Source organism: Patagioenas fasciata, chromosome 3 (genome assembly GCF_037038585.1).
Source record: "Patagioenas fasciata isolate bPatFas1 chromosome 3, bPatFas1.hap1, whole genome shotgun sequence".
NCBI classification, from domain to species: Eukaryota; Metazoa; Chordata; class Aves; order Columbiformes; family Columbidae; genus Patagioenas; species Patagioenas fasciata.
In genome coordinates, this window is record NC_092522.1 from 1,370,794 (window position 1) to 1,485,184 (window position 114,391).

General features: G+C 46.4%; 1 protein-coding gene across 4 annotated transcripts; it reads left to right on the forward strand.

Moving 5' to 3' along the window:
* The first annotated feature begins 354 nt into the window (after nt 1-354).
* On the forward strand, nt 355-109,338 carry SPTBN1 (spectrin beta, non-erythrocytic 1). Of its 4 annotated transcripts, none has more exons than XM_065833463.2 (36): nt 355-490; nt 29,978-30,174; nt 62,812-62,963; nt 66,322-66,495; nt 67,285-67,376; nt 68,501-68,581; nt 69,334-69,449; nt 70,407-70,519; nt 71,112-71,299; nt 72,357-72,474; nt 73,780-73,938; nt 74,543-74,845; nt 75,658-75,811; nt 76,499-77,369; nt 77,510-77,647; nt 78,258-79,014; nt 79,272-79,474; nt 84,720-84,810; nt 88,546-88,692; nt 89,988-90,251; nt 90,627-90,851; nt 91,056-91,145; nt 91,299-91,577; nt 92,350-92,480; nt 93,650-93,854; nt 94,008-94,382; nt 95,923-96,167; nt 96,287-96,425; nt 97,047-97,131; nt 98,006-98,202; nt 99,236-99,348; nt 99,918-99,981; nt 104,997-105,235; nt 106,407-106,580; nt 107,600-107,642; nt 107,997-109,338. In XM_065833463.2, exons 2-36 carry the CDS (start codon nt 30,027-30,029, stop codon nt 108,210-108,212), a joined length of 7,089 nt encoding a protein of 2,362 aa, XP_065689535.1. In that variant the 5' UTR covers nt 355-490; nt 29,978-30,026; the 3' UTR covers nt 108,213-109,338. The 4 variants fall into 4 exon arrangements, with proteins under 4 accessions (XP_065689535.1, XP_065689534.1, XP_065689536.1 ...); XM_065833462.2 differs by lacking the exon at nt 355-490 and adding an exon at nt 643-757; XM_065833464.2 differs by lacking the exon at nt 355-490 and adding an exon at nt 985-1,109.
* The last annotated feature ends 5,053 nt before the right edge of the window (nt 109,339-114,391 follow it).

Consider the following 114,391-nt stretch of genomic DNA (forward strand, 5'->3'; position numbering starts at 1 on the left):
GGAAGGAGGAAAGGCGCGCTGGCTGCGTGGTCACCGTCTTCTCTAGAAAGACATCTGCAAAATCCTGCTCGGAGGAGGAGGAAGAGGGGAAGCCGGGCAGAAGGGGTTGAATTTCAGGGGCCTGGGTGACCCTGGCGGAGCGGGGCTGTTGGCGTGGGTGGGAAGGTGGCAGGGCTGGAGAGGATGAGTCCGCAGGGGAGGAGGCCAAACCCAGGCCGGGGTTTCTAGGCGGGATGACAGAGCAGCGGGAGAGTCGCCCCGGAGGAAATGGATGCTGGGGGGGAGCCAACATTGTCTCCGCCATAGCGGAGGGTGTCAGCGGAGGAGGAGCGTGAGGCGTGAGACCCAATAACCGAATAAATGTGAGGAAAGGCAGGAGAAGCCGGGAGCAGCGGGGAACGCTCAGGGGAGGCTGTGAGAGGCCCTGCGGGGAGGCCGCTGCCCGAGGGGGAACATCTGGGGTGCCGGCAGGGCGAGGCTCGAGCGGCAGGTGAGCAGAGCCCAGGGCCCCCGTACCCGCCTGGCGCCGCGGCGGGGCCACCTGTCCCCGCTCCGCAGGGCGGCGGCGCCTCCGCAGGGCCGGGGGCCGGGAGGGGGGTTCGGGGGCGGCCGCTCGGCCCCCGCCCCGCCGCGCTGGCCCCGCCCCGCGCCCCTCGCAGCCGCCGCGGCCGGGCGGGCGGAGCGCAGCGCTGCGGGCGCCGCCGGGCACTCCCTGCAGCCGCCGCCGAGCCGGGAGAGCCGCCCGGGCAGCGCAGAGGTAGGGGCAGCCGGGCCGGGCCCCTTCCCCGGGTCTGTGTGCGTGCGTGCGTGTGTGTGTGTGTGCGCGGCGGGCCCGGGCGGCTCCCGCTCCCCGCAGCCGCGCTCCGCAGGGCCGGGCGGAGCAGCGGGCCGGCGCGGCCTCCCCCCCGCCGCTCCCGCAGCCCCGGCCCCGCTCCCCACGGCGGGGCTGTCAGGGCGCCGAGCCGGCCCGGCCTCTCCCCGGGGGCCGCGGCCGCCGCCCCTCCCGCCGGTGCCGCCCGTTCCGCGCAGCCGCACGCCCGGCCGCGGTGCGGAGAGCCGCGCTGCGCCTGGGGACCGCTGCCGCTCCCGCTTCGTTGCGTTCTTTCAATGTATGTAATTTCTTTTAATGTTTTCCTGGGCGGGGGTCGGGGGAGGCCGGCAGGTCGTTCCCCGCTGCGGGGCTTTGTGCGGCGGAGCCGGGATCACGCCCGGGCAGGGTGGTGGTTGCTCTCCGCAATACGGGCTGCGGCGCTTTGATTGCTTTCGGCCGCCGCTTTTCCAGATTGCTGTGTTCCCGAAGCCAATGCGCTGTTAACAGGCATAATGCACGGGCTTGATTGCGTTATCTCGTTCGGATGGCTCCTGCAGTTAGATGGAGATAGGCCTGGTTTAACAAAAAAAACATGGCAGACCCCTGGTAGATACTGGGAGACTGCAGCAGCTCTGAAAACCCTGGCTCATGGCACTGGGGTCTGACGTTTTCTTTAGATAGCCCTCTGCTGAGGCTGATTCTTTTGCTCTTGGAGTGATAATACAAAACTAGAATGGGTAATTGATTCTGTAATTTTGGTGTTTTCAGCTGAGAGTAAAATGGATCCTTATTTAAAGATGAGTAGTGATCTGTACTTCTAGATTGCACTTACTCAACATCGTCCATAGGTATAAATGCTTAGTGTGCGAAACCAGGAGCAGGATTACTGTAAGAGGCAATAAACATCGACTATCAGCATCCAGAGCATTCAGTGCAGCCTTTGACCTTTATTGACAGGATAGAAATATTATGAAACCTGCTTATTGAACTGTCTAGCCAATGAGAAAAAAAATCCTGTTATTCCGTGTGAATGTATGGTGCCGAAAGACGTGTTGGGGAACAATGCAAGGATTCCAGAGGCAGAGCCGTTTCTGCAGAGCCGTATCAGCCGTGTGGAAATGTCAGGGGAGGCTGTGGCTGCTCAGGCCATTGCAGGAAATCTGCGCTGGAAGGACTTGTGTGCACTCAGGAGCCTCTGGAGGGAGAGACAGGAGATGGAAACGGTGCAGAATAAAGAGCGGGGAGGGGTGGGCGATGGCAGCTAGATGTGATTTCTAAAGAATTGTTGTTATCCGCTGGCATTCCTTTTTTCCTGGCTGTTGCGATGCCCCCATGACTTAGCAGTGGTTGTGGGGCTGGGCTGGCTGGTGTGCACAACCAGCGCTAGGTGGGCCAGAAATAAAATAGGCAGCAAATATGTTGTTCCTTCATGCAGCAGCGTAAACTGGGTGCGAAAAAGGGGTCAGGTGATGGAACCGGAGCCCGCTTTGCATTTCTCTGTAATGCAGGTTAAGTGCAGTAAACCATATCCGCTAGAGCAGGATGCAGCATTTTTGGATGTAAGAGGAGCTTGCAGCAGTTATGTGGCAAAAAGCGTTAGGGATGCTGGTTCATCTCCATGGTGGCACGAATCCTGCAGGCTTTGGAATGACGGAACTGCCTGCGCGCAGAGGCGGAACGGAGAGGGGCAAAGTGTTCATGCTGCAGGGATGGAGACCAGAACACTGCTGTGTGTCCCTCACACGGACAACAACCATTTTGTGAAAGATGCTTTGGTTTTCCTTCGACATATATAGAATTGAATCGGTTAAAACCCCTTTATTGGGTGGGCCCGTAATGTTCCTTTATATTATGTCCCCTGACTAAGCTTTTTTTTTTTTTAACGTGGTTCAGTTACAGGATTTAATATTTGTAATTGGATTACTTGTAAAATAAGCATTGTATTTCATTAGCGAGGAGTACACAGACATATTTTGTGGAACACAGATGGGAAGGTCTATTTTTGCAGATGTTTAAGGCTCAGCCTGCAGAAGTTATTTAGACAGTTAATCTCTCCAGGCACCTAAATTCCGTCGTCACCTGAGCTGGGCACACGTTAAAACCCGGCACCGCAGCTCAGCATCACCCATGAGTCAGCTCCTAAATCCTGCCCGGCTGGGATCTGGGACCCCAGACCCGCTCCCCGTTCCAGGAAAACCTCTGCAAACTGGGCTGAACTGGGCGACCTCACGTCAGAGCAACCCCGGGGTCTTTTTGACTTTCAGCGGTGAAATCCCGGTGTATAACCAGCGTTCTGCGGGGAGCCCGCCTTGAAGGCTGCTTTCCCCTCGCTTACAATCTTTTTTCCGCATCTGGTTTTCATTTGTCAGATTTTTATTATTACTCTTAAAATGATCTGTTGTGAATTTGTTTTTTTAATGAACATGAGCACAGTGTTGCAGCAGTTACAGCTGGACCTTGCGAGCTTTGCTTTCCTTTCATGAAAAAAGGGTTCCGAGATATTACATGTAAGGAGTTTTTCTTATGCCTGGTAGGTTATTTAACAGAGTGATCAATTCTGTATGTTTAAGCAGGCAGCTCCTTTTCTGTTTTGTCCGGCTTTCTTTCTTTTCATGTTAATCCCAGACACATTTTTTACTGTCCATTCCTCGTTAAAAAGCCCAGTTTTGCGTGTGTTTGTGTGTATTGTTGATGGTTGAGCTCACAACAGATTTCTGGGTGGTTTGAGAAGGCTGGCAGGGTAGGGCTGTGTCTGAAGGGGATGTTTCTACCTGCACTAAAATGTTTGTGATTAGGAAAAGATACACACCAATCTATAATCTTTGTGCTTGGGGTTTGTATGAGTCTTCCTGTGGCCAAGGACAGTTTAAGGTTGTCTTGAGCTATTGCTTTTCTGCACCATTAACTTCTTTCCAACCTCTTCTCTGTAAGGTCTTTTTTCTTGTTGAATGGTGAAAATTTTAGGATGTTCTTACTCTTCCATGTCTTTCACTTCCCTCCTGCTCATCTCTTTATGTATTGCACAAACTGATATGTGTATTTCTTTTCAAGCTGCATGTCTTTAGCACACCAGGAATCTCTCTGGCACGTCCCCACTACCACTAGAGACACATCCTATGCTGTTGCGCAGTTGTTTTTACTTCTAATGCTTAGCACACTCAAAACATTGTGAACTTTAAAAAGAAGGAGTCTGCTGGTTTGTTGTTCAGCAGCAACCGAAAAAGGAGCAGCTGGGCGTGGAAATCCTGTGCCAGCGATGCTGAGACCCACCTGTTGGATGCTCCGAATAGCCGAGCGGGTCATACCCGTCATGCCGCTGCAACGGGAGAGGTGTGTCATTAACACCCTGTTCCTAGGGCTAAAAATACGCTGCTGTGAAGCCGTTCACAGGTAGATGTTCCAGATTAAGTGTCTGTTCTGTTTGCTGGGGTTCCCAGCATATGCTGTGCTCTTTTTGGAAGATGCGCAGGTTCCACCTGCTGAGCGATTGGCCCCTGGTGTGTGAAAGGCACCGAGGAGTGATGTTGTGGGATTGAGGCTCCGCGTTTTGTTTGCGTGCACAACAGGAAACCATTTCTCCATCTCCGTTACAGTCACGCTGCTTGGAGTTACTATAGTTGTAAGAACATGACACGAGAACCCTCCTGCAAGTAACTGGAGAAACTGCGGACCCGCCATTTGAAAAGACTTGCAAAGAAGTGGCAAAGGGGTTTTTTTGTTTGTTTTTAGAAAGGAGGAGGGATTGACTGGCAGCTCATGTTTATTGGAGTGCCCACTGGGCTTGGTTTTCTTAATCGTGGCTCAGCACCGTTGGGAGAGCGTGGAGTGATCCCCACAATGGGCTTTGGTCAGGGCTGGGCGGTTGCCGGTCTGTGTCAGTGGGTCTGCAGGAGGGGCGCGATGGATTCGCTCCTGGAAGGTGGGTGGTTGTGCACACAGGTACCAAGATTCGGTTTAGTTGGTGGCAGATGCAATTAGAGATGAGGACACGCAGACCCAAAGCAAACAAACAAGCTTTGACACACCGCTTCGTTGGCCACCTGAGGGAATGGCACGTGGGTTAATGTTTTTGAAGCAGCCAATTAATTAATAAAGCATTTACGCTTCATGTGTTCGTTGCCATTGTGGAAGGTGATTGAATGGAGGTTGTGATCCTTCCTGGCCGTAGTCTGGAGGGACAACAGACCTTTAGTTCTGTCCTTTTTTGAAGTTTTCCTTAAGCTTTCTTAAAACACAGCATTGCATTCGGATCGCGACTGTGCTACAGCCTCATGGTTTGGGGTTCAGCCGGGTGCCTGTAGTGGTCCGTAGGGATCACCCTCGTCCCAGACTTTGTGGGTTTGTATTTTGTACGTTCCTGGAGGTGTTGGTGGCGGTGACACAGGCTCCTCTGAGCCGCCTGGCACTGGCGTTTTAGGGTGATGCTGGTTGCTGAATTTGATACTGGGAGGTTTTTCGTCTTCACCGGGGGGTTCAGCCCCAAGTACAAGGCCAAGGTCTTCTGTAGATGGAGATCTTTGCGTTGGTGGGGAGCTCGTGGCTCCAGTATGTTGAGGGGAAAAAAGGGCTTCAACCAACCATTCTACAGTTCACCTTGAGTTACCAGGTATTCTTTGCCATGTAGGGTCCGTATGTGGTAAAGATAACCCAGTTAGTTTAACGTTTGCTTTATTTTTGTAACTTAAAATATCGCGAGCTTTTTCTGTGCATAATACTACGAATAATTCTACAATTCTGTGATAGTCAAAGGTGAATGGATTCATTGCTAACTTTTTTTTTTAACCTTTTTTTAGAGCAACATATGCTTATTGTAATTTTAAATGTTTTTAGGAAGCCAGATCCTAAGCCTGAAAAAAAATCGGGTTGCCATTGGTGGAGCCACGTTGGCCTGCACCAGTTGCAAATCTGCCTTGTGGTCTTCAGGTTTTGATAGAACTGGAGCCTGCTGTGTTGTATTCTTTTGCGTTTTTGGCGTCAGAGAAGCTTTTCCCGATTGTTTTTCCCATTGGGAGGCCGATGGTAGCGAGTGCCCTCTCGCTGCGGAGGGGTGGGTGGGTTGTTGTGGGAAAGCCTCGGTGGCCGTGTCTGGGAGATAAGCTGCGCGCCGGCGTGCCTGTGCTGGGGATGTGCCAGCAGATGGGGAGCAGGACTATGCGACAAGCGCGAATGCAGTCACCCGCTCCCTAAAATAGCACTGGGGATAACAGGGATCTGCAGAGTTATCGCTTACCTCATTTTAGCACAAATTCTTTCCTAAAAATGGATTATTGACTCGAGGCTTCAGGGGATTTTTTTTTTGGGTAATATAATCTGTTTGCATCTTAGGAACATTTAGGTCCCCCTCCAGTCTTTAGCAGGGTATGGCTGCAGGTAGGGACAAACAAGCTTTATTAAACCCACAGGAGTGGGGCACAAACCCCACAGCCCAGCTTAGGAAGAGCTGTTTGTATCATCTTCACAGTTACCTGAGTGGGAAACGAGGTGGATTTTTTACCTCGGTGTAGGTTGGAAGCAGCGTGTTCAGATTCACCGTGAGCTGTGTGGCAGCACCAGGGTAGAGATGAATCAGCTCAGTGGCCTCAGGCCCACCGGGGCTGCTCACTGGGGATGGGGTTTTGGTGGAAGACACTGGCTGCGAGCAGTTAGTACTTGCATATAAAACAACCAGCAGTTTACCAATATGGTTCTGTTCAGGGGTAAACATGAGCAAATTTGATTTTCAGCCCCGCGTCAAATTTGTCAACAGGAGAATCTGCACAGCTTTAGTCGGTGGCGTAAGCCATTTAAACTTAAAACCTGGGATGCCTAAATTAGTTTCTTACGGAAAGAGGATGAGTCGGCTTCTAAATGGGATGGTGTGAGGAAAGTGCGGGGGCCGGTGCTTTGGAGCGGGGCTCTAATATCCTGAGTCAGCAGGTGCTGGAGTTCCGCCCTGGTGCGCATCTGCGGCAGGAGAACCCGCGCTGAAATAACCCATCCCCGGCTGCGCGTTTGCTCTGCTGCAGGGACCTGGGCAAGGAAGAACCAAAGTAGAAATGTTACAGAACAATGAAATGCAGAACAAAAAAATCGGGAGTGCTGTAAGTCGTTATACTGGTTTGATGTTCTATGTGGTTACGCTGATTTACGACACGTGGGGCTGAGGTGAACAATAAAAACCCGAACTGAACAAAAAAACCCATGCAGAAACCAAACCAAAACCCAACCAAACCACAGAAACAACCCCAAACAGAACAAAAAACCCAACCAAACCAAAATATCCAAAGTAAAACAAAAAAACCCCACCACATGAAGTACAATCTCATCAGAGTTTCACTGAGCTTTGTATTCTTTCGATCCTGCACAACTTCAGATTGTCTCTGTGTATCAGGAGGTGCCAACTGAAATTGCACGGTTTAAATAAGAGATGTGAATAATGGCTGATAATACGTTAAACTGCCCCAGGGGCCTGAGAAATGGGGGAAGAGATCTATTCCCATTGTGCACCAGACAAACAACAATCAGGTGATTTTGAGTTAAACAAATGCCACAAATAACGAAATGCATTTTTCCTAGAAAAGTATCAAAATAACCATGGTGTACCAGTGACCTACACTGTCTGCCAGGTCAGTAATGAAACTCTCAGCCACATTCTTCTCTTGGTTTAGTAAGGAAAGAGGGGTCTTCTGTGCTTATTCTCATTGTGGTGTTAGGGTCCTTCTTCCTCTGCTGCACTGAAGAACAGAGGATTTGGGTCCCCAGCTGTTCCAGGTTGCGTAGCTGCATCCCAGCACCTGAAGTTGGGCCGATTTACTTAATCACAGTGTGTGGCTTGAGGTTTTAAATCATCTTTGCATAAAAAGATGCAGAAGAACCTGTTTGAGATAATTCTGTGTTACTCAGTTGCATTTCTTAACCATGTTAGAAACAAAAGGATTTTGTGAGAAGGTAGCAAAATGTGAATAACGGCAGGAGTCAAGGCTGGTGGCACCCGCTTTGTGGGCAGGTGCGAGCGATGGGTAGCACGTGGCTCTTATCTGTGTTTTCACCAAGTAACCCTGATGGGGCAGTAAATCCTGAGTGAGACGGTGCTGCCGGGGCGCGTGTCACAGAGATCAGTGTTTAGATACCCGGCAGGACCTGGAGGTGCTCAGTTAGATATTTATTGCTGAGGGAAACCAGAGGGTTGCTGACTCTAAGCGGGCCCCTCTCGCGAAGCAGCGGAGCAGGAGGAGGGTGAGGACGCGGGATGTGTTTTCCGGAGCTGAGCGCGTGTCCGTCGGGGCAGGTGCAGCTCGGCGTTGGCGGAGGGCGCGCCAGACATTTCAGAGATGTTTCTACAGCTGTTGCAGAAAACAACGTGAATCACTTGGGGCCGCAGCGGCTCGTGGTGCCCGGAGAGTTCAGGGAGGCACAAAGTTCCCCGGATTCCACGCGATGAGGAACCGGCGGGCGATTCGCCTTGTTCTGGGGTAATACAGCTGCTTTGGGTTTTAAATTCAGGTTGCCATAAGCTGTGGCAGGACGCCAGGGAGCCAGGGATGAGCTTTGGGCCTGAGATTAATTTTCGGCCAACTCGATTAGATTGGCGCCTGTAGCAGTTTTACCATTACAAGTTCTGTGCATGTTTTTATATGGACACATCTCCTTTCTGATGCTTAGTGGCTTGGCCAGAGTATCACTTTGTGTTCTGAAGGGAGATAGGAGGGCATGCAAATATATAAAAGAAGGCCAAAAATAACTTTGTATGTATTTTAATGTTCTGGTTTGTGGATTGATCAAACTGTTGCGATTTTTGAAGACTGAAATGCTTGATGGTGAGGAATGCTGAGGAACGGTCCCTATGCAGGCAACCAGACTTCTTTATCATTCCCAGAGTGGTGTTAAAGGATTAAAGAGATGGGTGATTCACCTTGGGCTGACTGTCCTGAAACCATACATATCAATAAGTATCATGCAAATATTACTGTGATAACAAACCATATTTTTAATTGCTTTGTGCCTCGTGGTTCACACACGGGTCAGAAGTATTTGCAGGGTAAACTTGATGGGTGTTGAATGTGTGCGTTGGTGCTGGGTTGTACTGGTCGTTACGGTCCTGTTTGACTTCTCCATGTGTTTTGGCCGGGCTTGTGTCACCATATGGACATCCCAGCGTTACTAGATCTGGGTGAGCTGAGACTGGGGTGTTTTGGAATATGGAGCACAGTCCCCACTGCATTGGGAGTGCTCCTAGAGATCTTTGTTGAATCGCTCTTGCAAATGGCAAACTCATTTGTCTTGATCCACTGTTCTAAATGATAATCTTGTTTTCCCAGAACGGAAAGTACTTAAGTTACCGGTAATGAGAAAATATGAACTGTGGTGAAATATGGCACTTATTTTCTCTTTCTCTGGATTGGCCTCAGTGTATAGTCGCAGACTGGAATGCTTCGTACACAGTTTCCTTCCGCGAAGTTGTTAAAATTAAAGAAAGCTTCCCATTTTTGTTGTCACCGGGAGCACTACATCCTTTGTTTGGGTTCCTCCCACCGGCACTGGGAAACCAACTTCCAAACTGTTGTGTTTGGGGCAATGCTGTGGTCTGCGGGCGCGGGTGAGGAGCACGTGGCACGTTCGGGTGTGGGTTTATCGCTGGTGGACCCGGGTCTCTTTGACAATGAAGAATGATCCTTGGTCTGTGGGTACCGCGCTGTTTCTCTGTCCCGAGCGGGTTCCTGATGGTTCTGCAGTCCCACGTGATGGGGTTGGTTTGGATGGGCAGCAGCATCATTAATATTAGTGTTTTATTTGACAGTATGTTGTTAAAAAGTTGTGTTTTCTGGGGGGAAAGCAGCCAAACAAAGCGTTCTGGGTTTCTTCCTGAGTCGCTGGTTTCAGAATGAAGGCAACAGGCTGTCTGGAGCATCACCGAGGAGGAGGAGGCTTTGTAATTTGAGTATCAGGGCAAAAAGAAACCAAACAAACAACAGAGAAATGCAGCTGAGAGGTTTTTTTTTAATACGAGCATACAGTTAATTTTAACTGGGTGGTGTTTTGTTTTGGTTTCATATTTTGAATTCCAAGGCCTGTGGAGGGGTGAGGAAGACAGGAGCTGTTGTCCCGGGGCAGGTCACCCTGCAGCGCTCAGCCCCAGCCCCGTTAGTGACTGGAGCCCGAGCTGACACCTGCCTGGCTTCAGCAGCTGGATGTGTTGAGAATCTGTCATCGTTACCCATTTTCTGCCTTCACTGCGTGGTGGTTTCTGTTGGAGATGATGGTGAATCTCCCAAACTCTGTTTCCGTGCAGAATGCGAAATGGCACATGAAGCGCGAGCCTTGTGCACAAAATGGACCATGTCACAGTCTCTCCTTTGATTGCCTCTCGCTGCATTACAGTGCCCTGATTGTGAGGCATCCATAAAGTCAGGGCGTCGCTTAAAATAGGCCCTTCCTCTTGCAATTGCCATTACAATTGCAATATTCAAATATGAAGCCTTCCTTGCAGCATTCAGAATAGCTGTGAATGGCGACATTCTTTCGTTGGTCTTGCCAGAGAAGTTCAATATTCAGTGTGTCAAAGGTTCATTCCCAAGGCTGGGGCAGTGTAGGAATGGGGCCGAGGCTGCTTCGCCCCTGTTTTTCCAACTCTAATCTGTTGTTGTTGAACAAAGAGTACGAGTGGGTGGGAGAAAGAAGCAGGAAATGCATCGAAGGAAAGTGAAGAGGATCTGCAATCAAATGGAGGAAATAACGGACCGGAAGGAATGTGAAAGTAAAAGTGGGAATTTCAAATAGAAACGTGCGTTGGCAGAGTTTTGTCGGAACGAGACCGGGATCCTGGTTTTGCTCAGAGCGTGTGGACCGTGCTGGGCTGGAGGTGCCAGAGGTGGCTCAGCCCTGTCTGGTTGTGGCGGGAGGGCTGGAAATCTCAGCAAACCACTAATTGCCTTTGGGAGGCCACTTACTAGGGTGGGTGCGATGGGAATGATTGGGCTGGGTGGGGAGATCAAGGGCTTGGTAGTTCGATGTGTTGACATCCTCAGCCTCCATCCTGAAAGAACAATAAATGAAAGGCAGGTGCTTGTTTCCCCCTCCCAGTGTTGTAAATTAATTAATGTAAAATCTAATAATACCATTTCAGCAGAATAATTTCCTTGAGCTTGCCATCAACAAAAAGATATTGGACAAGAGGATTTCCCCTAGGATGAAATAAAGGACGAACAAACAGAAACGACCATTGTGTATTTAGTGGGGGGGGAAAAAAAATGTGCTTATGTGACTTGAATGTCATCTTAATGATACTATGGGGTGAGGAAGGGAGCCAGACAGTGCACAACTTTTCTCATGGAAATGCAGTCCAGAAGGGCTTTCAGCAGATGCTGCTGAGCTGAAATGGGTGGTTGAGTTGTCATCTGCTGTAAAAGCGAATGGAATTTGTCCGTAGAATCCAGGTGCAGGTGAGCAGTGAGTACTGTTCTTCTGGCTGCCAGGGAAGTTCAGAGGGAAATAGATCCTTTCTTTCCATTCTGTTCTCTAGTTTGGCTTGTGTGTGATAGACCAGCAGGAATATTTAATTTATCAGCTGAACTTTGCTGACCCAGTTGTGTTTTGCCGGTGGGTGCTCTCCGGCTGGGTGCATCCCTGCAAGGCTAAAACCTTTGCTTTTTCAAAAATAAGGGTTATTTTGGCCTGTGACGCTAGGAGCCTGTCCCGCGTTCACCCCGGGAGAGGTGGCATTTTGGGCTGGGTGACGCGTGTTGTGGGGCGGAGCGCCGGCGCTAAGTGAGGAGGACGGTAAATCTCCGTGTCGTCCGTCTGTCTGGGGACCGCGGGACCTCCGGTGCCAGCTGTTTGGAGTCCCCAGCTCCAGGAGCGTCCCCAGAAAGGGACGGTCCCTCTGCTCTCCCACCTGGACTCTGTGCTCGCGGCCTGGCGCTCTCTGACCAAAACACATCCCAAAGCGTGTGGACCCAAAGGGGTGCAACCAGTCACACATGAAACACCATAAAAACCCACGTTATTAAGTGAGGAGGGGATGTCCTGGCTGCTCATAGACCGAGCCCACACGATTTGGTCCTGCTTTGGAGAGGCCTCTGGTTGCTGCACATTAGCTAATGATATTTGTCTTGTCCAGATCACCTGTTGACGTAAGTGGAGCTGGTATTAGTGAAGCATGTTTATTTGTATTAAATTACATCCCTCAGATCTGGCGCTTGTGCCTGCACTCATGCTGAAGGTAACTTTCTTGGCTTGAATATATACAGAAATAAATGTGGTGGTAGCTTCAGCAACCAAGGCACAATTTAGTGTCTGGAGGGTGGCACCGATGTGTGTGAAACGGGGGGTGTTTGCAGTTTGCCAGCCCCTGGCGTGTCTTTGCTCCAGTCCTGGTAACATTTGAGATGCAAAGCCGCCGACATACTCTTAGTGCCATGCCAGTGCTTCCTTGGGCAAGCGCTTCAGTGCGTTGTTTTAATTTAGTAACACGCTGGAGTGATTAAATTCTGGACTCCGGTGGTGTTATCTGTGCAAAACACACAGGCTGTAACCACAGGGCTGGCCTCCCAAATAAGTTCATTTTTATTCTTCTCTGTGTTACATTTTAGTTATAACGACAAAAAAGAAATCTGGCTGGCTGGCCCGTGTGTGCAGGTTGTGTGTTCCTGTGGATACGTGGTGGCACTAGGTGATCTCTAGAGGTGGCATTTGGCCATCCCGAAATAGCCTCACTCATTCTCTTAAATTACAAGTATTGGTAAAATAGCATCCTACCTGCATAGCATCCTACTTGCCAGACTAACAGAGGTGCGCTTCAAGAGTGGAAACCGTGGCTTTTACACTAAATACTTTAATGACCGCAATAAATTTGACTTGGAATCAGCGCCAGCTTTGTAAAGGTGAGAAAAACCGAAAACATTGGTGCTGGTACCTTCTGTGAGCGCGGGCGCGTCGCACAGCCCAGGCTCACGTGCACTCAGGTGCCCTGTGATCCGAGGGGAAATAAAAGAGAAATGAAAGCCCTGGCAGCCCTGGTGGGGCTGGAGAATTCCCGCTCAGCCCTGGGGAGGAGCCTGGGGGCCCCGGCTGGAGACGCAGCTGCTGGGAACCGCTGGGAACCACTCGGGTCAGGCCAGCGAGGGAGACACCACGGTTCCTGTTGATGGCAGTTGGTGGTACAAATCAAGCTTCTCGCTGCGGGTAAGAAAGTTACTCTGGTTTTGAATCTGTTTTGTCTCCAGTGAGGTGCGTAGAGAACTACGGACATTGTTACTTTGGAGGGTAAAACATTATTGCTGATTTTCTGGTCGTTCTGTAGCTAAAAGGGGTGATGCCGAGGCCAATTTTTAACTTGGAGTGGGAGATGATCTTGTCGTTTCCTCCTTTGGTACTGGGAGGAGACTGGGAGCGAAGAGTCATTAACATCCCATTGGATACATGTGGGAGCTGAGGAGATGGATGGGGATTTCGAGTTTCCCCCCCTCCTGAACTCCCTGCAATAACATCTTTTAATCTTGTTCTTCACCGGAGTCCCGAGAGAACCCGATAGCATCCGCTGGTGAAGCCAACAGGTGGACACAGAGGGTGCTTGCGCCAAGTTGGAGGCTTTTGGCACCCTTCGGGAATTCAGCGCTTTTATTTTTAAATCAGGATTTCTCTCCACCTTTCAGTTGATTTTCCCCGTTCTTGCATAAATTCACAGGTTGCAAAAAGGTTCTGCACCAGTGTATTGCCAGTTAAATACTAAACGCACAGTTTAAGTTGCAAAACAATCCTTATTTTGTTGTGCAGAACGCGTGACAATTTTGAATGGTATGAAGTTTTAATAGGCAATAAATCTTTGTAAAATATGCAGCATAACTCTTCTGTGTCTGCAATGAATAAGTAATTCAGCCATGTCAAAGTCAAGCAGGCACAAATCCCCTTTATACCGGACTGTACCATCTGTCTAATCTATCTGTGTCAAATATGGCTTGTTTGGGTCTGTCCTTCTACAGCTGTGCTGGGTGGATTGGATTAGAAATCCTGCTCAGTGGATGTTTTTCTCTCAATGTTTGTAACTCAGGTAATAACCATGTTTTTCATGCTGGTTTTGTAATTGGTAAACAAGGATGTGGTAGTCAGCACAAATATCTTTTTGTCATGGTTGTCCAGGGTGTTTTTGTAGCTACAGCAGCTTTTCAGCAGTTACTGAGCACAGTGTTACTGTGAAATACGTGGATGAAGGGATTGTACTTGGGGCACTCGCACGGTGACAAGCCCCAGAATGGATGGTGTAGCTTCATCTGTTGCCTGGAGCTTGTTTTCCCTTGGTCTGCTGCTACCCTGGAAGGGCTCTGTGCTGTTTTTCTGGATCTTGCATTAGTTTTGTGGAATGCCAGAAATGAATATTTGAAAGAACTCTCTGTTTGGTTTCTCTTCTGCTTTACCGTCCCTTCCAAACGCTGCAGGAGTCAGAGCGCTGCAGCAGGACAAAAGCACACCCTGAATTTTGCAGGCGAGCCCTTTCGTTTGACGTCTTCCCCAACCCGAAGAGCTGCGGCCACGTCCATCCTTGGGGACCGCCGGGGATGCCGAAGTGGACGTGGCTCTGCCGGCAGCTCCGGTCTGGGTGAAGGCAGCTCCGGTTTGGGCGAAGGCAGCTCCAGTTCGTGGGCATTAACGTGCAGGTGCAGAAATGCTGATGATTTGCATCCACCTGCTGGTTCTGCACAGAGATGCGACAGGTTTTTGGGAATGGGCAGGATTCGGGGCAGCCTGCGGGAGGGATGCTCAGGGCGGACTGTGGTTTGTGCATCTGGGGTGTGCCGGCTCCCTCCCACGCCTTGGGAACCCGAGCTTTCCCTCCGGGGCTGTTCCTGAAGGCGGGACAGACGCAGCCCCTGTTCATCAGCACCCTCTCAACACAACCAGACTGCGGAGTTTTTCCTGAGATGCCTGTTTGGAAAAAGAAGCCAGGGACTATCTGAAAATTCGGTGTTTTTACATATTCAATCCTGTTACTGCGCTTCAGCCTCACTTTATTATTATTATTATTATTATTATTACCTTCGCTTGCACGTGCTTTACGCGGAGCCTGGTGTGCGGCGAAGGGAAGCCAACTCCAGTTGGTCAAGAATTAAAATGACTGAATCACTGTGTCAAGATGGAGTCAACCAAGCAGATCATTCCAGATACAAGAGGGGACAGTTCTGCTATCGCTGGTGCAATCACCAGGCTTAATTCTGTGTGTTGTGTTGTCATTGACGCCGTCACTAATAGAAGTGTTTGGTATCGAATTCCGCCCTCGGTGCTTCATTCCGGCCGTAATGGCAAGTGTGGCATAAGGAGAACCCAAGAGCAGGATCCTCAGGAGGAGAAGGGACTGAGCAAGGATCGCAGGGCTGCTTTAACCTCTTGCTGCCTTCCCAGTGCATGGGGTTTAATGGAGAGCGGAATAATGGAAAAGCTAGCAGAGCGTAATCCTCAGGTTTAGGTTAAAGCCTCTTACTGGTGCATCATGCATTTCAAAACACTCCTATTAATATATTCACTTTGGGAAATGCAGGTTTTCTGGTTTTGCTATTCCAAATAAGGATGCTTTAATTACTGCTGACCTGATTTGAATACGGGCTTGACTGATTTAATTTAAAATATCGATTGCAGCGCATTGGGTTGATCGTGGTTTTGCTTTATTGGCGCAACAGCCACCATCCTTGCTCAAATGGGAGTTGCGATCCGCGAGGTCTCTGGAGGCTGCCGGTAGTGTCGCACTTGCACTAATGAGCCGTTTCGCCGTGTTTTGGTAATGAGGAGAGTTGGGCTTTCTCCAGATGTGTGCAAGGTGGAAACACAGCTGCTTGGGTAGCAGGGACAGTGGGATCGTTTGGTCACTAATAATTGTTCCTTTAAGAAACCCCTGCCAAACTACAGCAAACATCACTTGAAACAAATGAAGGGGGTGGATCTGTACGATACCTTAAAATCTATTCCCAGCAGGAGTTACGGAACTAGTCTCGCTACCTTTAAAACTGTAAAGCCAATGGCCATTTTGAAATCCTTCGAAAAAGAGCTTTTCTGTGTGTGTATATATATATATTTTTTCTCCTCTGTACTATTTGGCAATGCTTTTAGAACTTTGAGATTTTATTTTTTGCCTTGCAAGGGAAACAATGCTCAGGATTTCCCCCAGGAAACGAGGCTTTTAGAGCCTGCAGAGCTGGCGCAGAGCAGAGCATCCTCCCACAGGTCGCGGGTCCGTCCGTCCTCCCGCGGGTCCGTCCGTCCTCCCGCGGGTCCGTCCGTCCTCCCGCAGGTCACTCTGTCCTCCCGCAGGTCCGTCTGTCCTTCTTTGTCTTCCCCAAGATGGGCAGGAGAAAGGCAAAGCGGGAAGATGTGGAGAGCACCCAAGCTTTGAAAGGGCTGTGGAGTAAACAGTCATTAGGTGGAAGATGATTGGGATTAGCGCTTTCTCAATGGCTCCAGGGCTGTGTGTTGTTTTTCATTTTGCTGTAAATCTGCAGGTGTGAGTCTTAAATATGTGAGAATCTTCTACTTTTAAAATATGAATGAGGTTTGTTTCTTCATATCATGCAGGAGTGTGAGTTGAGAAAGCAGAGCTGTAGTGGAGCTGAACGCTCCGAGCCAGCAGCACTTCTGTCCTTGGACACAGTTGGTCAGATTGAAATCTGATGGTCAGGGCAAAATCAAAACCAACCAAACAACAAGTGATTCTACTTCTGCACTTCAGGTTGGGATTTAGAGCAAATTTGGGTGGTCTGTGCAGATGCCGAGGGAAACAACACGGTTTCTCCACGATTCCTGGGCCATGTAGTAAAGAAACAAAGCATCTGACTTCTTACACTCATGAAGGAAACAAATGAAATGGAGCTGGCTGAGGATTTTAGGCCGTGTGCTGGAGACACTGGAAGGCAGCTCAAAACCTGCTCAAGGACCGGAGTCGGTGGGTAGTGGAAATGTTGTTCCGCTTGGTTTATCCACAAAGAAAGCGGAGAGAATGCTCTCCACGGCAAATGTTGGCTTCCCATCCGTGGAAGAACACTTAGTGATGTAAATGGAACTTGGCTCTACTTGTCGCTTCTTAACCTTTCTTTTTGCCATCTGTATTCCCTGGGATGGGTGGAGAAGCTGGACAGGCCCACCAGCCTGCCTTTGTCTCTTCACTCGTATTTAGTGTAGAGAAAGGGTATGGCTGGACGGGGCACCTCTCACACCGCCCACTTGCTGAACATAGTGTCTAAATAGGGATTATTCATTTATTTTACTTCTTTTGACCCAAAAGTGCAATTGTGATTGACAAACGCTATTTCAGAGCTGTAGGAAAACTTAAATCTCCGTAGACTTTTTTTTTTCCCAACGCTCCAAATTTACCAGATCTACTTTTGTTTAATATGGGCACAGTGTCTAAATCTGTAATGAGGTCAGGACCCGCATAAGTCAGCGTTGCGTAAGCCGCATCATCCAAAGGGTGGAATCATATTCCGGGAGGAGTTTCTCAGCGCCGTGGGGAAGGTGCAGGGAAATGCCAGGTTACCCGGTGGAAATCACGGCAGAGATGTCAGCGGTCGCACGCGCGGGTTTGCAGAAACACAGCCTTTTGTGGGCATTTACCCTCCATGGTAAATCCTTGGGAAAACAACCGAGGGGTCGTACCTTGTTTGGCTGTTTCGTGCCGGTGGGAGGAAAGCGCTTGCCACGGCGTCCAAAGTGGCAAAACCATGACACATTTCCCCTGTTTCTTTTACTTTCGCAGCACTTGCTGCCAGCTGCGGTACTTTGCACATCGCAGGTATTCTGTGGAACACGTTTAATGATCCAAGATTCACAAATCTGGCTGGGACGGGGTCACTTTTGTTGGTGGCTTAACCTGAGTGTTGGACTCACGGTGGTTTGGGCATCTGTATGACACAGGGAAGCGATGTCCCCAAAGGCGCCGAGCAGATGGTGTTTGCCAGTAGATAGGAAAGGAAAAATAATGTGAAAATGATTAAGTATTTAGAACAGTGTCTTTGGGACGATGAGAGATTTGATGATGAATTTGAAATGCCGGGGATTTGGCGTGATGTGTCAGGTTTAGTTTTTGGGACGTGAAGTAAGAATGAAGTGGTCTGATTGCGTTTGAAAGTTGCCAGATGATGAAAACAACAGCCAAGAGCTGATTTAAATATGAAATGAATATAAAGTGGCATTTGTGGGACTTTGAAGAGGGATTGTTGTGGAGAGGAGACAAGTGGAGATCAAAAGTTATTGGGTTTTGAAGGAGGAATTCTAGAATGTTCTGCTAGGATGGCACGCATAGTTATCTTATTAAAAACTCAGAAAGCAAACAGGTGATAGGAACAATATGTCAGATACTGTCTGCTGGATGGAGCTTCATAAATCTTCAACATCTGTACCCAATTATTTAGCTTCTCCGGGCTTTTTTTTCCCCCCGTAGTGCGCATTTTTCACTATGAACTAATAGTGCATAATAATAAACCGCTGGGCGTTTGCCAGCACAAACAGGGCTTTGGCGAACTCGGAGTGTTTGTGGAAGGAGAAAAGCAGTGCAGCTGTTGGCTTGGGAGCGTGCCAGCCCAGGACAAAACCCTCAGATCACAATGAACGAATCCTCAGATATTTCACGTATCGTCGCTTTATGTGGGTTTCGCTGCTGCGTGTTGTGGGTCCGTGGGATTCGTGCGCAGGTTTGGGGCTTTGCACCTGGGAACCGCTTGAAACGGAGCGATCACAGAAATAATACAATCAACTTATTGTGTGGTTGGTTGGTTGGTTGGTTGTTTATCCTGAGTGCTTCACAGGATGGGCTTTGAGACCTCAGTGTGAAAATGCTTTGGGAGCTCAACGCAACGATCCATAAAGCTCTCGCACCAAAATAGGGTTATTTTTTCCCATTTGCGCAAAGCCATTTCCATCCGCAGGGTGCACAAGGCTGGAAAAGCCACTGTGTGCCACTGGGGCCCTATTTACGTGTTGTTTATAACAAGAATAGTTGGATATTTGGGAAGAGCTAAATGTCATTGGTTCGTTTATTTGTCTGTTTTACTTAGAACTGAATAACACGCACCTCAGGGCAAAAATAAATGGTGGTGTCCACGATGGGTGGGATGGCTCAAGTTTGATCTGGTGTGACACTGCTGCTCTTTACAAAGTCATTTCTTAGGCTTTTGTCCTGCTGGTGGTGAGCGCTGGGGGGGAATATTATGGGAATCCTTTTAAAGCAGCTGCGACACCTCAGGTAATTGTATTGGCAACCTGACACGAGAAACCTGGAAAGAGTCATTGCTGCATGATAAATAAAATGATCAGTATCTTTTATCTCACATGAAGATGTGCACTAAAATACCTACCCCCAGAAGACCCCACATTTAACTGTAGTTGAAACATCAAAGAACCAAAATAATTAGCCAAGTTATTTAAGATGTAGCTTTTCTGGGCTTTTGCTCCACATCTGTCACTTTCTTTCCCAGGGTTTTAAATTCCGTCCCGCCTGCTTTTTCCTCCCGGGATGCATCTCAAATTGTTTGGTCACAAGTGCTCTGAATAACCAATTGCCTGAATTTAGATGGCATTAAGACTCTTTAACCTGTTTCAAAGGGCAGGGATGCGCTGAGGACCTACAGGCATGCATTTCAATTAAAGCAATTATGATATATATTTCCTTGCCTTGCCTGACTATTTTATCTATGCGTCAGATGGAGTCCTAAGGGGGAAGGTTTCTGTTAGTCTTGTCAGGAGTTGGCTGAAAAAATGTGAAGAATGTGGGAAGGAATTAACAGCTGGTGTCCATTTAAAAGCTCAGCTGGGCACACTTAGGCGGTACACTCGGCTTTACCTGGCGCCTTCCCCTGGTTGGTGCCCGCTAACCGACTGAAGAGAATTCTGGGTTCGTTTTCATTAACGAAACAGCAGCTAAAGTCCATGTGGTCCCTGTGACGTGCCCCAGTGCTGCACTAAGTTTGGCCATCGAGAGGCAAAACTTTGCATGAATTCACTGTGGTTTGGGGTTCCCCATCGGAAGGAAATACTTGTTCTGGAGCTTTGAGCCCCTGGGACCAAAACCACATGGTTTCCTAGGCCAGGTCTTTGGCCAGAGCTCCCTGAGCCGATGAGCAGAACTAGCTCAGCTGGAGGGGTCTCGGGAATCTCCGGTACCAAGTGCTGGTTCCAGAGCAGGTAGAATTGAGCTCAGCATCATCATGGACTAACTTTTACTGTCTTAAGTCTCTTCTTAAATCTCGACTTGGGCTTGCTCCGTGGTGGGCTGGCGCTTGGTGTGCTGCTCAGAGCAGCTGTGGATCCGGCCGCGTTGCTGTTGCATTAGGAAGCGTGTTAGCAAATCTTGCCTCATTCCCGCCCCCGGAATCCGGTTTTTGTTGTTTGTTTGTTGGTTTGCTAATTCGCAACCCACTGACTGTGCAGCAGGTTCTTTCTCCAGGCTGCCCCTTTAAATCGCTTCCATGCCTGCGTGGCTGTGAGATATCGCTAATAACCAGAGCCCAGAACAAAAGCCTTGGCGGTGAAACATCCTTTTCTCCGTGGGCCTCTCCCTGGGTGCGGTTTCCCGCTGCACTTGGGGGCAGAGCCAAACCAGCCTGGGTTTCTCTTCCCACACCGGGACTTGTCATCAGGCCCCAGCACCTCCCAGCTTGATGTGCGTGGGTTGGACTGGGACCTGTACGCTGCCCAGCGACCCCGCACGTACAGCCGGGTCTCAGCCCCTGGAAGAGACTTCCTGAAGTAGCCGTTCTGCCCTGCTGCATTCCCATTCCGTTCCACTTTATCAAATGCGTCTCAGCGCTTCAAGCGTGACTTTGGTCAAAAAGCAGTTCAGTGCTGTTTTATTCTGTGCGTGTTGGCTTTATGGTGGTGACAGTGCTGGAAGGCAGCGCTTTGTGTTCTCTGGTCCTTGCTCCCCACTCCTGACCTCCAGCCACAACAATGAGCCGTCGGAGGAGCTGGAGGATTTGTTAATGAGAGGGCTGGGAGGGGTGCGGTGTGGAAATGGAGAGGGAAAATAAGTGCAAGAGAGCGAGCGGTTGGCCGGTGGAATCCTTGGCCTGTTGGCTTGGCAGCCCTGCTGCTGTCGGGAAGTCGGAGCCGTCGCATCTCGGGTTCCGGAGGGAGACGGCGGGAGGAGGAATGTGCTTGTGGATGTGATTGTGCCGATCCCCTGCAGCAGCTTCGAGCTAAACCTGGTGTGCACACCTTGCACGGGCAGCCCCAGTTGTCCTCTCGTTGTGAATGTTCTCTCATTGTAAATGTAATTTGTGCCCATTGCTTCGGTCTAAGGTTCTTGGTAGGAGTGAGGAGTGATGTAGAAACCTCCAGGTCTGGTGTTCTGATTGAAGACAACACGTTGCACAGCATCTCTTGTCACCAGAAACTTGGCTGTAGTGCTCTTAGTTCAAATGAATGTAACAGGTGTGAACTTATGGTAGGCAATCACAGTTCTCACGGAATCATCGAGCAGCTTCCCAGTTTGACATTTTTTCCGAGGGAACGTTTCATTTCAGGTTCCAGCCTTGCTGGCCGCTTCAGCCAGTGCTGTTTGCGTGAAGCATCTCAGCCTGCGATGGGCTGGACACCGCCCGGCACGGCGGGTTTGCTGGGACACCATCAGAATAAAGAGGAGTCACCAAGGGCATTCGGAGTGGCTGCGGCTTCCCAGCGAGTTCGGCTCTCGGCTGGGCGGAGGTGTTCAGGATTTTCTGCTGTTCTCTGGGCACAGACAGCGCTGCCTTCATCCACAGAGGAGCCAAGCGTCCGGCAGCATCAGCGGCTCGGTTTCCAGGCCTTCCCGACACGCAGCAGGTTTCCGAAGCCCGGTGCTCTGTTTCTTGCAAACTGGGTCGTGAGAGAGCGGAGACCAGAAAATGGGAAACTCCTTTCCCGAGGGTTTTCAAACAGCACTTGAAAAATACTAAAAAAGACTTTTTGTTCTGTTCCACTGAAGAAAAAGGTAAATACCACTCTAGACAGTTTCCCAGCATTTTCACATTCTTTTGGTGAAGGTCGACCCACAGATAGCTTCTGGAACATGATAATACTAAACATTGTCCTTTAAATTCTCAGTGACTGCGGAAGGAATTTTTTGGTAGTTTGTTTGGAAGCCTGTTGATAACCATTTCAATCCATCAGCCTTCCTGGCAGCCCATGAGACAAGGTGTTCTCCACCAGCATCTTCATCCACGAGTACTTGCAGCTGGATTCTTTAGAGGTGCTTGGAAAGTTCACCTGTGCGGTAGATATGGCGAACATACCGTTAATCCAGCCCACTCGTATTTTTGATCACTTTATATTAGCTTACCGCCATTAGAAGGTTTTTCTGTATCTAAAAGTTCAGGCAATTCCATAGTCAGAATTTTCTCTGTAAGTGTTTTATAGTGCCATAAGTACGTGGGCTGTAGAAGTGCCCTTGCCTGCTGCCACTCGTATTCCTCAGCATTCCTCGGCACGCCAGCTGCCGCGGGCAGATGACCCCTCGTAAAGCCCCAGCACCGTTCAGGATGCTATTCCAGGCTCCGACCAGAATGCAGGCTCTGACTTTTCCTGCTTATTTGTCACTTTTCGGTCTCAGAGCAACCAGCAGCATTTGCCTTTGGATGGCCCAGCACCAGAGCAAGCCCACAAAGTTAGAGTGTTAACAAGTGGTAGATGCAGGGATGGAGGTGGGAGGGACGCCGATGAGCTGGTCCCTGTTGGTTTTTCCAGCTGAGCCATCTGCACAGCGGGACACTCCCAGTTATCCCAGTAATTCAGCAGGCGCTGCCTTTAACTGACTTAGGAAAGACCTTGAAGCTGATGAAAGTGGTTTTTAAAAGCAATTGACGAAGAGCTGTGCGAATTGCAGTCTGTGCGAATTTCTTTATTGACTTAATGAGAAGCAGAAACCCAGTTGATGTTTTACAAGACAGTTTTCAGGTGCTGAATTCCATCTCTTTTGGCCACTTTGGGTACCGAGGTGGCTTGTGAGATGGAGGGGAGCGTGTCTAATCCATGGACCTCGCCTGAGCAGCCATGGACTAGCTGGTGATGTACCTGCTGAAGCTGAACTTTACTAAATTGTGTATAGCCTTGACTCAACTTGCGTAAACCCTGCCCAGCACTGATCGTTGAAGGAAAAACCATGAATACATGAGGAGAGAGGCTGAGTACTCAGTGTTTTCCCTATAAACTGAATTAAGGAGGTTGTATTCTTCAAGCCTGGGGCTAGCACTCAGTACATGGAGTTTTATTCTATTAACACAGTCCTCATGTGTGCGACGTGCCCCCCTAACTCGGGCTGTGCCCCCATAGCTCGAGCTGTGCCCCCATCCCATCTCTGCCTGGATCCCCACGGACTCTCCGCTCAGCAGAGCTGGAGGAACATGGCTCGTGAGGAGCGTGTGCTGCCGGCCCATGACCAGAGCCCTCCCGCAGCAGCTCCGCAAAATGTGTTTTCCATTCTTGGAGTGATGAGGGGAAAAGGAAGGGCAGTCCCAGCAGGGATTTGCTGCTTACTCCACCCTGAAGTGTTATGCGTGGTCATGTTCTGTTCTACTTGATTGTTGTACTCCTCTTTATTAACTTCTCTCAAAAAACTGCCACTTCCCACCTAAAACATCACAGTTTTTTTCTGGTTTAGTCTTTTCTTGGCTTGTATGTAGTCGGTGGAGGAGCATGGGCTTCTCTGGAGGGTGGTTCAGAGGCAATATCGGATCTCGGAAATGCAGGAACCCAGAGGGTCTCACCCCACAACTCCTATTGCACATCTGAGCTTGGATAAAACCAACACAGAGCCCCCATCCCCACTTTCTGGTTTTAGGAGGCTTTTCAAATAACCTCGGGTTGCGCGCTCGGCTGGGTGGAGCTACCTCACATTACAGAGGACAAATTTGGACCCTGAGTATCAATTCATTTATTCTAGAGCCTTCCGGAAAAAAATATTGGAATGCAGGTTTGCTGGGTTGTGGGTGAGAAACGGTGAAATTTTGTGTCTGTGAATGTGGAGAGAATCAGACTAGAAGATTTTTAATGATCCTCGCTAGAGTAGAAGGTTCAAAATTGCCGTTTGGTTGAGGTTTACTGAATAACGTTTTTGCAGTGGTGATTATGTGCCGTGGGGCTGAGCTGTCAGCCCTGCGTTTGCTGAGCCGGTTGGTGTCTGTGTCCTGTGTGCCGCACGTGTTGGTGGCGGGTGTGTGACGGCCACCCCTGCTGCAAACACTCGCTTTTCCAGCACAGCGAGCCCTGCGTTTGTTCACAGTGAACAGCGCAAACGCCTTTTGAAGTCGTTTCAATGCTTGTGTAGTACGTCCCTATCTCCCAGCTAGAGCGCGATATCCTGGGGACTGCAGAAGGAAAATAGGGGCCCGTAAACCGCTCTTTAACTCCCTGAGTTCCAAGCGACGTGTTCTTGGAGACATGTGGGAAGTAGACGTCGCTCATGAACGAGCTGCGTGATTTTAATGACCTTTGCGCACTTTTCCAGCCTGTATTGGGAATAAAGAGGCTTCAGTCTTGCTTTGTTTGTGCATTCCTGAAGTGTCTGTTCCCCACACGCTGGTTGTGGCATTTGTCTGTCCAGTAGCACAGCCGATGAGCTCTCAGGGTCTTGTCCTCATGGCAGAGCACGGACAGCCGGAGGAGTCCCCAGCACCAGGGGGGCTGGCTCAGGAAGCAGAGCTGGGAACCCTGGAGCGCTCTTGGGTTGGAAAACGCGGAAACAGCATGGTTGTGGTTGTCAAAGGTGGGATTGGGAGCCAGACCCTGCACGCGAGATGGAGAGAGAGGGCGTTGGAGGCCACGGGAGTTAAAGCCTTGCTGTATTAGTACCTTTATTATTTTACAGTTGGTTTAGCGGCTGAAACGAGCCCAAATGTCAGTGATTGTGTTGCCCATATTGTCCTGTGAGGACGGGGCAGTTGTGTCTCTGGGACGCGTGCAGGGGATATAACACGGAGCTGAGTGTGGGCAGAGGTTCCTACGGACACGGGTTAGTGCTGCTGGTGGGTGAATGGTTGGACGTGATGATCTTGAGGGTCTTTTCCAACCAAAATGATTCCACCAGCTCCTGAGGCCTCAGGTTGGGAAGTGGGTAGGATTAAGACGTTTATTTTCCAGCCTTTCTAAGCCTTGTGCTCAGAACTTCAATTTTTCAATTCTGGTCTGCAGACCTGAGTTTCTGCCTACTTTTGTTAAACACTTCCAGAGTTTGGCTGGTGGGGGTGTTTGAAATAAGTATGTCATTTTGCATAAGCTTTGTGCAGCTCAGAAGGTGTCCCTGTTGACCTGGTTTTCCTTTCTGGGGAAGCTAAAGTGAGAATTTCACCCTGACGGGGAGACAAGAGGGGACTGGATGCTGGGAGCTCAGAATTCCCATTCTCCAGCTTAAATATGGGTTTAAAATCACATTAAAAAAATTAAATGCCTGTTGCACTGCTGTTATTGAACTGAATATCACTCGGTGTAAACACAAAGTTCAGTTACATCTTAACTAGATTTTCCTCTGGATAACAGGACCAGTAACCTGGAGATGGAAGGGTCTGTATCGCATTTTCTGTCCTCTCAACCATCCACTCATACAGAATTGATCTGAGCTGTCTGCCTCAAGTTGTGCTGTGCGATGGCCAGGGAACAGTCTGTCTACATCAGTAATGAGACAATTTGGGGATTGCCGTTCAAAATAGATTTTCTTCTATCACAACGTCATAAAAACCTCTTGACAATCCTTAGATAGTAACATGACACTAACTACAGCCCGGAGTGTTTCACGGAACAATAGTAACTCTTGAAAAAGTCGTGTTTACTTTAAAGATAAATGTAAGTATTAGGAAGTAATTCCAGATGTGTGGGTATGGCACAGTTTTAGTGATTATAGTCTTGGCCTGTTCAGTGAATGACATTATCGCATTTAAAAGTAGCCAGTGAATTTTTTCTGAATGAATTCATTAGTCAGATGGTCTGAATAAAGCTGTTTATTTTCTATTATCTGAGAAACAAACAGAGCAGAATCTTGTTTATTTATGAAAATAAATACAAAAGGGCTGACCCCTGGATATTGCCTTTGAAAACTGTCTGAGAAAACGTTCTTCCTGGTAGCTGGTTCTTTCTCCAAGCCATTTCTCCTTTTTGAAGAGAATGCCAACCCCCCCGCCCTCAAATGATGCGATGTATTTTAAAGAATGCTTTGAAATGAAATGGTTTGATCTCTTTAGACAGACGTGAGGTCTTCTGGTATTGTATCAAGCGCAGAAGGCAATGGAGTGTTAGATTTGTTGTCAGTGAGCTCGTTTCTGGTGTGTTCCGAGAATGACAGCAGGGTCCTCTGCATTAGGACTGCTCGGGATGTTGACAGCTGAAATTCATGTTACGTTTTGCTCTCCACAGAAAACATCGTTCCATTTTGAGGCTGATATTTCAGCGTAAAGCCAGGCCAGGATGTTTAAATGACAAAGGTTGTTCCTGCTGGAGCCCAGGCTTTTGTCTGACCCCTCGCTTTCTGCTGGTGCTACAGATTCTATAGTGATTTCTCGCGCGGGTGCGAGCGGGCGCTTTGCGCATGAGTGCAGAGTGCTGCCGTAAGCTGCTGGGCACAATGCGCCGGCTCCGGCTTTGTGCTGACCGCGCCGTCGGTAAAGCAAATCCCTGCTCACCAAGTGCCTGTTGAAATCATCCAGCCGGGGAGGTCTGGCCAAATAGAGCTACGGGATCGAGCAGCAGTTTAGTGCAAGTAGCGTGCCAGGCTTAAAATAAACGTGTAAATGTATGTGCGTTACATGTACGTGTATGTTACGCACACGGGGTTTTTTCAGCATGCGTCTTTCAAGTGCTGGGCTAATTTTATGGATGACCGATTACACTCAAGGTCATTAATAATGAAGTCGGCTACGTTAGGAGCTCCAGAAGAATTCTGGACCGTTTTTCCCCGTTACTCTCTGGCCATTCGCAGACAGCGCTGGTGTTTCCATTTGCCAGATAGGGACACCCATCACTCAGCAGCAAGATTTGCTGGTGTAGCTGCAGCAAGAAGCCTGGAGCTTGTGTTTATCGCCATCCCCGTTCCAGAGGCACCAGGGGGCTGTGCTGGACCAAAACTGCAGCCCAAGTCAAGTAAAATCGTTCTCCGGCACAGGCGTAGGGTGGTGGTTGCACATTATGTAGCTGGGTCTTTCTGCAGAAGAAGGCAGCGCCGCTTGTATTCCAGTCAGGATGGAACTGAGTTATCCTCACCTCGCCACAGAAGCGCTTTGCTGCAGGGGGGTTATTTTTATCCGTGCAGAGTGTCTGCTCCCCCCGGAGCCGCATCCCAGAAAGCAGCTTGGTGTCAGCCCGTGGAAGAGGCGCCGCTTTGATTCGCAGCATCTCCGCAGAATCCGAACGCGGATGTGGGATCACAGCCCCATTTCATGCTCAGTTTAGCTCTATCCGGGGTAGATTTTGCTCGTGTGATACTCAGGAAGGGAAAGAGAAGTGATGAAGCACCAAGTTACAGCTGAATTTTTTCTGGATCCAGTTCTGTGTGTGTCTCAACACTGATGATACAGAAATAGATGAAATCTTGTAACTTCTGAGTTAGCGTGTCGTCGCATCCCATTTTAGGGTCACTGCCGCGTTTCCAGTGGCGTGTCTGCTTGTCTTGGTGGGGCACTGATGGGTACAGCAGGCTGAGAGGATTGGAACAGAAACTGCTCTAGAACAGTCTGATTCCACTCGTTTATACCGTGGGTATTCCATGGATTTAATTGGAATTAACCCTGATTTCTGCCTGCGTACAGGAGTCACCGGGAGGCTTTTAAAGCCCGGGTTTGACGCTAGACGGGGATGAGCTGGTGAACACTGCAGAAACGTTTCAAGTGGGACTTAATCCTTTCCCCATCTTTGCTCCATCCTTTTGTTCGTAGCAACGGAATCCATCGGGAAATGTCAGCCTGGGTGTGCGCAACGGAGTTAACGTTGCAAAAGCCTTTCCCAGAGCAAGGTTTTTTCCATATTCTTTGGGTCTGTTGGCAGCTTACCATAACTAAAGCGATTTCTTCCCACCTTTTGTGAAGGTTGAGTCGCTCACAGACGGGCTTCGCTAACAGCTGCTTATGCAACAGCCTCGAGCGCGGCTCGTTTCCCATTTCTGTGCAAAACGAAGGGATTATTTTGCAAGTAAATACATAAGGAACCTTCCCAACCGCGGCGGCGAACAGGAGAAAATCAACCCGTCCTTTTTTATCCTAGGACCATCTGGAAAATTAATGCCTCTTAACTGCGCGGACAACGGCAGCAAATAGGTTGTTTTTTCCCCTGTGAGCTGGATTGATGTCATCTGCAGGATATGGCCTTTTTTTGGGCGGAATTTGGGTGTTTTCCAGCCACCCCCTTGCCCGGGCCGCCGGCCCCACTCCCGCGGCCGGCAGGTGGCGCCACCAGGGCGGGAAGAGCCCGCGCCCGTGTCCCCGGTCCCCGGCTCCCAGGGCCGGGAGCGGCGGGCTGGCCCTGCCCGGTCCCCTCGGGAGGGCGGTTGTGGGAGGAGGGAACAGCCGTTCACCGGCTGCCGTGAGCCCGGGGACGGGAAACAGCCGAGCTGGGGGCTCAGCCCGGCCTGAGGGGCCTGAGGTGACCGAGGCGCCCGGGCTGAGGGGCCTGAGGTGACCGACGCACCCGGGCTGCGGGGGCTGAGGTGACTGAGGCGCCAGGCCCAACTCCGCAGCTTGTACCGAGATAAAAGTGCAATATTCATGAAGGAGCTCCAGGCCGTGACTCCTCATCTTTTTTTTTTATATATTTTTTTCCTATTTTTTGCTATTTTAAGCAACGCAGGGACTGAGAGCTCACAGGGCTGGGAGCAGAAGGAAGCGGACAGGTAGATCCACAAAATGGAGGTTTTTTTCCTCAGATAGTCTTCTAAGCCTTCCTGTAATATGACCATTTCTATTAAAACCCAGTCGTGCCCCTTTTCCTAAACTGCATTTAAAAATAACTGTTATATTTTTATAAAGGTGAATTGTGTGTGACCTGGGGTCTCTCTGAGCAGGGACTTCAGAGGGGCTGGGTTGAGGAAGGTGCGGCATGGTTGCTCCATTACCCCTGCAATGGGGAGAATTTGGGTCTGTGCCTCCAGGTCCCCTTCACCCCCATGACGGGGAGAACTTTGGGTCTGTGCCCCCAGGTCCCCTTCACCCCCATGACGGGGAGAACTTTGGGTCTGTGCCCCCAGGTCCCCTTCGCCCCCATGACGGGGAGAACTTTGGGTCTGTGCCCCCAGGTCCCCTTCGCCCCCATGATGAGGAGAACTTTGGGTCTGTGCCCCCAGGTCCCCTTCGCCCCCATGACGGGGAGAACTTTGGGTCCCTGCCCCAGGCCCACGCCTGTTCCTGCAGCGTTCACAGCCCCTGGTTTAACAGCCATTTACAACCTCCCTCCTCTCCTAGAGGAGGAGGTGTTAGGCTCTTTTATATTTAGTGCTGATAAGTACATGCAAATTCCAGTTAGAAGATGGGGCACGCATACTAACGGTATCCGACTGCCTGAAAGAGGAGAACCTCACCTCAAGAGTTGCGTTGGTGGGCTACCATTTTGTTGCTAGGGAGAGTTCAAAGCAAATGCATCAGTTGTTTTTATCTGATTAGTTCATAAATAAAGTCAGTATTTGCATGTGAAGTCAGTGATTTGCATGTGAAGAAAGAGATGCTTGTTCAGATCTGTGTTAAAAGGCTTCAGCTGGTCAAATGCTTATGGGACTTTTTAAGCATTTGCATTTTTTTTTTTTTTCATCAGAATTTGCAGTGTGTTGTAAAGGTGTTGAGGTCTTTTTTGCACTTGGGGTTTTTCTTAGCCGAGCTATCCATGGCTCCATACGCTTTAGCCAACATTCACAGATTTAGAAAGGCAACAGGCTGCTTTTGAAAATAACCATTGTGAACGTGTTTTACTGCACCGTTTCATACGTGTTCCACTTTGTGTGCATTTGAACATGACAGTTGTGCACACATGTATGCAGCGAAGCTCCTGGCTTGAAATCTTGGTTTTGTCAAGTAGTTAATTTTTTAAAAAGGCTTGGAGCATTCAGTTGCTTTCTGAAGGACGCATTGGTATCTCATCTTTTCTTGAACTTGTGCCTGCGTTTTGAGTAAAAGTCATTGATTTTTTGAAACCAGAAGTCTCAAGCTTGCATTTTACTACTTTCTTCTTAGATATACATTTTCTAAATGATTATTATGTGTTTTTGCTTTACAGAGGTTTTTAAGAAGAATCTGATGGTGAGAATAGGTTAAGAAGACTCAGGATGACGACAACAGTAGCGACAGATTATGACAATATCGAGATCCAACAGCAGTACAGCGATGTCAACAACCGCTGGGACGTCGACGACTGGGACAATGAGAACAGTTCTGCTCGGCTGTTTGAGCGATCCCGCATCAAGGCCCTGGCTGGTAAGTTCGCATTGCATGAGCGATGGTGCTCTGGTGCTGGATATATGCGGTAGTATTGTTTCAATTGTGTTTCTGTGTTTGGGCAATTACGTTGATTTCTAGATTTGGAAAAAAGCAGAGGGATAACAAAATTCTGCTTCAAAATCTCTTCATTTGGAGGTGTTTGAAACATCTCACTTGTTCCAAAATGGAGGAGTTTGGTAGGTGGAGAGAGTTGTCATTTAGTAAATAATGCTGGCACTACAAATTTCTACCAATACATTCAATCTTCTCCTGAATTACACTCTCATCAGCAGACAAATGAAATTGGATTTGGTCTTTTTTTTTTCGTCTTGAAAACATTTGATTATTGCATATTAAGGGCTGTACATTAACCAAATTTGTTTATGCAGCAAGGAGATTATGTCATGTCCCCTCAGCTCTGAGGCATTGCCCTGCAAAGCGATTTTTATGCGTTCTGTAAATGATTTCCCGACTCTTATGGTAGCATGCCCACATTCCTGACCTCTGGACAAAATGCCTCGCTGACATGGGACATACCGCGAGCGCGGAAAAGCAGCTCAAAATGTGCTGGGCTTTCTGCTAGTGAAATCTTGGTTACAAGGACAGTTTTGTAATGTGTTGAAGGAGGTTTATTAAATTAAGTGTGCTGAGACCAAGGTATCATGTGTTCCATTTGTGATTCCGATGAGAGCGAGTCGGGAGCGCAGGGCGCCCTTTCCCCTCTCGCTGCGGCTGGGGGGTGGATGAGATGCAGAACCCCGTTACCTGCAGGAACGGGGCAGGATCAGGTGTGGAGCCGAGCAGCAGGGAGATAAAGTAGTTCATGCAGGTGGGCAGAGAGCAGATCGGATAACCCTTACCGAGGGTGGTGATGGTGTTGACTTCATGGAGCTGCTGGCAGAAAGGATGTGTGCTAAATTTTGCTGTCTTTAGAAGACGTGTAATTACAGCGGATCTCATACAGTGTGCATTTGAGATTACAGCTGAAACGCCCGGCCTGGAACGGGGCTGTGCGAGGTGGGGTCACAGGCAATGCCTGTGGTGGTAGGTTGGTATAAACCAGCACAAGATGAGAAGGATCTTAACCTTTTTTTAATATTTTGATATATAGTTTGATCTTGTTTGAGGAAGAAACTGTATTTCTGTCACATCAGTGGTTGTAGGTTAAACTGCGTGCCTCGGGTGGGAAGTGCTTCTAGCACAAAGCTCATTAGCTGCATGTGGGTCCCAGATCCAGCCTTTACTGCAGCTGGCTGGTCCAGTTACTTTTATGGCAAGCAGAGCTCCCCACCTGAGTAATGAATAATAAACATGAAACTCTTATTTCAAGGAGAAGTAACGTAAGGAAAGTACTTGAATTATTTAGATAGCCTAAAACTAATACCAATGTCAAAGCAAGTAATTTTGCTCAAGATTCGGTTCAGAGCTGTATTTAAACATTTTCCCAGAGTAGAATGTATTTATATATTTTCTTAATAAGTATTACTGATTGTTATTTTAATTTGATACATTTCATACCTGTAATTCTCTGCTGTTAGTGTTGAGAATGCTGCGTGCTGCCAAAACCTGGCTTAGCGTACTGCACTGCTGCAGCACTGCTTGAAAGCCTAATCATGCTGCAGGGAGAGAGGAACGAAGAGAGGTTTCTATTGCAAATGAAAGGTTCTAGTTAAAGGCTGAGCCATGGTACTCCTGGCACTGCTCAATGCATGTTTCTGGGTACGCTGTCTGGTGGGTAATCTTCCTGTGCATGTCCCCCAAAAGGCCCTTGCAGGTTTTTAAGAGCTGCAGCCTGGAGCAGCAATAATCTCTGTCATTTGTGCTCTTTATATTGAGACACGCTCTTTCTGGAAAGGTGTGCTCTAGTTCAGCTGCTGTCACAGGGCCGGACACGATAATCGCTGTGTGGAAGCCTCTGGCTGATAGTGCACACAAAGCCACACTGGGTGACATCAGCAGGCTCTTCTGGGCTCTGAAACCCATCAATTTGACTGTCTGTTTGGCACTTTCTCCTGGGTGAATTTCACCGCTCTCTGAGCCGCAAGCAGGGCCCATGTTTACTGAGTAACACTCCAGTCTGATGTGGATGGGCATGAGCATCTTCCGCCATCTGCAAGACTGGCCATCTTCTGACAACAGCAGTTTTCTTCCCAGAGGTCCTAGATTGGTTGTGTCTAAAGACTGGATGTCCAGCTCTTTAGTATGCCTGCCTTTCATTAAAGTGACAAGATAAATCAAAATACTATCAACATCTTGCAGTTTATGAAATGCACTTCTGTCATTATCTCCTTGGCCTGGTATGAAAGGTTTCAAAACAAACAGGCACTGGTTCTTTATTCCCCATCTGTAAGATGCAGGGTGTTGCGTTCAGAAGTAGAACAGCCGTAGTGACTCATGGCTCAGTGTGAATCTTTGTGTTAGTGAAAACATCCTCTGTCCACATTCTTCAACAAGTTGTGAAATGCCTCTTCTGTGAAGCTTCCATCTTGTATCCATTGTAGTGTACTGTAATTTAAACGAAACTTCCTTTAAGGTAAAGAAAGGCAGAGAGTGAGCAGGCAAGAACAGAGTTCTGAGGCCAGAGTCTGATACTCTGTTCTAGAAAGAACCATAATGGCCCCATGCTCTGTCAGAGTACTGAAATATTTCAACAGCAAAGCAGCAGATGATGGGCAGAACAATCTGTGATCAGAACAATGTGTTGGAGAAAAGCTCAGTTAAAGCAGGAACGATATAATAATGTTGGAAAAACGCTACTGGCAGGCACAGCAGCTGATAACAGGTATTATTAAAGCGGTCTGTATACCCTGAAAACCAGAATGCGAGGGATTGGTTCAATTTTAAACAAATCATCTGGGAACTCAGCTTTCAATCAGGATTCAGATTTGAAGGGATATGCAACCAGATTGGTTGCTGTTCGTGTTGAGCTAACTCGCTCTGCAACTGATATGAGAAGAAGGTAACCGATCCCTACTTCGTAGAGTAAGCTATCCCGCTGTAGGAAATCAGCTTTCACCTGTCCTTGTTCTCTGTGGTTCTTCAGAAGGTCTTGCTGGAAGATCAGGTAATTCTACCTGCTCTGTAGAAGCCAAAAAGAGATCATGTTTGTGTGAAATTCTTCATTCCCAAATCCTCAAGTGTTGGATTTCGTCTCTCAAGGACCATTAGCTAACAAGATTTGCTGTGCAGCGCCTTGGTGCACAGAGTTCTTATAAAAACCTCAGGAGATAGTTCAGTTGTTCAGCAGAATTTTTCCCACTCGCTCTGGGACTGTGACATTCAGGTGTACCACGCTCGCCAGCTCGGATGCTATTTTCAGGTGGTACGAGAATTGTCACCTCCGAAACTTTCCGTTTCTTCAGTTAGCTAATACAATATTAAAAATGCTTGGCTAAAGTTACTCGCTTTTCTGCTCATTTGTATTTTGCCCTTTTGTCCTCTGCGTTCACCTGAGTGACCAGCAGGTCTGTGACTCAGCTGCCTGGCCCACGAATGAAAACAATTTTGAAGTTTACGAAATAACAGAGGCGTTATCTCCTCGGCGCAGGCAGGTGAAGCTGCGCGTTCCTGTCTCAGCTCCGCCTGAGGGACCGTGCGCAGCTCAGGACACTTGGTTGTGTTGCACGGATCTCACGGGGAATACAGGTGAGGAGACTGCATTCGTCGTGCAGCTTTCCTAGTTGTCACAAAGAGAAAACAGGCTTGGAATTCACGCCCATAACTTCAATTCTCCCGGAAGCAGAAGGGACAAATCATTGAAATTGTTACTGAGTTTATGCTGTTGAAAAGTGTTTCGTTTTAGAAAAGATGGAGAAAACTTGCAATGCGGAAGTGCTGGGGCTAGTTAGCCCTTTGAACCTTGATATTTAAGGCATTCCTGCCAGAGCTCCAGTGCAAAAAGTCAGCAGAACAACCCCCCAAAAAACCAAAAAGTAAGATCCTGCCTGTTGTACTCTTCAGGTATCACACACCTGCTTGTCCCTGCTCTCTAACATTTCTCTCATAGCAAAGTTGCTACTGTTTTACTCTGAGTAGACATTAAAGGTGGAAAAAATCTGCATGGTCAGAATGAAGTGTCAGGTCTCAAGTCAATAAAAAAGGACAAAATACAATTATTTAGAGGTTAAGAGAATAAATCTTCGGTTCATTGTCGGCTTTGAAAGAACATACTGAGAATAATCTGCAGTACATTTCATGAATATCCGGTACCTGAGCTATCTGGGACTTGAAAATCAGTGCACTAATTTTAATAACAGCAAGTGGCCTAGGAAAGAGAACTCAGCAGTATATCGGTGCTTGTAAATGAAGTTTGAAGGGCATGTGAATTATTCACTTGACACTAAATAGAAATAAAAACCTCACAGCAGCGAACCTGTGGATGCATCTCCTCAGCACTGGCACGGCAGTGCTGTTTGTTAGTCCGTGGTTTTGTTTAGCAGCCAAGGGCCTAATGCAGACTTAGGTAAGCCTGAAAGGGCTTATTTTGAAAAATCTTATTTTGCTCAGATAAGAGCTGATGGAATTATTGCAGCAAAAGCTTTTCCAAATATTGACCTCACCCAATGCTTTCCCTCTGAATTTTGCTCTGGAACGATTTCTCCACTGTAGTTTGTAAGCTGCAATACCTTACCAGAGTCTGTAGGAGGCTGGTTTGAAATGAGAAGTATAATTTGATGTGTTCTGTGTCATGCAGCCACGAAGGGAGGAAGCGTGGCAGTGGGGAAGCTGCTGTCCCCACGCGTGTCACCTGCGTGCTGGCTGTGACTGCTGATGAACACTGATCAGAAACCAAGAAAATCTTAGCCCATCTGTCACTGCCGATTAATGTATTAGCTTTTGAAGCTGCTGGTGGAAAACTGTTTCTAATAACGTAATTTGGTACAGAGGTAATTTGTATCTCATTCCTATTGTAATGTGATTTTTGGTATCAATTATACATAGTTTGGGGATTTGCGCGCTCTCTCTCCCCCTCTGTAGAATCAGAGTGCACACTGTGTGGAGGTGTAAGTGGGATTCTCTGCGGTCTCATCAGACCCCAGATCCATGGTCCCATGTAGCTTCCTGAGTACAGAACCGAGCTGCTGAAAAAAGCACCACGGAAGGGAACTGAGGAGTTTTCTGGAATCATGCGTGGTTGTGTTCTTCATGGGTAGTAGCTGTGATTACTTGGTAACAGTGATGCAGGAGAGCAATTGCGTCCTGGTGAATGACTGTAATCTGGCGCAGATTGCTTGGGCAGGACAAGCGGAGATGGAAAAATGGTTTTTTTGCTTCTTTGGGAAGGGAGCAGAATAGGAGCAGTTGCTGGCAGCCCCGCTCTGGAAAGTCTGACAGCTGCAGTCATTTTATGTCTGATTAAATTCTTTCAAGACTAAGCAATATTGAGTTGGACCCGTACACAGGAGCGCCCAGCATCCTGCCAGCAAATGGGCCTGTATTGATCCACCTTTAGATCTTGGAATTCCTGTGCATTAAGCTCCTGGACTGGAATACAGGTTCCATATCTGCTGCTCGTCGTTTCTTGTGGAGAACTCCAAACCCACACCAGTCCTTGGGCACAAAGGGCTGACTCTATGCTTGGAATGCAAGGCAGTAATTTAGCAAAATAAGGTACGAGAGAATTCTGTACTGTAGTTAAGTGATTAAATATAAAAAGACCATCTGTACCTAGGGGAAGAAGATGGGAAACTAATATACATGTGCTGACTCTGTGTGGGCGTGTGCCTGCGCATATCTGCTTTTAGGCTATTACCGATGAAATACCATGAGAGTAATCCTGAAAGCAGGTAAATAAATCTGCTCTTTCATACCAGGTATTAGACACAGTGGCACTGCACCGACTTCCATAGTGCGCTTCCTTCCTTGTGCTGATTAGAGGTGAGGACTGTGCCTTAACTCCCGGGCTGGCCCAGCACAGCCCTCTCCTGTCTGTTTTAGTTTTCATCATGCACTCATCACCATGGCACCAGGAACGGCTGAAAGCACCAGGGGACGTGCTTTTGGCTGCCAGCAGCGCCGAGATGAGCGAGATGCCGCATTGTGCATCAGCTGAAGCAGGGACAGGGAGAGGCAAAGGCAGGATTTGTGGAGGGGAGTGAGGCGCCCTGGTTGCACCGGCTGCTCAAGGCAAAGAAAAATACTGGGAGCTAAACCCTCCGTGCAGGTAGTGAGAGCTGAGCCAGGAGCAGTAGTGGAGCTGGGGTAAAATCACACTGCAGTTGGTGGTTTAGGAGGAGACCTACCAGCCAGATTGTCACTGGTATAAACTGGCGTCTCCCTTGGCTTCTGTGAGACCACGCTGCCTTACACCAGCTGGAACATGGCCCATCACGGGAAACCTGAAAAGACTATAATGTTCTTTGCTGTTGGAATCAATGTTTTGGGGATATTTAATTCAGAGAAACCATGGGACCCTTCATTGAAATGATGAGATTATTTTTAGGTATTTTGCTGAGTTGTCATAATGGAAAGGGTTTCTAATTTGTAGAAACTACATCCCAGTAGTGGCAATATTGTTTTTTTAAATTATGACTGTTATCAGGGCTAAGCTTGGCTGGGGATGCATTTCAAAGCCTATTCAGGAGCCTGTAATTTAAAAGAAGTCTTTCCACAAAAAATGCGTATGCAGAAGAGAATGTTCTCGTCTCATGTCTTCAGCATCTAACTAGCGATGTTACTCTATTTATTTCATTTATTCAGCCAAATCTGCAATGTGCCTTGCATTTTTCCTTCTATTTGTTGCTTGGATACTGCATGAAAGCACCCCCTGAAGTATAAATAATGTCTAGCAGAGCATACTGCAACGCGAAATTCAATACAGGATTAAAAAATGTTTGCTAATTTCTGTTAGCCTTGGAGCTCTTCTAATGGGGAGAGATTAGTGATGAAATCATTCTCTCGGATCAGAGCTTTGATTCTTATCTTGAGGTAATATCCTGGAGAGAGAAAGCCCGAGTGCCTGGAGATGAATTGCCTTGGAACCGGGCTGAGAGGCAGACAGGTAGAGATGTGAAGAAAATTCACTTCCAAGCTCCACTTTTCCAGTTTCTAGCATTAGTCCTGGCCGTTTGGGACTCTCCACGTGAGCCGTGCAAACACTACTGGTTTTTTTGCCAACCACTTTGTATGTGCATGTTCTATAATTATTTTAAGTTTTGCTTCCTTTCAATATTGCGAAGCCTTGAGGGTGGATGGGTGTCAGACGTGGACAGTATTTGTACACGTAAGTGTATGATACATTATTACATGTATTCTAAAATGAATAATGGAATAATAACTTCGCAAGTTTCAGTTAGTACTTGTCAATTGATCACTAAGGTTGTTTTGCAGAGATAGACAGTTCCCAAGTGCGGAAATTTGGAGGGTGAGTTTCAATGAAAGAAGGTTTTGAATATAATCAGAGAGATGTCTCCTTCATTTTGGCTTTAAAATGTGGCTTTCAACTTGTGTTTCTACATCTAGTGTGTTTAAAACCACAAAAACCCAAACCAACAAACAAAAACTTCCAGCATTTTTTTCCTAAGACTTCCTTCTCTTTCACTTCGCATGAACGACAGATCAGCGCAAGCCTGTGCTACCTTGGCTTTTCGGGAGCTTTGTTCCGTCGATGTAAGAGGATCTAAAATTCTGTAGGAAGCCAAATTAACTTCAGAGGTTTCTAATTTAGGGGCTTGAGCTCCTCCAGTTATGGAATTGGGAGAATCGAGAGCTAATGATGTATTCCTCTGAACCGACTGCGTGTGAACGTGGCTGGTCACAGTCAGGATGGATTTGGGAACATCACTGTAGTTTATGTGCTTTCTGTTCTAGCTGCGTGAAGCAAGGGAAATAATATAAATAAATACCCTGGCTTATGGAGATTTGTAAAGATCAGTGTGTTCTGCATCTTGTTCTCACCCAATTTCCACTTTTGCTCAGGAGTAGCAGGAGATTGAATTTTCATGGCTGAGTGATTATGGCGGAGCAGCAGTGCGTGTTCTGTGCTCGTGGTCAAACTGCAGAGAAGGAGAAAGCAGTGCAAAAGGAAGGAGAGAAAAAGAGGGTGGGAACATTTTGCTTTCTTTTTCCTACGTATAAACATAGATACAATTCAGATAGAGGAGGAAAGGAGGGAGAGGCAATGAATGTAGTTCCAGCTTCTGAAAAAGTACATTAAAACCCATTAAAAAAAAAAAAATTCTGGATGGAGATGCAGAAGCGTTTTCATGCTAGAATCTCACAGAAAGGGGGTGTGTTAGGTACGTTACCTGTGCATCATGCTTGATTTTTAATAGACTTTTCATGCAAGCTGGGGAGCAAACCAAGTGCATTTCATGGGCCACAACCAAAACCTGAGAGCATTAGAGGTTTTTGGGGACGGTTTCTGTGCTGTGCCGAGTCCAGAGAGCGTGGGAAGTGGCGCAGTTCAGAAGAGCCCATTAGGACTGGAGTACAAAGCAGCACAACCAGCCGTGGCTCCCGTAGCTGTTTCTGCGGGCTCTCCTGGCAGGCGTTCGCTGCTGCAGTTAGCAGGGACACGCTGTTACAAAAGTCATGTCAACTTTCCTGTTAATCTGGGACTTGTGCAAACTGAAACCCGAAACTAGGTGGAACTGACCCAGTTTCAGTAATAAATTGATATTCTGACCTGGTTTGTGAGAAGATTCCCAAAGGTTTCGTGCTGCTTTGGTGTCAGACGTCACAACCTACAGGTTCACCTGGAGCCCAGAGCTGGTTTGTGCCCCAGACTCGGTGCAGAATTGCTGGAAGGGCAGCCTGGACATGGCAAAAGGAGAACAGACCCTTTTGTAATACAAATACTTGTCTCTTGCTTTTTAATCAGCCCCTTTTCCATATGTTTTGATTGTGTTGGCTCTCCTGAGCCCAGAAAATACACGTGGATGGGACCTGGAGGACCAAATGCCTTGGTGTTTGCCAGTGACCTAAAATCCCCTTTAAACAGAAAGACTGAAATACTCTCTGAAATAGAAATCTTGCTTAACAGCATATCTCTTGTTTTGTTTGTATTTATTTCCCCTTCTTCTGAGACAGTTGCAAAGTATTGCAGGAAATGGTGGGTTTATAAGGCGAATGGTTGCGTTCCCACTAATACCTGCAGGAGAGGTAATTAAGTTGGCACACTAATTCCTGCTCAGTGTGTGGGCTGCTTCTGTCTGTGTTCCAGCATCTTAGATATAAACTAGAGGGAAAACAGCTAACTCTTCAGGATTCATTTGATGTAGATTGTCAAACATGATAAAACCCCCTATTTCCGATTACATTCTAGAACAATCTGCAACCAACCCCATCTTTCCTTACTCTGCGTATATAGGAGAGGTTCTGGTTTTGCTGTGTAGATGGAGGTGTCAGCAGAGAAGTCAAGACAGACGAAGGTGAATTGTGAGTTTTCAGTTCTTAGCTGGGGTGCAGAGGGGATGTGTAAGAACTTTACTCTCAGGACAAGAGCAAATGTTACGTGATTTTTTTTGTGTGTGTGGCATTTTAGATTAATAAATCATCCTTTTTATCTTGTAATTTTTTTTTAGTTAGTCACCAACTGGAAAATTTACAAGAGCAAATGCGAGTAAAGAGGAAAGACAAGGGTGATGATTAACCAGATTCGTAATTATTGAAAGCTCTGGTGTGCATTCTGCTTCCCATTAGGAAGATAATTGTCTTTTGTGGAGTTGTAAAATCGCATGTTTCTTTCAGAACGCAACAGTGCAACTCATGTATTTGTTTTACGGTACCCCGGCAACATTTTGTGGGTTGCTTTCTTGGGTTTTTGCATATGCATAAAGTGATGAATCCATGTCAAGTGTGGGCCTGTTTCGGCCATCAAGCCTGCCCTGCGTACTGTCTTCATTGTTGACCCAGGAAAACCAGGCAATGTTGATGGAGTTTATTGGTGGAACATAGTGTAGATTGATGGGTGGATGAGGTCGGCAGGGAATTTATAGCTCTTCCAAATTTCGTGAGGCTGTGCGGGTAATATTAACACTGCACACTTAACCGGTTATTTTCTGCAAAAGTTATGAACTGGATCCTTGGCCAGGAATTTCTTAGAGTGGTTTTTGTCTATCCTGATTTTGAAAAGATGCTAAGATTTTTTCTTAACGGTTTTCTTCTAGGTGAGAAATTGATAGTTTTGTTCAATCTTAGAAACATTGACGATTAGAGACTTGGGTGATAATTTTCCTTAGGACCAGTAGATTTTTCTCTGTGTTAGGTGCCCATTCACTTCAGCGGCAATTTTCAGAACCACCTTTTGTGTTCTGGTGGCAGCACCTGCTTCCAGATGTTGCTTGTACATTCATAATATTAGTGTGGTCAACCTCTTGTTCTGCTTGAGGCCTTGCAAAGCTCTAATCACATCAACTAAGTCACACTTTGCCTTATGGCAAAGTAGATGATCATTAGTGCTTTTATTTGCTCTCAACAAATACACAAAAATGCAAGCCATCGTTACCAGTTGAGTACTACGGGAGAAGCACCATTCAAAAAGTGTGAGCAAAAATTATTTTGTAGATATGGGAGAAAAATGAGAACAAAATTTAGATGGGAAAAAGCCAACAAACTCCTTCCCTCCCTGATATATTAAATGTAATATGTGATTTTTCCCTTATTTTTCTCCAGCGCTGTAATCAGTGATGAATTACACCATGGACAGTTTCAAGCTGTGTTGATTCGATAAGCTGCTCTTGGACCAGTGCTCAAAAGTTATCTTATCTATGGCTTTAAAGCATTAATTCCCCTCCATAACATATTATCTAATTAGTATTGTCAAGGGGTTAGTCAGTTAAAGAGAAACAGAGAAAATGAGTAGATACCAGGTATAAAGAAGGGCAAATGTGAGGATCTTGTGATTGACTCAATGCATTGGCCCATCGTGGCAGTAACCAGGTCTCGGGTTGATTAATTTGGATTCAACAGCGATAAAACCTCAAATTCCAGCTTTTGTTCAGAATTTCTTGGGAATCCTAAGCTTAGCAGATTCACTTGTCCCGTTGGGGACAATCTGGTATTAATGTTTTATGACAGGGTGGCGAAAGCCACTCCATGTTTTATATGAATCGAAGCCAAATGATTATTTTTAGTTGTTAATGTTTTGCTTTTGTAATATTTTGCTTTTAAATATTTTTAATAATGGCCACGTGCATCAGTGTGTCGCCTGCCAAAGGTGCTGGGAAACCTTTCAGCTGGGGAAAAGTTCCTGGCTCCTGATGTACGTCTTTCACGGTGTTAAAAGTGCTTCAGCTCTCCCGTCAGTCGCTTGGACTTTAGTTTTACCTTGTGAGCTCACATAGCAACACCTGTTTGCTGAAGGTGGGACAGAAACGAGCTGATACGCCTGCAGGTAGGGCCTGGCTGCCTGCCCGCTCTCCCGGGGAAGGGCTTCGTTTAATTATAACATAGGTCAGGCCTCGCAAAAGCTGCTGTTGGTGGAAAGCTGCAGGAAGGAGTTTTGTGGCGGAAATAAGCCTGTACTTGTGTGCTGGGTAAAATGCACTCCGTGAGTTTGTATTTGTATATTAACGGCTCAGTTTACCGAGCTGTTTCCCTGTAAATTTTGTAGCCTTTTGTATTTTTGTGTTGTCCTTCTTCCAGCCCAGCCTGGAGAGCCCCTGGCCACAGAGATTATGGGAGGAAGGTTGAGCAGGAACAGGGGCCTCGCATTGTTGTCTGCAGAGCAGCATCCTGCCCGCCGCAGCCAGCCCGCAGGTGCTTCCTCAGGCCCCCCTTTCGCCTGCAAATGCACTTTCGGGGCACAAACCTGCGGAACCCAGATCCCCCCGGGCAGGGGACAATCACTTTCTTCCCTGGCTTTGTAAAGTCAGCCTTGAGCAGCTGGGTAGGCCTTAGTGCCACAAGTGTAGGCAGTGCTGGAAAGATTGAAAGGCAACTTCCGAAAATTAGGCTCTGCTTGAGGTCTGCTGTAGTACCAGAAGTCTTGTGTAAATATGGCTGTATTGGTACAAAGGGCTTTGCTGAAATATACTAGTAAAAGCCCTTCTGTATCAATATAATAAGCAACTCGGGGCTAGGGCTGTGTTGTTGTTTTATTTAAACCAGTCTACTTAAAAGCCATAAATATTTTAAGTATATTTATGGCTTTGCAAGCGATGTGCCAGGTGTTTTCAACAGTCCACGTGTTTTTGGAAAGCCCATCTTCGGTTGGGAAGTGTTGGCTTCCATCACTTCTCCCTGAATTAGCAGTGGTCGCGGTTGGACTTCTTGCACGCTGGTTCCTCGGTGTGTTGGTGATGGCTGGTTGAATTTCCACCTTCTGCCGAGCAGGAGCTGGGGCTGGACTGAGCTGCTCCCACAGAAAGTGTCCTCACATAAATTACTATATGACTAAAAACTTGTGAAACAACAGTATCAAAACAAAGGCAACATTTTGAAATGTTTAATGAGGGGACAGAGTGGGAGGAGAAGAGAACATTGATTCCATCAGAAAGGAATTTGAAAATGCAGGAAAAGAAAAAGAGAACACATTTGTGTGAACATTCTCAGCAGTTTTAAAAATGAATAGGCAAATGCTGTATACTGAGAATATGAATGTGGAGTTGACCTTTTCATTGCAGTTATGAAGAAGCGAGGGGTAGAAGCTGAGGGAAAACTGACCTCCTGTGTCTAATCCCACCTGCAGGAGCTGGCTGCTCCAGAATACACTGCTGCTGTGCGCACTGGTGTTACACAGGTACTGAGGGAAGGCATCCTCTTTCCCTCCCTGCCCTCCCCCTCCAGCGCACAGCCCAGACGAGCAGTAATCTCGCAGTAATACCCAGCATGCTGATAAACGGACAAGGAGACGCATACACAGGGCACGTCAAAATCCTCAATACCGACAAGCAGCGTAAAACAAAGCGACAGGCGTTGGCTGTTTAAAGAAGCTTTTCACAAAGCTTTCGTTTGTTCTCAGCGTGCTGGAGCGTACATCTTTCTGCGTCCCCTCCTCGCCTGTTGCTAAATACTGAATGAGCGCTTCTGTGTGCGTGTTACTTTTTCAAGCGAACAGTCTTGCAGATAAATAAAGAAAAGTGCCCTCCTTTTCATGTGATAGTAATCTGAGACTTTTCCGTTACATGAGGCTCTTAACAAAAGATTGTAATTCCAGCAGCTCCGCTCAGGAAGATACCACCGGCCGGCGCGGCCGTGGCGGCGCGTTGGGAGCGGAGGGCCGGGGACCCCGCTCCACCTCGCTGCCCGGGGCTCGGGGCGGCCGCGCTGCACCCGCCGGAAGAACTCACTGCAGCTTTGCATGAGCCGTCCTGCTCTTCCCCTGCTCCGCCGCCCCTTCGCCCTTGGTACAGCCTTCGCTTCCTCCACCGGGCTGTATGGTAATCGAGTGACATCAGCCCGCGCCCGGGCGGCTGCTGGTTATATTACAAACCAGCAGAAAGGTCTGAGGTGTGCGCGGCTCCTGGAAGCGCTGGCAAGGACGGCAGTGCGTGGCTCCATGCTGCTTTTGCTTTGGGCTGAATTGCAGGCTTGCTTTTACTTGATTTACTTTTGCCGGAGCCAGGCAAGCATTTGAAAGCAGATTCGAGCACTTGAGAGTTGCCTGTAGTGGAGCGGGGGGAAAGAATCCAACCCTCATGGTGCCTGAAGTTTGAATCTGTTACAGACAACTCACCGCCAACCTGCACTCCTGGATTTTGAACCGAAGCTGTTATTTACTTAGGGCTCAGCGAGAGCATTTTCTCTAGGGACCGAAGCCAAACTACCGAGGCAGCTGGGATTTACTTGGATGTATGGTAGAGAAACCTGTGGTTCCTTTATGCTGCAGTTCATCCTATCCCTGTGTTACCTGTAAATGGAATTACAAAAATCCACCAGTATGCCCGGGCCCTTGTCCCCAGGATACGCAGCTCAGGTGCCGTACAACTACAATCAGTTAGAAGGAAGATTCAAGCAGTTGCAAGGTAAGGCTGTGCTGTTTTTTAGTAGGTGTTGCTATGGTATGATTCCTGTAAACATGTTAGTCTGGGCTTGTTCTCATTGCATCAAGGTGTTAATGAGGCCAAACGTGGTGCTGTGGGAAAAAGCTTTGTGTTCTTTTCAGAGATACCGTGGGGCTTTTATCCCTCTGAAGGTGTCCTCAGCCTGGCGCAGGGTTAACATGCGTGTCCAGCCTCTGAGCCGCTCTGCATTACAGATGAGGACTAGCCCCGACTAAGTGGCTTAGAACAATAAGGGGGAGAGTGAGGAAGTGGTCTTTCCACTTATTTTTTTCCTTAAGTAAAATACAGGCGTAACTCTGGCAATTAATCACAAACTCCCAGGTCCGTTCGGGTGCAGTTCGCAGTGCGGGAGCCCTCTGTAACTCCCTGCGTACCGCCTGTAAAGGCGGGTGGCTTAACTTCTTCAAATGAAGAACCGTTGCATAATTTCCAAACAAATTAGTTTGCTCATGTTGTAGAAGATCTCCGAGAAGGCATTAGTGTGTTTTAAAATTCCCGGTTTTCTTCATTTTGAATTGCTTGACTTTTGGACAGGGAGGATATCCTTTAATATCTTCCCATGCGATTCTGTGTGTGAGAACACAGCCGTTTCTTTGGGGGAATGGCCGTGTGCTCTCTGGAGGGGAGGCCTGTGACCTGTGCTGCAAACCAGGCGGTTATTGCTGTGGTTACTGAGAGTGCTCAGCACCTCTGTGCTCAGACAGGGTAAACCGAGCCCTGCTGTTCCCTGCGGAAGGCACAGCCCAGCGATGAATGAACTCTAGCATTGCCTTTTCAAAAGAAAAAAGAATTCTTAACCAAAACCAAACCTCCTCCTCCTCTTCATCCACGTGACTGCGTAAATAATCCCAGAGCAGCCTGAGTACGGTGAAGTTCAGCCCTTGTGTGCGTGTTTCTTATTTTACTCTGGTCTGTGCCACAAGTGTGGTCCTGTGGTTCCTGTCAGGGAGGAAGAGCCTGGTTAGTGCAAAAAATGTTCCTATTTGCTGGCTGAAGGAGGGAGGGAGAAAAAAATCTTTCATTCATAGTACTTTGTTTATCTTGTAAACTGGCTCCCAGTAATGGCTGCGTCCTGGATGTAATAAGATAAAGTGACAGCATCTTAAACACTGGGAACACAGGCATTCCTCAGGCGAGGCATGGACAATCCGGGCTCCGACCTCGCACCCGAGGGAGCACGTTAGAGGCTTTATCTTGGACATCTGTCAGATCTTAGGCTGCGGTACTTGCTTTAGAAAGAAGGAGGTAAGTTTGTGGCGCGGGAAAATAATGCTGGCTTGCGCCTCTTTCGTTACTGGTTAAGTCAGCAGTCTAAAGAAGGCAGATGTTATCATTTTCAGGGTCACTGCTTCAGGAATCCATTATCTGTGTGTTTACATCACGTTGAAAGAGGAAAGCAGACCACAGCGTTGAAAGCACAGAAAGTGAGTTTTCCCTTCAGTGGAATGCACTGTGTTGACTTCTAAAAAAACCTGCAATGCTCTCCCTAAGTGTAGTGCAATTTCCTCTAACAAAAGAGATAAAATGCAGTGACTTCTGCAAGCGTGAGGAGGCTCTTTGCAGTAGCCCATTTTTAGCTGTTTATTCACATTGCAGAGAGGGCAGACAGGCTTGAAAAATAGTGCTGCAAATGATCTTGTTCAGGGTGGAGCTTAGGTACAGGAAATGTTTGAAATTATGCACTAGATACTCCATGAAATGCTAAGTAACCCTACAAAATACTGTGTGCTGTGAAGGGAGTGGCTTAACTCTGCTGACACAGAAGGCGTCTTTCCTTGGATTAATGGCTCTTTGTCTGAAGAATATCTAAAAGCCATTAATTCACCATTTGAGGTGACTCTTATCCTCTTGCTAGAAGGCTCTGGTGAACGCACTGCGTCTTGCTTGGTGCATCCAGACTCGGGCCCAGCAGGGATGAGCTGAATATATGTAATATTTTGACATTACAAATTTATCACCGGTTTTTCCCTTTTCATTGTGGAGGTGTACAAAGAAGTAAGAGCAGAGATGTTTCAAACGTTCTTCAGTCTGTGCTAAAAAGTACCACTGAGGCTTTCCTACCTTTCTGGTTTTGTGTTTTCCTCCTTGATAGCCGTGTTTCAGTGCTCCTGCCCTGGGCAGGATGGTTCCCTACAGCAGCACCTGGGTGGGCACCACACAGCCTCCACTCCTGTTTTTCCCACACTGAGTTTGCCCCTCATTTTTTACAGTTCCTAGAGTTTTCATGTGAATCCACAGCTTTGCACTAGATTATAGCATAACACTGTGCAGATTTAGTGAAGGTCGTGAGTTTTCTTGAAATCATAAGCGATCACCTGAGCACACCTACATTCCACCTCTTCTAAATGCCGTGAAGTGACGGGTGTAAGGAAACTCTGTTGTTCAACTTGATGATGGTGGCGTGTTTAAAGCAGATTTTCCAGCCCTGTCCCCCTGGGTTGTGAAGCTGGTGCGAATTGTGGGGCTCCATGTGCACCTGGGCAGGGTCACCTTGCAGGAGATTCCAGCTCCCCTTTGCCTGGAGGGGCTGCAGGGGAGCAGCGTGAGGCAGAAGGCGCTGCTGCACTGAATCGAGCCTGGCTGCTGGCAAAAGAAGCCCTGAAGTCTGTTCATGATAATCGAGAAGTTGAGCTTGCTCAGTCCTTGTGCTGGTGAGGATGTCAGCAAAATGCTTTAGCAAGCTCTGTTTCCTTTATTTCTACTAAGTTCTTATTCTTGTTAGTTTGCCCAGTCCTGGAATGATAAGTGAGAGATAGTATCAGTTGTTGCTCTCACATGAGAGCTAGGGGTGGAGTTCTGGCTCTCATGGCCACTTGTGCAGTAGGAAGGGATGGTGTTTTGGGGATGGAGTAACTCTCTGCCAGTGAGGACAGGACCCCAAAACCTGTTTGTGGAAAATGCATCATGCAGGGTACATCAGCAGAGAAAATTTGTCCTGCTCAGTTGAGGAATTAAATGAAAAGCAAACAAAGTTAGTTGTAATTACTAACCAAGGCTGTCACCTGTGCTGCATTAGCGAGGCTGGATCCTGGGGATCGGTTTGGTGGGAAGAGGTTAACGCGAGGCAGGAATTTGGAAGTGGATCCCTGCAGCTGTATCACCCTCCTCAGCGAAGGGGAGTCTCAGTGCCACAGGGCAGCCCTCGCCAGCCGGAGAGGAGAGGCGGCTGTTCTGTCAGCCCGGCTTCCCCCGCTGAACAGGACAGCGTGGTGCTTGGTAACATCGCTGGCGTTTCATTGCGCGGTGACTTTATCAGCTCCCGCAGCGTAATTGCCAAGTTGGGTCTCAGCTCTAAGGCTGTGCCCTAGGTGTGAAATTTCCAGGGGTAATTCCAAATGTAAAATCCTGGGGGATGGGGTGAGCTAGATGTGTGCTCCTGATAAATCCCCAGCTTTCAAAGGAGCTCTGATGGGTGGGACTTCTCCAGCTTGTTTATTTTTTTCATGTTGCATTTCAGATTAGAAACTGTTCATGTTTAGTGTGTTTTTGCCTGACTGGAAGTGCTTTGAGCCATGTTAGAAATACAGCGTGTTTCAAAAAGATGGACCCAATTTCAAAGCATAGTGATTTCAAATTGAAACACCCTGTAGTATGGTTTGAAAAACTTGACACGCCATGCAGTGGCCAGTGGCAGAAGCCTGTAGGAAAGGTGAGCTGTCTCTCCCGTCAGAGGTGTTTTAAGTCAGCTTTAGATCAACTCTAAACTCTGTTTCATGGGGATGAAAGACTGGCTGTGGCTACACAGCTCTGCATGCACCAGGAAGCAAAATGCGAGAGTATCTTGGGTGTCTGGGGCAGACCCCTTGCTCTGCAATCGGGATTGCTCCTCGGCTCTGCAATCCTTTGATCTGCAATGACCCGAGCAGGTTTGGTCCGGGTTCCAGTTTGGCATACAAAGGGACACGCAGTTTCTATTTTCAAGTGGCCACTGATAATCAGCTTTGATAATATGGGGGTCCGTATGCATAGATGGGGAGATCTGCTCTACCCAGGAGCCTCTGAACTGCTGTGGGTGCCCTTTGAAAAGCCATTTTGCACACCTGCCTTCCTCCTTGCAAGATTTACCTTCTGAAGGATTTGGGTCTCTTGCGAGCAGTGACCTGCATAGCCACGGGCAGTGATTAGTGAACCGAAGGGCATCCTACTTTGTCTACCAAATTGGTCCCTGGCATTTCTTGTCATGTTAATTTCTGTTAAAGGTAATATGCGGGGAAGCCTGAATTTCATTCCAGATGAAATGTGCCTGCTTTACATGGATTTATTTTGTTTTCCACCCTCTCAGATCCACTGAAGTTGCAAACATATTCACATTCCTGTGACAGTTTTTGCTTGATTTTCTGCTGTGTGCTGCTGCTCCAGAGCCCACGTGTGTCACAGTTTCTGCTTTTGCTGGACACGTGAGCACAAGCTCTGTCAGATTTGCACAGAGTTTTAAGCAGTGTTTTGAATATACATTTCTCCACACTTTCACATTTTTTACCGAGATGATGTATAGCAAAGCTGTGGAAGAGGGTTTTGCAGAAAGTTCTGGAATAGTTTTGCCTATGAAGGATAAACTTCAAAACCACCCAGGAACATAAAAAGAAAAAGCATTCAAACCTTTCACTCCTATTCTCTCCCAATCCCGATATTAAAAAAACCCAGGAAACTAAATCTGAGATTTTGAGGAAAACTTAGCAGAAAGTTCTTGTGACAGACAGACTTCTGTTCCAAATGATGGGTGAGAAATAAAGCCTGACCTTTGTGTTTTCCCAGTTTTAAAGGGCTGTTGAGGACAGTGTGGCAGCTCCAGCTTCACTGCTAAAGAAACTCTTACCATGGCTCAGGATTCAGTGAGGACTGAGAAATCTCTCACTGCTAGAGAAATAAACCAGATTTTGGTAATCCCACAGCTACTGAACACAACATTTTGTCCCAGATTCCTGCTTTGTCTTTCAAGAGGTTCAGAAATGTTTTTAATGTCTTCGGAATTTCCAGAAACTTACCTTTTCTGGTTGGGGGCTTTGGTAGGTGTGAAGAGAGCAGGGTAGGGTGTTGCTGCTAATATGACCAGTGTTGGTACAGTTGGAAAAGTAAACGTTTAAATTGGATTTGGTTCCTCACTGAAATAACTGTGAAAATTCACAACTCTGAGCTGTTGCCTCAGGTTTTTTGTAGTCTGTTCAGTTTCTGGTTAGATTACGTTTGTAATATTTGGGTTTGTTTAACTGTGTGTATAAGAAACCTAATTTTAAACCAAACAAATGTCTAGGCTCCGGAGCGTAGTTTTATTTCAGAAAGGGCAATCCTGGTGCACAATTTGTGGCTCTGAAATAGCGAAGTAAACAAAGCGTATAAGCAGATATTTTCACGTGGGACAGTCAGGGGTTTGAATACCCTGGGGGTGATTTGTCGCCGGCGTTGGCACAGTGACATGATTTGGGTGATGTCCTTAACTGGTGCGAGTTCCCTGCACATGGAGGTGCTGCTGTTCGTGCTGGTGCGGGAGCTGGCCCTTTCTGTCCTGCATTGGGTGTCTCCAATGAGCTCCATGTCACAGCCCATCCCAGCGTTTTGTGGGCATCTTGCAGCCGCATAGGAGTAGAGGCTCCTCTTCCAAATATTTTTCCTATCCAAGAGCCCTATTCAAAGTGATAGTGGGTTTTGCCATTAACTTCTGTGGAAAGTGGGGCAATAAACAAAGGCTTACGGACAGAGATGAAAGTGGTGATAAAAAGGCAGAACAATGGTTGGCTTTCATTCCCTGGGTCTTTCTCAGTCTGTTTTGTGATTTCCTCTGTTTTCTTCTTCATTTCTTTTGTTTCTGTTTTCTGGTGAGTGCATGCTTTGACCATTAAAGTGCACAAAATGCTACCTGAGCTAAGTAGAAATGGTGAAGAAAATCAACGTAGAGATTTACAATGTGAAAATCGCCCTTTCCCATTCCCTGCACTGAACTCCAGTGCTATCCCAGCACAGGCTGTGTTGCTTGCTACGTGCACCCCTTCTGCTCCCACTTTGAATTTCGTGGAAGAATTCATTGAAAGAGTATTTGATTACTAACAGCTCTCAAGGGCTTTTTGTTGAAGCTGAATTCAGAAGTATTAAGTATCAACTCTTAAGTAGCAGGATATGACAACAGCATATTTTTTCTTATCTTCATAGAATTAGACAGGTTTGGGAAAACTGTTATGCTGAAGATTGGGAGCTAGTCTTTGTTAACTTGGAAAACTGTGGCAAAGGTGGTTTAGAATCTACTTTGCTCTTCCCACAAGAAATCAAATCTGGAATTTCATTTGGAAATGAATATCTGGCGGGTAACGGTGCTTTTCCCAGTGTTGTCATCTGAGCAAAGTGACGTAGTGACTCCAAAGATGAGGGCTGTTTAATGAGCACTGTGTGAACAGCTCCCCTGCCAGCTCCAGATGAACCCTTTTGGAGTGAAGGGTCATTTGTGGAGTAAGGAGCTGGTGGATTAGCGGGCATTCAGCAGCCGTGCGGTTCGGTACAAGGCGGCAGCAGTGGCCTGGCGTGCACATCACGTGCTGGGAGGAGGCACCTACTCTTAACTTGGAACGCGTCATTTCATTCACATACTGAAATTAGCACCCAAATATAATTCTGGCTCTGCTGTTGTCCACGATAGCCTGAATGTAATTGAAGAGGACATGCAAACCTAAAATTAATTGCTGCTTCTAAAAATGCATATAGCCGAATCCTTGCATTTCTTTCGGAGGATGAAAGACAAGAGGGACGATGACCACTCCAGCTTGTGACTTCTGCCGCGGAGTCTGAGGCGGCGATGGCCGGAGAGCCCACGTTAGCACAAAGGACGTTGTGCACTTGCTGCTGGAACCGGGGCGTCCCGCGCTGAGAGTCTCCTTTGTTGCTGGAGAACTGCTGCAGCCAAACCACCGGGAACTGGCTGGGGAGCCGCGCTCAATGCCCCTCTGTTCACTGAGAACGCAGCTGAAAGAAAAAGGCCCTTGAGTGGTGGAGGGCAGGACAGTGGAGCAGACACGCAGGCCGTCGCTGTGCTGCAGTCTAGGGGCTCAACAAAGGCCTTGTGAAAGATCTGTCAATACCGAGTGGACTTTGCATGAGATAACTGGGAATGCCGAGAATTCCGCGTGCAATCAAGTGTGGTTTGTTCATAAAAATACGCGCTGGAGCTCCTGAAAGCGCAGGCCCAGTTACACAGACACAACACCTGACGGGTGGTTTTCTGTTGGATGTGTAATTGGTAAAATGCACAATCCTGCGCTGTTTTTAGTAAAACTGTATTAAAGGTTTCTGGTGGGACCAGGGGAACAGGAGATCATAAATATGATTTCTCATTTGCAGGGTTTGAATACTGGCTACGTTAGCAAACAGAGCAAGTATCATCCCAAATGGCATTCACAGGAATCGTTTGTTGTCGCTTGCAGAGAATGCCTTGAATATTGTCAAAATGGCCAGGCATGTGTTTCCAGGGATTGCTTTAGGTTTGGGGTTGATTGCTTTAAGTTTTCTTGTCTGTTTTAGTTCTATCAGAACTAAGTTTTCAGGTAAAGTAGCTGGAGAATTCCAGACCAAAGAGAGTGAAGAAAGCGTGCTGGCAGGGTACAAAAATGATCTCTAATCACAAGCAAGGGGTGACCTTATGCCTGCAAAGATTAAACTAAACAACGTGTTGTTACAATGAGCTTTAAGAGTTTATCTGAACAAAATAAATGCCGGCTGCCCAGATTTTTCTTGGAAAAAAACCCCGTGGTTTAATAAAGATACCTAAACTTAACGTAATGGCTTGGCAAACCCTTCAGAAAGTCGGCCAATGTGCAGAGAACTCCCTTCTCAGATACTCTAAAGCAAGGCAGCCCCGTTACAGGCACAACTGCACAAGCGTACGGTGCCAAGGGCCTCACTCCTGGGGGTTTGTCTCTCAAATCCAGACCAGCTCCTTCAGTCTTCTCAAACAACACCTTCTCTTTGGTTTCAGCTTCTTCACACTGACACCGTGTGTTGGGTTCAGCCATCCCCTTCCAAACAAACCCAAAGTCCAGTTCTTGGTGTTTGCTTTGTCCAGGCAGTGTTTCCAGTTGGTGAAAATATGATGATTATGGTTTGTTTCCAGGAAGAAAGGAAAGCGAGAAGATGGCAGTCTCCTGCAGTCAGCTCACTGTCGTTTGCTTTGGGTGATAATTCTGCATCTGGTTTAGTCCCTTTCCACGGTCATTTCCAGGGAAACCAGACTTACTCCAGTAGTGCAATGGCTGTGTTTTCAGGGCGTGTTCCTCCTTTGCAGATTGTCTGGCAATATAATGGAAGGGGCTGTTCTGAAATTGTGGATGTGACCGTACTTTCATTGCAGTTTACCATGAGTAATACCTGTTACGGAATGGCAATTAAGTAAGGCCCTGAATAAACAGGGGAGGTGTCTAGAAACATCAGATGTCTGTCCTGTTCTGAACTTCTGACCTTGCTGTTATTCTCATGCCTACCCTACCTTTAAATGCTCAGTGTCTCGTGTTTAAATAAAAGCAATTCTTGGGACAGCAGCGTGCACACCCGTGTCACCCTGTGCTGTGCCCCGCGTGCTGGGGCTGCTGGGCGAAGTCTAACTGGATCCAGGCTCTAATCTTGAGCCCAAAGGAGAAGGGAGAGCTACTGCGGACTATTTTAGCTGTGGCTGTGGAAATCTTTGCTCTCTGAGGTGAACTGCACCCATTCCCTCTCGGTGTCTTCATGGGCTCCGCTCACCCTGTGGGGTGTGAGTTGTGTTTCATCCTTGTGGCCTCCCCTCTCAGGAAGGTGTTTCACTTCTGCTCAAGGAAGTCATTGTAGAAAATTGGTGATGCCTGTGGACAATTTCCTGACTGTTCCCCAGGTGACATCCTGGCCTTTGTCACTTCTACGGGTGTGCTGATGTCTAGCAGCGTCTGATAGCAGCTGATGTGCTGGTTATGTCTGGATGGGGTTGTTCAAAGCTGCTGCCTGAGTCCTTACAGAACGAGTTCACAGAATGAGACATGGAGTTTAAGGCACATTTTGTCCATAAACCTGCTGTTGTTCACATATCACTAAATCCTTCTCTGTCTCTCCACCAAATAAATATCTTGATAATGATGCCTGATAAGGTGTGTTGTAAGATCCCATGATATAAATCCATATTTACTGGAACATTTAGTGACATTTGCCAGCAGGTTGATGCTGATGATGCTCTGTGCCACTTGAAAGAAGCTTATGTGTCCTCTGTGCCTGGGGCTAGTGGTGTTCCAGCCATTTCCTCACTGTACATACTTTTTTTCTGAATAAAATCAGCCACCAGTTGTCCTGGAGAACAGACAACACTTAGGGACACCTAATACGTCGAGTGTTTAGCTGTGCTGTGTGTCCCGGCAGCGATGGAGTGTGGTTCTGCAGCGGCTCCGGGACAGCTGCTCTCTCTAGGCTGGGTTGGCAAAGCTGGGCCCAGCAGCTGCTGGTTGTAGCAACACAGAATAAAACAGCAGCTGAAAAGGGCTTTTCCGTGTTTTTCCAGAACAGCTCAGATGCCAGGCTGGGGTGGTGTGATCTCCGCAGGGTGGGTGGGATGGCGGGGCTGTCCTTCACCTCTCCAGCCCATCCCAGCCCGCTCCAGCAGTTTGCAAGTGTACGTGTGTGCGTTCACCGATAGCCAGACAGCTCTTGTTTTCTGTGGTACCTAAGTCAGCTCTGCCTTCTGCTTCAGCTCCTCTTGCCAAGTTTAAAAACATTTCCCTGGCACCAACTGCAGGTCGCTGTGGCTTCAGGAGCGCACATAATCTGTGGAAGATGCCATCAGTACATTTTCATGCCTGTGCACACGTGTGTATCTGTGCAGTTTGGCTACGAAGTGTGTAAGATGGGCGTAAGCACACAAACAGCCATAGTGCAAAGAGCTTGTTCATGTATGTAAGGCAAATGTGCAATAGCTTTGTGCTTAACCAATACCTGAATTATTTTTAGTGATATTAGTATTACATTAACAGACAATTAGGAGCGTTAATCAGACACTCAGTTTTCAGAAGTTCTTGTGCTCTGTGTTTCCTTTATTATTTGCTGTATTTCGTAGTCTGTTATTTTTGTTTTTTAAACAACAACAACGTTATTTCCCATTTTCAGGAAGAGGAAGGCCCAGAATACAGAGCTCATGTGCAGTGTGATTGGGGCATCAGTGAAATGACTTTGGTCAGGAGTGTTTGGATGCTTCTTATATTGATCCCTCTGAGCTGCTGATGTTTGGCACCGAATTTCTCAGTGTGCTGAAAATTAAAGTGCGTGCAGGTGAATTGTGGGGAGCTCTGCTGGGTAACGTCCGCAGGAGCCGCAGCTTCGGGCCCGCGCAGAGCTCTGCAGTTGGCGTAGTCAGTGCCTTGCACAATCTGTGCAACTCCCAAGTCTGCTTTTAAGACTAGAAAAACAAGTGGTGTTTCTGGATGCAGATACACATTGAAGCTCTTCAAAGTATAATTTTACCCAGCTAACTCCCTCAAATTTGCATCACTTTTTAAATCTCAGAGAGATCTTTGAAAGTTATTACATGGGCAGGAAATACTGTGCTGAAAAAGTATGTTTTTTTCCCCTACTCTTGCATAACTCCAAAGACTAAAATGATTTTGCTTAAACATGCCGCGTTGTCCCACAAAAGCAGATCAGCAAATGACCTTTGGATTGGAATCAAACAGACCAGCAGGGAAATTTTGAGGTGAGGAATTAGAATGTATGTGCAACTTGTCTGGACCTCAGGAGTCCCAAGAAAGCAGGTATGGCATGAAAAGATTTATTATGTTGTTGTTGTTTAAATTACTACATGGATTTATTTAAAAAGAACTTTAATACACAGGGTGACTGATTGGAATGTATGTGTTAAAACTGATGTAGTGGTTCAGTTTTCTGGAGCTTTTCTTCATCAAGGTGAAGGCATCGGTTGTGCACGTCTCAAAAGATAGCAACTCCAGGCCTTGAGCTGGAGCTCTGCATGATGGGCTTGCAGATTAGAGCCAGAGGAGATTAGGGCTTTTTCCTCTAATGCTTCTTATTGGCAGTTTGTTTCAAATCTCATTAAAATTCATTCATTTTTAAAACACCCTTCTTCCCAATAACTTTATGTTATGAATACTACAGTTCCGTCAGTTATACAAGTAGTTTTTATCGTAATCTACAATGTTTTGATGGCTGCTATCCATTCAGCTTTCATGTTTGGGATTTAGGTGGGCCTGACCTGCCTTACCTGTGGTATTGGGGCTTTTGTGAGCGCGGCGCAGGGCGGCACAGCGCCGCTGGCTCTACAGTGCAGCAACAACAGTCAGGTACTGCGTGACCATGGAAGCTGCGTGAACTAAACACACTGTTCAGCGAGGCTATGGAATCAGCTGTTATTAATTCCTGATCGGCGCAGTGGTTGTTTAAGTACATGTTCTTCCATTTAAAATAGTTACGTGATAATGAAAATTATAATTTAACGGCAATTAATTATAATGATAACATCTCTTAGCACCAAGATTTAATATTTTGAAAGGATTAAATCCATTCATCGCAGATTTATTTATTTTCTATTCATGCTTTTCAGTCATTAAAGTGAAATTAGATTTAAACATGAAACCAACAGAGGTTTGGCATTTCTTTCATCTACGCTCCTTTCTGACTGCGATGAGGTTTGTAAAGCAGCACGGTCAAAACATACCACCGTTTGGAGCCTTCTCTCCTGTGATGTCCCAACTGCTGCCTCAGCTGAAAGAAAAGACCCCAGAGCCCTTGAGCAGCCCTCAGCAGGATTGCACGGGAATACCGGCACTTCAGTCCTGTGGCCTGTTTCGGGTTCCTAAAACAATGCGCAGCGTGTTTTTTAAAGGAAATTGCAAAGACCCCGCAAGATTGTGCGTACTCGAAATAGCACGGTGACCTCAGGTTTGCATTGTTCTGCTGTGGGAATGTCACAGTCGGTGTCCTGGGACGGGCCCATGCTTTTTCCATGCTCTTTCACATTGAGTCATTTGTCTCTTACACAAAGGGAAAAAATGGCAACAAGTGTAAACCACTAACACCAGATCAGCCAAAAGGCATTTCTGTCCCTTTCTGTTACTGCCGACAGCACCGAGGTCCTTTTTGTGCTGTTTTTGAAAGGAAGGCCATTTGAACTCTGTACTGAATGCTCCTTGGGCCATGAAGTTATTCCTTTATTCAACTGTACTTGTGCTAGTTTGCTACAAAAGTGATTTTGTAACATCTTTCTCCAAATACAGTTTGGGGGTCAGGCCTTGGTCCTCTTGAGCGTTTTTCTCATGATGAACCTCAGTAATGTGAGTGGTTCTATTGAAGATGATGGTGTCCAGAGCTGAAGACGGGTGCGGGGGTTGTTTCCCAGAGCAGCGCCCAGAACTGTTCAGTAACTTCCATCATCCCCTAGGAAGGTTGTGTTTCTGTAGCTGCTTTGCATTTCATACAGAAGAACAAGAAATGAGCTGGTATCCCTGAGTACCTGAAAAGCCGCTGGCTGCTTATTGTTTCTGAAATGGGCTGTGTGACAGGGTGTTCTCCATTCTCATGGTGCGGGAGATCTTTACACCATTTTACCTTCAGTTTTCCTGGAGTTAAACAAGCAGTTCACATAGCTTGCACCAGTGGAGGGACAACTGAGCACATATTCTCCTCTCTAAATCTGCTTAAATATGTCATTTTCGTCTTCTGAGTTCTTGCACCAGTTTAATCAGTTAAACCCAGATGACTTTTATGTTTCATTTGTCCGCTGTGGGAGTCTTTACGGAAAATTTTTGCAGATGAACATAATCGTTCTTCATCAATCCAAAGCTGGCTTTCAGGAGGTTTATTTTTATACTGCTGACACCAAAATGCCATAAACTGGGTGAAAATAAAGACAATGAAGGGACCTGCCCTTCCACAGCCCGTAATGCTCGGCTGGCTACCGGACATTGTTCTGTGCATCGTTTCATTGTGTGAGCGAGGCTTAGCGACATCAAAGACAGAAAGCAGCAGAATTGGGTTTTCCACATGCCGCATGATGTAGCTTTCCCTTTTTTCTTTTCATTTTCAGCAGTGAAAGTAGTCACATGCCATAATGTTTAGTGGAGACGGGGAGATGTTTAATAGGATTTAGAAGCTGACCAGTGCTTCCTAGTAGAAGAGAATGGATTGCTGAACACACCCCTGACTTGGGATCAATGGTGTCTGTGGAGCAGAGTCAGGAAAGCAGCAAGGATTTTGCTCCTAATGAAAATCAGCAACTAAGCACAGCAGGAATGAAATCACCTCGTTGCTTTGTCAACTTTCACATTCGCATTCAAGTTCTTGTTTAAGTCATGTTCGAGCATGTAAAAGCTTGGGTGTAATCTCACCAGTTTGGTGGAGAAGTCACTGCGCGGATTACTTTGTGCCATAAAACAACCATAACAAATACATCCTCCTTGCATCAAAACCGTCAGCTGCAGTCATTCCTCTGTGTTAAGTTGTTCATGATGAAGGAGCTACTTTAAAGTTCACCTGTTGTTTCTATGCATGAGCCCCCGTGTTTTCTGTACAAGATGGGTTGAGTTTGACTCCACAGGTTTCATTCCAGGTCGTTGCTTGCCTCTGCACCGGTGTGTTACGCACTTCTGGCTTCTACATTAAATCCATTTCTTCTCATTTTCACCAACCCCTGTTTTCAGCCCTGACCCATGATCTGCTGCTGGAGAAAAGCAACATCCGCTGTTAGTTTTATTGCTTTACTACTAAAGGGGAGATAGTCCCAGGACACCTGAGTGTTCAGAGAAACTAGTTCCATTTCTTTTCACTATGGGCCTCCCCTGACGGGGTGATCCTCCCTCCTTCCATCATTTTCTTCTCTGTTGAGTGATTCTGATGGATTTTAATTCAGACTCGCTGTGCATGCTTGTGCGTTGTTCTCTCTGGGCTTCTCATCAGCACAGGTACTGATATGGCGTGTACGGGCACCATGTGAAAAGGCCGTGGCTTTGTGAGCGTTTTTCCAAGCAGACGTTTCTCTCCTCAGCTGGTCCGGCACAGATACACAGAGGTGCTTTTTCCCCTCTGTATTGCAATCCTGTCATGTTCAGTATCGGTCTCCTGTTGCTATAACAAACGGTGACGATTATCACGGTACACGGATTCGTGTTGTTCCCTGATAAAATCCTGTTTGATCCCCACACTCTGGTCCCAGCAGCTGATCTGCCGTTCTCTCAGGCACCTTTCTCTATTGAAAAACTTCCAAGCACGGCTGGAATAATCATTTGAAGCTGGAAAAACAACCTTCACGTGGTAATTTAAAAAGGCATAAACCTGCAGGAAGCAGAAGTTTTGGAGTTGGGGATTAAAACTCATGTTTAATTTGCTTTGCCCCAGGTAAGACAGGGATCCCCAGGCATGGGTGATGCACAGAGCCGGGAGGACGTGGGTGCTCGAGTGCTGGGCTGTGCCAGGGCAGCAGTGCTGGGCACTCACCGCTCCTTTCAGCTGCTCTTGTCAGCTTCCCTCTTGTGCTCTAATGCCTCTGTTTTCTTCAGGAGCATTTCGGCTCCTTTGGGAGCCCCCCGGGCTGTTGATGTGAGCGGGTGCAGCAGCCTGTGCATTCAGGGGCCGGCAGGAGCTCTTGCACACTCCAGTTGTTCTACCTGTGCTGGGCTGGCAGCGGTGAGCGCCAAACATATTTGTCCTTCAGTTTGAAAGGGATTCAAGGTCAGTTTGTTGAAAATGTGGTTTGACCGGTATGGAGGGGAGCAGCTCGTCTTGCAGCAGTTTTTAGCACGCGGCAGCCGCACAGGTAACCTTTGCCACGGCAGCCAAGGTGCTGGGGCTGATAACGCTTTCTGGCATGTGGGAGCAGCTGCGGGGTCAGGGGGCCCACGTTCCTCCCAGCGCGCTCCCGCAGCCCCGTATTTCAGGGCAGTTAAGACAAATTCTCCATTATTCCGGCAGAGCTCTGCTGGGCTGAGTGTGTGACAGAGGGAGGATGGTGTAGCTGACCCCTCCTGCTCTCCCACACGGGGATTCAGCGGCTGACGCTCTGCTCTTTCCGAAAGTTGACCACGGTTTTGTCAGGATTTTTTCGCATAAATTCGCAGAGGAAGAAATTACTCTTCTCAACCGGGGAAGGGGCTGGACGCCTGCTCATGATCCCATCCAGCCCTGGTTTATTCGCATTTCAGTGTACAAACTCTGGTTTATTTACTAAACTCCCAAACAAAGTCAGTCCTTGGTTTATCTCAGTGACAGAGCTGGGGTTTGCAAGCTGCCGTATGCTAGCAGTATTGTCATGGGGCTTTCCGCATAAAGGAAATTTCCTTCCTAGTGTTGCTTCAAGATAAGTTGGATTCTCTTATTATCAATACTGCTGTTGGAGCAGCTTCCGTTTCCCTGCTGTGTGTGTTTTGCGTGTTGCGCATTTCTCTTTACCCTTGGGAAACAAATGTTTTCACAAGCTGTAGGAGGCTTGGAGCTCCACCCATGTCCTCTAGTTTTAATTAATCTTCAAAATCTGAAACTGTGTTTTTGAAAATATGAAGGACGTTTGTCAAAACGATCCCATGAGATTGATAAATAGCGTTTGAGGGCCTATTGCAGGGCCACACCTGGCCTTAGTATGTAGGTTTTTACATAGCACTGTGTGTTAAAAGAGTCATGTAGTCGAATTGTCAGAGCTGTAAGTACTGCTTTTCTGTATGTATGTTTCTTTGTCTAAAACATATAACCAAAATTCATTGGTTTTAATCCTGTGCCTGTTTTAACCTGCAACCCCAGAGCCAAGAAAATACAGTTTATCAGTTTGAAAAGGTTGGTAACAGCGTTGCAAAAACCTGCAGTGGTTGTGAAACACCATGTAGAAATAATCAGGAGAGGTTTTAACACGACCAGCCCCAGCCACGCAACTTCCAAACGGGCTTGTTTTGCTTTCCCACGTCGTGGGAACACCAGGAGTGAAGCGACGCAGGGGCAAGAACGGCTGCGCCTTTCTGTCGCTTTCATGGCAGCAGCAATGAAGTTGCTCACACGTGCAAAGAGGTGACAGCGGGCTCAGCGTGTGGAGTTAGCACTCAAACCATCGCAGCTGCGGTCTCGGTAGAGATTTTCACGCTGTTTTATCTGGTGGTGCGAGCAGGGAGGAGGACAAGGCTGCAGAGGATGGGTGGGGATCAGGTGAGAGGAGCGAACGCCAAAAACCACCCTGGCCCTTCAACCTCTTGCCGTAAACAGGAAAGCGGGGACCACAGAAAGCGAGGCAGAGGAACCAGGAGAGGCAGCAGCTGCCTTTGAACTAAATAAAGAATACACATAACGGCACCGAGCATCGGCTCCCAACGCACAGCGGGCCTGCAGCTAGATGGGGAGCGCCTGCAGGCACCCTCGCGGCACCCACCTTCTGTCTGCTTAGGGATGCTGAGGCGACCAGAAGGAAAGGAGGCGCTGGAACTTGCTCAGGTTTTTTCTCCTGAATCCCCACTGCCTGGAGAATCCACTTTGACGCTCTGGACAGTGTGAGCAGCGCGCGCAGGATGGGCCCGTCTTCCCCTCCCCAAAGGGCTGCTGGAGCCGCTGACCTGGCGCCTTGTGTTCAACAACAGAGATCCTAAGCTGGTATCAGTTAATACAACGGCACCAAGGTTTTCACAGCCTGACTTGGCATGTCATGTCTTCAATCTGTTCAAATCTAGACTGCGACCCTTCATCTTCTTTAACTAGAGCCACGTGGATGTTCTTCTCCCACCCATAACTTTTAGCATGATCCCAAATTGGGAGGACTGTTGATAACTATAACTTTTGACCAAAGATTTTTTAATGGATGGCTTCAAAATGATACTTGATAGCATTTGGTTTTCTGTGCCCAACTCTGTTTTTAGGATCCTGTCCATCCGTATTTCCCTTCAGAATGGCTGTAACCACAGGGATGTCTGAATGTTTGCTTCTGTATAGAGAGCACAGTGACTGAATGAACAAACTTGCTGAGCTGTTCTGGGGCTTGTTGAAGCTGGTGAAGGGAGATGTGGGAATTTCTGTTGGATTTTCTTTAAAAAGCACCAGCTATTGCAAAGTTTCTGTTCTGTGACCCATTTCAAGAACTAAAAGCTGGATTACTAGACAAGCAAATATGCAGATACAGCATTCCCAGGAATTTGCTATAAATAGTTCATAAAATACATGTTTAAGGTTAGACACTATATTTAAATCATTGCTTGGATAGACAACTATTTTTGCGAGTCGAATCCATTGGGTTTTTTCTTCTTTGGTCAAAGACTGAGCAAGGGCTGTTGTTGCACCCCTGGTACGGATTGCAGCACGGTTAGGAGATGCTGCAGAGATCGTGTCCTGCGTGTGGGCTGGCGAGAGTGAGTTCAGCAGCACAGGGAGGAACTGAAATCTTAGGGTGGGGTTTCTGCAACCGGGCAAAACGGCTGCTGAAGTCGCACCCCGTCAGGTTCCTCCTCCTCACCACCCACCATTCTACTATTGATTTATTTTCTTACTATGGTTTTTCTTTCATTTGTTTTGCAACTATCTGTTCTCTTCAACCTCAGCTTCGTTATTCCCTGTCGCCAAGATGAGGCGTTCACTGCTGTCCCAACTACTGAAACCCTGGGTAGTCAGATACAAACATGGTGTTGATCTGCACCATTAGTAGTGTTTTCTGTGTTTCAAGCGATGAACTCAGAGATTTTTAGAGCTGGACATGTTAAATTTTGGTTTAGGATTTACCCGTCTTCATGTCCTGTTTCTGAATGTGCCAACGCCTTCAAAGAGAGGGAGGGAAGGTTTAAAAATGAAACGCATCCGCTTTCATTCCCATTCTAACTGTGGACTTAGAAGTCCAAGTTTGAGCACCTGTGTTTTCCCAGATTTGGCCTGTAGTAGTTCCCAGCTCAGCGAAATGACTTTTTGCTAACAAGGAACGGCTTCATCCAAAGCCCTCGGCGGAAGATTTTGACCACAGAGGAGTCTGATGTTTTCTGTCGGAGAGTTCTGGGCTTGGCAGGGCGCTGGTCCGGAGTTCCTGAATTAGTGTGGGCTGTGTGAGCCTGTGCATTAACAGCGCTTGTAGCCAGTGTTTTAGTGTATAAACACTTGGGAAAGACTCTGGGAAGGGCAGGTGGAAAGAACTTACTTTTCTGTGGCTTTAGGCAAATGCAAGTCTACCTCAAACACGCAGTTATGGAAAAGTTCATCTTGACGTTGTGTAAATACAGTGACAAATGTTGAATCTGCACGTAAATATTGAAATGAGAAGGGAAAAACTAAATGGGAAGCTTTGGTGTCTGCTCTCTTTTGTACTTATCTTAATCCAAAGTGACTTGTGGTGTTTCAGGGGATCTGTTGTGGATTTGTGTGTGTATTTGAGAGCAGAACTTGGCCTTCTCTTCCGGTGTGGGAAGATAGAATAACTCTTGATCAAATTACTGGACAGTTTGATGAGTTCAGAGCCGTTTTTATGTTGTAGCTCAACAACGGACCTCCTTACACCTTGAGAAAGCTGCTTAGCTGAGCAGCAAGTCTGCAATCTGTAGTTCAGATTTATTCCATAGAAAATGTCATTAAACGGGAAGAAGGGTAGTTTTTCAGTGCAAAGTCCCAATTTCGTCGCTGACTTTGCTAAGAAGAGAAACCATATCTTTCATTTAACATTAGACATGTTTGAACACCACATTTTCACACAGCTACACGAACTGTGATTTATTTTGAGTGACATGGTGTTGTTTGCCAACAGATGAACGTGAGGCAGTTCAGAAGAAGACCTTCACAAAGTGGGTTAACTCCCACTTGGCACGCGTGTCATGCAGGATTACGGATTTGTACACCGACCTCCGCGATGGAAGGATGCTCATCAAACTTCTGGAAGTTCTTTCGGGAGAGAGACTTGTAAGTGCCTATTAATAATAGTTTGGGGGGGGTTGGTTTGGTTTTGGGTGTTGTTTTGTGTACTTGGATTTTCTTCTGTTCGAGGAATATCTAAAATTAATTTAAATAAATGGAGCAAATTCTTTCTTTGAGTATGAGGAGAGTGTCCTCTTGGTACAGCACAAGGGGTGGTGGGTAAGAAAATCCCCATAGTGAAAAATGCCACTGCATGACAGGAAAAGTGGGTGTCGGGAGATGGCTGGGTATCGCTTTTGCATTCAGTTCCTTAAATGATGGCTACACTCTTAACTACCTAATTTAAAGCAATCTTTTCAAAGAAGTATGGGTCTTTAGCTAAGTCCTGAGGCTACATGAGGTTGCGACTGTGTAATCGCCTGTCATCAAACACTCCTATTAATGGGAGCTCCATGGCTTAGAGTGTGGTTAATGAATTGAACATATGGGCGCAGTGCGGCATGTGTTGAGTCGGGCGAGGGGAGCGTTCCCGGTGTGTCTGTGAGGGGAAGGAAGCTCTGACGTGCGTGGAAGCGTCCGGCAGGGATGAAGGCATTGTGTGCATGGAGGTAACTGATCTCTGTGTTTGTCAACTACTGTTTGCTCAAAACACATTTGTCTCTGGGCCAACCCATTTACTTCAGCGAGGTATTGGGTTTGACGTGTTCGCTGGAGGTAGCAGATGTTGTTCATACAGGGATAACTGAGACCAACGTGCCCCGTTATTTGAGGATTCCGACAGCGACCGTGCCACCTCTGTTCAAATCTTGGTGTCTGCCTGCCAAGGTTTGACTTGCAGTGTCAAACAGCAGCGGTGCAGCTCAGACCAGTCGTGTGGCTCTTGCTGCGTGGTTCATTTCCATTTTTCACTGCAGGTTTTGCAAAATGCAAGCAGGGCTTAGGCAGCGGTTTGGGCGGGGGTGCGGGAGCCACCGGCGAGGCTGCTGGCTCCGCGCTTGCATCATCGTTTGCGTGTCGCCTTGGCAGCTGCCTGCACCGCCACAAATTCCTCTGTAGCTTCCTTATCTCAGGATGGAGGACAGCAGTCTCTGTTTGAACAGTACATTCCACCACACCTTCCTCTGCAAGCACCAATACAGATAACGCAATACTCTAAACCTTGAGACAATGACACACACCAAAAATATTCCGGGAGGGTTGGCACGTAGCATCCACTTGCTGATGTTCTCCAGCCTTTTGGAATTAATTTGAGCTGGTATTGGTTAGGTTCTGATATCTCCATGCCACCCAAGCAGAAAAAAGGCAGCGTCTTACGCAGAAAGTTTAAAACCAAGACAAGAAACATGAAATGGTAAGAAAGCAATAAACAAATGCACAAACTGGCCTAGATAATTATTTTATTATGGTGTGTTTACTGATGCAGTAGAACGAACAGGAATTGTTCTCTGACTTTTGAAATGGGTTCAGATGCTGGAGCCGGGTGCCTGTGGACCAGTCTGGGGTTGAGGATACTGGCCAGGGGAGCAGGATGCTCTTTGCCCTCCGAGACCTCCAGCCTCATTTGCACAAACCCTGCACTTTTCCAAAGCTCTTGTGATTTTTGATGGTGAAAACCCAGAGTCCTTGAAAAGTGTTGGAGAAACTCGAAATGAGAATGCCCAGTGAGGCACAAGGTCCTCTGTACCATACAGAATTTGGTCAGAAATTGGTAGCGTGCGATAGCCTCACTGACCAAAGCGGAAGGGTATCCAGCCAGTGTGAAAAGGCAACTGTAAGTTTGTTTGCACGCACTGTTAACCAGCTTCTCCCAAACAGAAAAATAAAGCTGAGAATTGTTTTCAGCACAAAATGAAGCATTTAACTTGGTTTCTTCCATAACTATGTAAAGGATTAGTGCATTCCTTGCAGTTCTTGGATGCTCAAAGGTCACACTGTTTAAGCGGATTCTCTGTAGTAAGTTCTGCTACATTTTCTGTTGGAAGAGGGAAGATTTTTGATGTAAACCAGATTTTTCTGATAGTATGCGTGTGAAGGCTGCATTCCGCTAAATCCAATGAGGGGTGCATTCAGCATAGCCTGTCGAAGGTGAGGCTGTACCTCGCTGCATCTCTGGAGGTGACACAGGAGCGAGCGCAGCCACACTGTGGGCAAACCTGACTCAATTCCTCTTCCTCCTGCTGCAGAACGGTGGGTTGAGCTGTGGGGACAGGACAACGGAACTTTCTGTCTTCTCAGGGTGCCTGACATTTCTTAGGCCAGGTGGCGCTGTTATTCTTGCCCATGCAGAATTTGGAAGTGCCTGCTTGGCTTTTGAAACCGTTTTCTGCCGCTGCGGCTTAGCGATAGCCACAGTCCCAGTCGTTCCTGTGTTTTGGGAACGTCACCCTAAAAGTACATGCACTTTGTGCCTCTTCAGAGGGACTTTTACACCCAAAAGCTGTGGCGGGTTCCTGGAGAACCGTGCTGCCTGAAAGCTGAAGTGAAACTAAAGGCCCTGGGGCTTCGTGTGCCTGAAGAGCGTCTTTCTAGCAAGCGCGTGGTCTGTGTGACTCAGTGTTACACCGGCTGCTGCGTCTGGGTCCACAATGTGGCTCCGCTGAGGCTCTGGCCCTCGAGTGCGGTCTGAGGCAAGGCTCTGCCTGAGCTGTTGCACGGCCAGTTAGAGTCCCTTTGGTGGCATCTCAGTGGGCACTGAATGGGCTGTAATCAACTGTAATCCCCATCTGCACAACAAAGTGGCTTTTTAATGTTCAGTTTTACAGGAGACTTGTACATGTTGCTCTTATATTCGTGGCTTTTTCCATTTGCACTGGGCCTTCGTAAGACTGTGTTACGGTGCTGTGACTGATTGTTTGATTATTGTGTTTACTTTCTTTTCCTATGAAGGAATTGTCTGGAATAAATCTCTTCTGTTCTTTTCATAATATTTATCCTACTTCAACTGACCACAAAAAAGCGATGACGTTTCTTTCTCAGGGAGTTTTCTTGAGTAGCTTACTGTCCAAATCTGAGCTCCTTTGTGGAGAATGTGCATCTGTATTTACAGCTGCTCTCTGCACATTAATTACCAATTCCCTCTATCATGTATATGCCAGTTATCAGTTCGTTTCCTATCTTTATCTTTGTAGAATCTTCTTTTTAAGAAGAACTTGTACTGGGGGAAAAAAAAAAAAGTTGGGAAAATGTAGCAGGTGTAGCATGAACTTAACAAAGTAATTTATCTTCCAGCTAATGAACGGATATACTAGACAGAAAACTGAAGGAAGCGAGCAGGGAAATACTTGGAAAGGCAGATGAGATTGGCACTCAGTGTGTGGACTGGACAGTTATTATAACCAGTGCATTTTGGTTTTTAATTCCATCACCAGTAATACATGTTTTTCTTTTCCCTTTTACCTTCTAGCCCAAACCAACAAAGGGAAGGATGCGCATCCACTGCCTGGAGAACGTTGACAAAGCCCTCCAGTTCCTGAAAGAGCAAAGAGTGCACCTAGAAAACATGGGATCTCACGATATCGTGGACGGGAATCACAGGCTCACACTTGGCCTTATTTGGACTATTATCCTGAGATTCCAGGTAAAGATGTAGAGATACACACGTTAAGTTTTCCATACCTGGAAGGACGTGCTCCAGAGCTAAGGGGAGAGGGAAAATTCACCTTGGTGCTGCTGCTGTCCTGTAGGGGCAGCTGGTGGGAGTTTCCTCTGGGGAGAGTCGTATGGTTTTATTTTTAAATGACTGATAAAGACGAAGCTCCATTCACAGAGCTGTACACTCTTGCAGACCTGGGGGAAATGGATCGCGGGTGGGCTCTGCCCCGATGGGTTCAGGATCCCCACAGGAATTGTTTTAGTGTCCCAGCTAAAGGCCGAGATTTCTTCTTTGCCAGCAAGTTCCACATTGGTCTTTGCCCTCAGTTAAAAAAGACTGGAAAGTCCTTTTGCAGAAAGGATAATAGATAATAAATATAGGATTTATAATAAATAACATAGTAATAAATATTTAATAAATCTAACATTCTCTTCACTTTGGGGTTGCTCAGTGTTTTGCTATTATTGAAGTGTCCGCCATGGAACTTCACGGAAGCTACAATGCTCTCTTAGAAAAGTGTTTTCTGGTGAAGTTTGAAGTGTTTTGTCAATGGCCTAAACAAAGAGTAATCCCACAGAGAAATAAGGGCAGACGAAGCTTTGTTTTGACATGAATGCTCTTAAAAGAGGAAAAGCATTCACCTCCTTCCACGCTGCCTGTCATCATGCATTTCCTTTGTTACTTACACTCTCATATAATTTCTTTCATCTTTTCAAAAAAGGCAAAACCTGTGTTTTCTCACAGAAATATTTCAACCTTGTATATTAATTTTAGATCCAAGATATCAGTGTTGAAACCGAGGACAACAAGGAGAAGAAATCTGCTAAAGATGCTTTGCTTTTGTGGTGCCAGATGAAGACAGCTGGGTGAGTGTGGATTAAGTGATTATCTCTAAAGCTCTTACAGCGTTTTGAGTTTTTATTGACATAATTTTAAATGGGCAAACACATATCTCTCCTTCAGTGGATTCGATCAAGACGAGTGAGTTGATGTTTACAAGTCAGAAAATTCTGAATTTATTTCATTAATGCAGTGTGATAAACATACCAATCTGATAATCCATGAATATATAGTAATATGCCAACTCTTTGTTGCCCTATCCTGAAGAAATACTGAATAACATAAAGAATAACTTGAGATGTTTGCCACCAACTTTCCCCTCTTTCCATATATATGGAAATATTTCCAAAATGTCTTTCTCTGGCAGTAACCTGCTTGTGTAATTCAGTACCCGTTTGTAGAGATTCAGTATGTTTCCCCTATGAAACGTGGATGTCCCTGTGCTCACTTGGGGCACTTCAGCATTATTCTAGTGGCTCTTCACCTTCTCCTTGCAGGACCTCTTAGGAAAGTGGTTTGTGAGCAGCCTGAAATTTTTGGAAACTTCAAAATGCACAGGTCACCAAACAAATGGATTTTAGCCACGGGGCACAAAGGTGTCTGTTGTCTGTGCTTTGTTTAAAGGTTGGACAGTGACACGGGGCAGTCGTTGGAAAAGGATGCCCTGGGATAGCTGATGATTTCAAGGAAAACTTAAAATATTGCTGCTCTGGTGGCACTTGCAGCCATCCAAATTGCTTTTACTCTTCTGTGTTTCTCCATCTCTTCTCTTGAATTTCATATTTTGAGTATGGGCAAATAATTCTTTGCCAGCAGCTATTGTAAATCAAAGCAGGCTTCAGACTTGCAGGGATTTGGGACCTCACGGGCTGCAGGTTGAACAGCAGGTTATAAAATAGTAACTTCCAGTTGATTGCTTCGAAGGACACGTAGAGCTTTTGTCTGCAACGCATGTGAATTCTGCAGGGTTTACAAGAGTCAGTGAGATGCACTCACCTCTGGTGTTGGTGGCAGATTGTCCATCGTGGGATGATAATGTCCCAGCCCTGGGTTCGCAGTGACCGCGTCGCTCCTGCAGGCGGATTCCAGCGAGGCAGCTGCGCTGGGGACGCCCGACTCACTGCGCTCTCTCTGCTTCTTGTTCTGCCAGGTACCCCAACGTCAACATCCACAACTTCACCACCAGCTGGAGGGACGGGATGGCTTTCAATGCACTAATACACAAGCACAGGTACGTGTGGGTAAAAGTCTTTGTGCGTTTTGAAAGCTGCGACTGTTGCAGGTGTTGCTGTTACCTTGCAGCTTGATTTTAAAATGTGTGGAGAGGAAGAAACTGAAGAATTGCCGAGAGTTTTATAGCAACTTGCCTTGCTTTAGAGCTTTACCGCTCTTGCGGTCACTGAGAGCTCATCTGGGCAACAGCTTCTCACATCACACGTCAAAACAGGTCGCGTTTGGTTTGAAGAGAATAAATGATACACAGTTGTTTTGGTTTGTGACTGACCAGGCTGGAAGGAGAGTTTTTGTACCTTAGTGGGAAATCAATGATCAGGTCCGGTTGCCTGGAATTCAGGGGTGGGAGGGAGAGATGACACACGGCAGCAGCTGGGAGGGGAAAGAGATCCCTGAGCAGGGCTGGCACAATCTGCTGCTAGATTTTGGCGTGGCCGGGGATGCTGCTCATTGGCAAGCTCAGGTGAAGCTATTGGGACGATTTGCACACTCACCTGAGCATCAGGAGAGGCTGCGTGGCCACGACTTTGTTCCTTCTCCAGGTCACCTCTATTCCTGGTGAACTGTGGTCTGTTTTTTGCCGTGGGCTGGGTTCTGCCGTGGCATTGCTTCATTCCTCTAAATGCACAGGGCTACGGGGGAAGTGCAACCTTGGCAGCACCAGGTTTTCTGAGGATTGCAGGTTTTAGTTCATTTGAGGGTGGCTGCACTGTGCTTTGGGAAGTCTAAAGAATTTTCCATCCTGTCTAGGCCTGATCTGATTGATTTTGACAAGCTGAAGAAATCAAATGCACACTACAATCTGCAGAATGCTTTTAACCTTGCAGAGCAACACCTTGGTCTCACTAAGCTCCTGGACCCCGAGGGTAAGAATTCCTGCAGTTTCAGCACTTTGCAGCTCTTTGTGGGCTCTTTTCTGCCAACCCCTCCTTGGCGCAGGGCACAGCTCCTGGTGTTAGAGAGGCTGGGTGCCGTTACTCACCTGGCGATACAGGCAGAGGGAAGGGGAGGATGAAGATGTGTCCTGCAGAGGCCTGAGCCCTGGGAGCACAAAAGCCCTTAATGCTGTGTTTATTTTCCACATCTGACGAGATCGCAGGACTGGCCGTGTGTACATAAAATAGTTGCAGTTAGGGGCAGCCTTCCTGAGGAACATGGTGAGCTGGAGGATGAATAGTGTGGATTTCAGCAAATAGCAGCTTCTTCCACAGCCTGTCAGTGAGTTTCAGGCTGTGTTTTCGTGAGAGGGCGCGTGCTCATGCATACTGGAAGCCGTGCTCACAATGCAAGGACAAGAAACTCTCTTGTCACAGGGCAAACAGAGGCTTATGGCGAGTTTCTTCTTGCTTGTTTTCTAGTGCCTCAAAATTGCTGCAGGAATGGAAATAATTTGTTTTCCGTCTGTATCTCTCAGAAGATTTGCCTGGGCAGACATACAATTAGGTTAGAATTCCTCTCTCCAAATACTGGTGTAGCATCGAAGTTCCCAGTTGACAGTAGTTCTGTGGGCTCGCACAGACACTGGAAAGGTTATTTGGCTGTGCACAAGCTGTGGCGATGCCTGGAGCCTGACTCTGCACCCCAAAACCTCACAGTCCGTGCTGAAACAAAGCGCTAAAGCAGCACAGCTTAGTGACAGTTCAGTACTGTACACCGAGTAATTCAGAACTGAGTTCATTTCTGATGAGGACGTAATCTTAGGGGCTGAGCTACCGCTGAACCCACCTCTCTGACTTTTAAACGCATCCTTGTTGCATTGCTAGCTTTGTTGGTTTAGCCCATGCACCCCCAGTATGCTCACACAACTTGTGTTTGGTTTGCAGATATCAGTGTTGATCATCCCGACGAAAAGTCAATCATCACCTACGTGGTGACATATTACCACTACTTCTCCAAGATGAAAGCGTTAGCCGTCGAAGGAAAACGTATTGGAAAGGTTTGCAAGTTCAAATCACTATGAGTTGTTATAAAACAGTTGAAATATTTATTATTTTTTTTCTCTTGGGTGCTAGTTTTCTAAGAGTCCACTATATGGTGGTTTTTAGTTTTGCGTTGTAACGTGTTTTGAATGTTAAGTATTCCCATGTGACTGTGAGGAGTAGTTAATTTCCAGCTCTGTTTTATTTTTGCTTGTTAATTTAGCATCGTTGCTGCTTTTCCGTTCTCATTAACTGCTCCCCACCCTCTGGGCCCTCCGTCTCTTCTGGAGCCCAGAGAAGTCCCTCATTTAAAGAATGTGCAGTCACTCTCCCCTTGGCAAAGTTGCCCCATCTTTCCAGCTGGCAGAGTGAATGGGAATGTGTTGTCAGCCTCAGCTCTGCCCCTCTGTTGCTGGGGGATCGCAGGAATTCACTGCTGAAAACACAAATCCTCATTCCTGGGGGTTCCCAGCCCTGGTGGCGCTGAGGACTGAGCGATCCCTCCATAAGTCAAGCCCCTCAACGGTTTCTTTTATGTCGCTGGTTGGATTTAAGTGACTGAAGAACACTGCCCTTGGTATTCATGTTCCGTTGTGCTGCTTGTTGCAGGTGCTTGACAATGCCATTGAAACGGAGAAAATGATCGAAAAATACGAATCGCTGGCTTCTGACCTTCTGGAGTGGATCGAGCAGACCATTATCATCCTCAACAATCGCAAATTCGCCAACTCGCTGGTTGGAGTGCAACAGCAGCTGCAGGCGTTCAACACTTACCGCACAGTGGAGAAACCGCCCAAGTAATTTTCGTCTTAGCTTAAAACAACACTGGTCTTGTTTTGTTCAGTCAATCATTGGTTTTTTAAAAAAAACCACTTCCAAGTAATTTTAATCTTAGCATAAGAATTTATTTTTTCTGAACAAACCCAGGTATCATGTTTCTAATTGTCACTCATCATTATTACTTAGGGCACCATTGCTCTGTGCTATTCAATATGCACTTAATAGCAACAACAAAATAATGATATAAAGTGTCTTAGTGATACTGTGTGGCAGGAGCTCCGCATCCTGCAGGCTGTCCCTTCACCAAGGTGCCTGCCTTGGGAAGCAAGTGGTAACGGCATGGGTTAGCACAGTAATATCACCAATGCCAGTATCATACCAGTACCAGTATCATACCAGTACCAGTATCATACCAATACCCTGCTTTTGAAAGGATCTTACTGCTTATCCAAAATCAAGAGGAAGTGTGTCTGGCTTTGTGAAACGTTGCTGTGCTTACTAAAACTGGTACAACCCAAACTGTGCAGCTTATTTCTGGAAAGTTTCTTTTAGCGTTATATCAGATCTTTTTGTTATTTTTGTCTGATAGAAGTTCTAATGGATAGTAGCCACAATTCAAAGCATTATGGAGTTTCCAGATGTCTTCTAAAATCGCAGCGTATTCCCTAGTGCCGATGGAGTTTGTTTATTTCCCAGGCGCACAACTCAGGGAAAAGAGTGGGAAGAGTTTATTGACTGCGCTGGGCTTTAAATAAAACTTCCATTTCTTGACTTGATAGACTAAACTGGGACAGCACACGTAATAGAATTAAAAAAGTGCAGTCTTCTGGCCCTTGAGGGGCTTTAAATCTAAACACACAGACAACCAAGTTCTGCGCAGTTTCTTTTCCTGTTTGACCCATTGGGTTCAGGGATGTGTGTGCTATTGCAATTGCTTCCAGCTTTCACACAGAATGAAGGTGTTTATCTGAATGCTCCATTCATAATGTCAGTATTTTAAGGAAGTGCTTTATAATACTTGAGTAGCAATGAAAGTTTTGTTGTAACTCAGTTCTTTTGCAATATTTTGTTTAGATTTACAGAAAAGGGAAACCTAGAAGTGCTGCTTTTTACCATCCAGAGCAAAATGAGAGCAAATAATCAGAAAGTGTACATGCCAAGGGAGGGCAAACTCATCTCTGACATTAATAAGGTAAACTGAGCCACCTCCTCCTGTGGGATTCAGGATTTTGTTGCTTCTTTCAGCCTCTCTCTCGACATAGGACATTTACTGTCTGCAGCCTTGATGTGGCGGGAGGAGGGACCTTTTCCTGGAGGTCAGACCCACTGATCTGAACCGAGTCCCTGGGTGTCCCCAGCATCTGGGAGATCTTCTGCACTGGAAAAATGCTCAGGGATTCTGTGCAGCTGGTGCCTTGCTCTGCCTTGCTCCCCTGGGGTCCTGCCCATTAGTGTTAATTGATGGAAAGCAGCAAAAGCATCTAAGTATTGCAGCCCTCCCCATCTGCCCCACTGCCCGCAGGGTGGGAGAGGGGAGGAAGCGCCATGACCCGTCTCAGGGTTTCTGCAGCCATTTCTGTTTCTGGTTTTGTGCTGGTGCAGCTGGCAGAACAGCAGCAGAGCTGACGAGCCCTTTCAAGGGTAACAAACAACTTAAACCTGCGAGCTTTCCTCCTTTGTATTTAATCATGCTTGGCATTCCCCGAGCGGCTGCTGTGGGTGTCTGTGTGTCCTGGGAGCTGCCCAGCTCTCCTGCTCACATTAAGCTCCTGCGAATGCCTCAAATACTTGGGTTTCAGGCAATTTCACATCTGTTAGGATTTAGAGGAATCCAGGGTAGTTTGTGTTTAATTGTGGGTGTTTTTGTTGTTTGTAAGAAGGTCTGAAAGGTGATTAGCTGGCTTTCAACATGCTTCTAAGACTTCTTGGGTTTGTAATATTGATGTCATGTGTGGGAATAACTTGTGGCTTTGGGGGAAAAAGGGATGGGAATGCACCAAAACTAGCAGAGTTCTGCAGTTGTTTTCTTTTCCAAAGTGGCTGAAATAAAGAACAGCAATTGTGTGTTGATTTTAGAGGTGAGAGGCATGAATCTCTCATTCTCATTTCCTAAAGGAAAAAGGTAGAATCCACTTATTTGGGAGTAGCGCTCAGAAGTTTCTTTATTTTTAATACAAATACTCTCTTTGCTTAGGCTTTGTTGGAGGCAAAAAATAAATGAACTTGTGAAAATGCATCTGAGAAACAAGTTTTATACCCCTTACTCAGAAAATGAACGGATTGATAACAAATTTAAAGTCATGCACTTATGTTAGCAGGCAAGGTGTAAGGCCAGCCAACACAAACCAGATTTATTGGCGTATAAATAAATCAGCCAGTTTTGCGAAACTTGACCGTAGTGATTTCAGTCCTGATCTCTTGCGAAGCCGACGTGATGTATCATAATCCTATCAGACTGCGTGTTTAGAAGATGCGTGTTTCTTCCCCATGTCTTCAGGCCTGGGAAAGACTGGAAAAAGCTGAACATGAAAGAGAACTGGCACTGCGAAACGAGCTCATCAGACAAGAGAAACTGGAACAACTCGCACGCAGATTTGATCGCAAGGCAGCTATGAGAGAAACTTGGCTGAGCGAAAACCAGCGTCTCGTTTCTCAGGTGCTGCTTTCAGAAATTCTGGTGTGACTAAAATGATTCCCATGAGTAATTACAGGATACAGTTCTTGCAAAGAGATCACTTCTTCCCCATGCCTCATATTTTCCTGCATCTATGTATATTTATGTGTATTGTATGTGTGCACAAATGTATGTTTAGGGTGTACGTGTATGTACTATATGTGCTATCTTCCATGCATTTGGGATATCCCTTCCTTGAATCTGTCGTCTGTACTCAGGAGATACTGATGTGGAAGTATCTACCCACACTCAAGATTTTCTTTACCTGAATAGTTTGGTCTATTCAGTGGAATTAGCCCAGGAATTAATTGAATTTTTTAATGTTAGAGATTACTTTAAAAAAAATCCAAACCCCCAACTCAATCCTGATGGCCACCAGCATTTTCCCCCAAAGGTACCCCAATGATACCTCTGATTTAATCACTGGTTCTCCGGTATCTCTGCCTCTATTAAAGACTTTTCAGAGCCTGTTGAGATCTCGGGTTTGCCAACAAGTGTGTTGTGCACCATCAGAAATGGTGGTGTGAGCCGTAGGGCTTTTCTCTCCTCAGCAACCGTTACTGAAGAGGCGTCTCTGTCTCTACAGGACAACTTTGGCTTTGACCTTCCAGCAGTAGAGGCCGCAACAAAGAAGCACGAGGCCATTGAGACAGACATTGCAGCTTATGAGGAGCGAGTCCAGGCTGTGGTTGCGGTTGCGAAGGAGCTTGAGACTGAAAATTACCATGATATCAAACGCATCACTGCGAGGAAGGACAACGTTATCCGCCTGTGGGAGTACCTGCTGGAGCTTCTCAGGGCGCGGAGACAGCGACTGGAGATGAACCTCGGTCTGCAGAAGATTTTCCAGGAAATGCTGTACATTATGGACTGGATGGATGAGATGAAGGTGGGTGTCAGCCATTTCAGAACGTAGAGCAAATATTCTGGAGAGGTGTACGTGTCCTTTTTTGTAAACTTTTGAGATTCATTTTGCCCCTCTGGTGTAACAGACAAAGCTGAAGATCCAGATTTGAGAGCAGTGAACAAATTTCTTATACCTTATGATGATTTTTTTAAAAAGAAAGATGAAAAACAAGTAAATAAAAGGAACAAATTCGCTCCTATAAAAAGCTACTTTTCAACTTCATGCCTCTCTCATAAGGGCCAGAGGCTTTGGTCACAGTGCTTGGATAAGGATGATGATTTTGGTGAAAGGGAGTTAAATATTCTCTCTTTCTTCGTAACAATTACATGGGGAACAAGTCACCTCTTCACCTCTGTGCTTTAAAAAGCCTGAATTTCTTCCTGTCGGTTCTCCTGGGATCTGGGGCAGGACGGTGACTGTTCCTGTCCCTCCGCCAGCGGGCTGGGAAGCTCTTGCAGGAGAGCAGGACGTGAGCAGCTCGGCGGCAGCTCCAGCACCTGCACCGAGGGCTTTTCCTCGCTGCTGCTGAGCTCACTGCGCCCACAGCATCCTCCGCTTCAAACTGCCTGAAAGAGCAGGCAGCTTCTTCATGGCTGCCCGTGATTTGAAAAATATTGGCTCCAATTCCTACCAACCACAACTCCAGACATTTGAAATATCTCTCCTTATGGGCCTGGTGTTTGTCTGGGTTTAAATCATTGTGGCGACAGAGAACAGCGTAGTGCCTGGAGTCATTAAGAAACAAACAGTTTATGGCCTCCAGCCTATTTATTTGTCTTTCACATTTTGATCAGGTGCTTCTGCTGTCTCAAGACTACGGGAAGCATTTGTTGGGAGTTGAAGACCTGTTGCAGAAACACGCTCTTGTGGAAGCCGACATCGCTATTCAGGCCGAGAGAGTCAGAGGGGTCAATGCGTCTGCTCAGAAGTTTGCCACCGATGGAGAAGGTAACGAGCAGCCAACACGTCCTTCTTTGTCCTAATTACCTATAAGGTTATCTATAATTATGCCTCATTAGTTCTGCAAGGCATATTAGGTTAAACTCAGCACCGGAATAGGAGAATCCAGCTTCATTTATTCCTTCTTTACTCTGTCAATGATTAATTCGTCTGGGTACCTGCTCAAGGACTCATTGTGGCACAGTGTTTCACATGGGATGTCACGCTCCTACCAGCAGCTGCTCTGACTTTGTAGTAGTAACCACTAATTCCTGTTCTGTGTTTCTAGTGCAAACAATACAGATTATTGGAGCCAGTCTGCTGTTGTCCAAATTGATGCTAAATGAAAGCAATTCCACTAGAGCAGTGTCATTAACTAGAGTAAATGCCGCTCATTTTGTGCAGTTGTGTGTATGAAGCTGTTCTAAGTCTGGAGCAGTGAGTTTTATTTCACTGAAAACAGTCATGAATATCTTTCCTTTCAGGTTTTTTTCTACTTTATGCAAAGAGCAGTTTTTCTGATGTGTTGTTGTCTGGTGGAACTTGAATAGTTCACAGTTTCAGGAGAATAACTGTGAGCTGTTTTGTGTAAGCTCTGCAGAGGGAGCAGACGGGAATTAAGAATGCCCTGCGCCCCAGCTGTAGAGATGCAAATGAGTAAGTCGGAGTTGTAACGCACTCTCTGTATCTGAGCAGGTTACAAGCCCTGTGACCCGCAGGTTATCAGGGACCGCGTGGCTCACATGGAGTTCTGTTACCAAGAGCTGTGCCAGCTCGCCGCCGAGCGCCGCGCCCGCCTGGAGGAGTCCCGGCGCCTCTGGAAGTTCTTCTGGGAAATGGCTGAAGAAGAGGGTTGGATCCGGGAGAAGGAACAGATCCTGTCATCCGATGACTACGGGAAGGACCTAACCAGTGTCGTCCGCCTCATGAGCAAACATAAGGCGTTTGAAGACGAAATGAGTGGTCGTAGTGGCCACTTTCAGCAGGCGATAAAAGAAGGTGAAGACATGATTGCGGAGGAGCATTTTGGGTCTGAGAAAATCAGAGAAAGAATTAAGGATATCCGGGAGCAGTGGGCTAACTTGGAACAGTTATCTGCCATTAGGAAGAAGCATCTGGAGGAAGCCTCTCTCCTCCACCAGTTCCAGGCTGACGCTGATGACATTGACGCGTGGATGTTGGACATCCTCAAAATTGTCTCCAGCAACGACGTTGGCCACGATGAGTATTCCACTCAGTCCTTGGTCAAGAAACACAAAGATGTGGCTGAAGAGATTGCGAGTTACCGGCCGATCATCGACTCGCTCCACGAGCAGGCGAAGGCTCTGCCGCAGGAGCACGCCGGGTCTCCCGACGTGCAGGGCAGGTTGTCCGGAATCGAGGAAAGATACAAAGAGGTTGCGGAACTGACGCGGCTGCGAAAACAGGCCTTGCAGGATACCCTTGCTCTTTATAAGATGTTCAGTGAGGCGGATGCTTGTGAGCTTTGGATTGACGAAAAGGAGAAGTGGCTGAATAACATGCAGATTCCAGAGAAGCTGGAGGACCTGGAGGTGATCCAGCACAGGTGAGATTGCCTTTGCCAGGAGGTTTGGGGGACACCAGGTGGAAGGTTTTTCCACCAGCTACCTTTTTCAGCTTGCCTGTGGCTCAGATTCTCTAACGCCTATGTGATCTTTTTTGGTTTGTTTTTCCCTCGCCCTCCAGATTTGAAAGCTTAGAACCAGAAATGAACAACCAGGCGTCCCGTGTTGCAGTTGTGAACCAGATTGCCAGACAGCTAATGCACAGCGGCCATCCAAGTGAGAAGGAGATCAAAGCACAGCAAGATAAACTCAACACAAGGTAAGTGAAGGCCTCGTGCTCGTGAACGTGACACTGGCTGAAACAAGTACGGTGGGGTCATTTGGGGTTTTATGTGTGTTTAAGATACGCTGTTACCTGAGATCTCTTCAAGGTAGGAGCTTAAAGCTTCAGAAGGAAAAAGAGCTGTGTCTCTCAAATATTTGATTGACAGATGGAGTTTTGCTATTGGCTTCATCAGGTCCTGAGTGTATCAGTACTTTGATTTGAGAGCTGGAAATTTACTGTAGTTACTATTATGATAAAAAAAGAAACCAATAGAATTTCATATAAACTCACTCATTTTTTCGGCTTCAAAATCCCAGAGGATTTAGCATGAAAATCAGGTGTAACTAGGAGTTTTTCACTTGTGAAAAAATTATACTTCTAAGGACTGGAACTTGACATATTCTAATGTATGCCATAGCTTCGTTAGTGGTTGTTTTGCCAAAACTATTAAAGATATGGGAAGGACAGAAAAATACATGAATAGTTGAGTTATTTCATGGCTTACCAAGGTAATGCAGGCAACTGCTTAGCAGTGTTGTGATACCTTTTCCCCTGTTATACACAAATCTCAATTGCTCTGCTTTTCTCTCCACACAAATTTCAGGTGGAGCCAGTTCAGGGAACTGGTAGATCGGAAGAAGGATGCTCTGCTCTCTGCTCTGAGTATCCAGAACTACCACCTTGAATGCAACGAAACCAAATCCTGGATCAGGGAAAAGACCAAGGTGATCGAATCCACACAAGATCTGGGTAATGACCTGGCCGGAGTGATGGCCCTGCAGAGGAAGCTGACGGGCATGGAACGTGACCTGGTGGCCATCGAAGCCAAGCTGAGCGACCTGCAAAAAGAGGCAGAAAAGCTGGAATCGGAGCACCCCGACCAGGCACAGGCTATCCTTTCGCGGCTCGCGGAAATCAACGATGTGTGGGAGGAGATGAAGACCACCCTGAAGAACCGGGAGGAGTCGCTTGGAGAGGCAAGCAAACTGCAGCAGTTCCTCAGGGACCTGGATGACTTCCAGTCGTGGCTGTCCAGGACGCAGACCGCCATCGCGTCCGAAGATATGCCAAACACGCTCACCGAGGCGGAGAAACTGCTCACTCAGCACGAGAACATTAAGAACGAAATCAACAATTACGAGGAAGATTATCAGAAGATGAGGGACATGGGTGAGATGGTGACACAAGGGCAAACTGATGCTCAGTACATGTTCTTACGCCAGCGCCTACAAGCTTTGGACACTGGTTGGAATGAGCTTCACAAAATGTGGGAGAACAGGCAAAATCTCCTTTCCCAGTCTCACGCCTACCAGCTGTTTCTCAGAGATACCAAGCAAGCAGAAGCATTTCTTAATAACCAGGCAAGTGGTCAAGATAGACCTTATTTCATTTCTACGTATTGGCACCATGTAGTGCAAGCAATTAGGTAACAAGATCATTTGTCAGGAGAGCTACAAACGGATAAATTGCCCTTTTTTTAAACTATAACTTGTTTATTGTACTTTACTTCTAACTGTTCTTGGGAGATGGGTTTCTTTTTCGTATGTGGTGAATTGTTGGAGCAGACAGCGTAGTCTGAGAGTGATGCTGAGATCTCTGCTTTATGCTCACATCCCAGGAGTACGTTCTGGCGCACACGGAGATGCCCACTACCTTGGAAGGAGCAGAAGCTGCCATTAAAAAACAGGAGGATTTCATGACCACGATGGATGCCAACGAAGAAAAGATCAATGCGGTTGTGGAGACTGGCAGGAGGCTGGTTAGTGACGGGAACATCAACTCCGATAAAATCCAGGAGAAGGTGGACTCTATTGATGACAGGTGAGCTGGGAATGTTGGCAGGGTGTAGCTGTTCATACTTTGTTCATACAGTGTCAGTTGCAGACTGTTTTCTTTGTTCAGTGGAAAAACAGGAACTGTAATGTTTCAAAAATGCGCCGGGTGAATCTTAGTTAAATGTTACCTCTCCCATTTTCTAGAGACTTACTAGGTAATGAGTTCACTACCCAGAATTTGGCTCTGTTAGAGTTGCTGTAAAACTCTTGGAGTATGAACAGTTTTTATTTCGGTGGGAGCTGTAGCAGTTGTACCTGGTACAGCTGTAGCAGTTGTACCTGGTACAGCTGTAGCAGTTGTACCTGGTACAGCTGTACCTGCTGTACCTGGTTCCGCAGGTCTTGGTTTCCTCTGCTGTCTCCCAACTGATTTCATTGTCATAATGTGTTCCTGTCCTTCCTGCGAGGAAGGAATGTGGCTCTTCAGGACTGTAACTGGCGCTGGATCCACCCGCCCGCCCGGCTTTGATCACCTCCAGCTCCACTGGCCCTCCTGCAATCAGAATAGGAAGCACTGGTACAAGTGTGTCTTTCATCCTAGAACAAGTCTTTAGCTTTGTCTCTCTAGCTGTGGCATGGATCCTATAGAGTGCTGAGTTTCTTTTTCTTTGGAAACCAAATGTTCAGTTTTGATGGCTGTGATTCATGGCTCTTTCTGCCTTTGATTTAAATAACAGTGCAGGATTTCAAGGTGCTTTTCAATCCTGAATATCAGAACACAGCAGTAAGCCCACATGGAATTTTTATGTCAGATGTTATGACCCTTTTATCAGACTTGCATCATCCCACAGCTGGTCAGCTCGGAATTACCCAAGTGGCTTTATCTCCAAGAAGAAACTGAAGTAGTTCAGCAAATGCTGTACCTTTCCTGTTTGGGCAAACACGTCCCACTGTGTACGCACCCACTGGAGCTGGGGCTCAAGGCTTCAAGAAGGGTGGATGTTCCTGTTCCTAGAAGCTTGCTGAGGGATTCTGAGCCCTCCAACAGCCTCATCCCAAGTGCACCTCATGTTTTCATTCTCCCTCTAACCAGTTTGGCTCTCTTTAGATCCCAAAGAGAAGCTGCAAAGGCCAGGAGGAGGAGATTGTATGAAAGCAATCGAGGTGAAAGCGAGGAAGTGCATTTTCCTTTTTTGCCGTCTCTGACTTTCAGTGTCCTGTGCTCAGAGTTTTCCCACCCACTTAGGAAAGCAGGAGGCCTTGATCCTGGCCTGGTGCCTTCTTTCTGCAGTGTTTGGAATATTATGAGGTAGCGTCGCAGGATGGAGTAGGAAATGGTCAGCTGGGATGCTCTGGTGACTGTTCCCCTGCTCCCCGCTGTCCTGTGTCACCCTCGCTGCCCCCAGGGCCATCCTGCCTGGGGGACATGTGCGGGAGTTCCTATTCCGAATGGCAGGCAGCTCACAGAGACCGAATGTTTTGTGAGCCCATTTTTCCCAACGCATTTCCTCAATTCCAAAGCTATTTGTGCAGAGCCCTGCAAAAACCATCCGGTGCGCTGCTGTTCAGGAAATCCGTGTGATGGCTCTCCCGGCCTGCGAGGCTGATAAGCCTGGAGAACAAAGCCCCAGGGCTGGGTGCAGTGGGAGTGGTAGCAAAGGAAGCCTCTTTGGTTTGACAAAAATCTGCTCTCCCAACCAGGCTCCACCTGCCTGTATAACAAAGGACCAAAACAAACAAGCACAAGTATGTGTAGTGGCTCCATACTTCCCATATGGAGCTCTTTGTAGTTTTTCCGTATTGTTGCTGGTGTTTTTTGCTGTCTTACTTTCAAGCTGTTCCAGAGGAGAGCGCGCTATCCGTGGGTGCAGCAGACAGACCCTGCCCTACCGTGGTTCCATCCAAATGGACGTGGAGGCGCAGGCTGAGGAACGAGGGTGCAGGAGCGGAGTTGGAGCTGCGCAGCTGCAGAGAAACACCTCAGCACAACCTTTCAGTGCTGCTCACAGGGAGGAATAAATGGGCATAGGGACATGGAGAAAGGGTGAGGGAAGGAGCTGGATATGGATAAAACTATCACTAGGTAGCTTTTCCAGCTCAGTAAGGAGCAGGTTTCCCCAGCGCAGCAGCCCCTGCGTTGCTGCCTTCTGCTGTTTCTGCCAGTACAGAGAAGCGTTTCCTCCTCCGTTTTCTCTTGGAAGAGCATAAGGGCGCTGCCCTGGTCTGCGCTGCCTGCACATGGCCTCTGATTCTGCAGGTGAGGTTTAGTTTGAAGACAGCGGCAGATCTGACTCAGATTGTGATCTGGGTCTGTTTTTCATCACTTTTTGTGTTCGTGCAACTTTCTGCTCAGCAAAGAACAGAAGTAATTTCTGTTCTTGCCCGTTCAGAAAGGAGAATACCTCTCGTTTGCTGGAACACCTAAAGCAGCTAACACTGCCTTGCATGCATCTCAGTATTCTTAGCAGGCAGTTGCGTTCACGCTATATGTAAGATTTATTGTTCCTGCCCAGGCTTTGAAAGCCACAGGCTTACAGTTAAACCACAAGTGATTCTGTCAGTTTGCAGCATTGTTAGCATTCTCAGGGGCCTCTGGGGAGACAGCCCAGGCACAGCGTGGCAAAGTTGGGATTAATTTGAGTCAGACACCTCCTTGTGCTGAACAGATCTCGTTTTCCTGTTTTAGATTCTTCATAAACAGAAGGAAGACACCCCCACGTTTTAACCGACTCCGGTACATTCCCCGTCCTCTCTTTTACCTTGTAGGTCTGGCTTAGCTTGGACATTTGGACCTTTTCAATATATGCAGAGGGAAGGCCCCTTTTAATGCAGCCCTAGGCACTGCTGTGGTGTAAGTCATATATGTGATTAGTTATGTGAACAGGCAGATGAACTCAAAGTCATTCTGAATAAGTAGAGTCTGCAGAGCAACCTTTTCTGGGATCTTCTTGCGCGATTTCTGTTCTCCAGCCTGTCTGCCTGGTCGTTCTTCCTACGCCCTTCTGGTGTTCTGCTAGTAGAGGGCAGGGGCAGCTTTCTGGTCGTAGGGGTAGATACACACAGAAAAGTCTCAAATCTCTGTCACTGGAGCTTTTAAAGAATTTAGGGCAACATGAACTAATAATATTTAGGTATAGCCAGTCTGGGGAAAGGAAAACAGACTAAACGAATTCTTTATGTCCTTCATTCCCGTAACAATAGCATCTATTTTGCAGTGAAAATACAGGAATTCCTGCCCGTTCCATCCTCAGAATTCTACTACCGCATCTTCAGGTACCCGGTTTAAACCTTGTCATAGTTCAGCCTGGTTCTTCAGGGAATACTCATCTTTCAGCCTCACTCCAGGTCATCCTGAACAACCAAAAAACCTTTTACAGTTAAATAGCTCGAAGTGCCAGAGATCATGTGTGTTATGCGGAGAGAAAAACCAAACCCAAGAGCTACGTCATCATGTGTTTGGTATCCCTGCGTGGTTTCCCTCCAAAGCTCCTCAAGTTGGTATTTCCAGCACTCTCTGGGAGATATTTTTGTCTGTTTTCTGAAGTCAAGTTTTCTCAACATAAGAACTTCTCTGCTTACTCTTAGCTCTATTCAAATAAGTGTCATGAAAATTCTCCTTTTAATTTCACAACGTGTGTGCTCTCCAGAATACATGAGTCTATCATGTAATCTAGCCTTGAATCTATGAAATCATCGCGATAAAATCACCCAAGCAATTCCTTGCTTCATTTTAGCAACCTGAGTAATGCTCTGTATTTGCCCAGGCATATAAGAACCAACCAAGAAGGTGTGGAATCAACCCCAAGGATGTTAGCTGTGTTATGGAGGTTTTTCCTAAGGCACAATATGTGTCCTTTCCTTTGTGCCCTCCCAGGTAACACCTGTCAAACCCTCGGGATTACCTCGGTTTGGACTCCAGCCCCCAGCTTTGATGGGTACCTATGTCTTCCTTGCCATCTCATCTGTAAATCAGTTTTCCTGACCTACAGCTGTGGAGATGCTGCTTACCTGGTTATTCAGAGGAAGCTGTTGAGACAAAACAGAAGCAATTTGTAGTCCTGTGAAGGGTTTTCTCCTGTTCCTCTGCCTACAGACCTTGTGCTTTTATGTAGAACATGTTCCTAAGTATTCCTCATGTTTCTGAAGTCACGACATTTGTGCCAGACGGCTTGCTCTGGTAACTTATTGTAGATCAGGAAAAGTGGTATCTTAATCCAGTTGTTGTCATCAACGTGTAATTGATCATCTTTTAGAATATAATGAGTCTCTGGAGATTTTCACTGTCATGGATTTATTGAGCTGTTGCCAGCATGTGCTGAGATCATCTCGTGAATTGCCACCCTTTGAAAGAATTTCCAACTCTCTGTCCGTAGTCAGCTCAGATTATTACAGAGGACAGCAATATTTCGCTTTGAGACCCTGTATGGTGAAATATGAACAAATCCAACACAATGAGCAGTAAATAAAAGTTATCTTCTTTACTCTGCCTCCTCTATATAAATTGCCTCGTAAGTAATGGAAGTACTGAGGGACAGGGGTAACTGCGCCAAACTGAGTGTTAGTTAATAACACGCTCAGAGGTCCCTTGGGAGTCATTTGAAGAACCAGCAAGAGCCCTGGGACTGCCAGCCTGGCTGATCCTTCCCATGCAAACAGTCACGAATTAAAAATAGGGCTTCTGGACTAAACTCCGCTTCTCTCTACTCTTAAACGATCGAAAAAAATATGTTCCAGTGTGCACAAAGCTTGATTTGCAGAAACACACAGGTGTGTTGCCTGCGTTGTTTGTTAAATACAGCAATTGAAAGGTTATATAAACCGTTCCGGCTTTGTTCAGGAGCAGGAGGTGCTGAATATAGCGAGGGTGTATTTATTATAAAGTGCATTACAGCAAGTGCACACTTTGCAAGAGCCGCATAACAATCTTATTGTTGCAGTTTTGCAGATCATTTTCTTACGTTTTTTGGCAAACAGTGTGAACTTCCCCGTGGTCTTGCAATGAGCGGGCCAAATTGTGTCCGTCACACTCGTGCAACCTGCTGGCTTGAACGTTTTCCCTGTGTATTTAGCTGGTCACAAAAACAAGCAGATGCTGAACTCGAGTAAGCACATGAAATAACACCTGTGTATCTGAGCTTCCGAAATGTCCTTCAGCGGAAAGGCAGAAAGAGACCCACACCCCGTACTCCTGCAATACGTGTGGCCCAGAGAGGCTGCAGAGCCCAACAAGTGACAGTTTTGCATGAAATGCCTATTTCAAGGTGGTTTTTTTCTGTTATTTTTTTTACTAGACATCGGAAGAACCGTGAAGCAGCCAGTGAACTTCTGATGAGACTGAAGGACAACAGGGATCTTCAGAAGTTTCTTCAGGATTGTCAAGAGGTAAATGACATCCTTTCAGTTTTATGGCTGCACCCTGCAGAAGAGCATTCTTACCCCCTAGTTCATGAGGACTGGAATACTCAGCGTTTGGCAGTCAAGCCATCCAATAGTATTTAGTCCCAAGTAAACAATTCACAAAGACCCCACCCAAAACCCTGCAATATTATTTTCCTCAGGAACTGAATTTCCTTTTGTCATCCCACCGAAAGACAGGGAAAATCGCCAAAAGCAGTGAGGATTTTCTGCTGTGGTATATATTAATTATCTGGAATCTGGTGGGATTAGCACTGAACTCACTAAGGATTGTGTTTCTGGCCGTGTGTAGGTAGGTGGGCTGGTGCAGGAGGTTTCGAGTGATTTCTGCAAAGCATGAGTCAGAAGAACAGGAGGTCAGGAATAAGAGGCGAGCAGGATTAAACGGGATCACTTTTAATGTGTTATTTATCTGATAGTTTGCATGTGTTTAAAGTTGTTAAGTACTATAACATTTAAAAAAAGAAATCCTTTCCAGATTTTTAGTGACTTGCACTGTGTACACTGAAGCCAACATTCTAAACTTAGGAATAATCTTGTTCCTAGCACGAGGAATTAATCAAGTAATTTTGAGGTTATTTCATGCAATGCTGGCAGGTGTTGAAGAGCCTTGCATTAAAAGCGAGCTGTCCTTAGCTGAAGCCTGCAAAGAGCTGTCTGTGACAAAGCCCTGCTTATCAATTCAGGAGTCGGTACATTAGCTGCACATCTTCAGCAGCTGCAGGAGACTGGAAGTCACTGCATGTGTCTGAAAGGAATTGCTCCACAGCTGAGATTTTGTAATAGAAACAAACAAAACGCTGATCAGAAACCGGGCAAATGATATTTACTGCTTGGTTGCCTGGATGCAGTCTGTTTTCCTGCATTGCGTAAGCTAGCCATGAACTTGGCTTGAAATCGCTTCTTCCTTGGTAGTAAAAACATGACAGAGCAGCAAAAGTTGGGCTGTTATTGGCAGCAGCTTCTTCCTTCCTCGGTAACATCTCTAGAGAAGCACCCCGGCTCTTGGAGCTCTTCTGGCCTCTCTCAGTGCGGTTGTGTTCCCCAGGATCTGTTTTTTCCCCTGGATCATTGAGAGAAAAGGGAAACATAAAAGCTGCAGTGTCTGGCTGCCTGAATGCCTTTCCTCCCCATTGTTGCTCTCCAGCCGCTGAAGCGTGGGTGTCTGCGCTGTGCGCTTCAAAGGCGGAACTTGCAATGCCCAAATGTTACCAATTTCTCCGACCCTTTTGAGAGGCCGTTAGCCTTGTCGATAATTGTGTGGTTGTTTTCTGAGCAGACAGCCATAATGAGGCTTGGAATTGGCATGAACACGATTACCAAGGGGCTGCTGATACCTGCGCTGGGCTGGAGGGACTGCAGGGATCCCCCATCCTGGGGTGCACGGTCGAGGGAACACCTCGCACTTGGCCTTTTCCTTAGCACTGGCTGTGCAGCTGGAGAGTTGTCAGAAAACAGATGAAACAGATGTGAAGCAGTCTCTTTGTCACCTGGCAATGATCCTTCGGCCTTGCTGCCCGCCGCTGTAGGGGTGTTTTCCCACCCATCCGTGACCTGAGGAAAGGCGGAGTGTTTTCTGCAGCCCCTGCCCTCGCTGGTGCTGCAGCATTATTGTCACTGTGGCCTCCTGTCCCTCACACCTTCCTGCCTCCGACTGGCAGAGTCGGTGGCACTCGAGGAGGTGGCAGGATAACAGTGCTCACAACAACAGCTCAGCAGCAGTAAATCTGCCCTCCCGGTCCCCGACGAGGGAGAACGCAGCAGACTGTCTTCATGTTAGCGCTCAGAGACAGCGGCACAGGCTCATCCTGGGCTGTTGCTTTTTTGGTCGGTTTCTTGCATTCGTGAATACAAATGTGTTAAATAAATTTGCTGAGTGAATGAATTGGAGCAACAGCAGAACATCCTGAAAGAGGAGATCTGATGAATTCTGCCATCCCGTTTGCTTTGACCTCCTCCTGTTTCACAACTCACCTTCCAGGAGATGAGAGCTGATCTCCCCTGGAAGTGCTTAGAAGTCCCAGCGCTGCCTGGGCTAATTTCTCTGGGGACACCAGAGCGGGAGCGTTTGGCGAGACCCTGCACGTCGCAGGTTTTCTGCCTGTTCAGAGCGTGTGGCAGGTTCTGTCCTGCGGTGCAGATGTCTCTGAACCCCCTGCCGCGAGACGGGCTGTGGCAGCTTGGGGTTCACAGCGGCTGGGAAGGCAGCAGCAGTCGTGGTTCTCTCACCTTCCCTTCTCGCTCTGCCAGATTTGCAAGGTTCTGTCTCTGCGTTTCTCCTAGATCGCGCCTGGTTTTCCTCGCAGGGTGTTAGAGTCTGCTGGGGCTGAGAGCAGAGAGCGTTTTGAGGTAGAGGTGCGAGGGATGGGAGGAAGGCTGATAGGGAGCTCTGCTGGCATTAACAACCGACTTGGGCTTTTCTGAGAAATAAATCCCCCACACATCAATCTGAGGCACTGTTTTGGGGAATTATTGTATTATTTTTTAAATCTACTTTTGCACTGAAGATACTGACTTCCAGTGACTATAGCGGTTGCAAAAAACAGATTTTAATAGTCACCTCTTAAATGCTTTATTTGCACTTCTGTGTGAGCAGAAGGAACATAACAATGTTGCGAGAGGCAGAAATGAGGGTTTGATCCCCTCGTACCCTCTGTGTCTCAGTTATCCCCCTGTTAATGCCAACAACCTTTTTGGGAAGCGCTTTGAGATCCTCAGAAGCCTCGGTGCTGTGACTGAGACAAAGCCAACAATGGAAGGCAAGCAGGGCGCTCTGCAGGGCACAGCAGCTGTCTCCTACCCACAACAGCAGGAGTAGAACCACCGGTTTGGGGTTCTGCAGTAACCCCGAATGTAGCCCTTGATTGTTAAGTAGCGCAGTAGCCTGTTACAACCTAAACGTCGCTGTCTATGGAGGTCTTGATTAACATAGACATTTTTCTCTTTAGATTTGATTCAAGATCAGATGAGGAGTTTCTTTGGTTGCTCTGATAAGTTTTCCCCTTTTGTGGAGCTTAACAGCGTGTTTAAAGGACAATTTTGAAAAGACTTGTGAATGCTAAATGCATTTGTTGCCCTGTATCCCGAGCACATAGCGGAGAGCTGGCGAGTCTCGCCCGTGCTCCGTTCCTCTCCTTGTCAGGACGGCGTGCATCGCTGAAGCGGCGTTCTAAAAGCAAAACTTAGATTGGTTTCGACATTTTCCACTTGGGTAGGCGACTCTAAGGATGCAGAAAATGAATGTTTTTCAAATTCTGTAAATGTTGCGGTGAATATTTTTTTTATCCACACCTAAGGGACAGATAAAGCAGTCAGACTCACCCTAGGAGGAAATGTCGTGTTGGCTGCTGGGATCATTTTCACGTGCTGTTTGCCCTTGGGTAATGTTGCAAGGGAAGAGCGGTACGAAAATGCACCATGACCAGCAAGCAGGACACGTGTCCCTGTTTCTCTTGCTGTTGAACTGGGTGAGACCCATGTGTTTGATTTTGCTCATCGTGGAGTTGTTTCCTTTTTGCCTGAGTCATGGGTTATTTATATGTTGGAGATGGATGTTTAAATGTAACTGTTAAAGAGGCGGATCCTTGACTGAACCCTGAGTGAACGAGGCATCTCTCTATCCTTCATCTGGAAGCATTTTGATACTTCGGGTTATTTCGCACTACAGATGTTTACACAAACTCTTGTGTATTTTTCTTGCAGCTCTCGCTCTGGATCAACGAGAAGATGCTTACGGCCCAGGATATGTCCTACGATGAGGCAAGGAACCTGCACAGCAAATGGCTGAAGCATCAGGCGTTCATGGCAGAACTTGCATCTAACAAAGAATGGCTGGAGAAGATTGAAAAGGTAACTAAAGAACGACTGAAAAATGCCCTTATCTTTGTCAAAGATGGTTATGCACAGATCTGTTCCTCTGCAGAACTGGTTCTTGAATCATCTCCCCAGCTGAGGTAAAAGGAGATTTCACTACTGCAGAATAAGCATCCATGACATGGTGTCTCCATCTAACTCATTTTATTCCTCATTGTTGTTGAGAGGTTTTTATCCAGGACATTATCACAGAGTAGTCATTGGCTACGTTGCCAGTTTAATGTTGTCTAGTCTTTCTTCTCTGTTAGGAAGGCACAACCTGGTTTTCATACCCAAAGGGTAAAAGGGGCAGTGTTGTGGTTTGAGCCAATAAAGTGGAACTATTTCCTGGGAAATAACGGAATGTAGATGAATAACTGAATTTAGGCTGCCATGCTCATTTTCCTTCATTCAAGACTACAATCAGGCTGCCTTTCTCCATGCAAAATCAGTGCATAAAGTACAGCCAGTTTTGTGATTAATTAAGATTCACAGCTCTGTATCAAGTTACTTTGAAGGCTTTAATAGGCCGTGATGAGCTGTACTGTTTTTTCCCCTCCATTTCTCATGTGCAGCTCTGGAACACTAAGGAGGTCTCGTCCTTAGCTCTGACAGTGGGTTTCTGTTCAGCGTAAGTTAGCTTAATTGCTCATTTCCTCTCCCCCTTGGCACTCTGTATCCCATTAGAGGCTTTTCTGTGATCTGCAAATAGCAATACCCTTTAATGGTGTAATTAGAAGGCTGCTCTTAGTACTGGAAGTACTTTTTTAGTGATGCTAATACATCCTCACCCGTTGTCTCTAAAAAATCAGATTGCAGCAAAGTACCGAAGTTGCATATCAGCCACAGCTGGCAATCACCATATTAATGTTACCAGCGCTCACAGCTATTAAATGTACTGGGTTTTGCATAGGGTTCACATCGAAAAAGATTTTGTCCCTTGTCAGCACCACCCAGGTGCAGAGGTAGAGGTGCAATTAGAAGTAAAGAAAATATTTGCAAAACTAATCCGCGGTCCCACCTGGGGCAGCTGTCCCGCTCCCGTCCGAGCAGCGGGGAAGGGAGCGCAGGCGTTGCTTGACCTCCCGTTGCCAGGAAACCCTCTTCCTGACAGCAGATGGACCTGGGAGCTGATGTTCTGGAAGGAGTTACTGGATAATTGGAGATAGAAAATGAGTGGTTGATGCCGCCAGCAGATGAGGAATCCTGAGTGCTTACTAATCAGAATAATTTAACTAACAGTCTGCGAGTGCTTCCGAGGAGGTACCATTTTGTTGCTCTTTGCCTTGCAGGAGGGAATGCAGCTCATCGCAGAGAAACCAGAGACTGAAGCCGTAGTGAAAGAAAAGCTGACGGGTCTCCATCAGATGTGGGAAGAGCTTGAATCCACTACCCAGACCAAGGCTCAGCGTCTCTTTGATGCAAACAAGGCGGAGCTTTTCACCCAGAGCTGTGCCGATCTGGATAAGTGGCTGAATGGTTTGGAGAGTCAGATTCAGTCGGACGACTACGGCAAAGATCTCACCAGTGTCAACATCCTGTTGAAGAAGCAGCAGGTAAAAGGAGCGCAGGTGGTGGAGTGGGCAGGCGGCAATACCTGCACTCAAAGGAACCCATGGGGCATCCTTTCTTTTTAGAAAAGAATTAATTTGCTTTTCTTTGTTCCTGTTTTTTTCATGTAACTTTAAGAAGAACCAGAAATGCACCCAGACACCCAGCCATAAATCTTGTGATACAATCTCTACCTAATAACCCCTTCCTTCCCCACGTTAATATCTCTGTTCTGTCTGCTGCTGTAGTCTTCCCGTCACTGGTCGTTCCCTCCCTGACCGGCAGCTGTTCTTCCTCCTTATGAAGCTGTTGACATACCCTGGTCATATCAACTGCTTTTACCCCAGTTGTCAGGACCTTTTTGCCATGTTTCTGTTTAGATGCTGGAGAATCAAATGGATGTCCGGAAGAAGGAGATCGAGGAGCTGCAAAGCCAGGCACGGGCTTTAAGTCAAGAAGGGAAGAGCACAGATGAAGTAGATGGCAAGCGCCTTACTGTAGAAAAGAAATTTTTGGAGCTGTTGGAACCTTTGAACGAAAGAAAGGCAAACCTGCTGGCCTCCAAAGAGATCCACCAGTTCAACCGGGACGTGGAAGATGAAATTGTGAGTATAAAAGAAATCTTCCTCCCTAGACAACAGGAAAATGCCACAGCTATTGCAGTGCTCTCGCAAGAAGACACCTCTTGATCGTGTCTCTCAGTAACAGGTTTGAGGGATGCTGCTTTTTGTCTCTGGTGTGCACCAGCCTCTCTCTGCTGCCCCAGCTGTATCTTGAAATCAAACGTGCTTTTCTCCTCTTACTTCCAGTTGTGGGTCGGAGAGAGGATGCCTATAGCTACATCTACTGATCATGGACACAACCTTCAGACCGTGCAGCTACTAATAAAGAAAAATCAGGTGAGTAGGTGTTGTTCGAGCTCCATGCCTCTTATTTCTCCGTAGCGCTGAATAATGCATGAAAGAAAGGCTTGGGGTAAAATGATGGTGCTTCGGAGGCATTTCTTTCTCATTTGGTGCAATGTCTCATAAATGTGCTTCTCCCCCATGTAGACCCTTCAGAAGGAAATCCAGGGACATCAGCCTCGTATCGATGACATTTTTGAGAGGAGTCAGAACATCATCACAGAGAGTAGCCCTAATGCTGAAGCGATTCAGCAGAGGCTTGCGGACTTGCAGCAGCTGTGGAACCTCCTCATCGAGGAGACCGAGAAACGCCACAGGCGCCTGGAGGAGTCTCACAGAGCGCAGCAGTATTACTTTGATGCTGCCGAGGCTGAGGCCTGGATGAGCGAGCAGGAGCTCTACATGATGTCAGAAGAGAAAGCCAAGGTGAGCAGCTCACCAACGACACTAGTTTGGATTTAATTGCTTAGCTAGAGGGGAAGAGGTGACATAATTTGAACTGTCACTAATGTAATAGTAACACAAACAAGTCTAATTCCCTTGTGAAACTTCAAGTGATCATGTCTTCTATCTGTTGTGACATCTGATGGTGTGGAGGATAGGCCTTGCTGTACCAAGCCAGTTAAGCATCCTCAGACTGTGGCTGGCAACTGTGTGCCTTCCTTTGCTTATCAACACCACCAGTTAATGCTGAGAGCTGGGTGTTGTTTTTCTTAACCACAACAACTCATAACAAGTTTGGGTCGGAATTTGTCCCCACACTTTGCTGGAGAATCCTTTGGCAGGGGCTCCCCCGGATTGCTTTGCTTTGACCCAGCCTGACAAGAGATGTGCCTAAAACTGTTCCATTTTTCTGAGCCCTGCACAATCACCAGTGTTGTGTAAACACACAAAGAGCTTCATAGAAGAGGAAATTCATCATGCTCAGTGCACAGCTGATGTAATTTTGTTCTGTATCCCAGAGGGGCTGTTGCATTCGCTCTTTCACTTGTTATTTTGCTTTCTGCTGGTACCATTTGCTGTAAACCCAGCTATTAATATACCATTGTCAGGACAACTTGTCTTGCAGTTGTTCTTGGGAGCAGTTCTTAATGAATCTTTTTGGCTACCGCTTTCTGCTCTCACACGAAGTTGTACTTGCTGTTGGTGTCTTCCTCTGGAGCGGGGACTTGACTGGCGTTTTTGGTCACCATTGCAGGATGAACAGAGTGCGGTGTCCATGCTGAAGAAACACCAGATTTTGGAACAGGCTGTAGAAGACTATGCTGAGACTGTGCACCAGCTGTCAAAGACGAGCAGAACTTTGGTGGCAGATAATCACCCAGAAAGGTATTCACTGCCATTTCTAATTAGATCAGGAGTTCTTTTAGCAGTTCGGTCATTTCATTGGGTCGTTCTAACACACGAAGACTACAGTTCAGCCTCACTCCATTCAAGATGCCTGTTGGACCCCCCTGATTTGGCCAGAGACAGGGCCAGTACGTGCAGCTGCTGATTTCTGGATGGTACTGGACACCTCCAATGGATACCTGTTGTCTCATTTATACAGGCTGGTGGTGTCAGATCTGCCAGCAGTCCTGAGAGACGAGAGTCTACGTGCTCCTTCAGCCAACTCTTGTCCAGCCCAGAGGGTCACAGTCATTGATCCTTCTGGTTGAGAGCAGCCCTCACCAAGATCTCCTCCTTCTCTTGGAGGTTCTAGTGGAATCGGAGACTGCAATCTGAGCACTTTAAAGTCTTGGGTTTGGTAGATTTATCTCAGAGAGAGAGAATTCAGGAAGCTTAAGAACTGTGTTGCTGTAAGAGCTGTAGCTAAGCAAACAGAATTCTCCACCGGCTTTGACTGCAAGGCTGATTTGACTATCAGGCTGATGTATTTTAATAACTGCTCTGCCTTTGCAGATAGGAAGATAGGACTAACTTAGGAAAGACTCTTCCTGCCTCTGGTGGGAGATTGTTATTTAGCTCAAAAGCACTCTCTTGTGGTCGTGATAATTTCCTGGCTGAGCTGAGTACTGGAGGGAAGGCCATTTGACGGGGCTGTATGGCTCAGACAAAATATAGGTAAAGGTTACGACAAGTAGAAATATTAATCACTTTTGGAAATGCCGAGCTTTTAGGAGTAAGAAACCCATGAGTACTTCTGAGATTCAAAGCAGAATTGAAGTGAAAACCCAATCCTACTTGCCTCAGCAGCTCAGATCCTGCCTGTAGTTTTGGGAGAAGACCCAAAATTTGTGGTCAAACAAATGTAGAGCTGGGTTCCCAGCTTCAGTCTCTAAATCCAGGGGGTTGTATGTACAGGGCAGAGGAGTTTTCCAGCTGGCACAGTCGCCTGTGCCAGCGGAGGGTTGGTGCAGTGTGTCTGAGTCGTGCATGCAGCAGACGTGCATTCTGTGGATCAAATACCCCAAGAGTGATTTTTATTCCTTTTTTTCCATTTACTTTTATTATTTGTAAAAGGCAAGGATGACTTAATGCTCTCTGTTGTTTTCCAGTGAGCGTATCAGCATGCGCCAGTCCAAAGTGGATAAGCTGTATGCAGGCCTGAAGGACCTGGCCGAAGAGCGCCGGGGCAAGCTGGACGAGAGGCACAGGCTGTTCCAGCTGAACCGCGAGGTGGACGACCTGGAGCAGTGGATCGCTGAGAGGGAGGTGGTGGCCGGATCCCACGAGCTGGGACAGGATTACGAACACGTAACAGTAAGTTCTTTGGGCCTGGTTGCTGGTTGACCTTCCTTTTCTGAATGCTGCACGCAGTCCATGCTTAATATAAAGGGGTGGCTGTCTGGCTTGGCTTGCTCAGGTCAGTTTGTAATCACATCACTGCACGACTCTGTTTTCTCTGCATTTCAGATGCTACAGGAGCGATTCCGAGAATTCGCGCGAGACACTGGAAACATTGGACAGGAGCGGGTTGACACCGTTAACCACATGGCAGACGAACTCATCAACTCTGGACACTCGGACGCTGCGACAATCGCAGAGTGGAAGGACGGACTCAATGAGGCCTGGGCTGATCTCCTGGAGCTCATTGACACGAGAACACAAATTCTAGCAGCCTCTTATGAACTGCACAAATTTTACCATGATGCCAAGGAGATCTTAGGACGTATTCAAGACAAACATAAGAAGCTGCCTGAAGAGCTCGGTAGAGACCAAAACACAGTGGAAACCCTGCAGAGAATGCACACAACGTTTGAGCACGATATCCAGGCGCTCGGCACGCAGGTGTGTAGCAGGCGAACGGTGCTGGGAACGGGTGTAGGAACCGGAGCCGCGGGGCTGTGCTGCCTCTGGCCCCTCCGTGCCTGGGAGACAGTGCTGGCAGCTGCTTTGCAATGTATTTCTGTGGGAATAACCTCATCTGCCTCATTTCTTATCTGTCTCTCTGCTTCTGTGTCATTACATTAGGTGAATTAGTTTATCTAAAATAGAAATCCATAAGTGCACGGATTTCTGAATATGTAGGTAATTGTTGAATGTTATTCCATTTCCTGGCCATGGTTGCAGAAGAACTCATAAAGACAGAGAACTTGGGTATTGATTTAAAGTAAAGCAAGAAGCTGTGGTGTCTCCTGGCCGTCCCAGCGTGTGTGTGCAGGAACAGAGCGGCTGGAGAGGCTGGGGGTGACACCCTGCGGCTCCTCAGAGCACCTTTGTGGCTGATACACTTGAAAAACAACTTACATTCAAAGGGAAAAGGTTCATTTGACTTAATTGTCTCTTTAGTCAATATCTGAAAGGCATTGGGCAGACAGTAAATCCATAAATAATTTTTACTGTACCAGAGAAAATTTGCAATACAGGTTTTGGATTTTTCTTAACATCATCAGATTTGTCCTTAACGTTGTTCTTGGGTGTTACATTAATTGTGCTGGCAGCCGCCTTAGATGTGCCTGCTGCTCGTGCCATGTTCACCTCAGCGAACACAAGACACAACTGTCCTGTTGACGGAGAATCGATATTCCAAAGGATACCTGGAGGACAGGAGCCAATACGAAGGGATCTGTAAGCCTGGTTGGTTTTTTAAAGTCCCAGCCAAACCCTCTCCTGCCAGGCACTCGTTATGTTTCATTTCTGAGAGGCAAAGGAGATCTGTAGACGTGCATAGAGCCTTTCTGACTTCGTTATGGATCTGGGTACTCTGGCTTAAATATTGCTTTTTATAACGCTTCCTAACAGCAGCCCGAAGAGATTTAAAATACATAGTATGTGCATAGTACCTACATTAGAAAAGAGCTAATAGAATTATTCCTGACACAAAAACATGTGAAAGAGTCAGGAAAATAGCATTTGATGTCCCAAGACAGTGTTTGAGAGGAAAAGAGATTTCTAATAGTAGAAAGATCTTTGAATTTCCAAATTTTCTTCAGTTTGAAGGCATTATCTACATTTTTGGAAAAACCGCTCTGTCATTAAAATATGGTTTTCATACTCTGTCAGAATTGGGAGTTCCTGAGTGGCATTGAAAATGGTCCCCGTGTGCTGTGATATTTGCCAGTCCCTTGGTGCTGGTGCCCAGTTTTACAGGACGTTTGGGCAGTGGCAACTCGTGGTCACTCTGGGGGCCCCTTGACCCAACAGTCTTCTCTAAGAAATATTCTCAGAGGGCTACACTGACTTAATAACAGAACAAACCTTTTTAGTATCAACAGATCAAATATATTTGCAATGAGTTCAGGAAGCCATTAAAACGATGCGTTAGCAGCTCGGGTTTCCCCGTGTTTGTGCCTGGGAAGTATCCAAACGCCGCTGCGTTTCTGTGCAGGTGAGACAGCTGCAGGAGGATGCCGCACGCCTTCAGGCCGCCTACGCCGGGGACAAAGCCGATGACATCCAGAAGAGGGAAAACGAGGTCCTGGAGGCCTGGAAGGCGCTGCTGGACGCCTGCGAGGGCCGCAGGGTGAGGCTGGTGGACACCGGAGACAAATTCCGATTCTTCAGCATGGTTCGTGATCTCATGCTTTGGATGGAAGACGTCATCCGACAGATAGAAGCCCAAGAAAAACCAAGGTAATGTGCAATCTAGAAATTAATGGGTTTTATTGTACAGTTCTGGGTTAGTTGTTTGAAAATGTGGCAGCTGTTAGATCTGGAATACGTGTTTCTGAACCACGCGTTGATCATTTCAGGGATGTTTCGTCTGTTGAACTACTAATGAACAATCACCAAGGGATCAAAGCAGAAATCGATGCCCGAAATGACAGCTTTACTACCTGCATCGAGCTGGGCAAATCTCTTCTGGCAAGAAAACACTACGCATCTGAGGAGGTACTGTGCTTATGGATGTGTAACCACCGCCGTGCAGCGGCCTGTGGATTCTGTTTCAGCTGGAGAAACTTGCATTGTGTCATCTACAGAATAATAAGCTGCGTGTTTGTAATGACAGGCGTTACTTCAGGGACTGTTCCGCTTATTTGCTATTGTGGAATGAGCGTATTGTTTAAGTCTCTGGATTCATGTTGGGTAGCAGATGTGGCACCTGAATTTAAAGTATCGTTTTCAGTCCATGAAATGCAAAGAAGCTGTTGCATTCCATTCAGTCATGGGCAGCACATTTGGCATTATTTACTAGAAAAGGCCAGAAGATGTAGTACACAGTTGCACTATTTAGATTTGTTTGTCCTTTATACTCTTTTGATCAAACATTCTTAGTGCTGTAGTTTTAATAGATGCTGTATGCCTATGCAAATATGATATTTTAATACAAATGTCATATTTACTTATACTTTGAAGAGAAAAACAGCCGTTGTGTTCACGTTAAAGTCACTTTCTGACCCTAACGCGATGTATCCTGTCTGTAAATGCCAGCGCCTTTTGCTGGCGGTGGTGGCTTGTGTGGTGTGGTGAGCCCGGTGCTTGTGTAACAGCCCTGCGTTCTCTCCCATCCAGATCAAGGAAAAGCTGCTGCAGCTGACAGAAAAGAGAAAAGAAATGATTGACAAATGGGAAGACAGATGGGAGTGGCTGAGACTGAGTAAGAACATCCTTGGGTTTCTTTTGGGCAGGGCCATCTCTTAGCTCTGTTCACTGTGTCTGAGTGTTGGGAAAGCCCACAGCTCCTCACTCAGTTATCAACAGTGCTGGAAAGTGTGTTTGTGCTGTAATAACCGCAAGATTTGCACCTGTTGATTGTAAAAGAGCTGAGAATTTGAAACCAGGAAACCTGCACCAGAGGTTGTACTCTGGGTGATGAAATGTGGAGGGAGGTGAAACAGATCTGCCCTGTTCCACAGGTGTCACATTCCAACTGTGTTCCTCCAAAGGATGCACAACTGAAAAACAGGGAGACGTAAAGCCCTGCCGCCTTGTGCACGTAACGTGCCTGCGGGTCTGAGAGGCTGGAACGCGATGAGCAGTTTACTGACAAAGTTGTACTTTTAAACATAGCAGCATTTTGCAAGTTTGACACCAGCAACCGCCCCTATAGCACCATAGCCAAGCGCAAAGTGCAGAAATGCTGTGTGCTGAAGGGAACCGCAGCCTGTGGCCTGGTGTTCTGCGGACGGGCCGGGCCGGCAAGGAAACCAGCACATAGCAGACTTTCCACTCTGCAGTTGGTAGGGTACAGCAGATTACAACAAAAAGGAAGCTCTGGCATTGCAAAATGAAGCAGTCTGTAGAAGAACTGAAGGTGGGCCTTAACTTGTATTTTTCCTCAAATCAAAACCAACAGGACAAATTTCTGTCTTTTAAATGATTCAATTCAGTGAGCTTATTTGAGGAAAATACATAGCCAAATACATGTACTTATTGCCCAAGTTATTTTTAATTAAATTCAGAAGATGCCCGATGACTTAATGATGCTGTTTTTGACACGCGTGGTGCTGACACCTGTGCATTTTTCTCAGTTCTGGAGGTACACCAGTTTTCCAGAGACGCGAGCGTGGCCGAGGCCTGGCTGCTGGGGCAGGAGCCCTACCTCTCCAGTCGGGAAATAGGCCAAAGTGTTGACGAAGTGGAAAAATTAATTAAGCGGCATGAAGCATTTGAAAAATCCGCAGCTACTTGGGATGAGAGATTTGCAGCACTGGAAAGGCTGACCACGGTGAGTGCTGGGGGTGAGAGTCACCTCTCTTGGCCGTTCCCCTTCGTTTTGGTGCCACCAGCCTGATCTCGGTTTGTTTTCAGCCCAGGCCGATCACCCAGGGCCTGAAGTTTCATGTTCCCAACAACACTAAGACCCTCTCAGGTTCATTTGGACTCAGCAACCTGCAAGGAAAACTTAAGTGATAAATGACCTTACTGGTCACCAAGAGCGGTCCCAGGCTCAGGAACAGTGACCCAGAGGGACATTCAAGAGCTGAGCAGTTTGCTCCATCCCTCTGCCCAGGTTGCGCTGCTGAAAGGGAAGGGGGATTCTTGAAGAAGACCCAGGTCCAAATCCTAGAAATTATTTTCAGTTAAAGATGCCAGTGTGAGGAGACAGCGATGGGGAGGGGAGTTCGACAAAAATACTTGTTGTGGTTTGTGTTTTGACTGCTCCAGTACAAGGCTGCATTGCCCCTAGAAAGACTTAATAAGCCAAAAAAGAAAACCACAATTTGAGTACGACTGCCATGTCAGTAATTAGTGTTTGGGGAGCATGTTACCATCTTTGGAGAACAGTTTTTAATTTTGACAGTGAAACTGGAGTGTTTGATTTTTCACATGCACCGAGCGTCCCAGCTGCAGGCAAAATGACTTGGAGTTTCTCAGCATCTTCAGAAATCAGACTGGTTTCATTTAGATGATTAATTTCAGGGGTCGGGATGTGGAACACTTGATTTCTATGGATGGCAAGCAGACAAGTGAATGTCAGTTTTCAATATTTTCGTAGCTCGTGCTGCTTGCTTGTTTTTTCCGGGTTTTATTCTAATAGAACAAAGTGGATTTGTTGTTAAAGGGTTACTGTATGCCTTTACTGCCAAATACAGTGCAACAAACTTTGCAGGGCTAATACTTCTAAAGACTCATGGCTTCAGTTCCAATAAACTAATTTCAGTAATATTTCAGAACAAGGTGCAGTCATTTTTAGTTTCTGGAAGCGCCCCGAAATACATGCAGTGCTTTTCAATGCACAAAACTCTTTGGTTTTGCAGCTGGAACTGCTGGAGGTCCGTCGGCAGCAGGAGGAGGAGGAGAGGAAGAGGCAGCCGCCCACCCCGGAGCCCAGCCCCAAGGCTGCGGAGGACGCTGACGCCCAGCAGCAGTGGTGAGCCCGGCCTGGGGACGCGGAGCTGCCAGCCTCACGCTGTCCTGCAGCACAGTTCAGGCTGCAGAGCTCGGAGCTCGCGGGGTTTTCTAATGAGACCCCTTGTAGGAGACTTGCTGGGTGTAGTTTATGGGGACTGGACCTTTCCCAGGCATCTGAATTCACTGCCAAATTGAATGTTCCACTTTTTCATCACGGTGCAGTGTTACAACCCCAAAGATGGACCTGGCCCTGGAGGAATAATGCTGCTTTTACACCCCCTGTGTTATGAACCAACATTTCTGAACAACCTTGGCTTTCTTCTTTAATGAGCTTCAGTTACAAATAGATGGAACATTAACATTTCTAAAATTATTTGTGTGATAGGAGTAGACTTATTTGTACCTGTCAGGAAAGTCTGTTTTGATCTCACTTAACACTGGATTTATTCAGTTGGGCCTGAGGATTTTAAGAACTTGCTTGAATTTCTGAGGTGTGCAATATTCAGCACAAAACCTCATTTTGGTGAAAAAGATTGGTGACTTTCAAGAACTTAATGCATTTATTTTCTTCTTCCTCTCTCCCAACAGGGATGGGACAAAAGGAGAACAGGTTTCCCAGAATGGTTTGCCGTCAGACCAGGAGTCTCCACGGGTTAGTTACCGCTCCCAAACCTACCAAAACTACAAAAACTTTATTAGCAGACGGACAGCCAATGACCGATCGTGGTCTGGACTGTGACAGGCACACTCACTGTCAGCAAAAGACACCATTTTTCAGTATGGTCTACTGGTACTGGTTTAATCTTTTGGCTTCAGATTTCCCTGCTGCCTTTCTCTTCCTTCCCATCAGTTGACTTTTATTGAATTAGCAGCCCCTCGGACATACATTTGCTTCACTTTAATCCGTGTTTATTTGAATCTCCCCACTGACACTCAGTTGCTTTAAGGTGACACATTTATTTCATGTTATTTACTGTGAGTTTTTCATGTTGCTAATAGTATTAAGATTTTCCAGCTAGATCGTCCTTTATATGAGTAATTGAGATTTAATGAGATTACATCATAATGAAGAAGAGAAGTAGAATCTGACAGGTATGACGCATCGAGTTATACTAACAGGTTTCAGCACGGCAACGTTATTAAATCAGCTGCATTAGCAAACAAGTTATTCGCAAGGCTCAAGATAATACACGCAAGTGAGCTGGGCAGTGAAGGCTGGGAGGGAGGGGAGATTGTAACTCTCAACAAATAAAAGCCTTAAGGTTAGTTGTGTAACATTCCATGCAGAATGGACTCATTGACTGCAGATAAAAATAAAAGTGAAATAAAACATTCAAATCCAGTATCTAAATTTATCTTGGTATTTAGTCCTCGTGAAGAGTTGTGGTCTTGCTGAGTAGCTGTTTTGGGGCCTCGTTTTGCCTTGGTCCTGTTCAGTTTACAGTAATTCCACGTACTGACCCTGGAGAGACAGCGGGGTAAATGGGAGCAGGGTACAGAACTCTTACGGAGAGGTTGTGATGCTTTTTTTAAAAAAGTAATTTTATTTATGTATTTTATTCATTTTATTTTAAAATACAGCGGTCTAAGATCCCAGCTCTTTATACAGATGCAGGTTGAATGGTCCGTGTCTTATTCATTCCTTCTTGCTAGAGGATGTCCCTGTGCAGTCAGGATTCCTGCCAAAAACCTTGATGTGCAGCCATACGAAGACCAGTAAATATGTCTATATAGTTAAAGCAGCGCAGTACTCAGAAACTGGCTTCTCTCTCCCCTCCCTTCCTGCAAAGCCTGCTTGCTTCAGTTCATGCTTTGAGTGGTGAGAGCAGTGACCCTTGTGTTGCGTGTGGTTTCGAGCCAAGCGCAGGAAGCTCCTGGCTGGCTCCTGTGGGCGTTCGGGAGCTGGTGCCGGTGCTGCTGGGGAAATGCAGGTCCCAGCGGGGCACCAGATGCCCGTCAGCACAAGTTTGTCTTTCAGCCAGCCCGTCCCGGTTCCCTGTGTGTCTGCACACAGACCCTGGCGGTGCTCAGCGGTACCGAGCAGTTCTACTTTTTTCTTGCTCTAAATAAAGCCTTTTGGTTCATCTTTAATATTGAATGATGGAGTGAGCTGGCTGTTATACATTCTAATGTTTAGGAAGTTACATATAGTTGTGGCAAGGCCCGTGAGGTGGCCTGCGCGCACATCCCAGATCATCCTGGTCTTGTTGGCCACTGCAGCCTTATACACCACCCGTGTACTGCTTATTTTATTTTATGATACATAATGCATTTCCATGTTAATCTTCACCATCCACACTTAGACTGTTGTGAGAGCTTTCTAGCTCAGTCCGTTGAATCTGGCATTGCAATACCTCAGATGTATAGAGCTCTATTATTTCCCATGGGAGGCGCAGGATATGCCGCTGTTGATCAGAACTTCGTTTTGTGACAGGGCAGCTGAGCCGTTCTGTGTGGGCTGAGCTTGGGCAGTGAGAACAACGATAGAAAGGGTGTGCTTCAGTAATTGTACTTTTGCTGTAACTTGTCTTTCCACTTCATGATGCATGTTTTTTTTTCTTTTGTCAGGATAACAACATATAGCTTCTTAATGCTTTTTAGAATCCCGCCTCACGTAGGCAGCGGCTGTGGTGAGTGCCGCAGCAGAGCGGGCGCTCCGTGCCCCTGACAGTGCTCAGAGCAGCGTAGCTGGAGCTTCAGACGCCACCGTCTGGGCAGCCTGCAGATCTATTCTGGCTAAAACGTGCTATGGGAAAGTCATTTACGTAGCTACACTTCTTTACTTCTATTAGTATGCTTGTATCTAAAAATTACACATTTAGGCTCAAGAAAAATGAATTAGGTCATTTATTAATGGTTAAGGTCATCATTTTAGGCACTATTTATTACAGCCTATAGTTCTGGCTTAAAACATTTAAATAGCCGTTATGCCAGAACAATATTTAGGCTGTCATCTGTTTGCATTTAAAAAAGGCAAATAACGTCTCTATTGTTTAGGCTGTGGTGCAGAGACTTAAATTGATGAACTGAATGTGGTGTTGCTTCAAGCGCTATGGAAATCAAAGGGATGTCTCCAGTCATTGTCACGAGCTGTCTTGTTGCATGTTAGTCCTAGTTTAAATATCTGGAGAGCAGCCTTTAGCCACTAAAGCACTTGCAGCTAACCTCTCAGTCACCATTAAGAAAACTGTGTTGATGTGCGTGGTAACTGTTGTAACAGTGCAGTTTGCTGTTAATGTTTGTCCCCGTTGCGTTGTCTCTGCATGCCCCATGCATGTTTCCATTAAAGTTTGTTCAGCTCCTGTTTTTTCTCTATTTTCGTGACACGTTCTTCGCATAGCTGTTTATGATTCAGATTTATTTTGCTTGTTTTCTGTTAATTGTAGATAACACATGGAAAGGAAATAAAACATGAAAGAGCATCAGAAAAGCTTTGCATAGCCCTTTTACCATCAGTAGAATTTTAAGGAGAAGTTGCAGGTCTGGTTGTGTGGCTACAGTTGGCAGTAATCTTCTGAAACTGCGGGCTTGCAGCACTGAGTTACGTGGTACTTCCCAGAAGTTAAGTAGACGTGCAGGGGCTGCTGGTTTGAAACTGCTGTTTGACTTGAGAGTCGTGGTTCCAGGTCCCCCCAGATCAGTGATGTTTTCCCATCTCGCCAGCATCTCTGCAGAAGCCATGGGGTGAGGTACCATGTTGTATAAGCTGTTAAGTCGCTGTGGTGTGTGGCTCAGACAGGGACCCAGGCAGTCAGGGAGCTGGGGCTTCGGTAGCCGTCAGCGCTCAGGCAGGTTTGCGAAGGGCTGTCCCTCCTCTGGAACGCGACCCCTTGCCCGCTGGTGATGATTGATGAATGGAGCTTTCAGTAGTGAATCACTGGGGATTTATTTCCCTACCTGCGTTACTGTAGCTGTGCTGGCAGTGTTTGGGTCATCCTCAGCCTCATCTTTTATTTACCCTCGCCCCACTTTAATGCAACGTTTTTGTTATATTTTGAGATTTGCATACTAGTAGTGAGGTTTAATGGCTTAGGTTTATCCTCACTGTGAAGAAGCATCATCATTGAGTTTTAGTTGTGCTGGATCGGTCTAGATAGATAAATCTCAGTGCAGGGCAGACGTTTCCTCCTGTCAGCCAGGCTGTAAGGGCGCGTGTCTTTAGGGACGGAGTAAAACAGATAGGATTGAAGTGGGATGGGAGCTGCCATCCTTTCCCTGTTTCAGTGGTGCAGCGTCTGTACTCTGGAGATGTAGATTGCTTAAAGGCAGGTAACCAATCCTTCCCATATTCAGAGCAAGCTGACACTTAGATCTTCCTGGGTCAATACGTGAGGTACAAAGGTGTGAGGTACAATAATGTGCACTTGGCAGGTTTAAGTAGTTCTAGCAAACGGTGGCAAAATTCAGTTTGTTGCATAATAATTTGGCTGCTTTTGAATTGTCCAGGCTGTGTGCAGAAGTGGGAATGTCTAATTATTGTGCCATTCACAAATACCTGCTTGTCTGCATAAAAACAGTCCAGAATGTTTGTGATCTACTAGAGCATCAGCAGCACTAAGCTTTAGTAACTTGCTAATAATAATAATACTACACACTGGTTGTGTAACGCCTGAGCTGCTACCAATGGCTCTACATGTCAAAGTAATGGTACAAGAAAAAACCAAACTGGGACCAAGCTGCATTTCCAAAGTTGATAGCCATTAGGATTCCAATTTAAATGATTTTTGGATGAATGGCTCCTGAAGACGTCGCCAGCTTGACCAGTCAGAGCTGCTGGAAACGCGGCTGCTCTCTAGGCTATCTCGATCACAGTGCGACAGGCAACGCGACCAACAAAGCAAGTGATGGGCAAGGCCTTGGTTCTGTCTTTGTTTGGGGGTAAATAGCTGTGTGGTTTGTGTGACTGTGGTGGTTTTCAGTTCCTTTAACAAAAATCCACTCTACCTAATAACGAAAGTCTGAAAAAGACCCTGTTGAATTGACATATGACTCCTTTCCCTTGTCTTCAAGATCCAGTATCCTAACTGGGATGATGGAGATGAAATGCATGGTGTCATCTTTCTAATTCCTGCATGTTTTGGTTTTGTTGTGTCACTAGGGGAATGGGGAAAGCGGGAAAGGAGCTTTTACAGAAACAGAGAAATGATACGAAGTTTTGTAAATGCTCCTGGGCGATGTTGGCGTATTTTTCTGCTGACTGATAGTGAATAGCTTTTATAGACTTTTAATACCCCGGTAATGCCCTAAATGTGTTTAAGGTGGCTGATGTGTATAACTTCCACTGTTCCTCTAGGTTTGCAGAAAGTGTGATTGTTACTGTTCCAAACATTTGAGTACTTAGCAACAGAACTGAATGCTCTAATTTTAGGAGTAACAATATATAAAAGAATACAAATTGACCAGCAGAGCAAAGCACAGTAAAATTCACACTGATGTTTAGCTGCTCTTAGTTTCCCATCTCTCCATCTGTAAAATGGGTACTAATCCATTCATACCTTCTAATTCCCTTGGCCTTCTGTGTCTCCAAGTGTGAGAAAGATCTTACTGGCCTGCGTCATTCTCCAGGCAAAGTTTATACACAGCCACGTTGTGCAGGGACACAAATTAACTGCAGGATACCTCCGTGCCGTGGGGCTTCTCGCTGAGCGTTTTTTCCACTGTTCCTAGGTGGCAGAAACTGCAGAAACCAATGAAATGGTCAACGGAGCTGCAGAACAGAGGACAAGTTCCAAAGAGTCGAGTCCGGTTCCTTCCCCAACGGCAGACCGCAAAGCCAAGACCGCCGTTCAGGCCCAGACTGCGGCCACCCTGCCAGCCAAGACACAGGAGATTCCTTTGGCTCAGATGGAGGGCTTCCTGCATCGCAAACACGAGTGGGAGACACACAGCAAGAAAGCCTCCAGCAGGTAAGGTACTCGGTGCTTAATGCAGACGGTGGCCTCCAGACTCACCAAATGTAGGACAGTAAATGTTATCCCTGCTGCTCTTGTCTTCTCACAGCTCCTAAAGCCCTGTCGAGCTTATGCTCCTGCTGTTGTGGGAGCTGCACGCGCATGGTTGAACAGCGTAGTTGATGAAGTTGCAATCCAGAGATACACGGTAGAAAATGCGGTGTTAGCCATATTTGGAAGGTAGAAAATTGAGGCATAAAGATACCCTGACTTCATGAGGAATTTGTGGCAGTAGTGGGATTTGATTTTAGATTTCTCAAGTTGTACTTTACTGCAAGAAAAGAAAAACACGTAGGTGTGAGAATAGAAACGTCCATATTCTTCTGACATTTTCTGTTGGCACGTTAGCACTTCCCACCTACTCTCTAATCTGTTCAGAAGAGGAAAGCAGGCAGAGATGGTCTGTGTGCCTTAGCTGATTCCATTCCTGAGGACCTGATCCTGCGGTTCTCAAACAGACAGAACTCCTGAGATTTCTGTCTGCCCTGGAAAAGCAGACTGGGGTCCTCCGTGACCTGGGAGAGCTCTTGGCTGAGCTGCCCCAGCGGCTGAGGGATTTGGTAGGAGCCCAAGTAGCCAGCAGAGCTGAGTGCAGATCACACACGAGCATGGAACTACCATGATTTTTGTTCAGCTGGAGTTGTCCATGCTGGAGAACCACTTTAAAACAGTGACAGCCACCAATACCAATATCTAGGGGCTCTTATTTCTAGGAATCATTGATATTTATAGTTGTTTTAGAGAATGAGGATGATGCCACTAAGAGTATTTGTAATAATCAAGGATTTCACATGCAGTCTATTCATTAGCTTGCAGCGCAATGAAAATTCCTTCTACAATAAAGCGTAGTCATTAAAAGGTTGATCATTTTCTCTCCTAAGTGTGCAGGATGCCTGCTGTGACACTCAGGCCTCCCACCATTAGGATATGCTCTGGAAATCTCTGTAGCTTGAAGTCAGGGCTTTTGTCCTGAAGCCATGCCCTTATGACAGAATGTGCTGTCTGCAGGTTACGGCACTGAACTAGTCTCCGTTATCTCATAGAAATAACTGTGCTTGGTTTCTCCAGTTCTGCAAGTAAGAGCATGGCATTTATAGATGTATTTATTGTTCTCTCTGTCTTGAAGATCATGGCATAACGTGTACTGTGTCATAAACAACCAAGAGATGGGCTTCTACAAGGATTCGAAAGCTGCTGCTTCTGGCATCCCCTACCATAACGAGATTCCTGTCAGCTTGAAGGACGCAGTCTGTGAAATAGCGGTCGACTATAAAAAGAAAAAGCATGTGTTCAAGCTAAGGTAAACCTGGTGAAGCGTCGTGCCATTAGTAGAAGTTGTGGTGGGGCTGTTCACTGTGCAAATTCACTGCAGGATTCAGCTCAAGAACTGATCCTAATTATTAATGGCAGTATCTTCCTTTCTGAAGAAGCTCTTCCCAACACTGAAACACGATGTATTTATCAAAGGTAGCAAATACAAACAGCGTGAAATTATCTGTGCGCTTTATTTCCATCTGGGACAAGACTAGATGTGTGTGCCTAAAGTTAGGAGCCTGCATTCAGAAATGCTGAGCTTTTCAGCGGCTCCTTCTGGAATTAAGTGGGAAGAGCTGAATGTTCATGGTTCTGCACTTTCCAAAACCAAGCTTCTTGTTTATTTTTTTCAGTATTGATTTAGGAGACTATTGAAGACACCTGTCACATTTTCAGGTCTAGAACATGTAGTTACAGACCATTTCATTTTGAAGCCTGTGAAGCACTTGTTCAAAGGTTAAAAAAAATAAAATAAGGCTTTTCCTTCTGAAATTGTTTGAAAAGAGGCAGCTACTCTTAAACAGTACACTGTGTAGTACCTTGAGTCACCCAGGGTGGTTACGACAGCAGAGCAGCTGCAGTATGTTGCCAGGTTTCTACAAAAGCCATGAAAACTGGGTGTTGCCTGCGACTTCTGCCTTTCTAAAGTATTGTGTAAACTTCTATAGTGTCTCTTGCAAAAGAGAAAAGATCTGCCTGAATGAGCAAGTAACTGAGAGAGTGATCAGTGGCTGCTAGAGCCACCGAGCTGTGCAGCGTGTCCCAACGTGCTGGAACGTGTCCCTTCACAAGCACGTCTGGAGACCAGAAAATAGCGTGAGTGTGGCTGCCGCCGTGTGACAGTGCAAGACACCAAAACACAAGTTGTTGGGCTGGATTTGTGCACGTGTAGGTGCGGTGTCTGTCCCGTGTGTCTTGGCGTGATGATGGACTGTAGCTAAACCAGCAGGAGGTGATGCAGTGTGACCACTAAGCTAAACTGCTGATGGTTGTTTTTCTTTACAGATTGACTGATGGCAACGAATACCTCTTCCAAGCCAAAGATGATGTAAGTTTGTTTTTCTCATTGTTTATTGCTCATGTGATATCTGTGATGTACAGCAGGAAAAAAATAGCAGCTAAGAGCTCAGGGATGCATGTTAGTGCCTGGTCTGCAGTCTTGTGCACACGTGTGTAATGCGTAGATCCAGCAGCTCCCCCTGGCAGCAACCAGGGCGGGGGGCCTCTTCAGATACACCTTGTAGTAGAGGTCTTCAGCAGAGAGGACACCAGGTGAGGAGTTAGGACCGTGTCTCCTTTCATTCCCCACTTCTGTCCATCCCCCTTCCGCGACGCTGAGCGAATTAAGAGGGCGTGTGGCACGCGGGTTGTAATCGCTTTCTGCCTTTGGGGCTTCTTGAAGGAGGAGATGAACACGTGGATCCAGGCCATCACATCAGCCATCTCTTCCGACAAAATCGACGTGTCCCCGACCACGCAGAGCACTCCAGCCTCCAGCCGTGCCCAGACCCTGCCCGCCAGCGTCACAATAACCAGCGAGTCCAGCCCTGGCAAGCGGGAGAAAGACAAGGAGAAAGACAAAGAGAAAAGATTCAGCCTTTTTGGGAAAAAGAAGTGAACTCCATCTCCACGCACTGCACTTCTCTGACCGTTCCAGTGGAATTCCAGCATGCGAGCTCAGAACCAATACGTTACTCTCTGTGCCTCATGTTCCTCAATGTGATTGACATTTTTTTATTTATAGAGCGTTTTAAAATAAAAAGCCAACAAAAAAAAAAGAATCTAAAGTTACAAGTGTATGAGGTGCATTGGGCAGCTTCCGTAGGAGAGGGAGGACCAGGTTTGGGGGGTTTGTTTTTGTTTTGTTTTGTTTTTTTAAATGAAGTTAATGTAGATTAGATCTTAATATTTAAACTGTTCCTCAATTTTGTGAGGCTGTCTTGGAAAATAACCCACTCCTAGTGCTATTGGTATGCAAGGCAGCGGTGCTTTCCAATCTACTGTGCACATCAAAAACAATGTACAAATTTTCAAAACGCATTCACTTCCATTTAAGGTTGTTATGCTGAGTCTTGACTGGTAGAGCCTCCCATTGCGATTCTAACATATTAAAACGATAGCGTATGATCTTTGCTGTAACGGAGTGCGTTATGCATTGACTGACAGGCAAACCGTTCATATCCTGGCGTTGGTGATTAACACAACCTGAAGCTTTTCTGCATCGAGTACGACAGGTGAGAATGTTGGTGTACAAGACGGATTAGCAGGCTGATACAGTTTTAAATAATCTGTAATTTCAAATTCTTTTTTTTTTTTTTCCGAAATACATTATATTGTATGTTTCAGATAATTCTAGTACAAAGTATAATAAGACTAGATGTATAATAAACCCTTTAAAATCATCGATAAGTGTAAAAGTGGAACTGAAGCATTTACTGGAAAAGTAATGTTACTCAAATGGTTACTTGCTTGTCAGCTGCAGCACTGTGTGTTATAATTTTGCTACATTACCTTGCTATTTGATACATAGTGTGCATTTCTCTGTCACTGTAACTATTGTAATGAAAACTTTTCATCTTACTGCACAATCAAAAATTACATTTAATAGGAATGAACTTTCAATGACTGGGCCTGTAGTCAAGAGTAGTACTGGAACTGGCTTTCAGTTGTATCGAACTGTACCTCTAGACTTTTACCCTATCTGTTAAATATATGCTATGTCATTAAATGCTTTTAAAACTAAATATGCTGGTTAAGTTTCTTATTTCGTTTCTGACGATGTTAAATCATAATTTTGAAAGAGGATCAAAAATAAAGTTATTTTAAACCGCCATCTCTCCTGTGCACTGACAGAATGCCTTCAAATGTAATTCCATTTTTGTGTGAAAGCTCATACTGAAATAGTTGTTGTCTCTCTTGCCACTTCTCTTTCCTTCCCACTTCCCACCTGCCCTCCCGTTCTCCCTGTCCCTCCGAATTAAGTGCCAAAGAACAACGAGGGAAGGATTTAAATCAATGTTTTGTTAAATATTTTGGCGTGGGAACTAAACCTAGCAGAGTCGATGGAGGGAAGCAGAAGCGTGGGCTGGGTTACCTGAGCGTCCTGCCCGATGGAGGGAAATACCCAGCTACTGGTTTGCAGGAAAGTAACTTTGTCAGCTTAGTTCTGCAAGCCTCTGCCTACCTTCTGCTCAGGTGCTGACGTCCTCAGTAAATCAGGCAGTAATGGAGCTTGGTAGTTCACTGAGCACTAGTCCTGCCAGGTTTAATTTCATCCGGGTTTATAGAGCCACCATTGCAGAATTTTCTTTACGTGGGATGCCCTCTAGGGAAGCAGCTGAAAGGAATAGCTCCCAGAAGCCACATTACAAGTTCTAAAATCGATTAAATGTAAGGAACTTGGGGCTTTAAACATTTTTTGTGATTATTAAAATACTCTCATATCGGTTTAGATGGAAAGGAGATAAACTGCAAACTAATGCGTTTCCAAGCCGGTTTCCTGAACATGTGCCCGATACAGTGTGTTAATTCTTTTCATGGTGTATACTGTGTTTTCTGGGTTTCTCTTGTTTCTGAAGTTTTAAGCTATTAAACAATTGAATATTCATGCACATGAGTTTTTACTCCTGTTGTATTACATTGTTCCAGTCTCATTATTAGTAAAATGTAGGATAATGCCACCAGTCTTGTACATGTAAAATTTAACACAGTGTGAAAAGCTGAGGTTTGACTTTATTAGAAGAGAGTATGAACTAGTTGATTAAAGTATGTGAAAATGTTGACGCCTTACCATTTTTGTCACTTAGTTAAGCTATTACGACGAATAATTTAGCTGATTGATCTTGACTACCTGTTAATTGTATAGTGTCGTGGTTGAACGTGCCTTCGGAATTGTTTGTTCTTGTTTTGTCTTGCAAGTTGTTTCTGAAAACTGCTTGAATAAAAATCCTTTCTGCTTAGGAAGGCGAGGAGCAGGAGGCAGGTGTAGTTAAGCCCGGCCCATTTTCCCCGCTGGAGCGTCAGGTGCAGTTTCGGTGCAGACAGAGCTGGTGAGGCAGGAGGAGCCACCGCGACCGCAGGTCAGAGAAGTCGGGTTGGTGGAGAGGAACAGCGGGGAATGGCTCTTGGGTTACGTGAAGGGGAACGGCAGAGGAGGAGGAAGGACTAAGGATGGGCGGTGGAAACGGGACTGGAACTGGAGCAGGTTCATTAGTGAATTGCAGCACTGAACATGGTCAGACCCCGTGGTAGACGAAACATATTCCTTGCGGTTACCTGGCTGGAGAATGAGGATGTGCAGTACAGTTTAACACTGCACCGCGCTTTGCTGTTTTAGGAGGTTTTGTACGATAACCCATAATTATGTTTCCTCTGGAGATACATTGCAGAAGTAATATAGAGGTTGAACCTTAAGATTTTCAAAGAAAAAGCTGCGTTACTATCGTTATGGAAAGAGCAATCATCCTCTGGTCAGGTCAGTCTGCACTCCTTTTGTCCTCTTGGTGGGAGCTTTCCAGGCTTGGAGAGCTGTGCCCAAAGGGTCTGTCCACATCCTCACCAGTTTAGTACAATGAGGGGAAAAAACAAAACTCATTAGCCGTAGGAATTAAGCATGAAATGGGTGGGAGGGTTTTCTTTTAAATTGATGCAAATGATGTCAGTCCATCTGTTCTACATAGAGAACATGTTATTTCGAAGGGCTGTACTGTGTGAGGAAGAGTAATGGTGAAGTAGATGTGTATGATTAACCCTGTTCCTGTGAAGTACTGATTGAGACAGCTTTGCACCTCACCGTGATCTCTTTTATATGATGAAGTTCACAGAGAATGGACTTGCAATGCGGGGTCTTTGAGAAACATGCTTTTGTAATTAATAACTTGCAGGTATGATGCAGTTTTGCTTTTTTTGTGGATATTTGTGTTTTTTTCCGCCTTGGCTAATCACAGGTGGTTGAATAAACATCAAAACTTAAATCCCAGTGAGCTGGAACAAACACTAGTCCTTTTCATTAAAACAAATAAATTAGATAATCAGGCCGTGGTAGATGGCTGACTTACTGTTAAGAATGAAATTACTGGAAAAAGCAGAATTCAGCTCTCTGACCCTGCAGCCTCTGCCTGTGGAGCGACCAAGAGGCCACGTCCTGACAGCAGGAGCGATCGCAGAGGTGGCAGAAGGATTCACCCGCAGGTATGAAATTCAGGTAAAAAATCACTTGTGTCCTCAGTGCATCGGGGTTTTAATTGGCCCCATGGCTACAGGCCTAGTTGAGGGGTCAATATTCAGCACTTGAGGCTCTAATTATTTTAATTCTTACTGCTAAATGTAATTTGTCACCTGTTGTCGAACATTTTTACCCAGCCTTGTGGCAGCGATTCGGTGTTTCAAAGGATTTTAAGCAAGATTACAGTGCAGAGAGGTAAGGCATAAAACGTACCCACGACGCAGCACACGGGGTGAATAGTGAGAATAATTAGATTACAGCATACCGCAATTAAATGCAAAAAGCACAAGAGTTAGAGGTTTTGCTTGTGACTGCGCTGGTGGCCTTTGGTGCTCCGCAGCGTCCCCCGGCCCGGCGGGGCTGCGCCGTGTCACAGCGTGCGCTGGAGGCAGATCCGGAGGAGATGGCGGCCGCCCACGTGCTCACATCTGCAGTCTGTCATAATGCAGCACCGCGCAGCCCGCCGAGACACTGAAGGGGCTGTTTCGCAATGAAATACCCGGTCATTCTGTAGAGTATGAAATAAAGGATGTTGCGCTTACGTGTGTATTTGATAACGAATCCTCCCTAGCTTCTGAAGCTCAGCCCGGTGGTTGTGAACATCGAATCTACAGTGCACATTTATTAGACGTGTCCTATGTTTGAAGTATTGCTTTGTATATTAATGAATTTCACGTAACTGTTAGGTGAGGTGCTGTGGTGGTTCTTTATATTATAACGGTAGGAATCATCTGGGCCTCACATGAATTTTGTCGCTAGTTTCTTATTAATCCTGCTATTCTTTTACTCCCACACCCAGCTGAGAAAATGTTTCCTGCGTTCAGGGAGTACCAGCGTTCTCCATAAGAGGTCACCCCGTGCAGAGCGATGCTGAGCTCCAACAGACCTGGACAGTCCGGTGGAATTCGTGCACTCCAGAGAGCTGAGAGCTTGGATCCAAGTTCTCTTCACTTGGAAAAGTCAGATTTTAAGAGCTACGTAGACTTGCAGCAAGATTTAGACACGTCCCAGGTGAATCATTATAGGAAAGAAGCTGAGTCCAGTACGGACTCTTCTCTCCAAGCTGGGATTTGAAAGAGTGTGGTATGTGTGATCGTTCAGAAGTGGGCTTGCTTTGCATTTGAGGATGGAAAAGACTCCATTTTTTTCTTTTCTGTTATTTTCCTAATGCTATTTCTGGCCAGATCCCAGCATTTCATTAATGCAAATCAGTGTCTCTGCCCACAAGGAATAAGAGCTTAGAGCCAATTCCCCTGGTATTATTTTGTGGTTGAATTGTAAAAACACTGAGAGGCATCAGTCAGGATTGGATTAATGTAATGCCAGGCAACAAACAGAGTGAGATCACAGCTCCTGCTGCTGGTCCCTCCCCCCAAGTTCTTATAGATTTTTGTATCATTTAAAAAAATTATTTATAGCTCAAATCAGAGCTGTTTTGAAATACCAATTAACATGCTATCTCAGTCCATCTACTGTACATTCATCCATAAAAAATATGAGTTATAAATGGGGTTTGTGTAGCAAAGATCTAGGGCATAACACAGATGTTTCTGGGAGAGAAAATCTCTGTGTTCATTGTTAATCACAGCTCAGATCTGTATGGAGTGGGCAGGATCTATCACAGAGGACTGGAGTTCATTTGAGATGCGGTGCTTTGTGGCTGCTTTAACACGAGGAAACAAAACAGTTAAAAAAACAGATACAAAACCCCCACAAACTCCTCAAAACCCCATCAGCAGTGAATAATCCCTTGGTCATACGAGATACTCCCTTAGTTTGTTTTTACGTTTAGAACAAAAGAAGTAAATGTCATGCGATATATTAATATCTATGTTCTGGGCTAACAATGCTACAATGAGGAGGAAGAACAGTGGTGCTACTGCAAAAATGAATATATATTCTCGTTATGTTCTTAAATGTGTTTTTAAGTGTTGGTTTTTACAAGAGTTACGTTTGATTGGAAATAGGTTCAGACATTGTCAGATTTATACCCAGTATCAACACCAGAAAGCAAACATGAAGGCATCAGTGATACTTATGCTGTGCTGATGATGAACGGTAGGTCGCAGTACTGAGGAACAGTTTTAGCAACGTGACTCTTTCTAATAGGAAAGTAATAATAATGCCTTTTTTTAATTGGGGAAAAACAACATCCACCAAAAAAATAAATCCACCAAAACCAAACAAAAACCCCCTCGCCATGGCAGGTAATTCAATCACAAAAAGAAAATTCACAAAATAAAGATTATAGGAAAATAAGTGGAATTGAACTTGTCATTCCACGTTTAGTTTTAAGAGGGTTTTTAAACATTTGTGTGGTGTTCATGACTAGTGCGCTTCGTTGCTACAGGAATGAGAATGATTTATAACAAATCATTTTTTTATAAAACAGAGGATATATTTGTAGTAAAGCAATGTGTATTGTTTAATTCCCCCAGCACTTTGACCATACTAAATATCACAAATTAAAAAAATATACGCCGAGGTTGTACTGAAGGAGTGTTACCAAGGGGAGATTAAATTAGACAAAAAGATTTGTCCTGACAGATTTTAAACTGCAGGGATCAGCACAT

Excerpts from the sequence above, each read along its gene's own strand:
- SPTBN1 (XM_065833463.2), top strand. The coding sequence starts at position 30,027 with ATGACGACAACAGTAGCGACAGATTATGACAATATCGAGATCCAACAG. Across the intron at positions 69,450-70,406 it reads TAAGCTCCTGGACCCCGAGG|ATATCAGTGTTGATCATCCC; the intron begins GTAAGAATTCCT and ends TTTGGTTTGCAG. Across the intron at positions 96,168-96,286 it reads GAAGCCCAAGAAAAACCAAG|GGATGTTTCGTCTGTTGAAC; the intron begins GTAATGTGCAAT and ends TGATCATTTCAG.